Here is a 121,024-nt window from a genome sequence, read left to right as displayed (position 1 = left end):
TGGGGCTTCTTTTTGGAAGGCTGACTCACCGCAGCACCTTCCCCCTCTGCCACTGCGGCTCCCTGACAAAAACTTTCCATTTTCCCATTGTTTTAATTGCCCTCATTTGAGAAAACTCCTCCGGAAAAAAAAACCTGGCTGTGGGTTGGAGAGACAGGGCAGCCCCAGCCGGGCATTGCCACAGCGATGGGATGGGATGGGATGGGATGATGGGGTGGGCACACCTTGGGGATGCAGTGGCAGCACCTGGGGCACGCAGGGGATGTGGCAGCGAGGTCGCAGCAGCCCCGAGCGTGGCACACGGGCGGCTCGGCACGGCTGAATGCGGCCCGACAGGTTTGTGCAGGAGCCCGTCCCGTTCCGCTGGATTTTTGGAGAGGCTGGAGCCAGCCCCAGCGTCCCGCGGGGAGCTGCGGGCTCCGAGCACGGCGCCAGGTCACGGCCCCAGCCCACGGGGCAGGCACGGCCCGCAGGGACGGCGCTGTGCCCTCTGCCAGCTCCCTGGAAATGGGGAAGGAACAGCCCCTTCCCTCCTGGAGGCTCCCTGCAGTCTGGGGGCCCGTGCCCCGATGAGGTGGAGAAGGGCTGGGGAGCAAGAGGACACGTGGAGGTGTCCATGGAGATGGAGAGGGGCTTTTGGATGGAAAAGGAAATGCTGGGCATCTGTGGGAGCTGTGGGATGGAGGTCCTCAGCAAGCAATGTTGGAATAATCCAGCACTGGGGATGGAAGCAGGGAGGGAGCAGAGCTGGTTGAGACGATCATCCACCCCTCTCCACGGAACAGAATTTCCACAGTCGTGTGCCAGGTGAACCCTGGACCCACAGCCAGGGCAGCAGGGTCTGTACAGTCCAGAGGGGAAAATCCTCCCTCCCTGGGCTAGGGTCATGCTGCTTTTGTAACATTGGGATCAAGGAAAAGGTGGGGAAATCCTCCAAAAATGGTGAGGTGTGGGGGTCTGGTGGGCACCCCCAGCCTGGGATCACCCTGGGCTCAGATGCACTGGGGTCACTGGTGCTCTGCTGTCCCATCCCAGTCCGTGGCACACGGTGTGCTGCGAGTGGCCCTGGCAGGAGGGACAGGGATGATTAAAGCTGCCTTTGATGAAGCAAAACTTAATAAACAAGCAGGCAATTGTGCTGGGCTCTATTTACTGGGGATGACAGCGCGGAGCCGGCGTGGCGAGGCCGCCCGGGCCAGGCCCACATCAAACACCAGGACAGCGCCAGGCGTGAGGGGACCACGCCATCACCTCCTCTCCGACGGGTTTTTCCTGGCCCCAAAAATCCAGGAAGATCCACGCGCCTGTTCCTCATAGCAGGGCCCCATCCCACACCCGTGGGGAGCCTGGGAAGAGCAGGAGATGCTCTGTGCCATGCTGAGGTTGGACTGGGGCAGGGTGTGCCAGTCTTGGGTGCATTTTGGAGGTGACACTTGGCACCTTTGCCCTGTCCTCCTGCCCCAGGTCAGCATTCCCAGCTCTCTCCTGATCCAGAGATGCTGCACAGGCTCTGAGGTCCCTTCCCTGGTGCTTCTGTGCAGAACACAGGGGCAGAGCTGGGAGGCCAAGCCTGTGGCCTCACACCAGGCCCTTATCAGCCGGTCAGGAATATTTACCTGCCGGTTTGCACCGGATAAAAATTCACTGGACAAACAGGAGCTCCCAGCTGGCCCCAGGGCGGTGGCACAGCAGGGACGTGGCTGAGCTGGACGTGCACCCCTGTCCCTGCTTCATCCCCGCTCTGTCCCCAGTGCCGCAGGAGTGTGAGGGACATTGTCCCCACCTAATCCGAGTGCCCGAGGGTTGGTGACCCCCGTGTGCCCTCGTGTGCCAGGGCTGGGGACAGGGCCATGGATTGTCACCCCGTGTCACCATGTGTCCCACGGCTGGGGGTGGGCTGTGTGGGGAGGTCACTGTGCTCTATGGGAGGCACAGGACAATGCTCCTACAGGGGGCTGAGCTGGGCTGGTCCGGGACAAACTGAGCGGAGCAATGCCCAGCTGAGCCGAGCCGTGCTGAAACAGGCTGAAGAGAGCTGAGCTGGGACAAGCAGAGCCAAACAAAGCGGTGCCAGGCTAACCCGAGCCGAGTTTATCTATGCCAGGCTGAGCCAAACCATGTTGAACTGACTCGGGCTGAAGGAAGTTGGACCGTACTGAGCAGAGCCGAGCTGAGCTAAGACACGCCCCCAAACTGTGCTGGGCTGAGCTGAGCCAGTCTGTGCAAGGCTGAGCCAAACCGAGCTGGGCCGATCCGATTCGAACCAAGCTGGGCCGAGCCGAGCCGAGCCGGGCCGAACGCAGCCGAACGCAGCCGAGCCGGGCCGAACGGAGTCGGGCCAAGCTGGGCCGAACGCAGCCGATAAGAGCCGAGCGGAGCCGATGGGGGCCGATCCTGACCCAGCTGTCAGCGCACCGCCCCTCCCTCTTTTCTCTTTTCCCATTGGCCAGCACGGCCATCCGTTAGGGGCGGAGGCGCGTTCCCATTGGCGGGCGGGCACGTCTGTCCGCGCCGCGGCTCCGCCCCCTTTTCCGCCTGGCTCCGCGGCGCTGGAAACTTTGCGGGCGGCGCAGTCGGGAGCGGCTCCCGCAGCGCCCGCACGCCCGGCCCCGGCCCTGCTCCTGCTCCGCACCGACCCCCGCGCCGCCCCTCACCGGCCCGCCCGGCCCGGTCCCGCACGGCGCGGGCAGCGCCGCCCCTCCGCGCTCCGCCGCCGCCGCCCGGCCATGCGCGCCCGCTGAGCCGCAGCAGAGGCGGCCGCCCCGCGCTGCGCTCCCTCCTTTGATTTTTCCTGCCGTGTTCCTCGGGGTTCTGTGTCGGTTTTTGCGTTCGCGTGACGCCCCCCGCGGGCGCGGGGCGGCGGCGATGGGCGCGGCGGCGGGCGGGCGCTCCGCGGGGCGCTGAGCGGGCGCGCAGCGGGCGCGGGCCGCGCCATGGCCGCCAAGGACAATCCCTGCAGGAAGTTCCAGGCCAACATCTTCAACAAGAGCAAGTGCCAGAACTGCTTCAAGCCCCGCGAGTCTCACCTGCTCAACGACGAGGATCTCAACCAGGTGGGATCTTACCCCAAAATCCAATGTTTTTCCCCCAAAATCTACCGCGGCGTCCCGCCCCTAGGACGCTCTGGGTCTCCGTGCGGTGTCCGCTGGCACCGTGGGTAGCCTGGCGTCCCACAGGTATCTTGGGAGCCCCCTGGGTAGGTAGGTTAGGGTCCCACGGGTGTCCCGATGGGTATTATAGGGTCCCATGGATGTTCTGGGGTCGCAAGGATAGAACGGGGTACCAGGTGTGCCTGCTGTTCCCACGGCTGGCACAGAATCCCTTGGGATCCCCAGGGGATCTGCCTGCTGGACGCTGATATTGTAGCGTCCTGTGGGTGCCTGTGGCTCTAGGTACCGTGGAATCAGGTCAGGGATGCTGTGGGGTCCCATGGATGGCACAGGGACCTACAGGTATCCCTATATTCTAAGGGATGTTGGGGAACTCCAAAGGTGCTCCCTGGTCCCATAGGGTATCTAGGAAGCCTATGAGTGTTTGCTGATCATACAGATAGCCCAGGGACCCATAGGTATCCATGAGTTCTGTGGGCTCTTCAGGAGCACTCTGGTCCCATAAAGTGTCCAGGAGTCCCATGGGGTGCCTGCTGCCCCCATGGGTGATGCGTGGTCCTGTGGGGTGTCTGCTGACCCCACGGATAGCACAGGGACCCACATGTGTTTGTGGATCCCATGGGGTGTCCAGGAGCCCCGTGGTTGCTCTCCGGTGCCATTAAGTATCCAGTGATTCCAGCGGGTGCCTGCTGGTCCCACGCATAGCTTGTGGGTCACTTGGGGTGCCTGCTGACCCCACAGACAGCACAGGGACTCTCAGGTATTTGCGAAGCCCATGGGCCGTCCAGGAGCTCTTTGGGTGCTCTCTGGTCTCACAGGGTGTCCAGAGATCCCATGGGATACCTGCTGACCCCACAGATTCCCAAGTGTCCCACGGAGCACCCACAGTGCCCACTGGTCCATGAGGCTATGGCTCACCCCAGTGCCACCTCCCCAAGGGACTTTACCCCCTGAGAACATCTGGGGTCCCGCACCAGCACTTGGGGTGATCGCGTCCCCTCCTGGGGTGCACGGCAGCAGGTGGGGGGTGTCCTGTGAGCTCCATCAGGTGATCCAGAAAGTCCTGGGAAAAACTCGGTTGGAAACAAAACGTCCCCTCCTGGACGTGCCGGACATGATTCCCCTGCCCTACACCCCCCTGCACTCTCGGGGACATGGCAAGGGGACCCCAGCCCCTTTCCAGAGAGGGTTCAGCGCTGGGGGGCTGCCAGGGCTGGGCCTTCCTCCTCTTCCTCCTCTTCCTCCCAGGCCTCACGCAGGCCCAAGGCCGGTGCTCCCATGGCAGGGGGTGTTGGGGGCATGGGGGGCGTTTTTGGGGTGCAGGGGCCCGTCCGTGGTGTTGGGGTGAGGGGAACAGGGCCGCCCTCCCTCCTCCCACACCTTTCTGGGCCAGGGCTGCCATCCCCGCTCCCGATCCTATTATGGCAATGAGATCAGACATATTGCAGCGCTCGCTGGGGGGGCGGCGGAGGGGAGGGGGGGGCATCGTGAAATCTGAGGGCTAATATGGAAAAAATGTAACTGGAAAAAAATGCCGTGGTGTGTGCGGGAAGGGGGCGGGCGGCGCGGAGCGTCGCGGCCGTGCCCAGACAAAGGAGCCGTCCCGGAGGGGGCTCGGGAAGAGCCCCCCGCTCCCGGCCGGCCCCTTCCCGCTGCCCGGGGATTGCGCTGCCGCCTGGTGCGCAAAGCTTATTTAGTTTTTGTTGGGGGGCTGAGAGCATCGCACGCAGCCCGCCGTGGTGCCTGCCTGCCCTGCCACGGCGGCCACCCACCTCTCTGGGGACGCGTTTCGGGCAGCCCCTCGCTGGCTTTGTTCCCGTCGGGGTGGTGGGTGGCCCTGGGGGGCTGCCCCGCGTCCGCTTCCCATGGGGTCGGGGTCAGCGCCGTGGCCGGATCCAGGCCGTGCGCGGGGGGCTCCGGTTGGGAAAACGGCGCAGTCCTGCTCGGCTTTCTCCCTTGCAGCTGGGGTGAAGTAATCCCGCTTCCCAGATAAGATGGTGGCTGTGGTGGTGTGTGATGCACGCACGCACCTCCCGCCCTGCCCGCAGCCCCCCGTGCCCAGCAGCCCCCCGAGCGCGGCCACCCCGGCGCTTCCCCGCCTCCCCTCCCGGTTTGTGCCCCGTTTCCCAGCCTGGCTGGATGTGGGGGTGTGCTTGCTCCGAAGCACACCCAGGAATAACGGTTCATTTAACAGCTCTGAATGTTTCTGCCTCTTTCACTCAAACATTTTGGGTTGGGAGGTCTCACTCTGCAGCCCACTCTGCTGGGCTCTGTGCCCAGCATGTCCTGCTCGCCCCATGGACAAGGGACAGTGTTGGTGATTACCTAGAGTCAGGCTAGAAAAGTCTTTTGGAGTCATCTGACCTTTGTACTTGGCTTGGAGGAAAGGTGAAGGTACTTCACACTTACGCACTCGTGTCCCTTTTGGATTTTTATTAGATAAAAATACCTGCGTGCGTGTCAGGAGCTGCCCCCGCTGCTTCCTGGGATGCTGCAGGGCGCTGGAGCCGCTCGGGGCAGAGACCCAGAGTGTGTTTGCAAAGAGTCACAAATATTTAGTGGTAGTAGTGGATTTCCGTCGTACTCGGGAACCGGCTTAGGAATGGGGCTGGGAGGGGGGAAATCCAGCCCCAAACATCAGGATTAATGAGCTGGAGCTCTCTAATAATAATCAGACTTAGCACTTCCAACTTCAAAGGGCTGTGCGGACGCTAAGTCCCTAATCCCGGGAGCGCTGCGTTCACGAGTTGTTTTTGTGCGTGGCTGTGCTGCCGGACGGGGCTCGGTGTGATTTGGGGCAGCTCCTTGTGGTCCCTCCACCTGTTGGGGACGTGACTGTCCCCTCCCAGGGCTGCAGGTGGGAGGTGATGTGCCCTTGCCCCCCACAGTGTGTGTTTGACCTTCTGGGGTGCCCACACAGCATGGGAAAAACTGGGTCAGTCAGCGCAGCTGTTCTCCCTTTGGGAAAATCTGTTGCTGTGGGGAGTGGGCTGTCAGATCCCTTGATCCTTTGTGGTGGCAGGATCTGGCTGCTGGCAGACGTGGTGCTGTTGGTGGCTGTGTCGTGGCTGTGCCACCCACCTGTTGCCAGCTCGTCTTACGCTGCTCCTTTCCCATCCAGGCAGAAATTCCCTTTTTGTGGGAATTTCCACTTTCCTGGCAAGACATGCCCATGCTGGCGCTGCACGGTCCCTCTGTAACCACCTGCAAATCTCATATGGAGCTCATCTTTCCAGAACCTGCCCTGGGAGAATGGATGGTTCCCAGGGTCCCCCTCCTGTCTCCAAGAGAAAGCCAGCCTGTCCAGTGGGACCCTTTCCCCAAGCAGCCTTTCCCCATGGGGTCTCTGCTCTCCACACTGGCTGTTCCAGGCCAATCCATGTTTGCACACACACATGCCCTTGGTCTGTGAGATGAAGCTCCCAACAACATGGGACAGGCTGGGAATTAACCTAAAAATTTTGCCTGGCCTGAATTGGAAGAAGAGCAGAGTGTAAAACAGTTGCTTTTAATTTTCTCCATGCATTTGCTCTCTCGGGGAGTGGGGACTGGCACAGATAGAGGAATTTGAGGATGTCTTTCCAGCTACCAGTGTCTTTTTTTTCCCTCTTTTTTTCTTTTTATTAGACACCATGGCATAGATGCCCAGAGGACCACCCAGTTAGAAAATAAAGCTCTCAGACTTTTCCCACTGCCTCTTCCTGTGACACCCCTGCCCAGTGACAGGGGATAGTTATTTCCATCCCTCCTCCATTGGACATTATCACTTTCCTACTGTTCTGGATGCTGAGCAGCTGGTGGCCAGCAGCCTTGAGGCTGCAGCGTGTCAGTGTTGGGTCACAGGCTTGGCTCTGCTCTGGGACATTGCATCCATAGGGCTGGGATGCCCTGTGCTGCTGCAGGGGTCTTGTCCTGGCTCCTTGCATTGTCCAAAGGGTGACAGGGTGAGGGATCATGTCCCGGCCACACTTTTCCCTCCAGCTCTGCTCCTTTTTGGGAGGAAAACCCCCCATTTTCCTGGAAAGCAGCCCCCGCGCTTGCATTCCCTGCTCCCCGCTGCTTGTATCATGCTGCAAAAATCCGCCTCTACTTGACTGGTTATTAGCACTGAACAGGGGGAGATTTCTCTGCAAATGTCAAATTTGCCTCTCTGGGTGGCTGTGGAGGTCAGGGACTTGGAGGGCACAGCCAAGGGGGCTTGGGGGGCAGGCTCATTCTGGCTCTGCCCTATGGGCAGTACCCATCCTCGGGCAGTGACGTGCAGGCAGGGAGGGCAGCGGGCACTCGGGAGCTGTGTTGGATGCTGGTGTTGATTTGGGGAGCACTTGAACCTCTGTCTGGCCCTGTGTTGGATGCTGGTGTTGTTTTGGGGAGCACTTGAACCTCTGTCTGGCCCAAGGGGAGGGACGTGGCGGCGCCTTTGGGTGCTGGAGAACCGTCCCCTTTGCTCACGCTCTCTTGCTGCTGGGTTTTTGCATGGCGCCGCACCTTATCTGCGCCGGCAGCCGACAGAGTGATAAATCCCCTCTCCAGCACTGTGGAGAGATGTTGCGGCTTCTCCCAGGCGCTGAGGCAGGCCAGTGGTGGGAAGTGGTTAGATATTCCTGCTGGCTGCCAGGCACACCGGCTTGGGGCTGCTCGAGAAGGAGCTGGAATTGCAAAGTCCATTCTGTCCCGCTTTGTTTTGTTGCTGTTTGACCAGTTCCCCGTGCGTGCCACAGCCGGGCTCAGCCAGCTCTTGCTCTGACTGCCCCAGGCGATGGCAGCGCTGGGACCAGGGGTGTTTGCAGAAAGGGGCCGGCTGTTTGCACGAAGGGTGAATCCAACCTTTCCTCTTCCCGTTCCTCTGGTCGGTCAGTCACTCCCACTGCCCACACGACAAACTGTCAGAGCAGCTCTGTCCTTTGGGATTTGTCAACACCTGGATCAGCGGTAGCGTTGTGCCAGGAGGGCTGTGCCATGCCCAGTGCCCACCAGCTGATCTGTGACAGTGGCATTTGGTGCTCCTTGTGCCCCAAGTCTGGTCTGTCCAGTCTGGTTTGGCCTTGTGCTGCATGTGGAAGATGTGTTGGTGGTGAAATCCTGGCCTGGGATTTGCAGCTCTGGCAGTGGCAAATGTGTTTTGGCAAAAGAACAGGATATGGATGGAGAGGGGACTCTCCCCATCATCCAGGGTGGCCTCCAGAAGCTGCCCAGGTCTCGTCCTGGAAAAAGCACTGTCTGGGCTGGACCCAGGGGCAGTGAGCAGCCACTTGGATGAGGAGCTGGGGGATGGGAGAGTGTTTTTGCTTCAGGAATGGCTGTGGATGCTCAGAGGCAGCGCTGCAGCCTCCGCGCTGGGGTTTGGCGTCACCAGGTGACAGACAGCAGAGGGGAAATGTTGTAGAGGCAGGAAAACAGGGATGTAAGCAGCTTAACTACTGAGGCTGGGCTTCATCCTGGCCCTGGGGATTGCTGCTGGAGCATGGATTTGCACAGCAGTGTTTGCAGAGCCTCCCCACAGCCGTGGTCACGGGTCTCTGGTGGGTCTCCATCTGCCATCCCCCTGGGAGCACACAGAATATCAAGTGATGCCTGTCTCAGTTCCTAGAAGCCATGCTGTGGGCAGGAACGCCTGCTTGGCTGTCGCATCCCATTCCCTCCCTGAACACCGTGTCACCTTCCCCATTCCTGCCGAGTGACGGCTGCTCCGACTCATCCATCAGCGATGTTCTCTTGGCTCCAAGGTGTGCAAAACTGAGAGCACAGCGGAGCTGGAACGGCCCAGATTTCCTATTTTGAGGTTGCAACCACAGTATTTGTGGTGACTTTCTCCTTGAACTGTGCCAGAAACGGGTCCTTGCCTCTGGAGAGCTCTGAGTGGATCAGGAGACAGCACACAGGCAATGATGACCTTACTGTCCCCCCTCTCTGGGTCTGGATGAGAGCTGTCACCCCATTGTGCTCCCCTGGGTGTGGGAAGCAGCAGGCGCTGCTGTCAGAGAGGCTCCTTTGGTGAGTATTGGGGCTGACCCACAAAGGTGATGGAACAAGTTCCACCTTGGATCCACCCCCAGCCTGGGTGGGTTGGGTACATCATTTTTTTTGTGGGGCTGCTGGAAGCCCTGGCATCACTCCCCTGGTGCACAGGGCTCCCTGCTCCCAGTGCTGGAGGCAGAGCCTAAAGCTCCGATGCAACAATCCATTTTTCTTCCCCTTCCCGCTCAGTTGCCAAGCCTGAACAAAACAAGCCCTGCCTCCACCCGAGACAGGCTGATTACGTCTGCCGGCAGCCTAAACAGATTATCCCTCCCGCCACGCGCTCCGGGCCAGGAGTCTCTCCCAGCAATGGATTCGGGCTTCCCTCAGAACGTGTGGGGTGGGTGGGCAGAGGCTGTGGGGGCCTCCCAGCCCACCCAGGTGCGCAGCACCCCAGCAGGGATGTGGCTGCTCTGCCGTGGGGTTGAGTCTGGAGCCTAGGAGGGGATGTGGGTATTGGTACAGCTCTCCTGTTGCGCCCTGTGCAATGAACTCCTGCAGCACTGTGAGGCTGACACAATGTGGCTCTGCTGGGTCCTGACTGCTTTGCATGGGGAGGGAAGAGCTGAAGGCACCATGAAAAACACAGGAGGTGTGAAAGCCTGTCCGACAGGCAGCTGGTTGGTGTCACAGCCCACCTCCAGCCCTGTGGCTTGGCACTCCATGGGCTGCCACGCTCCTGTGACCCATCCTGCCCTCTGGAAGCGGGTGCCCTGTGGCCCTGGGGGTGTGCAGGGGTTCCTGTATCAGCCTGGGCTCTGGGAAGTGATGAGTGGCTCTGCACGTCCTTCAAGCCCAGTTCCCCATCTGCTGGGATTGTTTTCCCAGTGCTGGTGGAGCTGGTTGGGGTGGTTTGTCCATGCCTGGGCAGCATCAGCACAGCAGCCTGACAGCTTTGTGTAAACCCAGCTGGGGCCGCTTCCTTCTCCGCTTCCTCCCACCCGCCGTGCTGCCGGCGCTGGGCTGGAGGCAGCGTCCTCCCCCTGGCTGCACTGTGGGCTGTGGGCTGTGGGATGGAAGCAGTGGCTGGAACTGCGACCTGAGAGGCAGCCGAGGTGCTGGTGTGCCCCACAGCCCCGCTCCGGTGTCGGATCAAAGGTGGGATCCGATACCTGGGCACTCCCAGAGGTGTGACAGGAAGCAGAGCGGTGACGTGGGGGTGTTTCTGCCTGAGTCATCCACCAGCAGTGCCAGGGATGGACGGGGCCCCGTGGGGCTGCAAAGCGGCCGCACCTCTCCCCTGATGGTGGGGTGAGCGTCACCCCAGCCCAGCCCCATCAGCAGCCGCTCTCCACTCTGCTCTCCCACAGCATTTTGTGGCTCACCCTCCGGCCAGGCACCTTCTGGATAAAAGCAAAGCCACCCACCCAGTGCCTGAGCACCCTGTGTGGCTGCTACCTGTGGAGAAACTACGTGAAGCTGCCCTTTGGATATCACTGAAGCTGCCAGGAGGCAGGCAGGGCCCTGTGTGGTCAAAGGCATCCTGGGAACCCTGGGGTTGTTTCTAACACCATCTCTAGGTGTGAAATTGGACAAATCTCCTTGGAAGAAGGAAATTTTGCTTGGAGGTCTTGCTCAGTGCTGGCTGTTGGATTTTCTTCCTCTTGAGGAGCTTTCCAGAGGAAGCCAAACCAGTGGAAAGGACGTGTGATTCCAGCTCCATCCTGGTGCTCCAGCACCCTCCAGGACCTGCCTTCCACACTGGGTTTATTTTAAACTTTGCTTCAGCTGGGCCATTCCAATGCAGGTGTGATGAGCTTATTTCAGACACTTCGTGTGCTAATTCATATCCCTTTCATTTAGGCTTGTATCTCTCTGGGCATTTGCTTGGTTTTAGCAGGAGCTTGTTTTGGTTTGGCTTTAAAAAGCGCTGCTGCGTGTTCATTTGTTGATGGGTGGAACCAGGCTGCCCACGCTGCCTGGCTCTAATTCATACCTTTCAGCTATTTTGGTTTCAATATCTGCAATTGGATGCTTCTGCCAAAATAAGTGTAGCCCACTGGTGGTTTTTTTATGATGCTGGTACAGAAATGACCGTGCTCTGTGTTAAGGGTGTATATTTCAGGTGCTCGGTGTTTATTTACAGACAGTTTGAGCTAAAATTGGAATGGCTGAAGGCAAATTAATGTCTGCTGGGGGGTGTGAGCCAGGCTGAGGTAGGGCAGGACTTCATGCCTGTAATACTGGGTTAAGGCTGCTTGCTGCTGGCCCTGGTGATGATTCCCCTGTTGGTTTCACAGTTATTTTGTCCCTGGTGTGTCACTGGGACCTGCCTGCTGCTTGTCACACAGGCTGGATGCTGTGGGGTGCTCAGAGTGGCTGTGGTGGCTGCAGTGCTGTGGCTTGTGTCAGGGAGAGTTGTTGCTCATGGGGCTTTGCTGAGTTGAGCGCTTAGTCTTGGCTGGGAGCTGTGCTGGGACACAGAGGGGAAAACTGGGGATGGAGGAGAGCTGAGCCCTGCCTGCATCTCGTCTGTCTGGAGCATCACCACGGTGCTGCCCTGGCGTTGTGGTGCCGAGCATCGGGGACATCATGTGCTATTGTCGCTGTTATCCTCTTGTTCCTGCATGGTGGAGGCCACTCCTGAGATCTTCCCAAGCCCCAGCTGCTCAGCACTCACCCCAAGTTCTCTCATGGCAATTTGGGAACCCCATTTCTTAGATCTTCCCAAGCCCCAGCTGCTCAGCACTCACCCCAAGTTCCCTCCTGGGAATTCGGGGACCCCATTTGTTGTCACAGTGACCCACCGAAGGGTCTCTGATGGTTCATCAGTAGTGATTTGCAATTCTGCTTTTTTCCCCTGTAAACCACAAGAGACATTTGGGGTGTCTGGCTCTTCCCAGGCCGCACGGGTGGCCGCGGCCACATCCCAGCACCAAGGGAACATCGGGATCCCCGCTCCCTGCGGAGCCCTCCCGTGGCGTGGGCACGATGCGTCACGGGCGGCTCTGGGTGGGGGCGCGGGGCGGGCGGGGTGTGCCGGGGGAGTGGCACAGCCTGGCTCACCTGCGGGGCGCTGCCAGCGTGGGCGGCCCCGAGTCAGGCACGGAGCTGGGCACGGAGCGGGGCTGAGCAGCTGCAGGTGGCATGGGGGCCACGGGCGAGCAGGGCACCGGCATCCAGGTGAGCTGGGCAGGGCTGACGGGGCACTCCGGGCCCTTTGCCAAACCCAGGGAGGGTGATGGTGCACGCAGGTGCCTTTCTGTGCCCCCGCTGGGGTCGTGGGAACGGGTGTAGGGGTGTCCCGGGCCCCCATGACTCCCTCAAATTGGATCCCAATCCCAGCGCTTTGTTTTCATTGGTTTAAATCTCATTTAAAGGGGAAAGGAAGGAAGGTCTTCTCAAATCATGTTTTCCCAGCTGCTGGGAGAGCAGCACCTCGAGCTGGTATGTCGTATTGTGGAGGGGATAAGAGATTTTGTTATTTCTTTTCACTTTATAAACAGTAAAAGGTCTCCTCCGGCGTGTTTCCAGTTTGCTTACTCAGTGCTTCATGCATTTGACAGTTTCTGGTGCATAGGCAGTTTCTTCTATTGTTTGCAGGGATTTTTCCAGAGGGGAAACTTTTTTTTAACATTACAAAACCACAGAAACTGGCAGGAGGAATCTAGGGGAGGTACTGAATTGGAAACAGTTTTAAACTTTAAGGAACGGAAAAGAATGAAAGCAACAAGATTAACTGAATCAGTTAGAGAAGAGCTGCGAGTGTGTGTCCTTGTGACTTTTTGGCTGGGCCAGGATGGACGTGCATGGATGTTCCATGGTGGAAAGCAGTGTTCCCAGGCCCAGGGTCTCCTGGAGCTGGCTCTGCTCTGGGTTTCCTCCCTCCTGCTCTGCCTTGGTATCTGTGGAGCCGCCTTGCTGGTGTGGCAATGTCTTGCCACTCTTGCAGCAGGATTTGGCCCCAGCCCTTGCCAGGTGTTGGCTCATCGTTTACAGCTTGACAAGGCAGCGGGAGCGGTGCCCGCGGGAGTTTGCGTGGGAGGACATGCCGGGTGCCCATCCCCATCCCACGCCGGCTGTGGCGTGGGTCATCTTCACCCTGGCCACTTCTGCATCCAAACCATCAGTGGAAAGAGCCTGGATATATTTTTTTTTCCACTGACATACGGCAGTGCTGCAAGGTTCTTTCCGAGTATTCTTTCCCTTTCTCTTCCCGGCTGGCTGAGTGAGCTGTTTTCCCTCCTCCTGGCTCTGACCTTCCTGTGTGCTCGCTGGGGGGAGCGGGCTGGCAGGGGCTGCCCTGCAGGGAAGCAGGAGTTGGATGTGCACAGCACGGGAAGCGGCTGGGAGCTGGAGAACTGCCAGCACCGGGTAGTTTTTCCTCTCTTAATTAACGAACGGAAAACATGGAGCTCTCCTTTGGAGTGTGTTTTTGCTTTGGAGTAGAGGCACGCTGCCGATGGCGACGGGAAGAGCCACGCTGGGGATGGGCTCTGCCGGAGCTTGGTGCTCCGGGCACGGTGCCATGCAGGAGCAGCTGTGTTTGGAGTTTGTGCCTGGGGTTTTGCCTCCTCCCGAGTCCTCGTCTCAGTCCCGTTGGCACACAGTGTGTGTCACACCACGGGTTGGCATCAGACACCACGTTCCCTGCACTGGGAAGGCTGAGCTTGCCTGCGTGCAGGAGGCTGAGCTCACACAGCTGCCTTCGTGCTGGGGCTGCTGCAGCTTGCCATGGTCCCTGACCATTGATTCCCTGTGGTGCTGATCCGTGTCGAGCCGTTTTCTGCTGTGAGTGACTGTTCCTCTGCTGTTTCTTTGCAGGCCAAACCCATTTATGGTGGCTGGCTGCTGCTGGCCCCGGAAGGAACGGACTTTGATAACCCCGTGCATCGCTCCCGGGTAAGTGAAGCTGAGAGATCCCCTCCCCGTGACGCTGGTAGGGGTGGCAGGAGGAGCACCCAGGGCTGTCCCCGCCCATGGGGGTGGCTGTGACCCTGGGAGTGTGCTGAAGGCACCTCCATGCTCCCATTCTCTTGTGCAAATCAGGAAGCTGGGAGATGTTTCTGGCAGCAAGGTTTGAATGCCTTCTCTGGGATGTAGGGTCTCCTTGTGCTGGGCAGCAGCCTGGGGCACTGCAGGTGCGGGTCAGGCTCAGTCTGTGCAGTTTCATTGCTTGTTGCTTTTGCTTTTTGATGTTTTGATGCTGCTCTGCTTTGCCTGACACGTGCCATGCTGCCAGGAAGGCGCTCAGGCCAGTGGGGTGTGGGCTGTGTGACTCTGAGCTGTGCTGTGACCATCAGAAAAGCTCCTGGTTTTCCTTTGAGGCTTGGAAACAGCTACTTTATTATTCTGCAGCTCGTCATGAGCATGCCCAGAGCTTTAGAGGGAGGCTGCATCCCATCCCCTAGTGTGGATATGCCAATGTCAGGCAGGTTCTGCAGCAAGGAAGGGGCTGAGTGGAGGTTCCCATTTGCTTTAATCCTGCAGAGCACTGAAGCCAAGTGCTGGCAGCAGTGACCTGCAGACAGAGCAGGACACACTCAGCTCCTTCCCAAAGGGGTTTTCTCATGCCTGGCAGAAACAGCAGCATCCTGAGGAGGTTGGAGCATCCCCCACTTTCCTGTCCTGGGGGGTGTGAGGCTCAGAAGGATGTGGCCAGGCTGGGCTCCTTTCACTGCTGGCTTTTGACGAGGACTTCCAGCCTGTCCCCAGGCTTGTCTTGCAGGGAGCTGGCTGCTGAGGCTGCCAGGATGGGGCTGTCTTGTGCGTGGGAGGGATGGCAATGGTCCGTGAACCCTCTGTCACGCAGCCAAAATGTTCTGGGAGCTGTTTGTAATAAAAAAAATGCTCCTGAATGAGCAAGAATTGGGTTCTGAGTTCAGCCTGGGGTATATGGGTTATTATTTGGAGTCTCAGCTTGTCATAGGCTTGCTGGCCTGACATAAAGGGGACATGGGACCCAGGTCTCCCCAGAACCCAGGCTACCTGCTAAGCTGGGGCTTGTGGAGGTCCACAAGGTCCTCCCTGGTTCTGCTTGTCCCTGAGCACTCTGGACTTTGCCCGAAGGGCTGAGAAAAGTGAGATAAGAATTGCTGCACTGGGGCTATGAATCCAGGACTTTTTTATTTCAGCCTGCTCAACCAGTTTTTGCTCTTGGCTGAAAACAACCTGGCACACATGAAAAAAAAAAAAGGCAGTTTTCCAGCCAGATCAGTTCTCCAATCTGATTTGCTGTGCAGCTGCAGAGGCAGCAGTGCCAGCGTGGTGCCAGGATTGCCTGGGCAGAACCATGCCAGGAGTGCGGCCACCATCCAAACTGAGCTCATGTGCTGCTGGGGGACATCTGACATGACACCCTGTCAGCCCCCAGCACTGGATGCTGGAATGGATGAAGCTGAGGGCTCAGAGCATTTAGTTTGGGGATCCTTCTGGTGTCCCCAGTACTCGTGGCATGAACCTGAGTCATGAGAGGTTTAGTTTGGATATTAGGAAAAGGTTCTTCCCCCAGAGGGTGGTCAGGCTCTGAACAGGCTCCCCAGGGAACGGTCAAAGTCCCGAGGCTGCCAGAGCTCAGGGCAGTGAGCTTGGGCAATGTGGGCTGATGCACACAGACCTTTGGCAGAGCCCTGCCAGCTGATGTGCAGCTCCAGTGCTCCCAGCAAGGCCCAGGGGCTGGTGGGCACTGCCATGACCCACCTCATGTCTTCTCTTGCAGAAATGGCAGCGTCGGTTCTTCATCCTCTACGAGCACGGGCTGCTGCGCTATGCCCTCGACGAGATGGTGAGTGCTGCCTGGCTCTGTCCAGCTCTGGGGATGGATCAGCTGGGTTATCTGCTGCCCTTGGAGTGCTCTGCCAAGCTGGAGGAGAGTTGTGCTCGCTGGGTTTGACTCTGTGCCAGGCTGGGTTTGTGTGGGACCTCAGTGGACACTCTGCAGAGGACGGGCGGGTGTTTCGGAGGCATGCGAGTCCCTCCTGGCATGGGATTCAGCAGTTGCTGACAGATCCCACGCTGACAGGAAGTGCTGGAGGGGGTCCCCAAGGTTGTTGCCCCTCCTTTTTGCCCAGTTTCCCGGTGCCAGCTGGGTTTTGGATGTGGTGAATCACCTTGGCAGTGTCCGAGGAGGAGGCCCTGCCTAGCGATGCCCGTGGAAAGTAGGTCAGCTGGAACGCCCTGGAGCTGCAGCTTGTCACCAGCACTGTTCCCAGCAGTAAAAGGGGATCAAAGGAAGGCAAACCCATTCACTGGGAGCTGCAGAGTGGGGCTGAAGAGCCCAGTAGGTCAGTCCCAGGAGCACCCAGGACTGCTGATCCATCCTGCTGGAAGCCTGTGGGAGGGTGCCCAAGGCTGAGCAGGCTGGCACAGTAGGCACCCGTGTGCTGGGATCTGCCTGGGCAGGAGGCTCAGGAAGCCAGCTGGAGAGAGCACACCTGTGGGACAGGGACACATGGGAACCTGTGTCTGTGGCAGGGAGGCTCCCTGAGAGGTCAGTGTGCCTTGGTCCTCCTCCAGTGCCTCCTGTGAGGGCACCGTGGAATGAGGAGTCTCAGATTTCATGCTGTGTTTGTTTGTATTTTTACTTGGGGTTGGTCCAAGTGCCCTAAATAATTTAAATGTCTTTGGTAGGAGCAGTGGAGGCTTTAATACATTTTCAGTGTCAGCAACCTGGCTCTGCACTGGGCTGCTGTTTCCTGTCCTACACTGACAGGAGGGTGCTTTGTGTCTGGGTGGAGTAGGGAGATGCCCAGTCTGAGGGTAGAGGTGCAGAAATGCTGGGAGACACAATCTGGGATATTTTTTTTTGCTGTTTTGCATCCTGAGGAGGTTGAGCTGCCCCAGGTTCTGCCACATCTGGGCAGGAGCAGACAGGCAGTGCCCCAGCCCTGTGCCACAGAGAGCACCCAGAGGAGAGCAGGAGCATCCCACACTTCTCCAGGCACCTGTTGGGCTTTTTCCCCTCGAGAAGGCAGAACGTGGAAAAATACAAACAAAAAGGGAAGGTACACATGTGCAGCATGGGATGGTGTCCTGGGCTGTGTGACAGCCCTGTGCTGGCTCCTGGACTCGCTGCCCCATGGCCACTTGTGATGTGTGAGGGATCCCAGGAGGGTTTGAGGCAGCAGGAGACCTCCCAGGCAGTGGCAGGCTGGGATTGAATGGCTCTGCTTGAACCTTTCAGACATTAATTTTGTGGATTTGGCAATTTCTGCTCTTATTAAAAGTGGAATTGGAGGGAGGAGTGAGCTTGGGAGGGAGTCCTGGGCTGTTGATGCTGGTGGAGACATTCCTGTGCCTGGCCAGGGAGGTTCTGCTCCTGGCTCCCAGCAGGCTGGAGAGCAGTGGGGTGTGGAGGGGCAGCTCAGAGCACAAGCCCAGGTTGAGGAGACCTTGGAGAGTCCCCAGAGATGTTGGTGCTGTGGTACTCAGACTGTGGAATGGGGCAACCCTGGGCACAGGGAGCCTTTTGCCAAGGGATGGGTAAAGTTTGGTGTTGGATTGGAGCATTGTGGGCATGGAAGGTGGGACAAGCAGGCCCCAGCTGTCCTGCTCGTCCTGTTCTCTCCTGAGACCTGCCCAGGGATATCCCAGAGCTGATCCTGAGTCTGTGCTCCTGCTTGGCCATCTTCTTTCTGTGTGTCAGTCATTCTGTCTGTCCTTGCTCTGCCATAGTTCCAGTCTGAAAACAAAATTAGTTCTGCGTGATGGCTGTGATGGGGAGGATCTGCACAGGCTCTGGACCTTTACCCCCTCAGAGCAGGCTGAGCTGCCAGACTCTCTGCCTGGGGTCTCCCTCTTTCAGGCTGGGTGCAGTTGGTGGCACCCAGATCCAGCCTGGCCGCTGGGAATGCCCAGGAGATCCTTCCCTCTGCAGGGACCATTCCAGCAGCTGTTCCCAGCTCTGCTGAGCCTGCTCAGACGTGCAGAAATTCTTGCCTCTCAGCTGTGGGTGGATGTGGAGGCTGTGTGATCACTTGGGGATGCCTTCCCATCCTGAACATCCACGACTGCACCTGATGCTGCCTTGCTCCTGCTGTTTGATAAACCTTCATGCTGGCACTGATGATGGTGGGCTGATGCTTCTCTGCAGCAGCTGGAGGATGACAAAGCCACTCTTACTGAGGGAAAGCAGGAAAGGACAGGCTTGGGCTTGAGCTGCTGTGTTGTGAGTGTCCAAGGACAAATTTCAGTTCTCCTGGTAGAGCAGCCTGTGGTCTCCAGTGCTGTAGAAGAGCAGCACCAACCCACTGCAGTGCTGGGAGGGTTTGGTTGGGATTTGGGAGCTGCCACAAGAATAGTGCAGGGCTCAGGGGCCAGAGGCAGCGAGTGGCAAGTGCAGAGCTTTGGCTGCCTTTGTTTTGATTGCTGTGATCTATAATTAGTGGCCGAGGTCTCTATAAATAGAGCCAGCCTGCATGGGAATGGAAAGGCAGGAGGGGTTTGTGGGGATGGAGAGCTCTGCCATGTCCCTCCCTGGGGCTGCAGGTGGGCTGTGGCCTCAGCCTCTGCTGGGGATGGATCCAGGCCCATGGCTGGGGCAGGTCAGAGGAGTGGGTCTGGATCTCCAGGCCAGCTTCTTAATGAATCACTGCATATCCAAGCCAGGCCTTGTCTCTGTGCCTCAGTTTACCCCTGTGCTGCTTCTCTTGAGCTGAGATTTATGCTAGGTTGGCATTTTGCATCCTCCCTGGGGTATTCTCGTGTCACATCAGGCTTCCTTTTGGTAGCTGACACTTAATTTAGAGACTTTTTGCTTTGTGCATATGCTGGTTTGAAAACAGGACAAAATTCGGGCTTGTCTGGGAGCATCTCAGACGTGCTGGTGCTGTGGATGAGAGGCAAGGTGAGGGCATCTTCTGATTGGGCTCTTTTAGTTTCCCTGCAGGGATTCAGGAGGAGCATCCCTGTGCAGGAAATACCCACTTTGCAACAAGCTGACCTCAGTTGGTGTCTGGCACTTTCCAGCTTGATGAAATGTGTGAGCCTTATCTCTACCCTTCCTGTAACTTGCTGGAGTCAAATTGCTTTGTGAAATTGGGAAGGGATCTAGGAGGATGCTTGAATCAGTAGTCAGCCACCTCAATACCAGAATTGCTGGGGTTGGATGGTTGTGTCCTCCATGGTGGTGCTGCAGACCCTTCCCAAGCTCACAGCAGGGTGGTCCTGCTCCTAAATCAGGAGCTCAGATGGATCATAATGTCATTAACCTCAGTACAATGGAGCAGACATCCCTGCTGCAGCCTGTGGTGGCAGGGAGGGAGGTCAGGAGGGAGCTGGTGGGACTGGGGTGGGATGGAGAGCGAGGCCAGCCTGGCATCTGGCAATGGTTAGGGAGCAGTGGGACCCCTGGGCTGGGTGTATAAATAGGAGAGGAGAGGCCAGCTCAGAGGTGGGAGGTCTGGCACTCCACAGCAGGGCTGTGGGGTCACATCTGGAGACCTGCTTGGCCCCAGGCCCCATTCCTGGCCACAGAAACCTAAGGAACTGATAAATGGGTAAAAAAGGAGAATAGTGCAAGCATTAGTGGCAGCTGGAGGGGGATCAGAGGAAGGGATGCATGCTTGCTGGTGCTGTGATCCATGGACCTGTGTGATTATTGTTTCCTAATTCACCCTCCTCCAAACACCTCTTTATTTGGAGGAAAGGGGCATTTTAAAATGTCACTGTCAGCAGAGCTGTGCTGTGTTGATTCTCATTGTAGTTACCTCCTTTGTCATCTGTATTGTTTTAAGAAGCCGAGAGCCCGTGTGTGTGTTTCCCCCCTCCTTTTTAGATCAAAGCAGTTTACTTCAGTTTTGGCACAGAATTGAAATTCATTGGCAGGGATTAAAAACAAACCTTAAACATCCTGGCCTCTCTGTCCTTACTTTTTCCACACATTTTGCCATTTAAGTGTTTCCAAGCTATCCCTGCCCCCTCCTCCGTGGGAGAACCAGGCTTTACAAACCCCATTCCCCTCATCCCCAGTGGTTTCCCACCACGGACACAGTTTTGCCAGTGCCTCTGTTTGCCAGATCAAGACTTTCAGTTTCTGTTTAGCATAAAAAGCTTTTGGCTTGAATCAAAGCATGTTTGAAATTTAAAGTAAGCAGAGACAGAAAGGCTGGGTGGGAGTGACTGTGTGAGGCTCAGACAGTGACAGGGACCCCCCATCCCAGTTTTTTTTCTGGATGTAGTCAAGTCAGGGTGGATGATGATTTGTGAGGTTTTGTGGGGGATATTTGGTGTGTATCTCATAGATGATGCAGTGGCAATAAGGAAATGATGGGAAAATTGAGAAGCAGAGATCCTTTCTCCTTCAGGGAAGCTGGGCAGGAAAGGGGCACCAGGGAGAGGGGACACAGTACATGCTTGTGATTGCTCTAGAGGAGTGCTAGTGACTCTGAACAGAGCTAAGAGATCTTTGAGGAATTTATTGTGTTTAATTTTCAATACTGATTTGGGGGAATAAAGTCCGTGAACGTACAGGGAGCCCTGGGAACTCATTCCCTGGGACATTGCTGAGGTCAGGACCAAGCAGCCTTGAAGGGGGTGAGAGGAGGATACACAAATCTTCATTTGTGCTTTTATATTGTCTGTCTTGATGCTGAGGCAAGTGTCATTACTGGGGTTGGGTGTGGGGTGACTTTGGGGTGTTCATGTCTTCCCATTTCTCTCGGCTCCAAGTGTCTGGCCCCAGTTGCTGTGGGAGGTGGGTTCTGCTGTCAGGACACCCTGGGCTCCTCCAGGAATGGTTCCCTACATTTGCTGAACCCTCTTCTGGTTTATGTCTTTTAGTTTGGCTTTTAGTTTGAGAAGGTAAAAGTGCTGAGCTGCAGAAGGAGAATTTGGGAGGGGGCTGAGGGAGTAGGAAGTTCTCCTCCAGGGATGGCTCCATCACGAGTCCTGGCAACTGACAATGACCAGGGACATCATCAGGGCCCCAAAAGTGCCTGGGTTTATTGTGAGCTTTGGAAATCACTGTTGTCCACATCCAAGCCCCCCAAGAAGGACATTTCATGGCTGCAGGACCCTCTCAGGAGAGGCCTGGTGTGAAACAACCCGTGGTGGGAGGTTTGGGAGTTAACAGGCAGAAAGAGGATGAAAGTGGAGTTGAAAGCTGGATGCAGCCAGCGACCTCCTAACACAAGCTGCTTTGATGACCTGGCCCAGGTGCTTCCTTCCTGGAAACAACACAGCCCCTATTGTCTTCTGCAGGGCGAGCCACAAAGCTGGAATTGCTCTTAGGCTGAGCAGCAGGGACAGGTTCAAGTGGCTCCATCCTTCTGCTTTTTCCCCACTCCTCGTCCCTCAGGATTTTTCTGTAGAAGACGTGTGCCAGAGCAGCGAGGGAAGTGAGCTGGAGTTTAGATTGCATTTATCTTGTTCCTGGGGGGGCAGAGTGAAACAGGCACTTGCAGCAGCTGCAGTGCTTTTGTGACTCCTGGACCTGTGGCTTCCAGCCTGGCTGCGGGCTCTTGGTGAAGGAAAAATTGTATCTGCTGGAAAAGGTTAATGTGGAAATCAAACTCTGATGGCATTTAGGAGGGAAGATGTCAGGGCTGGCAGTGAAATGGCACAGCTGAGGCTGAGCAGTTACCCTGGCATGGGCCCTGAGGTCCCCCCAGGCAGCAGAGCAAGGGGCAGAGGTGGGTGCCTGATCCCAGCTCTTTCCAAGCCAGGACAGTGCTGGGCTCCCAAGCATCCCCCAGTCCCTGGGTGGCCTGCCAGTGTACATGTGAATGACCAAACCAACAAAAATTCCAGTTTTTCACCCTGCTGTTGCTTGGTGCTGGGGAGGGGATGTGAAATGAGATGCCCGCCGAACAACCCTGAGCCCACCAGCTGCAGCCATGTGCTGGGGATGGTTTGGTTGAATTCTTTCCACCCTATCAGGTTGGTGAGGACCACCAGTGGGCTGTGAGCTGCAGGCTGGGTGAAGCTGGGTGACAGCATCCCTTTCCCTGCTCCTGAAAGCAGCAGCATCCCAGCAGCTGGCACATCCCTCTTCCCACTGAGGATCATGAGCTATCCTGGCACGGACTGGTGGGATTCAGTGCTGCAAACCCCTCAGTGACAGCTCAGAGAGGAGGACGAGGACATGAATGGAACGAGGCAACAAAGCTGCTCCAAAAATCAAAGCGCGTTGCCCCTTTTTTTTTTTTTTCCCCCGGCAGAGATCCTGCATTCATTGATTGTTGACATGACATATGTGGGTTGGAGAAAGGCAGCGGCAGCTTCTGGCAGGGGAGGAAGGGGCTGGGGGGGCCGGAGGGGCTCTGCAAGCCGAGATGCTGATTACCAGGGGCAGCAAATAGCTTGCAGCTGCCTCCGCTCAACACGCTCTTTGTGGCGCTTGCAGCCACTCTTTGGACGCAGCTATTTTTAATTTCCCCAAGCGCGCACAAAGCGAAGGGGGTGGGCGATGCCGCTGGCGTCCCCCCTTCCTGCCCCCGCTCCCACCCCCTTTCCCAGCCAGCCCTGCGCTTCCCGGCTTCCTCCCACCCTCCGGGGAATGTGGGGAGCTGCACTCCCTCTTTTTTGTTTTTTTTTTTTTTTTAATTTTTGATTTATTTTTAATTTTTTTTGGGTCCGCGTTGGGAGCCGGCCTTGGTTTCCCCCTCTCCCCCCCCCCCCCACTCCACCCTGCGCCAGTGAGTGCGGGGAGCTGGGAAAATGCAGAAATAAATAAATACACAATTAGGCAGGCGTCCAGCCGTGGAGGGGGGCGTGCTGCAAAAAGAGACTCCGGCCAAATTTTGGAATGCCTGAGAAAGCGGCTGGAGCCGTGCGCGAGTGTGGGGCTGTGGGCTTCCCACCAGAGCAGGGGTGGCTGTGACCCCCGATGAGGAGGATGAGGAGGATGAGGAGGGTGGCAGCTCCCAGCCTTACTCCTGGGGGGCTTCCCCCTGCTGGCATCTCACTGAGTCCAGGACAAGGCGTGTTTGTGCTGGAGCATGGTGAGAATGGGGGTCTCAGCGTGCTCTTGCCTCAGCTCAGGAGTGATTTTTCCACCAAAACCTGAGTTGTGCCCTCTGTTCAAGCAGCAACACGGCTCGGGGTTAATAAATTACTTATTTGCAATCTTTGTTTCTCTGTTAGGTAAGCATTGGTGAATATGATATTTCTGCTTTATCCCAGGCATGAATTATTCATCAGGTTTGGAGGCTGTGAAAGGGATGTCAGGTTAAAACTTGCGTGGAGACAAGCTGAGGTCTTCAGTGAGGTTTTGTAAACAGCTTTTCTCAGGGTTACCAAGTGCAGGGGTTTTGCAGGAGTCTTCCTCGTTTTGTCTGTGCTGTTTTAAGGCATTTCTGGTGAAAAATGAGAATTTCCAGGCAGATTTGATTATTGGTCTTGCTCATTTACTTACCATGGGCTGCAAGATACAAAAGTAGAAAAGAAAAAATCAAAATACTGTTTTTCCTTTATGGAGAACCAGGTAACAGCGTGTGAATGTGCTCTTGGTGATATGTATTTTGTAAGATCTTTTTATTTTGCCCGGTTTCTTCAAAGCCACAGAGGAGGCTCTTCCCTTCAGTCACTGAAGTCTGACTGCAAACAGGCAACGAGATAAAACAGCCAGACAGCTTTGCTGAAAGTTGAAATTACCGTAGGTAAATCACGTGTGCAGCAACTTCACTTACCCTTCACCTCCTTCCTGCAGGATCCCATCCAGGAGCTGGTTTGTGGGAGTGTGTTAACAGCCTCGTGCTCTGCTCCTGCAGGCAGCACAGCTCCTCTTGTGCTGCTGCTGCAGGAGAGAGGTGCTGCATGTGGGGCTTGGGGTGCTCCAGGAGCTGGGGAAAGCAGGAAAAAAACCACCTTCCATGGAGGCTTTTTCCCCACAGTATTTTCCTGGCATGCACTCCACGGCTGTGCCACATCTCTGCTGCCATGGCAGATGCAGGGAGGAAATTCTTCCCTGTGAGGGTGGGGAGAGCCTGGCACAGGTTGCCCAGAGAAGCTGGGGCTGCTCCATCCCTGGAAGTGTCCATGGCTGGGTTGGGTGGGGTTTGGAGCAGCCTGGTCTGGTGGAAGGTGTCCCTGCCCATGGCAGTGAGCAGGAACTGGGTGAACTTTAAGGTCCCTTCCAACCCAAATCATTCTGTGATTCTGTGGCATGATCATGGGAGTCTTGGCTCTTGCACCCCCCGGGACATGGGTGCTGTGGCTCTCCGTGATTTTATGGCCAAGCAGAGCCCTGGGAAGCTGCAGTGAGGCCGTGGGCTGCTGTCCCACTGTGCCCCATGGCTGTCCCCACTCTCCTCCCAGCTCCCTTTGAGTGGGTGGCTGTCCTTGGGCAGAGGAGGCAGAGGGAACAGGCACACAGCGTGGCTTTAGAAGTGTCCCAGCAGCATCCTGAGCTCATGCAGGATTTCCACCTGTTGTGATGGTGTGACTGGAGAGAAAGGTGGGGTTTTGGAGCACACCCAGCCTTGGCCCTTTGCTCCACATTTTATCAGCCCTGCTGCGATCGCATCGATAAAGGCTCAGGGATCACCAGGGCGCTGGGGAGCTACTGGGATATAATTAGGGTTTTGGTTCACTTTCCTGGCTGCTTTCCCGTTAGGGGAGGGACAGCAGGGATTATGGATGGAGCAGATGTGTGGAGGGGAGGGGATGTTTGGCTTGCAAGGGTGGTTAATGCCATGTACAGGCCAGTGCTGGGGGGAGTGAAGTCTGTCATCCCAGGCATGGAGCATGGAGAAACCTTTTGTGCTCATCCCCCTCACGTGCACGAGCCCCAGATTGCTCCTCTCTGCTGGGATTGCACAGCTGCTCCCAAAGGAGGGGTTGGGAGCAGCACGGGGCTGTGAATTCCCTCCTCTCCCTGTGCTCCTCTACAGGAGCCAGATGTGAGCAGCAGGTTTAGGGAGAAAATGCTGCTACCTTGAGACAGTTCCAGCAGCCTTATGTGTTAGTAGTGAATTTTTCCTGGGCATTTAAAGCACTTCTTACCCCAGGTGCCACTTGCCTGTGAACCTGGTGGTGCCTGCCTGGCCAGCACAGCTCTTTGCTATCAGTGTCAGTGCCTCCACCACATTGTGCCTGTGGCAGCAAAGCCCAGCTCAAGCTGCTGCTGGGTGGTCTCCTTCCCCCACAATGGTCGTGTGTGTGCCTGTTGGGAGCTTTTCTCCTTGGAACTGCCCAGAAGGCTCACATTTTGTACCAGTTGGTGAGATGGCCAATGGTCAAAGTTTGGGAAACTCTCTCCAGCCCTCACCTCAGCATTTGGGAAGGTCTGCAGGGTCCAAGCTGGTCTGGAAGTTGCTGGAAGCAGCTCAGAGTGGGTGTGGGGTTCCCTGTAGGGTGTGGGATGCAGGATGTGGCTGCTGCTTGGTTGGCCAAGCCAAGCCAACCTCTCAGGCTTGGCCAACCCTCACACCTCCAGCTGCAGACCCCCAGGGCCCTGGGAGCCCGGCCTCCTGGTATTCCCAGCCCGGCAGGAAGCTCTGCAAAGCTCATAAGAGCAGTGCTGGGGAATAATGAGATTTCCAGACTAATTTGGCCGGATTCAAGAACTTCCACTGAAGCATCTGCGCCCGTGGGAGTTGCCCGAGCCCCTGGTGGATCTGGTGCTGCTGATCCTCAGGCCTGTCATCTCCTCCTCTGCAGTTGCTGGGTGCCAGTATAAGATCCTGCATTGACAGTCCTGGGGAGTGAAGGTGGGATACCCCACCATGGTGGCTGCAGGGCCTGAAATTATCCAGAGCTCCAGACAATGGCTGTTGGAGGTGGCTCTTCATGGCTGTGATGCTGCTGATGGCTTGGTCTGTCCCTGTGTTCTTGCACTGATTCCTCTGTTTGGTTGCATTTGCAGGAGAGGTTGTGGGATGGCTGGGGAGGAGATCTGTCCCTCCTTTCCCTCTAGGCTGGAAGGGAGATGGGTTTATGTAGTGGGAGGTACAGGGATTTGATTGATCTAATTTTCTGCTTTCTTTGGATGGCAATTACCTTGGTCATGTTCCCTCACCCTCATGAAGCAGAAATCTAGTTCCAGCTGGAATGGCCAACATGGGTAGAGGTCATGCTGCCTCTATCCAAGCTTTCCTCCTCCTGAGCTGCGTCCAAAGCTGGCATCACTGTGTGTTTGGCCATCTTGGTGTGTGGGTGACCTTAGGGAGCTGTGTTTGCTGGTGTTTGGTGAAGCCCCTGCTGCTGAGGAGGCTCTGTGAGCACAGAGGTGGTGCTGAGCTCCTGCACATGTGTGCCTGGCACGCGGTGCTGGGACCACCTGGGACTCGTCTCCTACACCGAGGGGGTGGAGGATAAAGTTGACAAGGCCAATTTGGAGCAGTGCAATTTAAGATTCAAGTATCAAGATGCAAATGAAGCCCATTTTTCCTTCCCACCTCCAAACAACTGCAGTTCCCTCTCCAGGAAACTCTTGTCATGATCTCTGCACCAAGCTCTGGTCTGTCCGTGGTCTTGCCAGGTTTTTGCCATCAGGCTGATTACCATGACAACTTGCTGCAAGGCTGCAGATATTTGTTTCCCCGTTGGCTGTTGTGCCTGTGCATCTGGGAGCAGGGAAGATGCCACGCTGGCAGCTGGGAGCAGATGGGGTCGGATCTGTTATCATCTATTCCTCCCACCCCCCTCCTCAGAGGGGAGGAGGACATTTTGCATTTTAAATGCATCTAAATCCCACAGAGCAAGAGGAAAGAGTGACTTTGGGTTTGCAGGGCTGCAAGGTGGTGCCTTTGGTACTGCAGGACTGGCAAATGCCTGTGCATGTCTGGGCTTCTGCTTTGATCCCCAGAGAGTTGGGACAGGGCTTGAGTGGATGCTCTGAGCTCTTTGTACAACGTTTGGCTTTTACTTTGGCCCACAAACAGCCAGGATGGCAGCTCAGAGCAGCCTTTGGATACCCCCCCTGGTGGGACCTTGCTGACCATCCCATCATGGTGCCAATGTCTTCTGTATCTCTCTCCCTCTTCCTCTCCAGCAGCATTGGAAGCGGAATGTGCATATCCCTGGTTGCAAGCTTCCCTGAAAGGCTCCTGGGTTTGTCCATGCTGCTGGGGACCTAGAAGGTCAGACAGCAGTGCTGAGAGAGGTTGAATCCACTTGGTGACCACCAGTGGGTTTGCTGACCCTCCCTGCCCAGCACGGCTGGTTGTGCCAGGACTGGACACGGCTGTTCCCACCATGCACAGACCCCTCAGAGACTGTTCAGCAGGAAAGAGGTTAACAGGAAAGAGGCAGGCTAGGCTCTGGCTGCCAACTCCGACCCTGCTTTGGAGTGGGGAGCAGCTGGGAGCTGCAAGAGCAGTGCGAAAATAGCCTTATAAGGCCAAGAGGAGCCGGCTCCAGCCTCCGCACAGCCCGGGCCGGGCTCGCTCCGCTCCAGCGCCCGCTCGCAGGATGGGTGCCCGTGGGGATGGGGCTGCAAACGGGATGTGTGGCCCCAAACCTGCTGTCTGGGCACCCCTGGGGTGGGTGCTGGCCGTGCCTGGCTGAGGTGGCACTGGGTGGGAGGGGAGCCCAGGGGTGCACGCAGTCAGTTTGCAGCAGCTCCCGGCCCCGCTCAGTGTTTAGACTCGCTGTCTGTGCACATAAACACCGACTCTGCTGAAAAGCGGCCCCTGGCTGAACTCTCCTGCCCAGCCCCTGCACTTCACCCCCTTCTCAAAGTGCTCCCCGAGGAAGAAAATTCCATCCCACTGGTAAAAGGGGAGCTAATGTTGTTTCATGTCCTGGTGGAGGCTCAGGAGGGCTCTTCAGGGCCTGGCATGCAGGGACAGGTGTGTGTGGCACTTGCTGACCCATCCCAGCTCCTTGGGGTGGGTGACCTGGGGCTGTGGGGAATTCCTTCAGCAAAACAAATCCCAGGAGCTGGCTGTCAGCATCTGTGATGAGCAACCCAGGGTCAACAGTGGGGAAGTCTGTGGTTGGGCTGGGGGAAGTGGCATTTGTGGCATTTATCCATGTGGGGGATGTTCTGCGGTGCTGGCTGCCTGCCAGGGCAAGTGTCCCATCCCCTTCTTGTGCTGGCACAGGTTTGTAGCCAGTACAGAGGCACATTGGCAGGTCACATCTGCAGAGCACTGCTTGTGCCTCTCTCTGTGAAAGGGAAGTTTGCAGGTGAGAAAGGTGTGCTCAGGTGCCCAAGAAAAGGATACCTTCCTCTAGGATGGCACAGGGAAAGCATAGCTGCCATGGGGATGTGGGAGCACAACCTTCTGCTGCCCTTCAATGGGTGACTCCTCCAGTCCATCCTTTTGCAGAGCTCTCAGAGGTTGTTTTCAACCTCTTTGTCTAATTTAATAAATCCAGGATGCTCAGCCTGCCAGCTGATCTATAAGTGTAATAAATCTGCCCACTGCAGCGCTCCGGCCCCGTTGTGGCCCTGTCGAGAGCCTCGTGCCTGGTGGCAGGAAGCCCAAAGGGCTCATTAAAGCCCTGCTGCTGTGCCAGCCATGCTAGCCTGGCACCTGGGCAGCTCAGGGCAGGCTGAGCCAGCCCTGTGTGTGTGCACAGAGCATCCAAGCTGGGATTTGGGAGCTGCATCCCCAGCTGGATTTAGGTCATGCCTCGCCTTTCATGGCTGAAAAGGGGTGACTCTACATCTGAAAAGGGATCTCTGCAACTCCCTGAAAGGTGGCAGCCAAGTGTGGGTCAGTGTCTTCTAACAGCTGATAGGACAAGAGGAAATAGCCTCAATTTGCTCCGGAGGAGTTTTAGGTTGGATATTAGGAAAAATTTCTGTAATGAAAGAGTGGTCAAGCATAGGAACAGGCTGCCCAGGGAAGTGGTAGAGTCACCATCCCTGTAAGTGGTCAAAGAAGCCATAGATGTGGTGCTTAGGAGGATGTGGTTTAGTGGAGGACCTGGCAGTGCCGTGGGTTGATGGTTGGAGGTGTTTCTACAATTCTGTAACTTTTCAAGGAGCTGGTGCTGTCCTGACGGCCTCCAGGCGGGAATGGTGGATGTGGCTCTGGGTTAGGCTCCCCGTGCCTTGCTGGTGCTGGGAGCTGCATGTCCCAGCTCTGTCTGTGCCCTTGCCCAGCCGTGGTTGTCTCCACGTTGCCCTGATGTGCCTGTGACAGTGTGACAGCAAAGTCCTGCTCCCTTCTGTTTGCATCCTGCCTGGAGCACTGTGATCAGCTGAGCCCAGGCACTGGGATGGGGGAAGCTTTTAGCAGACACAGGAGCTGCCTTTGCAGAGCACAGGGGAGTGCTGTGAGTGAGCAGCACTCGGCAGCCACCTTCATGAATATTTTAGCTGGCAGAATTAACATTTGTCAAGGCACATTTATGGAGGCAGCGTGGATGTCTCTTCCCCAGGCTCGCTGCTGCTCCAGGGCAGTGCTGGGAGCCAGGGCAGAGCTGCCAGATCCTGAGCCCAGAGTGGGGCAGCAGAGCTGTGATCTCCCCTGGGACAGCCAGGCCCCGGTGCCAAGGCAACCAGCCTGCCATGCAAGATAGACAAATGGTTGTGGGGTGTTTTTTTTCTTTCCTCTCTCTTCCCCTCCTGGTTCTTGGCAGAAAGTAAAATGTCCCTTTTGTTTGGTTTCCTCCTCCCCCTGCCCCATCGCCTTTCTTTAAAGGTTGTGTTCCAGATTTCATCAACCCACGTTGTGTAATAGCCCTGGACAACAGGCTGGGCATTGGCCATGTCCCATGGAGGCCGTGGCACAGCCCCTCCTCAGGAGCCTGACCCTGGGGTTACCTGCTCCAAAACATCCTGTGTACAGCTCCTGAGCAAAGCTCTCTTGTAGTTTGTATCGAGCTGCTATGTGTTAGAAATGACAGGGAAAGTCTTTGGAAAAAAATCAGAATTTTTAAAATCAAAATAATCCTGTTTTTCTACCTAAAATAATCCTGGTTTTCTACCTCAGCCCTGCAACGCCTTATGGAAATGAGGGACTTTGCAGATAAACCCTTTTTATTTACAGCATCTGCTCCTATACCTGGTAGTTCATCACCTGTGAAGCTCCAGCACTGTGCAGGAGGATGCAGCAATGCCCTGCTTGGGATTTCTTCCTGCAAGCTTCTGAGAGGTCCCCATTCTTTCTTTCCCTCCTTTCCACTGCCCAGGGAGGGGGCTGCTGCACTTGCTGAGCTCTGCATCCCAGGAGCATCCATCCAAAGACCCCTGCATCTCGTCCAGAGGCTGCTGCTGCTGTTGATGTGGAGAGCCTGGCATGACTCACAGCCTGGGCACCCAGGGAGGGAGAGGAGGAGGAGGAAGAGGAGGAGGAGAGCTCTCTATAGGCTTTGTGTGTTATGGAGAGGGACACTGTGAGCACGTGTGTGTGTCAATAGGGATCTGTCACTCCAGAGGGAAACAGCAGCACAATTGTTTCTTGTCTCTGGTTCCCCTGCTGGTACTGGCAGCCTGGAGAGCTGGAGCTGCTCTTGTGACGCGAGTGCTCCTTTTCCTGTGCTGGTGAGGGACAGGCACTGCTCCAGCGACTGGGCTGGAGGCACCTGCTGGCACTGGTGGCCTCAAGGAGAGCTGGAGGTGGTGGTGGCCTTGATGATGTCCTCTGCTTCCACAGAGGTACACCCTGCTGTGCTTCCACTCCTAGCCCTAGTTAAATGACACACCCAGCCACCAGATCCAGCTCTGGGGTAGCTGGGGGCTCCATCCCAGCAGCAATGGGAGAGGGCAGAGGCAGGGCCAGCACCTGGGGACAGGGCTGTCCCTCAGCTGGGGACTGGCAGCGTTCAGGAGCTGAGGCTGAGCATCCCCTCCTGCCTCACCCAGACACAAAGCCACTCTGGGGTCTGGTGCTGGGTTCAGCCTTGTATCAAAGCATCTGCTCTTCCAAGGGCTGGTGGAAATAACAGCCCTGTTGTTTTGGTGTCTCTGCCATGCAACACTTCTCTGCTTCTGCATTTATTTATTTATTCCCTTTCAATGCTGGAGCCACACAGTCCTCACCTGGCCAGGGACTGGCTTTGCTCATCGTTCTCCAAGGTTCCCCAGCCTTGAGAAACCCTCCAGCCCAGAAACAGGGGCTCAGAGGTGAAGAAGGGGCCCAAGCCATGCCCTTTTCCTTGGTGCAGTTTGTGTGTGTGCACACGCATTTCCACCAGGCACCATTTGCATTTTGCTTCACTTCAAAGTGCCTGTGCTGCCTCCAAGGAAGGAAACAAATGGTGTCAAGGAATTTACATCCCAAGTGAGTGAGGCTGCTGGTCTGTCAGGTTTCATCTGCTGCTGAGGGGTGTGGGGTGCAGGGGAGCTGCAGTGGGATGGAGGGTTCATCCCCGGGGCTGCAGATGGAAAATGGTCATTCCCAGCTTTGTTCCCAGCTCTTTCCTGCTGTCCTGGCTCTGAGGTGCAGTGCTGGATGGAGACTCATGTGTCAGGCTGTGCGAGATGCCAGCATTCACCTTTCACAGGGAGGGCTGAGTGGCAAAACCACTTTGCAGGGCCAGCCCCCAGTCCGGCTCCTCGGTCCGGGCTGGGCGTGGGCAGCAGGAGCAGCCACCCTGCCCTGCCATGGCCTTGCAGGGTGCTGCTTCTTCCTCTCCTCCTGTGCCAGCTCCCTGCCAAATCCCTCTGGGGCCTTACAGGGAGACTGAGTAACCCAAGATCCCCCTGTGGGGCTCCCTCCCTCCTCCTCACCCCCTTGTCTTTGTTGAATTCCCTGGTGTAAAACTGCTCTGGGAGGGGAAGGAGGTTGGACCTGGACCTTACAGTCCTGGAGGCCTTGGCTCTGCCAGAGGCCAGCAAGACAAAAACTTTTCTAGGACTCCACTTGGAACAGGAGAAAGTTTTTTCCGTTGGGTTTTTATAGCTCCCGGAAAGCGGGGTTTTATTTTTGTCGTCTAAGACAAAAAAATCCTCTTAGGAGCTGACTACCCGTGGTGGTGCAGGGCAGGAGGCTGGGCATGCGCCCTGCTGGGGTCTGGGCTGGGCTTTGCTCTCCCTCCCTCCATCCTGGGGGGTCTCTGGATGCTGATTCCCACAAGGAAAAGAGGAGGGTTTCGTGTCCCTGATGTACAACTGGTCCCATTTATGTACCCAGTGCTGAGCACCTCTGGTGGCTCCGTGCCACCCCTGGGCTGTCATAGGATGCTCCCACCCAGGGACACAGCTGCAGGGAACAACCTTTTTCCTGGGGAAAGGGGTTATTTCCCACCACTCACAGATGGCTAAACTGGAGGCTCTGGGAGACTGATCTGGATTTTCTGGGTTTGTAGGCTGGGGCCATTGAGCTCTCTCCTGTCATCCTTTCTTTGCATGGCACATGCTGCTTTTGGAGGGGTTTTGCTGGTAGGGGAGCTCGTTTCCATGGTAAAAACCTTAACAGCATCTGCCAGAAATCCGTCTCCTTGTTGGCCTGGCCATCTGGAGGGCGCAGGGAGGCTTTGGCAGGGTGAGGAGGTGTCCACAGGCTGCTTTAGGTCCCCCTTTGGTGCTGTTGGCAGCTCAGAGGGGTCTCTCCCTCACCGTTTATGTCCCAGGTGCAGGTTTGCCCTGGGGTGCTAGAAGGACCCCAGTGTCACCGAGCCTGGTGGGGACAGGCAGCCTGGGGACATGGAATGGCTCAGGGGGGAGGGCTGCAGGCACTGGGGACGGGTGGGTACGCTGTAATCGGATGAGCCAGCGCTGCTCCAGATGGACCTGTCAGCTCTTGTCAGTGCTGACACCCCTCTGCATGTCCCTCAGTGTCCTCTTGGGCCACAGGGGCCACCACCTGTCCCACTTCACCAGGTCTCCTTGGAGCTGTGGGGCTGAGAGGTGACACTGTGCAGAAAACCCACCAAGCAAGGTCCCTTCCATGCAGCAGTCCCTCTGTGGTTTTCTTAGAATTTTAATGAAAAAACCTGGTGCTTGTGTCTGTGTGTTTATCCCTGAGCCATCCTGTGCTGAGGACAGTGGGACCTTGCTGCTTTGCCATCCCTGTCCCCAGGTGCCACCCTACCAGCCCAGATGGATTGCAGCTGCAGAGCAAAGCTGGCCGCTTGGTGCCCTTCCTCAGTGCCCAGGTGCCACAACAGGGCAGCCATCCTTCCCGGCATGTTTGGCATAGGAGAAGCACTTCAGTGGCAGCAGTGGACCATGCTGGTGTGGCAGGAGTTGTACTGGTTGGTCTGTGTCCCCAGGTGTGTGGCACAGAGCTTTGCTGTGCATGGCACACAGATGGATCTGGTTATGTGTGGGCAAATCACCTTGGTGTGTAGGATCCTGGTGTGCTCCAGGAGAGCTTTTAGGGCTCAGCTCTGCACTCCTCTGCTCTTCTCTCCTTAAAGTTGCTCCTTTCTCCTTTCCCTTGCAGCCAACCACCCTCCCCCAGGGCACCATCAACATGAACCAGTGCACGGACGTGGTGGATGGGGAGGGCAGGACAGGGCAGAAGTTCTCCCTGTGCATTCTGACCCCGGAGAAGGAGCATTTCATCCGAGCTGAGAACAAGGAGATCATCAGTGGGTGAGTGATGATCAGGGCTGGGGCTCAGCCACTCAGGCTCTTCCATTAGCCAGGAGGAAGAGGAAGGTGGGTAGGACCTATGGCTGTGCATACCCAGACTGATCCTGGGTGCTGGGGTAACCCCACAGTGCTTTTAGGGATCCCATCCCATCCCATTTTAGGCACCAAGCCCACTGGCACATGTCCCATAATTCTGGGGCTGGCATGTCTGACCCTGAGTACCATCCACTCTCTGGTCTTCATCCATCCCTCATCCATCCATCCATCCATCCATCCATCCATCCATCCATCCATCCATCCATCCATCCATCCTCATCCTGGGCAGATGTGGAATCCTGGGGTGGATGCTCCCCACCTCCCTGGTCCCAGGGAATCATCTCACCTCCAAGGATGGTTAAAATGTCACAGGAATGCAGTGGCTCAGTGACACTGAAGATTAGACCATTAAAGCGAGCAAATCAGGGTAAAATTCCCAACTCCAGGTGTTGAGTGGTGACCTAGAAACATCCTCTTCCATCCCTCACATGCCAGCTGGGGTTGAAGCTGGTGCTGGTGAAGGTGCAGAGCCCTGGAGAGCCGAGCTGCCAGCACACAGTGACAGAGTGGGGCTGTGCTGCTGCTCACCTGAGAGCCTTTCCCACATGGAGTGCCTGGAGCTCAGTGCCTCCCTCTCAAAATCTGACATTTGAAACTCCAGCAGGAAGGTGAAGGGATGAACACTTGCTCTTTCCCACTGTTCCCAGGGCACAGCATCTCCTGCCTCCCCCAGCCCTGGCAGCAGAGTCAGCACTTTCTGCTGAGATTTCTATTTCCGAGCCTTATCTTCGGTCGAGACTCCCCTCATTCTGTAAATACTTGTTGAAATAGACATCTTTCTACCAAGAACTTGTGATTTTGACCAGATGAGTATTTTCATGCATTGAAATTTCCCTGCCTACTGAGACAAGAGAGCACAGGTGAGCCTTGGGTTGGCAAACCTATCCCCGCAGCTCCATTCACAGCGACGTGCTGCAGTGGCTGTGGAGCTGGGATGCAGAGCCATGTGGGAATCACAGCCCAGGGGAGTGAGCTCCTCTCCTCCCTGCAGGAGCACTGACTGCCCCAAACCATGGCCAGCCCCATGGCCTGCTCTCTCCACCCTCTCCCCACGCTCTGGTTCCCAGCTCAGCCTTTGTTGCTGGTCCTGCCTGCCGTGGGAGGGAGAGGCATTGCGGAGTGAGGTGGGGCTGATTTATTGCTCATCAGCCCAGCAATGGGTTTTGAAGCAGTGCTTTTGCTCCTGACTGCAGGCATTAATCATCCCCCAGCAGTCCCACTCTGGGGCTGAGCCAGGCTGGTTTTGTTTGCAGTTGCAGCACGACAGGAAGATTTCCCTGGCTGGGGGAGAATTGGTTTCACGTTCATTCTGTGCTTCTGGCGTTCATTGCTTCACCAAACCCCACTTGATGTTGTCATCTCCGAACACTTTACAGCAGCAGTGTGCAAAGCAGGGGGAGAAGGAAAGGGGAGCAGGGACATTTGGGGTGGGAATGTTTCCCAGTGGTGCAGGGATCCCCGTGGAGCTCTCAGAGATGCGGGGGCAGGTTGTCAGGCCACGGTGGGAGGACACAGGACTCCTCAATGCCGAGTTCATGCTGCTCTTCCTTGGACAAAAGCGCTCTGTCTGCAGCGTGCGGGTGTTGGCATGGCTCAAGGGGACGGTCCTGCTGGAGGCTCTGTCCCTCTCCACTGTCTTTCAGGATCCTTGAATCCCTGCCCCATGTCAGCCTTGGCTGTGGCCTCACTTTTGTATAGAGCCAAAGCACCCTGGGGGTCATCCCTCTTCTCCTGCCTTATTTATCCCCCAGGAGCTGGTTGGGATGGTTTCTGGGTATTGTTCAGCAAGCTGACCCTGACCAGGTCAGCATCAGTCCTGTCCCTGTGGCACAGACTTCACCTTCTGCTTCTCTGCCTGCAGGTGGCTGGAGATGCTGATTGTCTATCCCAGGACAAACAAGCAGAATCAGAAGAAGAAGAGGAAGGTAGAGCCCCCAACTCCCCAGGTAACCCAGGGACACACACACACACACTGTCACCCAGTCCCTTGCCTCACTCTCAGGGCTGTGGCCTTGCTCTGGTCCTGGGGTAGATCCCCCCAAGCCATCAGGATCACCAGCCCTCTGATGCTGCCTGTGTGAGAGTTGGGGCAAGCCAGGACAGCAGATTGGTGTGAATTAATTCCTGGTCATCACTTCCAGGCTCACACACTCCTGCTTTCCTGGCTGCTTTGGGGCCACGTTCTGCCCCCTGTGTGCTGCTTTGTGGTGCCACCCCTGCACACAATCCTGGGAGTGACCACAAAGCCACATGGTCCCCAAGGGGGACCAGGGAGAGGTGCTGTTCGTGGGCCTTTTCCTCAGAAACAGGATGAAATTCCATCGGGCTCCAGTTACTCCCTTAGAGATGACCCCAGAGATAATGGGAATGAAAGGAAAATACGAAAGGCCAGGGCCAGGCTGGGAGCTCCGGGGGCCAGAGCTGGGCTCTCCAGGGACCCGCCAGTGGCTTCGTGCTCACTTTGACTATAAATGGTAAAAAGTGGGGCCGGCTCTGACTCACTCGTTCCTGCCTGGCTCCCACGTGGCTGGAATGGGGGACAGTCCCACAGATGGGGAACGTGACCCCCGGGCCACCCTCATCCCTCTCCAGGGCTGAGAACAGCCGTGTCCCTGAGGCCGCCTGACCTCTGCCTGTGTGTCCCACCACAGGGAGGGCTCCTCCAGCCTTGCTGGGGACCAAAACCAGCATCAGGGCTCCCCTGAGCCTTCCTTGGTCAGGGCTCCCCTGAGCCTTGGTTTTCATGTCCTCTTTGATGAGGTTCCAAGGATGGCCCTGGTGCAAACTGGGCCATGGATGGGTTTTGTACAGTGTTTGTTTGAATAAGTTTTCATCACTCCACTGGATAAAGATGTTCTGGGCAATGGGAAAAATGTTAGTGGGGGGATGATCCTTTTTTGAACACCAAGCTGTAAGTCTGAGCCACCCCTTGCCAAGGTCTGGGGTCCTCACAGCCTGAACAACCCCATAAGTGCTGGCTCTGGTGATGCTCTAGGGAAAATGCCTCCTCCCTTCATGTTCTGAGTTGTCAATCCTCAATTCCTAAGAAATGGACTGTTGCATTTGGGGCACCCCAGGGAGTGGATGCAGCAGGGCAGGGATGCTCACCCTGGCCAGGGTGCAGCACTAAACCCAGGCTGGCTTCAGCAGGGGGACGGGGTGGAGACGACAAGAGGCGCAGAGCCAGAAAAACATCATTCTGGGTTACATTTCATCACCATGGCAACTTCTTGGAAACCGTACAGGATCTGAGCTCCTGAGCGCCAAATAAGGGAAGTGGCTGTGGGAAGGATGGCGGCTCCCCGTGGGCAGATGGGCTCCCCAGGTGCTTGGGGATGGGGACCAGGGACCCTGGTGGCACACTGCCCTCTTGTCTTGGCACAGACCACCCTGTTTTGCGTGCTACCCTCCTTGCACTCTCTCCATCCCATGGCTTCCATCCCCATGGTGCTGGAAAAAGGCTCAAATTCACTTTGCAAAGCCAACCTCCATGTGGGAGCTGCTGCTGATGGATGCTGTGCTGTGTCAGGAGCAACCTGCAAAGGCAGAAGCAGCATCTTTCCTCTGTCTCCCACATCCTGCTGATGCAGGTGGCTGGTCCAGGGAAGGAAAGAGGATGCTGAGGAGAAAATCAGCCCTGAATTCTCCTCTGTGAAATGGCCTCTCTTTAAGTTGGCTGCTGTTCAGCTTGCTCTCCATGTGCTGGTGGAGAAAGCTTGCATTCTTCCTAAAGATGGCCACACACTAATCAGGCAGTAGATCATGTCTTAGAGCTCCTTAGGGAGGGGTGGGCATCTTTGTGATATAAAAAAATAATTTTATATTCTTGCTTTTTCTCACTCTCCATAGCTTTTGGTTGTGTGTGGTACAGCAGACCTTGATCCTCTTGGAGCATCAAGGTCATTTTCAACTCCCCATCATTTTGCATCATCCCTCTGCAAAATCACCAGGGTGGGAGCAATGCACAGAATACCACTCCTGCTGCAGATTTTTGGACAGGGAGTTTCAGGTGTTTTCACTTTGCTTTGCAAGCAGGTTGCAGTTTTAGGGGGAAAAGGGCAGGATTCTCTTGCAGCTTTAGCTGTGCTCCAGCACTGGGAGAGACTGGAATGCCTGTGCCTGCCTGCTGCCCATGGGAACCTGAGGCAGGGTTTGGGGCTGAAATGTGGGATTTGAGGCTCTGCCCTGGGTTTGCACAGGGGTGTGGCAGGCTCAGGTAAGCAGAGCGTGCCCAGACACATCTCATGCAACCAGAGGCTGGTTTTGCTGATTTTGGTGCATTCTGTCTCTTAGAGTTGTTCATACTCCTGAGCAGGAGAGAGTTAATGTCTCTGCTCCCTCACAGACTTCTTTTTGGCCCACATCTCTTCCTAATTAAATACATATCTACAAATAATTACGTGGGGGTGTGTGTAAGAGATATATAAAGATATATATCCTGAGCTTTGGGCTTGGATCAATGAAGGAGAGTGTAAGGGACCTTGGAGATTGGCCTGATCCTCTGCCTGAGCAGGATGCCCCTGAACTCTGGATCATTTACCTCCAGCACTGCATTCCTTTGGTGTGAAATTTCCCAAGGGGATTTTTTTTTCAAATTGAGGTCATTTGCTGCTTGTCATGGCTGTGTGTGGAGCCAGGACACACTCCCTGGGAGATCCCTGGTGGCTCTGGCACAGCCCTGCAAATGCCAATGGAGGTGCAGGGCTAAGACCCACCTGATGTGGGAGGAGGGGATGGAAAGGATGCTCTTTGCAGCCCTTGTTCCCAGCTTTCAGATGTCTGTTTGTGCACTCCTGTGTTCCCCCCTGCTCCATGGAAAGGGAACAAGCAGCTGGAAAACTTCCCACAATCCAAAGGGGAGTTAATTGTCACTGATTTATGGGTGGCTTTAAGAAAAATAATCTGTGAATGCAGAAGTTTAATATGACAACAGCAAAACATCTGCTAATGAACAAAGCCAAGGAAGGAGTTGGGAAAGCTGCTGCCTCTTCTGGGTCACATTCTGAACCTGGGCCGGCCGGGCTGTGGCCACCAAAGGGGCATCATCCATCATCTGATGGGCTCCAGAGCTCCTTGTTAGCAGAGAAGCACTGAACATGATGGGGAGTGTTTTGAAAGGTGTAAACAGTGACACATGCCACTGTCCCATCCCTGTCCTGCTGTGACATGTCATGGGCAGCACCCAAGCTATGTGGAGCTCACACCTTGGGGCCAAGCTCTTGGGGATCCTGAGTGTGGAGCTGGGGCAAACTCTCTAACTCCTGTGTCAACTGGTTTTTTTTTAGGAGCCTGGTCCTGCTAAGATGGCTGTGACCAGCAGCAACATTCCCAGCGCTGAGAAGGTCCCTGCCACCAAGTCCACGCTCTGGCAGGAAGAAATGAGGGGCAAAGACCAAGCAGATGGGGGCAGTGGCATTGGCCCAGCCCAGAGCCCCATGCAAGGCCAGGCTGGGGCTGCCAGCTCCATGAAGGACCCTGTGCTGGACAGCAAGGAAGGTGAGAGATGGGGGTGGATGAGGTGTCCATTGCCTTGCACCATGGAACTGTGCTTAAACCAGACTGGCAAGGACAGAGATGGAAATGGATGCAGAGCTGTGACTACAGCTACCCATTTCTTGGTTTGAAAGTTCAGATCTTTCACCTGTACAAACCTAGCCCAAGGGTTGGATCAGCATCCCCAGTTCCCTGCAGACTATCCCACCATGTCCATGGGCGTGAGGGCTGCTCAGGGTGGAAAAGCCAAGGGTGCAGGAGGTAGCACTACATGGGGCTGGTACCCAGACCAGCTTTGCTCTCACACCTGCCCCTGTCCTGGGTGGAATCAGGGTATTTCTTTCTTAAAAGCAGAACTTGGACTCGAAACCAAGCGTGGTGACTTCTCTGTCCCTTAGAGGAGAGCTCCATGAACGGGGACCGGATAGACTGCGGGCGGAAGACGCGTGTCGAGAGCGGGTACTTCTCCTTGGAGAAGACCAAACAAGACTCGAAGCTGGAAGAGCAGCAACTGCCACCCCCACCAAGCCCACCCAGCCCCAGCACCCCGAACAACAGGTACAGTTATCCCAAATCGCCCTCACAGGAGCATGCCCAGCCCTTTCCTTCCCCAGGTATCCGATCAGGCGACCGAATGACTCACAGCTTCTCTCTGAACTCCTTGGACTCGAAGAGCAGTTGCCCCATGCACAAGGACTCCAACAGCAGAGATGTGGGAAGGGGAGCTGAGAAATCGGGGCGGCCCCTTTCTTTTAAAGCCAGCCGGCAGTACACCACCCTGGCCGACGTTCCCAAGGCCATTAGGATCAGTAATCGTGAGGCCTTCCAGGTGGAGAGGAAGCGGCTAGAGCGGAGAACCCGCGCTCGTAGCCCTGGCAGAGAAGAAGTGGCCCGGCTCTTTGGGAATGAGAGAAGGTAAGGGATGAGTGGCTCATCTCCTTGCATGCTTCCAGCAGCACTGAGGTTGCGTTCCCAGCGCAGCCCGGATGGAGCAGGTGGAATTTGCTGGGTAGAGCTTCTTTGTTTTTCAGTGCTCCTGGGTTTAAGGGTGCTCATCCTTGCTGGGCAGGTGGTGGGATGTCTTTAATAGTGGTAGTGGGCAGGTGTCACCCTGCCTGGCTGCTCTGGGGATATAGAATGATTTGGGTTGGAAAGGACCTTAAAGTTCATCCAGTTCCATCCTCTGCCATAGGCAGGGACATCTTCCACTATCCCAGGTTGCTCCAAGCCCCACCCAACCTGGCCTTGGACACCTCCAGAGATGGGGCAGCCAGAGCTTCACTGGGCCACCTGTGCCAGTGCCTCCCACCCTCGCAGGGAAGAATTTCTTGCTAGTATTTAATGTAAAGCTGCCCTGGTGTTGGGTGGTGTTGGGTGGTGTTGGATGCCCACCCTGGTGGCACACGCTGGCAGCCAGCACCAATAATTAGGTTAGCTCTCCTCGTGGCGTTAGTGCCAGGTGCCTTACGCAACTGCCTAATGAGCTGAGAGAGGTTTCAAAATGTCACAGCATTAATCTGGGAGGGGAGGGAGAGGTGGGTGCAGTGCCAAGGCAGGGCTCAGCAGGCTGCAAAACAGCTTAGTGTGGAGGAGGATGGGGAGGGCGAACGCAGCGCACGCCGGGTGCCCTCTGGGCGAGGCCGAGGATGGGCTCCACTCGCCCTGGGAGAGTCACATTTGTGCAGTGAGGGCAGTGGAGCAAACTGGGAGACAGGCCCTGGGCGAGAGGGCTGCCTGCCAGTCTGATTTTCCTGCCCTGCTTCTCCTCCGGGCATGTTCTCTCTCGCACAGTTGCAGTAGGAGCTTCTCCTCTGCTCCTTCCCAGCCCCTAAAGGATTGTTTTCCAGACTGACTGGGAGAGCTGGGAGCAGCTCTGGGATGTGCAGCACAGCCTTGTGCTGGTGCCATCAGTCGGCAGGAGGATCCCAAACCTGGCCCAGAGTGTGTGCAGGGAGTGCTGGACTGGGTATAAATGAGGAAAGCTTGGGTTTGGCTTTGTCTGCCTTGGGAATTGGCTTTTTCCCAGGATGGAGGAGTAGGATACCACCTTGGCCGTCCTGGCTCTGGTTATCAGGCTGAGTTGGTGCTGCCTGTGACATTATGTCCCTGCTGCCTTTGCTTGCACAGGATGCCCTGGCCAGTGCCTGTCCCCAGCCTGACAGAGCAGGGCATTCCTCCAGTGCCAGCAGTCCCTTGCCCTGGGTGTCCTGCAGCACTGGGGTCATCCTGCATGGAACTGGGGAGCAGAATTATAACAGATAACAGGGCCTGGGAGAGGACATTGCTGCCAGAGTCTGTCCTTTTTTAATGTTAGCCCCACTCACTGCCTGTTGGTGGGTGCCTTTTCCCAGGGAAACTCTGTTTTTCCCAGCCTGGCTGTTAACAGTATTTTTGCTTTATCAGTATTGGCAGCAATTCCCCTGCATCAGCCCAGGGCTTTTATCAGAGCAGAAGGGGTGCAGGGAGAGGAGCAGGAGCTGCACCAGGCACTGGGGTCTTGCTGCCCACAGGGCTGAACCTGGTCCAGCTTTTGGGAGGGGGGTGATGGCAGAGAGAAAGGGGAGGGGTCCCCACCTGCCAGTGGGTTTGGCTGTGGATCACAGCCCTTGGTGCTGGAGGAATGTGCCATGAGCAGGGATGGCTCAGTGGGTGTTCAGGGATGGGCACGTTTGTTCTCTCCTCTGGTAACCTGGGAATTGCCGTGCAGGTGGTGTGGGTGGAGAGGCCCTGTGTCCTGGAGCTGGGACAGCCGTGTTGGAGCTCAGTGGACTCAACAGGGCACACAGACACTGTCCAGTGTTGCACCAGAGAATTAACATTCCCCAGCACCCTGCTCAGCTTGACTTGGCTGCTTTTTAACTCGAGTTTACTTAGTCTCTGTGTCCCTCTCATTTTTCTCCTCTGAGCTCAGACTGTGCTGTTTGAGGCTGGGCAGATACAATAACTCATTTCCATGCTGTGGGGTTGGCTTTTCCCCCTGGTTTAACACCATTTGTAATGATCCTTCTCAGTAACCCACTAACATGTCTGGGCACACTTGTCCCATGCCAACCCCACAGGCACCAGCCAGGCATTGTGCAGATCTGCCTTTCAGTGCAGCCAAATGAACTCACTCAGATTCTGTTGGTATTTTCAGCTCTTCCTCCCTTTTTTTTTTTTTGGTGTGTAAATCAGTGCAAATGTCAGAGCTGTGGATGGAAAATAATTATTTCAGGTACCCACTGTTGCATCCTGAGTGCCACACCTGCAGGCTTTGCTCCAGATAAAAACATTTGTCAAGGCTTGTCATCCTGCTTCCTTATCACAAGAAATATTACATGATTTAAGGCCAGGAATTTTCTGTGCTGACCATTTATACCTGACTGTGCCTCCATGCAGACATCTGAGCTTGCAGCCACTCAGAATCAGGAAACAGGAGATAATCTCCACGATTTTGGCAGAGCAGCAGAGTGCGAGTTCCCTCTGCTGGCACGTGGCAGGACAGGGCTGCAGCACCCACCAGGATGTCACACTGGGCTGGGGGACAGGGATTGAGGCCAGAGAGGTGGAGCCATCTCCAGTCTCCCCTCTCAGACCCATCCCTAGGGGAGAAGGGCAGGGGCAGCCCTTTGGAAACCCCATGGGTGAATCTGGAGGTGCTGCACACAAAAAGAGCTGCAGGGATGTCCTTAGGCAGCAGTCCCCATATCCCAGAGGGACTCTGCAGCTGCAGGGATAAATTCCTGCACATCTCAGGATTTCTGTTTGACAAACTTGGGGTGTTGTGCACAATTCCAGGGGTGCAGCCTGTAAAACCACAGCTTTCCCAGTTCACCTGATGTTCTTCTCACACTGGCAAGAGTTCACTGTGGTGTCAGCCACATCTGCTGTAGGAATGTGGTCAGGGGCTGAGGTGTATTTCTAGCATCAATTAATAGCAGAATTGCCTGAAATTGCTTAAATGACCTTTCTCGCTCAAATTCCTTCTCTGGAGTTTCTTGAGGTGTAAAGCTCTGCTCTGAATTCTGCTTCTCCCTATACAGTGGAGCTCCTGCTTTCCCAAATACAGTTTTTTTATCTTGTAAAACTATCCTCATCATTCTGGTGGACCTTTTGGGAAATGCCTCTTCCTTTTCCTGACACTCTCTATTTTTCTTGACGCTAAATAATGAATGAATCCAATAAAAATAAAGGTCTTTCTTCCAGTCAAAGAAAATCACTTTAATGACAGCTCCTCCTGGTCTTTTGAGCTTTCCTTCCCACTGCACACCCCCTCCACTAACAGCTGAGATCTGCAGCCTGGGTTTAGTGGCCTGGAAAAGATTAACAGCCTGCATGGCCAAGGCATTCCTTGGGATGAGCTTTTGTAGTTGAAAAGCACTAAATGGCACTGCAGCTTTTAAAAAGCTTCTTCATACCTGTCCCAGCCTTGTTTTGTCCACCCAGAGCTGCTGTGCAGGGGGAGCAGCTCAATCCAACAAGTGGGGAGGGGAGGAGAGCCCTTCCTTCCCCATCCCTCCAGGATCTCTGGCAGTAACCTCTCTGAAATGTTGATCTAATGGGAAAAAAAAAATAAAAATCTTTCCTGTAATCTGGATGATATTAACCCTTGGGGCTGTGATCTGGTTGCAGTGATTTATTTTTCTCCTCCTTTTTTTCAATGATGAATGACTGGAATGATTTTGATTTTGTTTTATATGTAGATGCAGATATATATAATTTCCTCTTCTGTTCATTCATTTTCCAGCCTTGTTTTCTTCCAGGTCTTGTTGCTCTCCACCTTCTCCTGCTGTGTTGCTGTGTGACGTGTCCACCTTTACTTCGCCTGCTTCGCTACCATCTCATCTCAATCTCAAGCCGTAGAACAACCTGGTGGTGCAGCCCCTTTCATGAGAAATCAACCTGCTTTTGATTTTGTTTTTATGGTTTTTTTTTTTTTTTTTTTTGGTTGGGTTTTTGTTCTTTTTTTTTTTTCCTCTTGATTTGTTTTTCTTCAGACCTTCACCTAATAGGGCACAGACAATGTTAATTCATGGACTTTTTCCTCCCTTCCGAACTGAGACTCAGAGAAGGCTGGGCCAGTATAAAAAGGGTTGAAAGAATGTGACTCCAAAACAGTTCCCTGTGTGTCAGTGAACACAGAACATGGATTTATGCTCCACAGCCTGGCCTGTGTCAGGCTTCTCATGAGCAGAGCATCCCAGGGAAATCGGGAGCTCTGCTCGAGCCTGGGATTGCAAACTGGGAGGCAGCAGGGGCTGAACAGATGTCCCCTAAAACCATCAAAGATCTTTAAATTTACAAAGCAACGTCTTCCCCACCAATTTTGTCCCTTCCTTTTTGGTTGTGTCCTGGCAGCCTGGCTCTGAGCAGCAGTGGGGGGCCCCAGCCCTCCATGGGATGGGATGTGCTCAGACTCGTTGTCTCATTTATAGAATTTGGTGCAAATATTGGTTGAAAACTGAACATCTCATGGTATTTGAACCCTTAACCTGCTGTTCCTCTTTGTGGAAAGTGTTAAAAATGTTTTTATTTTGGATAACTTGTTATCCCTCGTGTGGTTGCCATTGTGATTTTCATGCACATCAGAGGCTCACACAGAGCAAGCAGCTCCAAGTTTAGATGTGGCACATGTGGGTCCAAATTTTGTGTCAAGAAGCCACCCGGAGAGAGTTTTTTGGGGAGCTTTGAAATGGAACTTTAAGCCTCACAGCTTGAAGCACAGCTGCCATGTGCTGGTGGTGGGTTATTGCTTTATATTCCCAGTTTGTGATTGAAGACCTGAGGCTGACACTTTCCTGCAAACTTAGACACGAGCAGGTTCTTTGGAAATTCCTCTCCTGTGGGTCAGCAAGCAGCTTTTCATGCTGAAACAGCACTTCTGATTCCGCCTGTTTGCTTTCCTTAAGAGAATCCCGTTTGGGTTTGGTCCAGGGTTGGCTCCTGCTCCATCCACATTTCTTCATAGTTCTCCATCCTCAGAGACACAAGTGCCATGGGCCACCAAGCCAGTGTTTGAGAGCCCAGGTCATGCCCCCTGATGTCCAGACTGGATTTTCAGCCCAATTAAGAGGAGGGAAAGGCCCCAGGTTCTGCAGGGAGTGCCCTTCCATGGTACAGGGTGCTCCTCATCTCCTCAGGCCCTTTCAGCAGATGCATCCATCCTGTGAGCCAGAACCGTGGACACCCCTTGCTCCATGCAATCCTGTGGTTGTTCCCCATGTGGGGTTCAGTTTTCAGAGGGTTCCTGTTGCAGTGAACACACTAGGGGACCCAGAGCCACCCATTACCTCTGCTTGGTGTGACATGTCAGGGGTCTGGGGTGCAACTGAGAACCCCAGTGCTAGATAGTAGAGGCAAAGCTTAAGCCAAAGCTGCTCCATAACCCCTACTTCCAAGAGGCTGTAAAAGTCACAGATAAAAATTGTGTGAGGGGTTTCTAGTTGCTGAAGGAGCTGCTAGGTGCAGAGCTGAATAAAGTGAGGTTTTCCCATACTTTGTGGGTAAAATGATGTCAGATCAGGGTTTTACTCTGGATTTGGCCATGTCAGAGCTCACAGAGAAACAGGGACCACAATCCAGGTGTGCATGAACTCTGGGTCGAGCAATTCTGCCGCCTTTAACTTGTGGGGTTGTACAGCTCCACCCAGTTGCTGCTCTTGTGTTTAAAGCATCTCTGGTTTCCCTTTTGTCCCTGTTTTGCAGGAGATCCCAGGTGATTGAGAAATTCGAGGCACTGGATATTGAGAATGCAGAGCACATGGAGACGAGCGCGCCGGGAGGCGCCGCCCTGTCCAGCGAGACGCGGCAGGGCAGGAGTGAGAAGAGGGTTTTCCCAAGGAAACGGGTAAGATCCTCAGCCAGGCAATCCTGAAACATGAAACCTGGAGTCCTGCAGCCAGGATAGAGGGTTTAGCTCAGGGTTTGTCCCTGGATGTGGATTTGGAGTCCTGCAGAACTGCTGTGTGTGCTCAGTGTGGGCGAATTTTCCTGCTCTGCTCCCTTGGCCCAGGGAGATTGGAGTGGAAAATCAGGCTGTCTCTTCTTTCTTCATAATACAAAGGGAAACTTAGATCTGGCGTGGCAGGATACATCAGGATAGGGTGAAGTAACAAAAGAAACATGTTTGAGAGTCCCAGATTTGCTTGGGTATAATGAGAACAAATTAATGCCTGAAAGGACAAAAAATGTATTGCTAAGGAAATGACACTTGTTCTGAGCCTGAGATGCCCCTTAAATAAAGCAGATTTTTATGCCATGAGCCAAGAGAGCAGGACTCTGTCCTAGTTCCTGCACTGATCTGGGCTAATGCTGTTCACACAGGACTTCACTTGTGAGGGAGCAGCTGTGGGCTCCATCCTGGACGTGTCTGCGTCACCTCTGTCCCCACACCGCAGGGCAAAGTCACTGGACAGAAGGTCCACGGAGTCCTCAATGACGGTGAGCCACCAGGGGGGTGTCCCCTGCCCTGGGGAAGGACATGAGAGGCCCTTCCCAGCAGGTCCCACAGAAACTGTTGGACTGTTGCTGCTTTCCTCACATGGGATATGGGATGCACTCAGACTTGGAGCAGGTTCAGGGACCTGAATCAGGTGTGACCAATGCAGAAAGTCTCAGGGGCCCAGCTGGAAAAGGGCCACACTTTTTGCCTGTTGCAGAAATTAAAACTCAGAGTCTTGTGAGGAGCACTTTTCCTTAAAGTACAGCAGCAGCTTGGGAAGCAGACCCTGCTCTGGATATTTTCCCCTTGAATACCCCATTTCCTCCATGCTTTGTGTGATGTGTCAGGCACTCATGCTGTAGGTAACCCTGGAATTGCTGGGGTCACCTCACCTGGCCAGAGCCCCTCTTTGCCCCATGGTGTCCCCCAGCAGAGGCTGCAGCAGGGCATTTCCAGCTCAGCAGAGAGTCAGTCCAGTTTCTGGACTTGGACCAGCTGCTGTGTCATGACTGTGGTATTTTCATAGGACCACAGAATCCCAGAATGGTTTGGGATGGAAAGGACCTTAAAGATCATCTTGTTCCAACTCCCCTGCCAGAGGCAGGGACACAGACCAGGCTGAGCAAACACATGTCCCAGTTTTCTAATGCCATTTCCTTGATGTTTATGCAGTTGGAAGTGGGTGTGAGTGGGATGAAGGCTGCAAGGAAGGGCTGAACCTTCCCTCCTGAGCTTTCCTCCCTTTACATATTTCAAATGCTCACCAGACCTGGAGGCAAACAGTACAGAATAAACACAAAGTACTCTCCTCTCCCTCACCACCCTTCTGTAGGGACAAAATAAATACACTTGCTAATCTCTCAAATAGATTACAGAGCTACTGTAAATACAAGTTGCATTTTTTGTGGATGGACAGCTTCTGTTCAAGGACTTATCAGAAAAATGCAGTAGCTTGGTGTTTCTGGAGCTTTTCCTGTATACTTGTACAGCCACAAGAGTGATTTTTAAATTCCTGGTGGGAATAAAAAGTCAAGAAGTGCATATGAAGTGGCAATACACATTATCTAGTGAAGGGAAGGAAGTCATGCAGGTTTAGATTAGATATTAGGAAGAAATTCTTCCCTGTGAGGGTGGTGAAGCACTGGCACAGGTTGCCCAGAGAAGCTGTGGCTGCCACATCTCTGAAAGTGTTCAAGGCCAGGTTGGATGGGGTTTGGAGCAGTCTGGGATAGTGGAAGGTGTCCCTGTCCATGGCAGGGGGTTGGAACAGGATGATTTTACCGTTCCTTCCAACCCAAAACATTCTATAATTCAATACTTTACTTTCCCCTGTGTTTTTGTGGAGCAGGACTGGGTTCCCACCACCACAGGATCACTCAGATATGGGAAGTGCTGCCCCACAGGTTTCACTGAATAGGCTCCCAGACCCAATTTCCACTGCTGCCCTTGCTGTAGCCCATTTCAGAGCTGCAGCTGGGTTTCACACACTGCTGTGTTTTCCTCCTCCACTCTGCAGCACGTGGAGCAGCTGGAGGAGCTCAGCCTCGGGGGAGTGAAAGCATTTCCACCACATCCTTCCCTGCACACAGGCAGGGCTGGGAGGAGGGGCTGGCAGCAGTTATCCCACGCTGTCCTGCTTGCTTTCTGCAGGAATTCAGCATCCCCGTGCACCCACATGGGAGGGAAAAGCAGGTGTCATTTGGGTGGTGCAGGGCTCAGATTCCCTGTATTTCCAGCCTTGGGAACTCAGCCTGTTTTGAACCCTGCAGCCTTGCATCAATAGCACGTCGTTTTTCTTTCATAATATATAATAGAGGGTGAAACTGCCTGAAGTCATGCTAATTCCTTGTTTATCCTTTCTCTGCAATGCTGGTGTAGCAGTAGGAAATTGCAGGAGAAATGGTAGGAAGGGAACAGCCTGAATAAACTGAGCAGAGGTCTCCATTCCTCCTGAGAGCAAACATTTAGCCACCATGCAGTGTAATGATTCAGCTTGGGGTAGATGACCTTTAAAAGGCCCTTCCAACCCAAACTATTCTATGATTCTATGAATTTAACTGGTTTTGGTCTCTTTCATTGCTCTGCTGGGTTTTATCAACTCGCTGCTGTTGCCTTCAGGGCACAGACACTTCTTCCCTCCTGATCCCTCTCTCCTTTCTTCCAGCCCGACCTGCTGAACTTCAAGAAGGGCTGGTTGACAAAGCAGTATGAGGATGGGCAGGTGAGTCAGGAGAAAGCTCTGCCCTTCTTGTCAGTGTTTGGTGATGTGGTCAGTCCTTTTTCTGGCAGCTCACTCTAACATCCTCTGTTGGCACCACATGGAGCAGCTCTCAGTGCTGATGGAGCCCCAGTGTCCTGGTTAGATCAATATTGGGCTTCTCTCAAAGTGGGAATTGCTGTTGCTCTGTCCTGGGGAGGTTTCAGAGGTGGATATCACATTGTGGGTTTCTAGGGTGCCAGGGCAGCTTGGATGGCAGCACTGGTTTCATGTTCCTGTTCCCTATTTATTACTCTCGTCTCCCTTGTGACCCAGCGACCTCTTTGGTGTCAGAAATGAGGCTCAGGTAAAGTCTCCTGAGTGCCAGGGAAATGGCAATAAATAAATAACTAAATAATGGCTCTGAGGGAAGCAGCTGGTTCCACTTCCCTGCTGCCAGTTCCCAAATGGATGCAGGATATTCTGCCCTATTGGAGCTTTAGGAGTGGGCACTGATGCTGAGGCAGCGTGGATGGCCCTGGCTGTTTGCAAACCACCCCTTCCCTGCATTTCCTTCCCTCCTACTCAGCTCTCAGGGAAAATAAAGGCAATTTGCCTGTGGCTGTGGCTGGCCCAGGCTCTGCTGTGGGTACCCCTGGTCCAAGGACACATCCATAGGCAGCCAGAGGGGAATTGGCAGCTGGAGCAAGTGCTTTATTGACTGAAAGCTGCCTTGGGTGAGCCTGTGCTGGAAGCATTCAGGAGGCAGATTTGTGTAGAAGGAAGTCTAGGAATAGACTTCCAACTCAATTTCTAGGTACTGTAGATAAAGTATGAATGACTTACTACTTTTTTTGTGCTAAAAAGGCTTGAAGTGCAGTACCTAAAAGCCTCATCTTGTAGTGGAGCTAATGGGGAGGCTGTGACTGTCCTGTGGCTCTCGTGGTGTCAGTGTTATGTGCAGTGTCTGGTACTGTGCAGGGTGGCAGCAAACCATCACTGTCCCTTGCCCTGCTGCCTGTTTGGGTCTCCCCTTTCCCATGGAGTGGCCTTGATGAAGCCATGTGTGGAGCTGGGAGGGACAGGCATCAAGCTGCCTCCTGTGGGGCAATTCTGATGGTCGACCTGTGACAAGCAGCCATGAATATGGGAAAGGAGCAGGATTGTAACTGCTCCATCTTTGTTGTTTCCTAGTGGAAGAAGCACTGGTTTGTGCTGACTGACCAGAGCCTGAGATACTACCGGGATTCAGTGGCAGAGGAGGTGAGTGTTGTTCAGCCCATTGCAGGGCAGCTCCTGGTGCTCCCAAACGGATCCTGGGCAGGTCACTGCCTCCCTCAGTGCCCCCATTCCCAGATGCCAAAGTCCTGGAGCCCCTTCAGGGCTTTGTGCTTCTCAGGGGCCTGCTGTGCCTTCCTGCAAGCCCACCATGCTTTGGGGCTGCAAAGCTTGGTTGCTTATTTTACCTCTTCCCTCTGCAGGCAGCTGACCTGGATGGAGAAATCGATTTATCCACGTGCTATGATGTCACTGAGTACCCAGTTCAGCGGAACTACGGCTTCCAGATCCATGTAAGGAAAATGTGGGGAGCAGGAGGAATCCAGCTGCAGGACAGCTGATGGAGATGCTTGTCCATGACAAGGGGAACATCTCCCCAAACACCCAGGAGAGGCCACTCAGCATCCCCCCACAGTGCTCCAGAGAGCTAGGTTTGGGTTTGAGAGCCAGTTTTCTGACTGTCAGAAAAGGAAGGGGGAAAGGGAAGGTTTTGTCACAGCCTTAAGATCTCACTTATGGCAGAATCATCCTGATTGCTGGGAAATGGCAGTTCCCACTGGGAGTGTGCTGGGGGACAGAGGGGCTGGGTTTTACCTCTGTGCAAGTAGTGCCCTAGCACTGGGAGCTTGGGGAAGGCTGCAGGGTGGTCTTGGGGAGTTGGGAAGCTGCTGGTGGATGCAGTCACCTGCTCTGAGCTGTTCTTTCTCTCTCTGTAGACAAAGGAAGGGGAGTTCACCCTCTCTGCCATGACGTCGGGCATCCGCCGCAACTGGATCCAGACCATCATGAAACACGTTCGTCCCACCACTGCTCCTGATGTGACAAGGTAAGGGGAGGCTGCAGCAGCCCCTGCAGCTCTGTGGTTTGCTGTGCAGGAGTAACTCATCCCTCATCCCTTTTCTTTCCTCTTCCTGAGCCTGTCTGTTCCTGGAAGCTGCAGCTTTTTCTCGCTTCTCTCTGAGCTTAATTTGGATACGCGTTGTGGGGACGCTGATATGCCGAGTTATTCTTACACGTGCAGATTTCAAAGAGGGTTGAAAATGTGGTTTTAATTTGTGCATAGGAATATGAAACACTGTTCCTATATCAAGGCTCCTCTGGATTCCCACCAGGTATTGTGAAACCACTTGGATTCAGTTGTGCTGGGTTCACCCTTTCCTCTGGCTACTGTTCAGCACGAGCTGCCCAGCCCCTCTATGGGTCACAGCAGCAGGAGCTCAGGGTTCAGTTTAGAAACCGTTTGGCTCTGATCTATTTTAAACTCCAGCCAGGAAATCATCTTCCCTTCTCTTCTGATCTTGCTGAAAGCTGCTGCAGCTCGTCCCCCTTGAGCTGTAGTAATGCTGGTGTCTCCTCCTGCGTCAGTGCCAGAGGAAGGGGACCTCCTGCGTCACAGAGTACCTTCTGTGGGCGCTTCTGGCTGTGTGTACTGGGTGTTTGGCCTCCTCACAGCTGTCTGTGCTGGCCACACTCACACAGGCCACTTCTTACAGGCTGTGTGGACACAGCTACACCACTAACTCCGTCTCCTGTCCTTACTGTAGCTGCAGCCAGCAGGTTTTTGTCAGGTTTGTTCCTGTGTTGATGGAATGGCTCTTCTCACCCAGTGCTGTTGACCTGGAGATGCTCCAGCTTCTCCTTCTCCATCCTGCTTAGCCCTCAGCCATTGTTTTCCCAGCCATGCCCGAGCTCTGGTGGATTTCACAGGGGTCTCATGGAAGCTGCCTCTCTCCTCACTCCTGTGTATGTTTGATTTCCATGCAATCCCAGGAAAAACTTCTCTTTGAAACTATCCGTGCTGAAGCCCAGGTTGGAAAACTGTGTTCTCTCCTGTATTAACGTTCTGTGGTTTGTATATCTCGTGATTCACTGCATGCTCCTCCTTTTCTGCACCTCGGATGGGAAGTCCTGCAGTTTCCATTTATTTTTCTTTCTTTTCTTCCCCCCCTTCCTTTTTTTTTTTTTCTTTTTTTTTTTTTTTCCTTTAAATAAAAACCAGAGAGAAGGGAAGAAGCAACCTGGTCTTGACCCTTGATTTCCCCACACTGGTATCTTCCGATGTGACTAGATACGAAGATGAAGACCAAGGAAATTTGAGGGGACCTCTCTGCCTTTAAAGAGCCAGATGTATTTATGGTTGCTCACAGGTTACTGCAGCACGATAGCCCTGTGCTCACTGTCTGCACCTGCTCCAAGCCCACACAGAGTGGTTTCACTTGGCTTTCCCTCTGAGAGGGTCCAGGCGCAGGTCCCTGTTGGGCAGTAACTTGTTACACTGCACAAACAGACTGTGAACCAATCCTGAGCTGGGAAAAGGGAATGATGTGTGTGTGCTTCTGTGGTTTCCCACCCAGCTGGTGCCGTGGGTTAGTCACGTTGCTGGAGTCCTGCTCTGTGTGTGCAGCAGGGCTGTGTTCACTGGTGCCTGCCTGGCAGCCCTTTGCAGCAGTGTGGGGTATCCCAGCCCATCCCACCTGGCTTTGGGATGCCATTGCATTCTGCACCAGGGAAGCAGAGGGTGAAGGGGGCTGCTGGAAGGACAAACTGCCCAAGGCTCAGCATGGAGGGGTGCTGGGTGTTGTGCTCAGTGTGTCAGGAGGGCAGCAGTGCTCACCCACCCCCAGGGATGGTCCCACACACTCCTGCAGCCCTCAGTTGTGTCTCATTAACCTGCTGCCGTGGCTCCACCCTGCCAAACACTCCTTGTCTTGGTTTCTTGAGCCCTAATGATGGTTGTGTCAGCACCCAGCATGGGCAGCAGATGCTGCACTGCTCCCTGCCCTCAGCAGTGCCCTGCAATCTGCAGAGGCACTAATTACACTCTGCTAATGATGATGGGGCAAATAGAAGATACCCCCATGAACAAAAGTGGCTGCTTCAGAACTGGATCCATGTTGAGCTCACAGCCCTTGTGAGGCTGGGTTCCCCAGTGCACCCCAGTTCCCTGCAACCTTTGTGCTCTTCTTGCCACAGCGTGCTCAGCTTGCAGCTTGCACCACTCCCACCCCTATTAAAAAAAGCCTTTTTATTTTAACCTATGAATACCATTGGGAGGCAAAGATCACCCCCTTCCTGTGTGATATGAATTAATTTCTCTGTGGTGAGGGAGATGCGAAATGGTTGAGCAGAATTAATGGCCGTGGGGCACTTGCAGGAGATGAAATGAGAAACTTTGGGTCAACCTTCTGATCGTCTTCACTTCGTTCCCAGCGGCCATCCCTCTGCTCCCTGACCCACATCCCGTGCCCTTTGGAAAGCAGCAGAGGAGAAATGAGCTCGTGAGACATGTCACCTCTAGAAATGCCAAGGTTCTTCCACGTGGGATTTAGAGCAGCAAAATATCTGTGTCCCAACACCATATGGCAGGCCCCAGGACCCCCATTTCTTTACTAACACTCTTCTCCATTTTAAGACTCATTCTCATCCCTGCTTTACTTTAAAATGCAGCTGTAATCACTAACTGACTCCAGATTGAGAGGCTGGCTTTGGAGTCGTGCAGTGTCATGGGTGAGGAGCAGTGACATTTCATCATTGTGCCTTCTGGGTTTATTTTATTAGCTGCAAGTGACAGCACAGAAAAAGGAATTATCTCTGAGCTGGTTTTAGCCTGTAACTGCCAGAGTCTCTCCAAACCCAGCTCTATTGAGCCTGTGGTTTGCTGCTGGATGACAGTGCATCGGAAGATACTAGCCCACACAGAGCCATGTCTTGTGCTCCATGCTTTGTTCCGGGCATATGCACATCCATGAGGTTCTTGGCTGGGGCTGGGGTGTGTTTCTGAGGTGAGAGAAGCTGTGATGCTGCTGCTGCTGCTCTGCTGCTGCTGCTGCTGCTGCTGTTCCTGGTCACAGCAGTGATCCCGTGCATGTGGTCCCGTGGGTCAGAGCCTGCAGTGAAGGGCCCAGTGAGCTGCTTTCCAGCTCTTGCACAAAGCTTGTTGAGTCCCTGCTGGAGGCTGAGGATGCTGTGGTTGTATTGGAAGGAGGTAGAGCCAGGAGTCAGCCTGAGCAGCAGGATTGTGCCTTGGGAGGCAGCTTTTGGAGGTTTGGGGAGCAGAGAGAGTACAGCAAGTGCCCACTACTCCCTTGAGACAGGCATCCTCCACAGACTTAGCATATTGCTGTTTTCTGGTTTAATTTTGATCTGCATGTTACAGGGCGGGCATGTCCGTATTTAATAAACTAATACTGCATTATGGATTATCTGTAGGTTAGAAATGGTATTGCCTTCCCCTATTAACTTCCCCTGCTTGATGAGTATGTCTCCCTCCTCAACCCACCACCCTCTATCTCAGCACTAAAAATCATTCCTTGCTTGAGAAATTGGCATTTTCAGTGATTTCTGTGATGTGTTGAGTAACGTGCTCTCCTTGCTGCACTCACCCCTGCCCATGTCCAGGGGCTGCCCAGTGCCAGGGGGCTGCCCATGCTGCCTGCGGGGCTGGGTGCCCTGGGGAGGTCTGTGCCTTCAGTGCAGATAGTGGCACAGAGAAGTTATGGACCCATTAATACTTTTCCAAGCTGAAGGGGAACCTTGGCCTTGTTTCCCAAGACTCTCAGAGCTGCTCTGTGCTTCTCCACCCCACAGCTCCGAAGCCAGCCTGGCTTTGGTGGGATTGGTGGCATCTTTCCCACAAGCACGTGACTATGGGTTGTGCATGGAGCCCCCACAGCCTGGGGGCTGGAGGAGCTGTTGGAACCTCTGACAGGACAGTTTGGGGTTGCTGCCTCAGCCATGGGTTGCTGCTTGCTCATGGTCACTCAGTGTGGCTGCCGAGGAGGAACAAGGTTGGGATCAGCCACTCTCCGGGTGCCAGAGTGTCCCAGGAGCAGCTGGGGCTGCTTGCACCAAGGCTTTGCACACCAGCACATCCTGGGCAAGGGCAGCAACAGCTCCTGTGCCCGAGGGGCGATGGAGGGGCAGGGGCACCCACGTGGCATTGGCTTGGGCTTCCAGCAGCCCTTTCCCACCCAGCTCTTGGAGGCATGCATGGCAGCGCCTGGCTGTCCCCAGCACCCACTGACACCTTCCTTCACCCTCTCTCTGTCCTCACAGCTCGCTGCCGGAAGAGAAAAGCAAAACAGGCTCTTCCTTCGAGAGCGGCCCAAAGCCGAGCGAGAAGCTGGATGCGGAACAAGCCGAGCTGGACACGGAGCAGAAGCGGAGCCGCGCCCGGGAGCGCCGACGAGAAGGACGCTCCAAGACGTTTGACTGGGCTGAGTTCCGCCCCATCCAGCAGGCCCTGGTGCAGGAGCGTGCCAACGCTGCAGACTCCTCCAGCAGCGGCTCGGCCGCCTTCCCCAGGGACGCCGGAGCCGCCGACGCCGACCCCGGGGAGCTGGAGCGGGAGCGCGCCCGGCGGCGCGAGGAGCGGCGCAAGCGCTTCGAGATGATCGATGCCGTGGACGGGGCAGGGTCAGAAGAGGCGCTGAGGATGGAGGTGGACAGGATCCTGCCTGTCCCTGGAGACATCAAACCACAGAACGTCCACGTGGAGATCGAGCAGCGCTGGCACCAGGTGGAGACCACCCCGCTGCGGGAGGAGAAGCAGATCCCCATCACGCCCCTGCACCTCGCCCACGCCGAGGAGCGGGAAGAGGGGCTGACCAAGCAGCACCTGACCACGCTGCTGGAGAAGGAGGTAAAGGGGTGTTTAGGATGCAGGCTGCCTGCCAGAATGGCCTTCAGGCCGCTGGGGTGACTGTAGGGAGCGTGATATAGGCTTAAAAATAGCTGTAAATATTCCTCCCTCATAACAGCAACTAGTAGGGTTGCTATAGGTTCCTTAGGGAGCTGGCATGGAGCAGATCCTGAATCCATTCCACCCCTGCCAGCAGCTTTCAAGTTTCCCACAGTTGCAGAAAGGGCTGTTCTTATGGCCTGGTAATTCCTTACCCCTCCCAGCCAACACAGCCTGATTTGTGGTGGTTGCAGCCAGCCTGTCTCTGACAAAATGGGTACAAATTCCAGCTCCTAATCCTCTGTGCCTCTGCACCTATAGAGACCAGTGTCTGCATTTATGAACTGCTGTGAGCTGAGCACACAGCACAAAAGTTCCCTTTTTGTGGAGCCTACATCAAATAGTCTTAAGATTTTTGGAAAAGAATGGAGGAGACTCAGCTCACTTGGAAGAGTTCTGTGCCTGGGATAACAAAGGTTGTTGTTAGCTGGGATTAAGGTGTATTAGTGGGAATGAAAGGGGTAACCTTTTCTTATGGAGTAACCAGGAATATCACTGAGTTGCACTGGGCTGGGATTTGCCAGGGTCGTGCCTGGCACAAGCTGGTGCCGTTCATCCTTTGCTGCAGTGAGCTTTACGAATTACAGTACTGCATAAATAAGTTCTTTCAGAGGGGAGGGATTTTCCTGGCAAAATGAAATCCAGGTCCCAGAGCAGAGCAGAGCAGCGGTGCCATCAAAAGCTCCGTTTATTCTGCTCTGTGTCCCCTCCGAGCCACTTGTTCCTTATGGCTGATCCCCTGCCCACTCCCTGGACGCTGTCTCTGTTCATGTCCCTCCAGCTGGAGCAGAAGCAGAAGGAGGCCCTGGAGCTCCTGGAGCAGAACCGGCACCTGCAGGATCAGCTGAAAGTGGCTCTGGGCCGGGAGCAGAGCGCCCGGGAGGGCTACGTGTTGCAGGTAGGAGAGCAGGAGGAGATGGAGATCCAGATCCATCTTCCCTGTGCACGAGGGATCCCTGGTGGGCTTCCATCTGCGGTGTTCATGGGGACGTCCTGGGTGACCACCACTGAGCACCCAGAGATTTGACCTTCTTGCAAATGTGGCTAATTCTGTAGCACTAGCAGAGTTATCTGCTTATGGAAACCTCTGATCTGGCATGGAGTAGAAGGTAGCATTACCTGTTAGCATTCCCAAGAGAAAACAAGCCAGAGCCAGACAGATGGGACTTCAGCAAAGTCCACCTCTGATCCATCCCATACTGTGTTTGCCTTTGCAACAGCTGTTTCCCCCTTTCTGTGCCCCAGATTCTCCCCTCACACAGGAGGGTGCCCACAAGGCTTTCCAAGTATCCTGTAGCCCACCAATTGTTCCTGGCTGGGGATTTTGTGTGCCCGTTACATGGGCAAACACAGGACACTCAGATGTATTTCCCAGGCACATTCCCTGCAGCCAGAGTGGGATTTGCCCTGGGATGACCTGTTATCTTGGATCACTTTGGTGGTTTCTGCTGTCACAAGATTCCTCAGCAAAGCCTTGAAATGAGTTTAGGAGGATCTGACAAAAGAAACAGGATGGTCTTTGGGAAAACCTTTCCTCCCCTCGTCCAAACAAAAGCTTTTTCCAGCCTTTCCTCTGGGAACATCCATGCCCAGGGGAAGTTGTGGCACCTGCAGGGCAGCTTCTGGCTGCTCTCAGGGGTCCATAGTCGTGTTCTCTGCAGGGACAGCATTTTGACTTGCTCAAATCTACTTGACCAAACTGGCTGTGGATCAAAGTGGCCGCGCGCTGCTGCACGCTGCGCTCCCGCGGCAGCAAAACCCAGTGTCGATGCCAAACCTTGCATCCTTATTTCTCACAGGAAAATTTTCCCTGAAGAAGTTGCACAGGCAGTGGAGCCAGCCCAGGGAGGGGGACATCTTGCCTTCCTTGCCCATGATCTCCCAGGAGGAGTAATTAATTCATTTCTGGAGTCTCCGAGCTGACAGTGCCTGCTTGGAGGAGTTCCATTTTCACTTGGCAGAGCTGGAGGAGTAACTAAGTCCCACTTCCCTGGGGCAGAGGCGTCTGACCTCCCTTTGCCTGGAGCCTGGAAAAATCAGGGACTGGGGATAAAAGCTGGATGCTGAATCCACCATCAGATTGAAGTTGGCCACAGTGCCTCGATACGAGGAGGGGTGGTGAGGGGGACAGCCTGCAGAGAGGCTGAGCTGCAGAGAGAAGTGACCCAAACTTTGACCTGGAAGTTAGAGAGGGTTTTTGGAAAGGTTGGAGGTTTTTGCCTGCTCCAATCTAATTGTTCTGGGGATTTCCCTTGTGTTTTCTGGGAACCAGAGGGATTAACGTCCTATTGTAGAAGGGAGTAACCCCTCCAAACCCTGCTGGGATGGAGATAATGGAGCCACTGGGGAAATTCTGCAGCCAAACATCACAGCATTTTTTTGGACAACCCCTCTGAATTTCATGCCCTCCCACCCCATCATGCCTGATTTTGGGGAATTTCCTGCATTGTCTCTTTAGGAGGGCTGATAGAGAAGCCTGACTGCTTCCAAGCCCATCCCTCCTGAGCTGCCTAGGAGGCACCAACCCCTCCTTGGCAGCCTGACCAGCCCCACAGGGATGGACCCCCAGGCGCTGCCTGTTCCGTGAGGCAGTGCTGAGCCACCCCTCCAATGCATGTGCCATGCACCGAAGCCTCTCTGGCCTCGTGTAACCCCTCTCTTGCTCTGAGCTTCCTCGGGGTGGGGCACCCTAACCTTGATCCCTACTGGGAGAAACACCAGGAGCTCCTGCTCCTGGAAAATGGGCTGGAGACATCCCCTGCTCTGGCCACTGTGGGTGGGAGGGGGCACGTACTAACCTGTCCCAGACGGATATTCTTGCATGTTTTTGGTGTAAAGCATGAAATTTAACTTAACATAACTGAGTGTCACATCTGTGGGCTTTCCTTAATCAGCAACCAGAGTACAGCAAGGCAGGCCAAATTCCTAAGCTTAACACTGTGCTTCTCTCACCTCTTCCTGTCTGTGTATTTTTCTTTTTTAAGATACATAATTTCTGTCGCCTTTTGCATGACGCTTTCTGTGAGTTTTCTCTTTGCATGCTCCATTGCTTTGGTTTGAATCTCACAAAGGTTGGTTTCTTTCATTTTTACATTCTCATCACACCTTTTCCTTCCCTCCATTTGTTGGGCTTTTCATTTTGTCCTTTGTTGGTTTATTTTATTTTGCAGGTAGAGAAATTAGATCCTCCCTAGCCCTAAGCTTTAGCTTAACAGCATCTCTCTGAAACCATGAGCAGCCACTCAGTCTTGTTTGGCAGGCACAGAAATGACATCTCCACCATGATGGCTGGCCCGTCGCCCCGTGTATGGGTGGGATGTGATGTCATTTGCTGTCACCTCACTTTCTGTTGTTGCTTTTGGTCGGTGGACTGTATTACCTGAACTGTGCACTTTTTGTTTCACAAACAAACAAGCAAACTTGCTAAAAAGAAGCAGTTCCTTTCTCCTCCACCTTGTTTCATCTCCTCATCCTCATCATCCTTGGCATTTTTCTTTTGTCTGTCTGTCTCCGTTTTGCTGGTGGTGTTTCTTTTTCATTGTTTTTTTATTCTGTTTGAGTTTGGGTTTTTTTTTTTTTTTCCATTTAGCCTGTTACTGTACAGCTGTTTTGATGTTGTGGTCAGTGTTTTCTGTTACTGGAAAGCAGTTGTCGCTCATTAAAAAAAAAAAATAAAAAAAGTTGGTCAAACAAACCAAATTGTGCCAAGAACAAATCATCCCAATTGGAGCAGTGGGTAGCAGCCAAGTCGCTGTGAGGAACTTTTCCACGGCCTGCCTGGCCAGAGGTGTGACACTCAGAAGGGAGAGCCAAGAGTGTTACTAATCTAGTATTTAATCAATTTTTTTAAGACCGAGGTGGCCGCCTCGCCATCAGGTGCCTGGCAGAGGCTTCACAAAGTCAACCAAGACCTCCAAAGCGAGCTGGAAGCCCAATGCCAGCGCCAAGAGGTGATCAATCAGCAGATTCAGTCGCTGAAGCGCAGCTACGCCGAGGCCAAGGACGTGATCCGGCACCACGAGGCCGAGATTCAGAGCCTGCAGGCGAGGCTCAGTAACGCGGCGGCCGAGCTCGCCATCAAGGAGCAGACCCTGGCCAAGCTCAAGAGCGACCTGAGGAGCGAGAAGGAGAAAGCCAAGGAGCAGCTGGAGGAGTGGCAGCACGGCGAGGCCGCGCTCAGCTCCCAGCTGAAGGCCAGCGAGCAGAAGCTGAAGAGCGCGGAGGCGCTGCTGCTGGAGAAGACGCAGGAGCTGCGGGACCTGGAGATGCAGCAGGCTCTGCAGAGGGACCACCAGAAGGAAGTGCAGCGGCTCCAGGACAGGATCGCAGATCTCAGCGGGCAGCTGAACGCCAGCGAGCAGGCGCGGGTCCTCATGGAGGAGAAGCTGCAGAAGAACTACGAGGCTTTGCTGGAGAGCTGCGAGAGGGAGAGGCAGGTTTTGATACGGAGCCTGAAGGAGGTGGAGGACAAGGCCAACGAGTATGAGAATCAGCTGCAGAACAGCGAGCAGCAAATGGAGATTCTGCAGAAGGAGAAGCTGAGCGCCAAGTTCGAAGGCAGCGAGCTTGTCCACCAGCTGGAGGAGCAGCTGGCCATGAAGGAGGCCAGCATCCAAAAACTTGCTGAGCACATCAAGGAGCTCGAAAGGGAGAGAGATCAGATCAAGTGCCGGTTCCACGAGCTCATGAATCAGGTGGCCGAGTCGGATAATGAAGTTGCAAAGCTACAAGCAAAGTTGAAAATGGAAGAGACCAACTACCACAATCTGGAGCAGTCGTTCGAGGAGGTGTCGGATCAGTTCCGGGGGGTGCAGGAGGTGCTGAAAGAGAAAGAAGAAGAGCTGAGACACGTTAAGGAAATGCACTTGAGAATTGTGGAGAAGAAAGATCAAGATCTCAGTGAGGCTTTGGTTAAAGTGGTTGCTTTAGATAGCAGTTTAGAGGAGACTAAAGTAAAGCTAAAGGCCAAGGAAGAGGCTTTAAAGAAATTAGCTAGTGTGGGCACAGGTCCATGTGCTGAGGAGGCAGAAGACCTTGGCCCCAGTCTTGAGGTGGATGAAAGTCATCCATCCCAACTGGGGCAAACTCAGGATGTCCTCCCAGCTATGACTTATGCACTGAAGGAGGAGGAGGAGGATGAGGTTCTTGAGACCAGTCAGAGGCAAGTGGAGGAATTTGGCTCCCCGTCTAAAGTTGTAGAGCTCCAGGACCAAGAGTTGGTTCAGAAAGCTTTAGCAAAGCCTGATGTAGGAATCATGGGGGCCAAGAGGCAAAGGATCCGTTTTTCAAGCATCCAGTGTCAAAAGTACATCCATCCAGATGGATCAGAGAAAAACTGGACAAGCAGTACCTCTTCAGACACAAGCCAGGACAGATCTCTGTCTGAAGAAAGCATGTCCTCAGAGCCAGCTCTGGGTTACCCCTCATCAGGGACCAGTGATTCTGAGACTTATCTCTCCATCATCCATTCCCTGGAAACCAAACTGTACATTACAGAGGAGAAGCTCAAAGATGTGACGATGAAGCTTGAAAGCCAGCACGGCCACAACCAGGAGACGCTCATCGCCCTGCACCATCAGTGGGCCAGCACGGAGTCCCAGCTGCGGGAACAGCTTCAGACCAGCTTGTCCCAAGTCAATGCTTTGATCTCACAGCTGGAGAGCGAGAGGCAGGAAAAGTTCAAGCTCATAGAAAGTCACGTCAGCGAGCTGGGAGGTTTCCAGATGAAAAACGATCAAGCGCTGACTTGCTTAGAGAAGTGCAGGGAGCAGCTAAGATCCTTGCCCAAATCAGACAAGGATAAAGAGGGTGATTTGTTCCTTGTTACTCTGTCTAGCATGGAAACAACTTTATCAAATGCAATCCAGGCCTTGAGTGGAGCGCCAGTCCAATCAGAGTATCAGCAGAGTGAAAGCCTCACCAGGGAGAGCCCCACTCCAGAAGGAGGGGATCTGGGAGAAGAGGAGCACATCTCCAAGGAGCAGCAAGCAGATGTGTTTGACACCAGCCAGCTGAGGTGGCTTTCTGAGAGGGTGGCATTTGAGGCCTCTCTCATCAACCAAATAGCAGAGTCTTTGAAAAATGCGAGCTCTGAGATAGCCCAGCTTCTGAGAGAGATCCAGGGAACGGCAGAGGTGGTTTTGTTGGAGCCAGCAAGTGTTTCTCATACAGCCAATGATTTGGCCAGCGTCCTGTCTAAAAAGCTGCTGCTGGAAGGGGAGTTTTGGAGCCAGGTGGAGGAGCTGAGAGCATATTTGAGCACTAGAGAAGGAGAAGCTGAGGGTAAAACAGAAACAAGTTTGGGCATTTCCCCATGTTTTCTCAGTGCTGTAGCAGATGCTACATTGATCAAGGCAGAACTTGGGTTTGTTGCAGAGAAAATGAGAGAATCTTTTCATCAGAGGTTAAAAGCAATTGAAGAAGAGCTCCATAATACCAAAACAGCTCTCCAGCAGCACAAATGCATGTTGGAGGAGATCATCAAAGCATACAGGACTCCTGAGTTTGACGGAGTTATGCACCAGATTTCTGAAGCACTTGAAATTCAAAAAGATGCTTTGGAAAGAACCCAAATCTCTTGGGATGGGAGCCGTGTCCAAATGGTGCCATGCCAGGAATTAGCCAAGGTGGAGGAGACTGGCAGTGCCCCAGACCGTAGTAGTGAAGCTCTTGTTTCCATTCAGGAAGATCTTGCCCAGCAGCTAAAGGACAAATCCAATGTTCTGAAGGAGATATCTGTTGCCTTACTCTCTCTGCCTCCCGAGGAGGCCATGAGAGACTGTCAGAAGCTCCTGAAGATGTCCCAGAGTCTTTCCTACCATTCGTGCATGGGAGACCTGGAGCGGTATTCGTCTCTGTTAGTCCACGATGCCATTGTACAGGCTCAGGTTTGTTACGCCGCTTGCAAAGTCCGGCTGGAGCACGAGAGGGAGATGAAGTCCTACAAGGAGTCCCTGCAGAGCATGGATGCCCTGTGCCAGGAGCGCGTGAAGACGGTGTCTCTGCTGCGCGACGAGTACGAGGAGCTGCTGAGGAAGCAGCAGGGCGAGTACAGCGAGGTGATCGCCGTGCTGGAGAGGGAGAACGCTGACCTCAAGGCAAAGGTGTCCCAGCTGGACAACCAGCGCAGGCTCCTGGAGGAGGAAGGGCACGAGCACAGCAAGAGCTTGAGCGAGCTGCAGGGGCGGTATGAGGAGGAGATCCGAAACGTCATCGAGCAGCTCAACAGGACCGAGGATGCCCTGAAGGCTGAGAGGGTGGAGGGGCTCAGCCAGCTGGACGCCGTTGTCCGCGACAAGCAGAACATGGAGCAGTATCACCTGGAGCAGATGCAAACGCTGGAGGAGAAGTTCCAGGCCAAGATCAAGGAGCTGCAGGTCATCCACGGCGAGGAGCTGCAGGCGCTGCAGGAGCACTACAGCCAGAACCTGCAGCGCCTGCAAGAGACCCTGGATGAGTACCAGAGGCAGCACCCGGAGGCGTCCCCCGCGGTGGCCGCAGGCTCTGGGGACACCTGGGTGGCCAGAGAGGGGGGTGGCGCCGGGCAGGACCCCGGCAGCGACCCCGACTCCATGCACGGCCTGAGGGAACGCATCCAGGAGCTGGAGGCCCAGATGAACGTCATGAGGGATGAGCTGGAGAACAAACATCTGGAGGGGAACGCTTCCACGTTGAGGGAAAAATACCAGAAAGACTTTGAAAACCTAAAGGTCTTGATATGTTTAACGCTTTCTGCCTTCTGCTGCTGACCGTGTGGGAGGGCACGTGCAGTCCCAGGGTTTTCAGCCATCCCCTGAAACAGCCAGCGTGCTGAAACAAGCCCCAGGGTATTAGCCAGGCCTCTGTAAAGCATGGTGTTTCCTACTTCTCCATGCTGGGGTATTCTAAATGCATTGCTCAGGGCTTGGGAAGGTGGATATCCAGAGGTGGTCTTTGTGTGGAGAGAGAGTTTCAAAGTAGCTCGATAACATCACACTCTCCTTCAACACGAAGACCTCAGTGTTTCTCCTGCATTTTACTTGTGACTTCCTTTTAAAAGCATTCCTCAGCTCTGTCTTTCGCAGTCTGATCAAATCTCCGGTCTGTCTCTGCTGCCTTCAAAAATGCAGGATGAAATGGAAACTTGATGCTCTCAAAATGTATGTTCCTAGGGAAAGTAGCTGCAAAGAGATGCCAAATTCTGTAGCAAAGCAGAGCTCCTCTGCAGGAGGCTGCGGGGACCATGCTGGTGTTGGACACAATAATTCTGTACACAACAAAGAGTGCACAGTTACAGAACATCCAGGTGAGGTGCAGAGAAACCCACTGGCAATGAAATGCCACCGTTCAAATTGCCCCAGCAGTCAGACTGGCTGTAAAACTGGTTTGAGATCATCCAGCATCTAAAAAAAATAGTGGGTTTGGTGGTTTGCTTTTCCTAGGAGAGCATTCCCAGTTCAGAAGTGAGTTTAGGGGTGTAGAGGACTCTGGCAGCACCAGGAGAGGCTGCCTGGTTGAACAGGAAGCCAAAAGGGCCACGATGCAGAGGCTGAGCCAGTGAGGCTCTCACAAACCAGTTGCTCTTAAGAATCAGCAAAAACGTGGGAGAGCTTGCTTCCAGCCTCAAGATCCAGCACACATTTGAGCTGGGGGTGAAGTGTGGCTCAGCTCCAGCCAAAAGCTGGTTTTAGCCTGGGGAGAGCACTAGTTTTGCTGAATCCCATTGGAGTTAAGCAGTGGTGGTCAGAAAGCCAACCAAGCAGTTGGAAACCTGCCCAAATAGAGGCTTGAATGTGCTTAATTCTTCTCTTAAGAACCTGATGGAGAATGTAATGTTAGTAGCACAAGCATAACTCTTCAACTTGGAGAAGAGAAGGCTCCAGGAACACTTTGGAGCCCTTTCCAGTGCTTAGAGGGGCTCCAAGAGAGCTGGAGGGGACTTTTGACAAAGGCATGAAGTGGCCGGACAAGGGGGAATGGCCTTTAGATGAAGAAAAAGTAGATTTAGATTTAATATTAGGAAGAAATTATTCCCTGTGAGGGTGGTGAGGCCCTGGCACAGGTGGCCCCAAGAAGCTGTGGCTGTCCCATCCCTGGAAGTGTCCAAGACCAGGTTCAAGACTTGGGGCAACCTGGGGTGGTGAAAGGTGTCCCTGCTTGTGGCAGGGGGTGGAACAGGATGTACTTTAAGGTCCCTTCCACCCCAAACCATTCTGTGATTATATGAGATTCTGATTTGTACGTATGGATTTATGGCAATGCATTTACAATACATTAAATAGTGAATTTACAGCCAGACCTATGGCAGAGTATGCACCTTTTTCTTCCAAATTTCGAGGTGTTTCAAGAGTTGGACTTGATGATCCTTGTGGATGCCTTCCAACTCAGCATATTCTATGATTCTGGGTGTAAAGAAGAATCCTGCAGGGCTGCTCTGTGCCACAGCCAAGTCCAGGCAGGTTCTGGCAGTGAGTTAGGAGTCTAAAAAAAAACAAATAAACAAACAAACAAGGCTGGGAAAGTGAAGAATGCCTCGGGATTAAAAACTAAATGGGAGGGAAAAAACCTACCAAGGCTAAAAATTGGGAATGAGGATTAGGTGTAGGTAACAGAGCATTAGCCAAAAAGGTGATGCTGAGGGATGTATGTTAGTGAGGGTCAGTGGTGTTGAACTGTCATGAGCACTTTTGCCACTAGGTGAGTGAATTTGTCCCCCTAAAATTTCCCATGGCATCCCAGAGGTGACAGTTCTCATTTTCCATGGAAAACACTGGTGTTAGTCAAGGGGAGCTCAGCTGAAATCAGGGAATAAAGCCAGCCTGTGTCATTAAGGGAAAAGCCCTGTACAGTGCTTGGCATCAGGTGTGTCCCAAGCTGCCTGATGGGGCTCAGCACCTTGTCCCCAGCGTGTGCCCCTTCTTCCCTCGTGGCTTGGGCCTGCCTGTGGCTTTGCTGGTCCTGTCCGTGTCCTGCAGCCGTGTGTCCATCCAGGATCCCAATGTGCTTAGGCTGGCAGCTGAGCTGGAAACAGAAGGACCAGGCAGGAGTTCAGGACCTCACCCCTTGTGAGTCCCAACTCCCCAAATTGCTCCTCCTGTGTCCTGGCTCGAGTTCTTTCCTAGTAATTCAATTAGCAAGAAATTTTCCCTGCAGCATTTGTAGCAATACTTGGTTGGGAGTTAAGATCCTGTTGCTGTCACGTCATCTTCCTTACGCCCAGAGACTGAAAAAAAAAACAGGCATTGAAAAGAGCAGAAGGGGCACAGAAGGGTTTTTTTTGATCTTTTTTTGACACACATTTGCATTCCCCAACAGGGTGTGCCCCTGTGTATCCTTTTCCCTGGAGCTGTCAGGGGTCAAGCGACTGCAGGACAAGCCCTGACCTTTGCAAGGTCCATCGTGCTCCTTGGCTGGGGGAGCAGAAGATCCCTGCTGGACCTGGGGAGCTGAGCTGTGGCTCCTGGTGGGCTCCCCACCACCGTGGCACGGGCCCTGTGCTCCTGGGCCAACCCTTTCCCCTCCTCCCTTTGCAGGCAACATGTGAGAGGGGCTTTGCAGCCATGGAGGAGACGCACCAGAAGAAGATCGAGGACCTGCAGCGGCAGCACCAGCGGGAGCTGGAGAAGCTGCGGGAGGAGAAGGATCGCCTGCTGGCAGAGGAAACGGCTGCCACCATCTCAGGTGCCAGGGAAACCCATGGTGGGGCAGCTCTGTGGTGGTGGGGACATGGGGATGGTGTTGGCTGCGTTGAGGAGCAGAGCAGGGGTGGGATGAGGGCTGGGTGGGCTGCACAGGAAGATGGGAACAGGCCTGTGAGAAAGATATTTTAGGTGGAGGTCTATCTCCTGATCATCCAGGTTTGATACCCATCTCCTGGTCTTTCTCCAGGCTTGGTACCCCTGTCTTTGGTTGTTACACATTCTGATCTGTTTTGCATTCCAACTCCGAAAGGCATTAGTCATTCCTGTGGTTAAATTAATGCCAATTCCACACTGAATTAATTCTTCAGTGCCCCAGGGAATGTTGAAACACTGAAGTTCAGGGGCTCTGCACTAGGAGTCCCACAGTCCAGGAAACAATGTGTGAAGGGGACAATCATTTGGACTCTTGAAAACCACGATTTGCAGAATCCCCTTTGCAGCTGGGGCACAGACTGAAGGGGCCATGAAGCAGTGGGAGATTTGCAGGGATGTTTTATTCCTTTAAGAAACGAACAAAAACTCAAAAGCCATCAGTGGGTGGAGGGTGCTGGGTGCTAACCCTGTGTGCCCCTCGCAGCCATCGAAGCCATGAAGAACGCGCACCGGGAGGAGCTGGAGCGGGAGCTGGAGAAGTCCCAGCGCTCCCAGATCAGCAGCGTCAACGCCGACATCGAGGCCCTCCGGAGGCAGTACCTGTAAGACCATCCCTGTCCTCTGCCACCATCTGCCAGGGAGATCGTGTGTGGGGGACCCTTCTCTGCCATGTGATTCTGGCCATGAGTTTGGGGTTGTTTCTGCATCCATCAGAGCCTCCTGGTTGCCCATGACCTTTCGGGCTCCAGGTCAATGTCCCCACATTACCCAAAATAGCTGCTTTATGGTCCCCAGAAGTAGCAGATGAGCAGCCAGTGCTGTTTTTCACACAGCTGCAGCAGCAAGGTCCTTCAGAAGGTGAGCAGGAAGCTCTGAGCTTTCCATGGCAAGGCTGTCCTCCCGTGGGAGCTGAGCAGGGCTGCCTGTCAGCTTTATCAACCTTGATACAGCTATATAAGTTGGGGAGGTGTGCAAATACACCTGGTCCTGAGTGCCCGCAGCAAACTTAGAATACTGGGATGGTTTGGGTTGGAAGGGACTTAAAGCTCATCTCATTCCAGCACCTTGCCATGGACAGGGACACCTTCCACTGTCCCAGGTTGCCCCAAGCCCCATCCAACCTGGCCTTGGATACTTTCAGAGGTGGGGCAGCCACAGCTGCTCTGGACAACCTCTGCTGGGGCCTCCCCACCCTCACAAGGAAGAACTTGGCTTTGGTAGATTTTGGTAGATCTCAGCTCAGTTTTTGGAAACCTGAGAAAGTTCTGCCACTTAATCTCTGAGAGAATGACCTCATGTACCCTTTGGTGCCCAAGCATGACTCTGCCAGGAGAGGGAAGAGTTTACTTGCTCTGGACTTGAGTTTTTCCCCAAAGGGAATATGCAATCCTCATCCTCGGTGCTTAGCTGCCTGTTGGGTTGTCCTGGGATGCTGAAGGAAGGATGGGGATGTGTGTGTGTGGAGAGGGCACTACCCCCCAGTGTGTTGTGCAGGGAGGAGCTGCAGTCGGTGCAGCGGGAGCTGGAGGTGCTGTCGGAGCAGTATTCCCAGAAGTGTTTGGAGAACGCGCACCTGGCGCAGGCGCTGGAGGCTGAGAGGCAGGCCCTCCGCCAGTGCCAGCGGGAGAACCAGGAGCTCAACGCCCACAACCAGGTGAGGATCCCCGCCCTGGTGACCCTGGGCTCCGTGCTGAGCTGCGGCCCTGCTCCCCCTTCCCACAACGGCTCCTCTGCTCTCCCCAGGAGCTGAATAACCGCCTGGCTGCGGAGATCACGCGACTGCGGACCCTGCTGACCGGGGAGGGCGGGGGAGAGGCTGCTGGGTCGCCTCTCACGCAGGGCAAGGACGCCTACGAGCTGGAGGTGAGCTCTGCAGAGAGGCACGTGGGTGGGCACAAGTGCTGTGTACCCCAGGAGCGTGTCACGCCCTTGGAGTGTGTCACAGCTGGGAGGTGTCACAGCCAGGAGGTGTTGCAGCCGTCTGTCCCCCAGTCGGCTCTCGTGCCTGGTCAGCACTGTTATCATGAGCTGCATCAGGCCAGGAGATTCTGGGGTCCTGATCTCCTCACCACGTTGAGCGAGGCACTTGCTCCTCCTTCTGCAGCCCCTGCTTGTCACTGAGATGCAATCCATGCAGAGCAGTGGGGACAGAAACTGGGGTGTGCAGGGAGCACATCAGCACTGCAAGCTTGGGCGAGTTCCCAAGAAAACCAGGAGTTTTCTTGTGAGAAGCAGAAGATGGGTGGCCTAGAGGCTTTGTGGTGCTGGCATGGGGCTGAGTCTCCAGCCCTTGGCTTGGCTGCTCTGGGTACAGCAGGTGTCACACTGTGTCTGCTCAGGTGCAAAGATGCTGGGTTTTGTTCCCACAGGTCCTGCTGCGGGTGAAAGAATCCGAAATCCAGTACCTGAAGCAGGAGATCAGCTCCCTCAAAGACGAGCTGCAGACAGCACTGAGGGTAATGCCAGGGGTGGTTCTGCAAATCCTCTTACTGTGCTCTGCTCCTGAATGTCTGTGCTTAGATTTCAGCCCATTTACACCTAGATTTGAAACCATATTTAATTTTTCCCGTGAATGTAATGCAATATCCATTTTGATGTCATCAGTAAAGCACTCCATGCATCAACTAAAGACTTACCCCTCAAAGGAGACAGTGTGAGAAAACATCCCTTTCAGCCTGATTTCCCCATTTACTGTCACATCAGATCAGATTTAACTGGCACAAACAATCAGTGTTAGAGATCTGCCCAGCCTCGCAGTGGTGGAACTGGTTTGCTCTGGACAAACCAAAGCCATTTCTGGGAATTCTGCTTGAATTCTGTGTCTTGGCTAAAATGAAAAGCCACTAAGAGCCCTGTAGCTGAGGGGCTGCAGGGACTGTGCTGGCCCTTGGCTCTCTGCTCTCTCTGCCTGTCTCCATTCCCTGTTGGAAGCAGCTTTCAGGGTGTGAGCTGCCCTGGCCAAGCCTCTCTCCCGCTGCCGGCTCTTCTTCCGTCGGCATTTGCCAAGCTCCTCTTGAGTGCATCCACAAACCCCTGGGCTCCAGCTGTCTGTCTGGCTCCATGGGGTTGTTCTTGTTCCCTTGCCAGGATAAGAAATACGCCAGCGACAAGTACAAAGACATCTACACGGAGCTGAGCATCGTGAAGGCCAAGGCAGACTGTGATATCAGCAGGTTGAAAGAGCAGCTGAAAGCAGCCACAGAAGCTCAGGGAGAGAAATCCCCTGTGAACACCACTGTATCGGGATATGGTCAGTCCTCCTCCAGCAGCTCTAAGCAGTCTTGGGTGTCCTGAGCTAACAGGGAATCCTGGAGTACAAATCCTTGTGCAGGAATGGGTCTGAGTGTAGAACTTGGCCTTCCAGGCCAAAGCTGATGGGCTTTGAAAGCCTTCTGGTGTTTTGCATCAGGAAAACATCGTGATGCAGGGATGCCCAAAAGCCCCCTCTGCCCTTGGGCTCACTGGGGCACTGTCCTGGGCTGGGAGGGCACAGCCTCAGCCCTGTCCTTGCAGGAAGGCAGTAGGCACCAGGCTAATCCCACTTCTTTTGCTTCTTCCCAGATATTATGAAATCAAAAAGCAACCCTGATTTCTTGAAGAAAGACAGATCCAGTGTTAGCCGGCAACTAAGGAATATCAGGTCAAAGGTGAGCTCAGATGTCCTGCCCAGTGGGATGGGAGCGAGGAATGCCCAGCATTTCTCTTTGATGGGGATCCCAAATGGGAAGAAATGGGCATGGGGAACAAAATTAAGAATTTCCCAGCCACTAGTGCTAGCCTGGATGGTTTTTTACTGCAAAAGGACTGACTGGGCAGCCAGGCAGGACCCACTCTAGACCTTGCTCAGATGGAGGCATGAAGCTGCTCCCTGGTTGGGAAAAAGGCTGACATTCTCCTTATTCCTTGGTCTTTCACAGGAGGACTATTCCAGTATCTGCTCCTTCTTTTCAGCTGAAATATAGGTGGAAATATACCCATCGTTCTAGTTTAGTGTTCATCACTGCAAGATTTTTTTGTCTTTATGTGTATCAGCAATGTCTGGGTCCTGGGCATATTTAACACACATTTTGCTTGTGTGTTAACATGGTGCAGATGGCCCTGTGCTTCTGTGGTCCTTCTGTGCTTGCTGTTGATCCCAAAGCCCAGTGATGCTGTGCCAAGCTCTCCTTGGCAGACAGTTCCATCATGTGGGACTGGGGATAAGGAAGGGCAAATAATGCTGATCAGGAGTCAGCATTAAACACAGGGCACTTGGGAGGAAGCTCAGCATGAGCAAACCTGCTTTGCCTCTCACCTGGTGTCTCTTGCTGATGTTTGAAGTGGTTGGGCCCTTGCAGGGCAGGCAGAATACTTTGAGCTTGGTGCCCAGGTGGGGAAACACTCGGAGCTCTGTGAGCAGCAGCTCCTCAGCTCAGGGCACCCGGTGAACAGAGAGGGACTTGGCACATTTTGGGGCAGCCCAGACCTGCTGGGCCACCCTGATGCTGGGTTTCCCTTCACCACTTCAACTCAGATCACTTTCTGTGTGGTGCCCATGTGTGTTGCTTGGTGGGGAAGGAGAGGAGAAGGAGCAGGGGCTGTGCCAGGGCATCGCTGCGGGACGGGGGGCTGGGGCTGCGCCAGCGCAAATTCACGTGGGATTTATGAGCTTCTTCTTTTGTGTTTTTTTTTTGTTCTTTTTTTTGTTTTATTTTGCTTTTTCCTTCAACAGTCCGTTATTGAGCAGGTCTCATGGGATAACTGAAATGAACCCGAGTCCAGGTTCCCTGCCACGTAGGTAAACACAGCGGCACCGCCCACGGCCCAACCTCTGCATGCACTGCTCACACCTCCCTGCCAAACTAGAGCCCTCCTCTCTTAATGACTGACTGACTGACTGACTGACTGACAGGTTTATTCACTGCTAATTCTTCTCCTGGGTGAGGGGGAAGGGGAGGGGAGAAGTCAGTGTACCCAGGATCTGTGTGGAACAAAGTCTCTCTGCCTCTTCCCTGGGGAATGTGGCTTTTTTGTCTTCCTGCTCTTCCCACCCTCACCAACACAGCTCATCATCACAGAGAGCATTTGGACATGGTGGGGCACGTTTTCTGTTTACTGTGTTGGGAGTGTGGGACACTGAGTGTGCATGCCTGAATGACTCTGCATGCCTCAGACTAAACTCCAGCACTGTCCAGGTCTCGTAGGAAAACACCTGTTTTACTGTTAGCCAGGTGCAGGAATAGTCTGGGATGCCTTTGAGTGTACTTCCTATAACAGCCTGGAGCACGGAAAATGGTCTCAGCCACCTCAGCTGCAGAGGGAATGTCCTGGACTGCTCTGATTTCCTTTACCCGCAGTTGCTGCTTTTTCAGGTTGATTCATGCCTGAGCAAGAGCCCTTCTCTTCCTTCTCTCCTGCTCTCCATCCCTGAGCCTCCAAGGCTTCCAAGCTCATCCACCAAAAGGAGGGAGCTGATAAGAAATGAGGCTGATTCTAATGAGCCAGATACCTCCTTTAACTGGAGCAATAGTGAATTTCCTGGCCCATGGCAAAGACTGAGGTGGGAGCACCTGCAGAGGCTGGTTAGGAGAAGGGAGCTCCCAGCACGGTGGGTGGAGAGCCCCAGGAAGTCTGTGGAAGATTCCTTTATCACAGATATCACCCTGCATTAGTCTCACTTCATCAGGCTCTCCTCATCAGCAACTGAAACGGTTGTGGGACTGCCTGGGGGCTGAATTTGCTGGAATTTGTGCCATCAGGCAGAACAGGCTGATGACTCCTGGTGTCTCTTTCCATCCACTGAGAAATCAGATGTGAGAACTGGAATGCATGAGCTGCTCCCATTTAAAGAGGCCCAAAGTAAACTTCCTTTAGGAAGTGTGTGCTCAGAGCCTCTCATCCCAGGAGACTCTGCTGCCCCTTGGAAAGAGAGCACTCAGCATTTGGAAATCCAGTCCAATTCAGTGCTTTCATTTCCATGCTGCCTGGCAAAGCCCTTCTGTGTTCGTGGGCCTGTGGGAGGAAAAACATTTCCAGAAATACAGTAACCATGGGAATCTGCACAGCCCTGGGGCAAGTTTATCATGGAGTCCTGCCTTGATAAATACATGGGAAGGAAAATGCAGCCCAAAAGTCCAACCTGCTGCTGTGGTAGAACAGTCCCACAGCCAGGGAAGGGAGGTGGCTGCCTGATAGTAAGATCATGGAATCACAGAATGGTTTGGGTTGGAAAGGATGAGAAGTCATCCAGTTCCAACCCCCTGTCATGGGCAGGGACACCTTCCACTATCCCAGCTTGCTCCAAGCCCTGTTCAGCCTGGCCTGGAACATTTCCAGGATCCAGGGGCAGCCACAGCTCCTCTGGGCACCCTGTGCCAGGGCATCACCACCCTCACAGGGAAGAATTTATTCCCTATATCCCATCCATCCCTGCCCTCTGGTAATGGAAAGCCGTCCCCTCTTGTCCTGTCACTCCAAGCTCTCTCCAAAGTCCCTCTCCAGCTCTCCTGGAGCCCCTCTGGGCTCTGGAAGGGGCCTTAAGGTTACCTTGAGCCTTCTCCAAACCAGACAATCCCAGTTCTCTCAGACTTTCCTATAGGAGCTGATTTCCATCCCTGCAGTCTGTGCCTTTGAAGGTGCCAGGGCTTGGTCTGTGCAGTGAATCATGTCCAGCTGCAGCATGAATTCCTTGCAAGTTGCAAGGACGGGGCTGGCAGGCAGAGCTGTGGGGCTGGGACAGGCAGTGGGGCACAGAGGGGCAGAGCCCTGGCTATGGGGCTGTTTTAGGGATGGGAGGTGGCTGTGCCTCCTCATCTACAGGGACAGCTCACCACCTAATGCTTTGCTCTCCCCAGTCTCTTGTGCCACAGGTTTGAGGCTGCAGGAAGGAGGGTGCTGCCATTGGATTGGTGCATCTCTGCAGGCTGGTTTCAATTTAAAGCTGTCCTACAGGAGTCAGGCAATTTGTTTCTGGGTTTCTGCCCCTCTCAGTACTGTGCTACTGAGTCCTCATGTGTAGCTGATGGATTTTACAATTCCACGTGCCAGGGGGCTGCTGGCCAGCTGAGAGTTGTGCCTTGAAATCTGGATGCTGCATCTGAATTGGATCAGCCATGAGCCACATTTAGGATGCTCTGTCTAACTGTGGGCTGTCCCAGGGTGGGGTGAGAGAAGGGATGGGATGGTCATTGGCAGCACACAGCAGTTTCCAGGGTTTCCTGAGCAAATCCTGCACGGAGTGTGGCCAGGACTGTCCCCATGGGTGCTGTATGGTGGGGCAGGCTGGGAAGGACCAGCCTGCAGGTCCAGCTCAGCATCCTGGGCCTTCAGCACAGCAGATCCCAGCTGGCCTGCCTGGAGCTCCCTTGCTGGAATTGCCCCATCCAGCAGTGCCCTGTGAGCCCGGGGGTGTCCTGGTTTAGGGCAAGTTTGGGAGAGAACCTCCAAAGAGATTCCTCTAGAAAGCAGATTCAAGCAGCCTCTCCCCCAGCCAGTTTGGGAAAATATTTCTGCATGCTTCTTCTTCCCCCCTTCACTCTCAGAACCAGTCTGTAAGGTGCAAAACTTATTTCTGGGCTAACCAGAGTGGGGATACAAGCACCATAAAGTCACCCCAGCACAGGGGTCATTCCCAAGTCAGCTAATCCTGCTTGCAGCATGATGTGCCTCTCATTGCTTCTGGTTCGTCGCCTGGTTCATCTGCAATCTCCCCCTGTCTCCAGGCAGTAGCTGCCCTCCATAACCGTGTGTTCTCCTCAGCATGTCCCACTAATCCTGGCCCAGGATCCCGCTCCTGCTGCCACGGCTGTGCCTGAGCGCCGCCCCTGCGCCAACTCCGCTCTCTGTCTTTTGTGTCTCGCAGAGTCTGAAGGAAGGCCTGACTGTGCAAGAACGCCTGAAGCTTTTTGAATCCAGGGACTTGAAGAAAGACTAGTTCTCCCCGCTCCGCTTGACCACGCGCACCTCCCAGCTTGAGGCAGCACAGCACCAGCACCGTTTGTCTCTGCTCCTTACGATGTCCTCGCTGTCGTTGTCCTGACGCCCCGACGGGACCTGGCGGTGCCCTCCCCTCGCCTCCCCAGCTCCTTTCCCTGCTTGTGAGATGCTCCAGAGACTCTGAGAGGGAGAGGAAGGGATTGGAGTGGGGTTTTCCCCCCCTCTCTTCGGCGCTTTGTAGGAGAATCCTTTCTTTACTGTAAACCATTACACTAAGTGTCAGTATTAAGGCTCAGCAGCCTGTTAATAAGCTATAGCTCTGTCGGGAAGAGCGAGCAGGGCCTGGGTGCTGTCAGCCAGACCGAGCTCTTACTGCTGTCTAGAGACCCCGTGCCCAGAGCACACAGGAGCCTGATCTAACCATTGATCTCCACTGCATTACTTGCACCTACAAGGGGGGAAAGCCGGGGGAAGCTGCCGGGGAGCTGAGCCGGCGCCCGCAGCCTGGAGGTACCACACTGACGTCTGGCTGGAGAAGGATGCAAGAAGTGATTCTCCTGCCCCGTGACTGTGCCGTGTCCTGAATGTAGGTGCCACCGAAGCCTGGCCAGCTTGGGTGGCTGCCCAGGTGGTTGTGGATGGGGAGCTGCAGCTACTGAAGAGCACCCTGGAGCCGGCGCCGTCGGCACGTCCTCGCTCCCGTCTGCCGGTGGCCGGAGTTGGTGTTCAGGGGCCAAGCTGTAAGATCACTTTCTTGCCTCTGTTAGATCAAGCCCAGCACTCTCTTTAATTTTTTTTTTTTTTTTTTTGCTGTTACTCCCTTCCTCTCATCGAATCCCGTGTATCCCAGGGTCTGTGCGCATGTGAAACTCCCTTTTCCTAGTCAAAGGAAAGTAGAGTAGAAAGTAGAGCCAATATTGACTGAAAATGCACAGTGCTCAATGCATATAATGCTCCTTTTTTACCAGCTTCTTGAATTCAACTCTTCTTGTCAGCAGGGCAGCTCCTATTTTAATTCTTTAATCTTTTCCTGAAATAAAGATCTCAAAACCAGTATGTGCTTCAGACCTTCTCAGTCCTAATAGCTTCTGTACTTAAAACATACAATTTAGCACCATGAGGCAGATAAATGCATACAAACCAAGGGATGAGGAGCTGGTAGCACTAGATGGTCACAGCCAGCTGAGCAGAGGCTGCCTAGGAGAAGCCTGTGCTGCTTTGCAGGTGTGGAGCTTCATTCCTGGATAAATCTCAAGATGCCACCTGGAAGGTCACCAGGGCTGAAGGAGATTCTGGCACATTGGCTTCCCAGCCTGGTTGGGTGCTGAGTGACCTCTTCAGGCTGGGATGTGGAAGATACCCTGGCCTTCAGCGGAGCAGAGCTTCCTCTTGTCCTTCAGGCACGCAGCCAAGGTTGAGCCAGCAGCTCCTGGTGCTTCCCTGCTGCTTTTGGGTGTGGTGCTTGGTACAGGTGCAGCTCTCAGAGCCCCATGGGGCTGGTGAAGGACCCCCAGTCCTGCCAGGCTGGACCACAGCAGTTGCCAGAGTCACCTTCATCCTCCTGGGAGCAGAATCTCTTTTTTCCAGCAGGACCCTCGGCAGGACACGGTGTCACTGGACTATGGTGGGAGTCAGGCTCTTGTCCAGCTTGTGTGGCCTTGCTTGGCACTGGTCCTGCCCAGAGGAGCCCCTTTGTCCCCAGGCAGGACGGCAGCACCTTGCAGGGGACACGGCAGGGATGCTCTGTGTGCCTGGCTGGGCATGGAGGTGCTGGAGGTGGAGCAGGGCAGGAAAGGTGCTCATCCTGTTGGACACAAAGCCTTTCCCTCATGAACAGTGCCCTCAGGTGTGTGCAGGGGCAGCCACTGCGTCCAGAGCTCACCACAGCACTTCCATGGTCTGGAGAGCCTGGGGACCTTCCTGGGGACCTACCTGGATCAGCCCTGGCTGCTCTGCTGTCTGAGGTGAGCTCTGATCTCCTGTGGGAGGCAGCAAGGATTTGGGATGGCACGTGGGCCTTGTTATTGTCATTGCTCTCCATTGCAGGGTGTCACCGGCTCCAGAACCCTCCTCCTCCTCCTCCTCCTCCTCCTCCTCCTCCTCCTCTTCTCTGTAGACTCACGGTGGGACTTTGTCCTTTTCAGCCAACCAAGCAGAACATCCTGCTCTCCTTCTTGCCATGTGGACCTTGCCCTTTCTTAGATTCCCCAGCAAATCCTGCTCAGCTTGTAGGAGCAGTTATTTTCCATGGGCTCCTCTGGAAAAATAAACAGAGAATCTTGGTCAGCTGTACAGCCAGGGCTGGGCATCATCAGGAGCAGCTGCACCCTCTGGGGCAGTGCTTGGGAAGGATGTCTGGAGTGTGTTTAAGGTGGGAGCTGTGAATTGTGGGCGTCACTGAGAGGAAGAGGAGGGAGGAAGGTCCCTTATGCATCCAAATGCTCTGAACCTGTGCTGAGGGCTCTGGGCTCCTCTGGTCAGTGTGAGCATCTCTCCAAGGCCAGGGGCAGCACTTCACCTCCATTTAAAGAAAAAGAACCTGCAGCGCCAATAAACAGCCCCAAACTGAAATATTCCTGCTGTAGAGCCTTGAAATTAAAGGGAGAAGTCCTTTTACTCATAGCAGTGATCCTCAGTTATCCTCCTGCCTCTTCCTGCTCCAGGCTTCATCCATCTTTTGGGATTAATCAGTGGCTATTTAAATTAGAAAGTGTGTGGGCAAGCTGCTGCATTCTGCATCTCTCCTCACTATTGATAGCACCAAAAAGGGAGGTTTAGGAAAACTCAAGTGCAGCAAAGGCACAGGTCTTGGAGCCTTGTTGGCTCCAAGTAATCCTATTTTTCCTGAGTAAAATTTTCCTCCCATTTGCACCATCTCCTCTGAGCCAGACAGAATCCTTCTTTAAATGTCACCTGTTCTTTGCCCATGTGTTAAAAAAGGAAGCAAATTGTGTTCATTTGTTTCAAAAATAGAATTGCTTAGAATTGGTGCTGGCTTGCAAACCAGAAAATTCCCTTTTTATGGTACCAGAGAACTGGGCTGCAATAAAAGTGCTCACATTTTGTACCTACTCTATTCGATGGCACTTCCACAAGACCTTTACATATTTGTCCTGGTTTGGATACTCAGTTTGTTGTGGCTTGCCTTTGCTCTATATTTTTTCCATTTTTTTAGGTAAAAAAAAAAAGCTTTCTTATTCTTCTTTTTTAAAAACAAAAGTAATTTAATACCTGTATAGTATTCCAAGCAGTGCAGTGTAAATATTTATTCCTCAGCAGTTTGCAGAGGGTTCTCTTTTGTCACTGAGTTGTGGGTTTGATTTTTAAGTCTTGTTTTAGCACAGAGGCCCCACAAAGTGGGTTGGGAGAGGAGGAATGAGTGTTAACGAGTCCAACCCACCCCACCTGCCCTGATAAACTGCTTTTTTGGGGGTTTGAGGACTGTTTAAAAACCTTTTCAAACCTTTTCTGCTGATCTATGCCTTTAGCTTTGCAGGTACCTGCCTGAAGATTGTGTACACTCTGTTTGACCACTGTAACCTTCTTTGCTATAAATTTGGGGTATTTTTTTCCAGTCAGAGGCCTCAATAACCTTGTGTTTGACAGCAGCATCAGTGCTGTGCATGTGCAAACTGTGCCCTGTTGTTACAGAGAGCACCAACAGCTCCCTGCCAGCCACAGCCCCCTGCACACACAAAAATCACACAGCAGCCTGGCCGTGAGCTGTAACTCACTGAGTAACTTCCAACCAGTGGAACTACAGCAAGAAAAGTGAAAGCACTGCTGCAGACACAGGTGAACAACCTCAGTGTGAGGCTGCTGAGGAAACCAAACAGAGGGTGTGGGATTTACCAGAGAAACCTGACAAGTTGAGCTAACCCAGCTGGCTCTGAGCTCGTGAATAATGGGTGCAATTAGCATTATTTTCTACGTGCTTTCTTCACCCTGTGTGCAGGACAAGCGTGCTCACTGCTCTCACCTAGAGAAAGCAAAGCATGTAAAACACTGGAGACTGGGGTAAGTAGGAACCAGGAATCCTCTGGCTTGGCCCTTGTGCCCCTTCCTGGAGTTCTGGATGACTTGGGAGTTTAGAGAATCGCTTGCAAGGACGGAGGTTTGGGAGAAGGAGGTTCTGTGAGGCCAAGGGTGGTGTCTGATGTGGCAGTTCAGGTGTTCATGGCCAGGTTTCCTCCTGTGGCCTCGGAACAGCCCAGCCTTGGCTCTGTCAGGGCAGAGCTTCACCCAGCAGTGGGGACTGGTTCTGGGTCACATCTGTGAGCACTGGGGGTGGAGGATTCATCATCTCCCAGAGCAGTTTCTGTGCTGATGTGACGGAGCAGCCGTCCCTCAGCTCCAGCTGTGCCCGTGCTGCAGCCTCGGGGCTCTCACACATCCTTTTATCCCCTGCAGAGGGGAGGGTGTGGAAAGCTCCTGTTCCTCCCTGTGTGTGAGTTCCTGTCTCCTTCCCCCTTCCACTCCCAGTTTATTCTCCAGTGCTTTTTTAAGAACCACCATTCCTGATCAATTGCTGGCTGTAATAGAAACGTCACTTTTTCTCACTGTATTTATTCCTTACAAACCTTGTGTGACACGCTAGGCTCCCCTGGATGTAGCTGATCATTTTTACTTTGTAAATATAATTACCTAACTTTACATTAACTATATGGTAATAAACTATTTTTGCACCACCCTTTGCACGCCGTGTGTGACAGGTTTATTTCTAAAAAGAAGGAAGAACAGGGCAGAAGTCAGAGCAGGAAAAGGGAGATGGTTTTTATAGTCACCCTTCACATAGGAAATGCAATAGGCAGCATTTTAACAGCAATAATATATTTTAAGTAGTTTAAATCTAGTGCTGCTGAATGGGATTTATTGGAGAATGACCTTCCCAAGGTGCATCCATACAGGTAACATCATTTTCTTTCCCTCATGCAAACTTTCTCAGAACAAATCTAAAATCTGGGGATGTCCATGGATCATAAATATCTTAGTAAGGATCTACAGGAATTGAAATGAAAAAGTGAGATGAAGCTGTTGATGTTTTCTGTGAAAATGGTTTATTTAACAGTGCCAATCACAGCACTACTGGTAACAAAAATAGTAACAGAATATAAAAACCTCTTTTCATTTTGAGAGATATTAAGGCACTTTCCATTCAGTATAAAACAATTCTTACATAGACACTATTTTGAGTTAGAAATTCTGAGGTTTTTACATCATCTTTGTTCCACCCTGAGCTGTGGGGACAGAGGTGTCACCTCCCTCCCCTCGCTGTCCCCAGGCTGGTGCTGCCAGGGGAGGGCACAGACCATGACAGGTGTCCCAACACCTGAAAGAAGCAGGTGGGATTTCCAGAGCCCACCTGAAGTGGTGACCCAGCTCTAGCTGTGTCTGCTCTCCAGATAAACCCTGATCCCAAAGAACCATTTCTCCCATTTCCCTCCAGAGCTCCTGACCCTTCCTTGCTGGAAGTGAAGCTCTCATTACCATCTGTGCTCATCTTTTACACCAGAGCTCTGATAACCTTTAACCAAAAGAAACATGTACACATTCAAAACTTAAAAATTGTTGCTATTTCCCAGGAATTTCCTTTTACCAACTTCCAACAATTAATGCCAACAAGAAATGTAACCGAGGCACTTAATCTATAGAAACTCTTAACTCTGCTGTAGCCCTCTCATCTCTCCCTACCTTTTCAGTGTAGAGGCGCCCTTGGGCTACAATTCCATTTGGAATTTGCTACAATTCCATTCCATATCCCAAGCTGAAAATGTTCCTTTTACCACTGAAACACAAGCTCAGCACTGTAGGAACACACCTGGTCTGTACCAGGGCACAGCAACGAGCCTGCCCCAAGTTTTAATGCCCATGGATGCAGCTCTGTCACTGTCACCCTCACAACCAAACAGTTGTGTCATTCCCTCTAGCACACCCACAGCAAGGGATCTGTGGCATTTTAGGGCAGAGAACACTTCTCTGGAGACATTTACCACCAAAGTTACACCCAGATGGACAAAACAATGATGTCTATACATAATAATAAACTCTGTGGGTGTTACCATGCTCCACTAGGCCTGTGAGGCAGCTCTATCATTTACTGCCTTTCAGAAAAAAACCTGTAATTGGCAGGATTGTACTCTTCCCAAATCCTTTCAAACTCCTCCTGGAAAGCCTTCACGTACTCGGCGTCCTCCACCACCAGCACGTTCTCGCGGTTGCTCTGGATGGCCTGGGTGGTCCAGTTGAGGGAGCCTGTGATGAGCATCCTGCGGTCCACGATGGCGAACTTGTGGTGCATGTAGCCGCTGTGCTGGTCGTGGCGCACCTGGATCCCTGCAGGGACACACACACAGACACAGACAGACAGACACAGACACACAGGGGCTGTCAGACACAACTCGGGGCTCACCGGGCCCGCAGCGGGGCAGGCCCGGCCCCGGTCCCTCAGCGCTCACCCGCGTGGCGCAGGCGGCCGATCTGGGAGCCGTGCAGCCCCATGTACTGCGCGTCCGTCACCAGGCGGATGCGGACCCCGCGGCGGTGCAGGAGCTGCACGGCCCGGGCGAGCTGCGGGCAGGAGAAGGAGAAGAGGCAGAGGTCGAGCGAGCGGCGGGCGGAGAGGAGGCGGCGCACCAGGCGGCTCAGGGCGGTGTCGCCGCTGGGCAGCGGGCACGGGCAGGGCCGGGCGGGCGCGCCGGGCTCGGCAGCCTCGGCCAGCAGCGCCTCGATGCAGCAGGGCGGCGAGGGGAAGAACAGCACCTCCCGCACGGGCCGGGCCCGCCGCCAGGCCGCCACCGCCAGCGCCACCGCGGTCACGGCCGCCGCCGCCAGCGCCCCCGCCGCCCTCATGGCCCGGCCCGGCCCGCGCAGCCGCGGCGGAGGCGGGAGCGGCCCGCGGGGAGGAGCGGCCGCCGCACGGGGCTGGGCCGCGCTCCCGCATCCCGGCACCGACCCTGCTCCGAGGGGCTCCGGATCCTGCCCCGGACACCGACCCCTCCCCAGGTACCGGAACCCTGACAGCGAACCCGACACCGCACACCGAGCCCATGCAGCGGATTCCCATCCTTTAATCACAGAATGGTTTAGTGGGAAGGGATCTCAGAGATCATCCAGTTCCAGTCCCATGCCATGGGCAGGGACATTTTCTGCTATTCCTTCCCAATATCCCGTCCAGCCCCGCCCTCTGGCAGTGGGAAGCCATTCCCTGTGTTCTGCCCCTCCAGGCCCTCATCCAAAGTCCCTCTCCAGCCCTCCTGGAGCCCCTTTAGGCTCTGGAAGGGGCTCTGAGGCCTCTCTGGATCTTCTCCAGGTGAACACCCCCAGCTGTCCCAGCCTGTCCCAGAGCAGAGGGGCTTTAACCCTTGGAGCGTCTCTGTGGCCTCCTCTGGGCTCGCTCCAGCAGCTCCACACCCTTGTGATGCTGTGGGCCCAGAGCTGGAGGCAGCTCTGCAGGTGGAGTCTCATGAGGGTGGAATAGAGGGGACCATCAGCTGCTCGACCCTGCCTGGCAGAGGGGACAGGGGTGGCAGAACTGGTACCAGAAGGGTTTGTCTGTAGCTGCAGCACTGCCACCAAAGGGGTTTGTCTGTCGCTGCGGCCAGCAGTGAGCCAGCACTGGCTCCATCACACGGCAGCTGCAGCACTCACTGCTCCCACCTCGCTCCCAGCTACACGCTGCTCAGCCGGGCAGAAATCACTCTGGAATAAAGAATTATCCTGTCTCCATCAGTTTGTCTCTGAGGCATATCATTTGGAGGGAAAGAGGGTGCTGAAAGGTGTCTGCAGAGATGACTTTTTTTGTTAATTGAGTTGTGCACATTCCAGCTCTCGCTGACGGCAAAGGGAGCAGCCGCGGCCTCACCTGCGAGCTGCAGGAACCTGCCCAGGCAATCCTTTGGCAATCCCACCTACAGATGTGTTCTGGCAGGCAAGCACAGCTGGGTGGAGCTTCACTGACTTGGCAGCTCTCCTCCTTCTTTCCTGTGGGCATTTTTATAAGCTTTAGTGGTTTCCTTGCCCTGGCTCAAAGCTGAGTCTGCTTGTCCATGACAGCCCACCAGGTCAGGATGGAGAGGGATCAACGTCCTGCACAACTCACCAGGAGCAAGGGAGCAGCAGCAGCCTCGGCTCGACCTTGTGACCAACCCTTTTGCTGTTCTGGGAGGAAGCACCAGGTGAGGTTTTGATGCTGGATTTCTTGGGAGAGCTGTTTTTTTAAAAGACAAATCCAGTTCAGCAATCAAGAAGGTCTCAATGTCAAATGATGTCTCACCTGTTCTGTTACACAGCTCTGGACTGGACCAGAATAGTTTTAAAATAAAATTACTGGGTTAGTCTACAAGAAACTAATACAAAAATAAGAGTAAAAGACCAGTATTAAATTCTCTACATTTCTACATTAGATCTAGGCTAAGGATGCAGGAATTTTGTGGATCAGCTGCTGCTTTCCCTCACCACAACACACACACACTGAAAATAAACACAAAACCAGGCTTTGTTCGTTTTACAAAAATAGCTCTTATGAGATTTAATGCCTGTCTCCATTTTACAGATGTTCCAGACAAAAATCAACCTCCGTATTTTATATATAAGAACAGAACTTGTGACAAAGCTGGAACATCCTCTCTGAGCTTGAGTGAGTGTAGAAGGTCACCTGGGTAAAACCTGCCTTTAGCTTGTTCAAAACATCTGTGGTAACGTCAAGTGTTCCCAATAATGATCCAGAAAACAAAAAGAAAAGACATAAACCCCAGACTTCACAACAGAAACAGAGATTCCTTACGGAACAGCTAAGGAATATCTGGTTAGGTAATTAAAAAATGCACCAATGTTTTCAGGAACTATTAAGCAAAAATGGCTACTATAGAGTTATATAAGGGAGCACCTACAGGTTGAATCTCTTCTGCTTTATTAGGAAGCTAAAAAAGACAGAAGAGAACCTTATCCTGGCGAGGTTATCTTCATTACCTGGAAGTTCTTCAACCACAGGCAAAACAAGGCGAGTATTTTCCCCTCTGAGAGGCAAGCAGGCTGCATTTTGAGGCTTCTTATTTTACAATTCGCCCTCCCAGACAAGATTTCCAAAGCAAATGCTAAAACCGTCTCAAGTTAAGATTATAAATAAATAAAGAGGAGTGACAGGACTCCCATGGGATATCCTGACTTATGCTACAGCAGAAAATAGTCTCTTAAATCTGAGCACAAAGTGGTTTGAAATAATTTACATGTGATCCATACCCTGTGACGTGCCTCGTATTTTTGGTTCTTGTTCTCTCAGGCATTGAGGAGATTTATGTGGGATTTCAGTGAGATTAACCATATGCACTCCCAGGAGTTCTGGATGCTGTCACAGGCCTGCCAAGCAACCTAAAGGTGAGGCCTGCTGCCACACCACGATGCTTAATGAGGACAGGATGGGATTTTAATTAATTTAGCTGATTCTTTGAGCGTTGCTGTGTTTTAGTCTTGAGTGTGCACGTCTAGATTGAGAGCTGAGTTCCTGGGGAGACAGCAGCACTGTGGATTAGCACTTATTAGTCCAGTCTCACAGCAAGTAGAAAAGACTCAAGTCACTCTTCAAGTTGGTTTGAGGACCAGGAGAATAGTGACGAAGCCTCACTATCCACCTAAAGCACAAGCTGCAGGCTCAGCAGAGGTAACCAGGGGTCCCTGCCCTTCTCTGAAGGCAGCAGGGGTTGGGCACCCTTCAATTCCGGCACTCTGAGGACGTCGGGCTGCGAACTGTCGACATCAGGTGCGACTTGTAGGTCTTGCTCAGGCCGGTCATCCAGAACTTGAGGAGTTTGACATTGTCCTCCTCTGCAGCTCCCAGGATGCTCAGCAGCTTCTGGGTGTCCTCCTTGGGTCTGCTGTCCACTTTAGTGAACTTAAAGAGGACTTTCACTTTACTGCAGGAACAAGAGATTGCTGTCATTATCAAATGGACTCACACACCATCAAACAGGGAACAAGGAGGAGCTGGAGCTTCTCTTGGCACCTACTGCAACTAAATGTTAATAAAAGCTTCTACCAGTGTTTCATTGAAACTATTCTCATGCTTTGATGAAGAAGGGTGATGATTAGTCAGGGAGATGACTCATTTTCAGTAATAATGGGCATATTTCTAGTTTGGCTTTTTCATTCTAGCAGAAAGTAGAACAATGAATTGTGACAACTGGGAGACACATCCAGTGCCCATCTGCCTTCAGGTAAATTCACACAGTCATGATGTGCCATGAATTATTCACATGACTGACTGGTCCTCCTTTACAGCTACCTGCACCTCTGAAATGCAGAGCCTGAAGGCAGAACCCGGGCATGTGTTTGGGTGTCAGCTGTGCTGGGCTATGGCCACACTGACAGGCACAGAGGGATCTGCAGCTTTAATCCTCCTAACCTGGGTGAGGCAGGCAGGTGGTGTCATGCAGGTAAACCTACAGATGTGTGAACTGAAGCATAAAGGTTAAGAACTGCTGAAAGCCAAAAAGAGAGTTAGGACTAGAGTAGGAAATTCTTAACTCCTGACTTAATTTGTTCCTGTAAATCCAAATGAGCTGCAGCAGAAGTCACCTGACTGAAGTGTGTCCTGCACTCTGCTGTTGCTGTGCCAAAGCTGCTCCTCTGAGAGCAAGGGAGCTGTACTTACTTCATCCACTCCTCCTTCAGGCACACAAGGCACTGATCCACAACATCCACTGAGAGGTTCTGGTTGGTCAGGGCAGCTTCGATCTTGTTCAAGATTGTTGGGCCAACTGCAGGAGCAGAAAAAGGGGGAAGGGTGAGAAAGAGGACACACAAGGTAAAGGTTACTGCTTACACCTTTACTGCTAATAATTGTTAACTATAGCCCCCAGTGGCCTGCTGGGATTTCATTGCCATGGAAGAGCAGCTAAAGGTCATCCCATTAGAAAAACATCTGATCAAAGAAGCAACATGGAGTTTAGTGAAGGACCCTAGACATCCAAACAGGTTCAGGGATCTTTGTTTTCTCTTCAGACCCACTTTTAAACTCCTGCTTAGCTTTTGTTGTGCCCTTATCAAAAGATCATTAAAAACACAAGGTTATGAAAAGACCTTCGTGCTTCTTTGTACAATATAGAAACATACATAAAAAATATAACCCCCCAACTTATACTTGCTTTAATGTTCCACTTGTAAAGGGCAGTTCCAGGATACTTAATGAAAAAGTAAACCAACCCAAGGCATTCCTGGACCACTTTTTGTAAGTCCCTAGGAGACTTTTTTCCCAGCAGTCCATGGCCCAGTAAGTTTGATGCCGTGGTGGAGAAAAGACCTTGCAGTGACTATTTTTGTGCAGAAGTTTCTGGACATGCCACTGACTGGATGGAAAATAAACTGGTGTATTTATACATGTGGGATCAACAACAGGAAGAGCACTGTGCAGAGAGCAAGTCTCTGCTTTGCATCTCTGTCTTCAGGGACCAAGAGGAAGGATGAGCCATCTGCTGTGTCTTTTGAGACACTCAGTGAGGCAAATTCTTCTAAATTAAGACTTCCCAGAAAAGACAAGACTGATGGACCTGACTCAAATCACCTCTAGGTGCAAGTGTTCAACTGCTGGAAGGAAGTAGGTAAAATTAAATAGAAAAGTCTGGGTATTTCTCTATCAGCCATATTTGACTACCAAGTGGAACATGGAAAATCAGTGATGTCATGGTCCTTACAAGTTAGTCTTACTCAAAATAAACACACGAGTATCCCAGGATTGAAAGTGTTCACTGTGGGTTACAGAATTTCCCTACAATTTTTCTTATACCTATGTTACAGAATCCATTTCTCATTTATGAAAATTAACAAGCAAAATGCTGATCTGGTAGAGCAAATGTTTTATAACTGAACAATCTGTGGTGAACCTCACCTCAAGCAGCTAACCCCTAGCTGAATATTGACCTGGCTTCTACCCAAACCTCCTTCAGGGCCAGTACATGAAAACCAGTTAAAGATCAAGATGCTCTTTTAATCTCAGTGACAGAGGCTCTTTCTGCATCCATCACCCACCTCGATCTGCTGCCACAGGGCTCCCACTGGTGACAAGGAACTCGTACTTGTTGAGGGACTGCTCATCATCAAACAGGGTTGGGTAGAGGCTGGAGCGGGAGGCAGCACGGACTTCCACAATGACTGCAAACTCTGCAGCAACAAGAGCCCAAAAGAGCATGAGCTGTGCTAGCCCAGACTCTAAAACACAGCTACAGACCCTGCTTTGTCTAGAGAAGGTGTCACATCTTTCAGTCACTGACCAGGAAAAGTCACGCGGAAAACAAAATGAAATGGTTGGAGCTTTATTTCATGCAGCCAATTCTTATTAAAAAAAAATAAAAATCTAGTGTCTTTTAACATGACTAGGGAGAGGAGAGGGTTCAGCAAGGGGTTCTTACCAGATGCCAGGATGTGGGGAGGGATCTGGACGTGCGGGCCCAGGCCCAGGAAGTTGCAGCGATAGGCCTCCTCGTACTGCTCGCTGTAGGGGATGATCCGCACGCACCCGATGGGCAGCATCGTCTGCAGGGGGAACCAGCCGAGAGAAACTCTGGAATTCAACAACTAACTGCAATTCCCTCCCTGACCTCCAGGGCTAAACCTGGAGCTTAGCTTCCAGGCCAAAACATGGAGCACTGCTTAGGAAAATGCTCCTGATCTGGGGGATCAAAGTAACCCACTCAGCCTGAGAGCCCCTGCAGTCACTGAGGACAAGCAAGATATCCAGAGGTTGAGGGGATTTTGTTTTGTGCATGTTTTTTGGGTTATTTTGATTGCTATTTTTTTTCAAAACCACATAATTTAGAACAAACTCTTCACAAGATCACATGTTGGGGCAGATCATTATAAAGGCTGGAGTAGTAGAGAAATACATGTACAAAAAAAATATGCAGCCAAGAAACAAAGGAAAAGGTTTCTACCCGTAGGACATCAAAGGCAGACTGGACAAGATCCACATCCTGAGCTTTCCAGATGACCTGGTTCCCCATCAGAACATGCCAAGCCAGCATTCGGAATGCTGATGCCCCAAGAACCTGGAAAAAAAACCCAAACCATTTTGCACTGGTTATAAAAATGACTGAAATGTCTAGTTTGCCATGTTAAAAACATGAGTGACAGGTAGGAAAGGGCTAGACCAGGACAGCAGGAATGGACATGGACATTTAGCACATGAGCCTTGGACACATGAACCTTCCCCCTCAGCCAGGTCACAGGAAGCACAGCAGATAAGCAAGATCCATACAGAATAATTTATTCTATCTGTAAATCATTTTTCCGTTTGAAACACTTTTTTAAAAAGCAAATATTGCTTGGCTTTCCAGATGCTGCAGAACCTCTGTATTAAATTACTGCCACTGCTCTTGGGAAGAAGAGAAGTGCAGAGTTTGAGGGAAATCATCTGACCCCACCCCACATGACTGCTGATCACCAGAGGCCCACGTGAGGAAGGGAGCGTGCCCAGAGATCCAGTTCACATCGTGTTCCTGGCTGGGCAGGCACTGTGCTGAGCACAGCACACGGAATGTGCAGATTGCTGGAAATAAATGGATCTTAAAAAAAAAAAATCAAACATTATCAGGAGAAAAGAGCTTGTGAACTCTGCAGCCTCTGTTACCTGTCTCATGTGCCTGAGAGAGCGGAACACTGACAACCTCCTGTGAGCCACGTTCCAGCTGTTGCAGTCTGGCACCAGAGAGGTTTCAGGGGAGCTTTTGGACAGCTCCTGCCCTTCCACAACATCTGGCTGGGAAGAAGGCTTCTCTTCTTCCTCAGAACCGTCCCAGCCCTCTGACTCTTCTTTCAGATCTAAAAAAAAAAAACCCCAAAACAGAGGAGGAGATTGGTCATAAAAATTGCTGCTCTCTAGGAATGGAAAGAGGAAAGTGCTCACATGCTGCAGCCATGTGATTTTGGGTGGATGTGGGAAGAGAGAGAGCTCAGAACACAGTAACTGAAAGTACTGGCAGCAGCACAGACACACTTAAGTGTTAATTCAGATAAAAAATAACTACTCAAGGGTCAAGAAGGAATTTTCATTTTCTACAGAACTGAAAGTCACATTTTTTGATCAGCTATGTTCTCTATTCTTGTTTTAAAGGTTATGGACAAAGCTTTGTAGATTCTAGTATACATGGTTAATAAAATAGTTCAACCTAGGGAAAAAATCCCTAAAAAACTATGATCCTTTACTTTTAGAAAGTTTGTAGAAAAAGGAGCAATAAATCCATATGTTGTGACTGCAAATCCTTCTGGCTGTACAGATTCACTGGGAGGGCCAGCCCAGCCACAGAGAACAACAATCTTGATGATGCAACTCTGCTACTCAAGTGACAAACACCACTGCAGAGGGCCTTTGAGGTGCCTGCATTTCACATTCCTGTCAGAGCCATCTCCAGATGGGAGAGACTACCAGCAAGGTGAAACTGATGAGCAACGGCTGTGCTGAAGATGCTGATCAAAGAACTCAGTGTTTCATCATCTGAAGCATTCTCAGAGGGTTTTTGCAGCTCTGGAAACCTCTGTCTCACCTGCAAGTTTTTCCATCTGAACCAGGGTGTCTTCTGTGGGTGCTCCCTCCAGAAGCTTCTCTGTAAGCCGGCTACCACAAGCCTTCAGCAGCCTGGAGACATTGAAAGGAAGAGAAGCAGTCATGCAGCTTGACAGGTGCAAAAATCCAGTAAGAAACTTTATGTCATGATGTCAAACAAAATATCCAAGCACTAACCACTTTGTGCTACCTTCCAGCACATCCCAGTGCTTTCCTGAGTGTGGGACTATCAGCCCATCTTACAACCCCTGCCACACAGAGTCACCCCGATCCCAGCGTTCTGCAATTTCTTTGTGCAGCATGCTTATCCCCCATCCAAATCACATGCCAGTGTTGCAACCCTCCCTGTGGCATCTTTCCAGGGAGGTTTAATGAGCCAGTCAGGCACTGGAGCAACTGGACTCTCTCAGAGCCCAATGGCTGCATCTCCCACGCTGCTGATGCAGCACAGGGGCACTGCCAGGTGAACCACCATGGTCTGTCACCTGTGAATTCCATGTGCAACACACTGGGGGCAGGGGCATCTTTTATTCCTTTCTTCCACACTGCAAAACCTTTCCATCTGCAAAACCTTTCCATCTGCATAGCCATGGCTTCTATCAGTATTACCTCACAGCAAAAAGAAATTTTTTTGTCCTAAAGACATCAGTGTTGGCTCCTTCCAATTAAGACGCTACTTAGAAAAGTCTGAGTATTACCTCAAAAAATCCACCCAAACACTCAAATCCCATTCCCACTGTTTCAGGCAGCATCCTCCTGAGGAGGGACTGCCCAGGCTGAGCCCAGCAGGGCATTACCAGGCAAAGGAGGTGTGCAGGCAGGCCCAGAGGTTCTCGTCGTTGGTCAGCGAGGTCAGGGAGCGCGCGGCGTTGCCGTTGCGCTGGTGCAGGAAGGGGGTGAAGGCCGTGTTCATGCGCTGGGCACGCTGGGGACACCCAAACTGCTCTGCTTCAAACACCTGCACACACAGCAAGGGCACTGTCACTGACTGGAAGAAGTTCAGTGTTTGCAAAACTCAGGCAAAAAAACCCCAAAAATACCAAGCGAAAAAGGTGTGTCACACACAGTCGTCCAGTCATGGGAACACAGAGAAAGAAGGGACATCTTATTCTTAGATGGACTAAAACTCTCATCAAGTAACATTTGTGCTCCAAAATCATTGTCCTTCCCAGACTGACTTAATTACATTTGTAACAAAGCTGTGGTCTATGAGGCCTGTGAAAAGCACTGAGTGTTTCAAATTCCTGTTCCTTCCCTCCTACACCCCCAGACACAGAATCCTGGGATGGTTTGGGTTGGGAAGATCAAATTGTTCCAACCCCCCCTGCCACAGGCAACTGGCACCTTCCATGAGATCAGGGATGCTCCAAGCCCTGTCCAACCTGGCCATGAACACTTCCAGGGATGGGGATAAACATCCCTGGAGCCTTGTGTCAATCTTCATGACCACCCTGTCAAGAGCTGGATCAGCTTTTTGACTCAGCTGTCAATCAGGGATCATGATGCTGCACTGACACTGAGTCACAGGGACTGACCCACCTTCAGAGCTTTGCCCTGCAGCTCATCAATGATGCCTCTGATTTTTCCCAGCAAGAAAGGCCAGGAGTTGATAAGGTAAATCCGGTCCATCATGATGGTGATGATGCTGTACCAGCGCTGGAAACCTCGGGCCAGGCTGTCTTTGATAAAGAAGGTGTGGCTGAACACAAAACCATGTTGCTCATCTCCAAAAAAAATAGGGCCTTCACGTCCTGGGCAGACCTGAAGGGAAGGGACAACACACCAAAGTTATTAAACACATCACAGATAACCAACTAAACAGCTCCCTGCACTTTAACACCCACTTGGTGAATAAATGAAGCCTTTTTACAATACTATCCCAAAACTGTGCTCAAACAGCCTTCCAGAGATATCCTACAAACACTCCAAATCCTTCAATTTAACTGTATTTTAAGAATTCAGCTCCATTCAACTGAGAATCCAGAAGGAATTTTGCTGATCCTGACACACAAATGTTCATTAATCTGTGAGGTTTTTCCTTCATATCTATTAGAGGATGAATATTAATGGTCTATAAAGGGCACTCAACACCACATTCAGAGGTTTTTACAAAAACCAGGTTATCTTACAACGACAAATAATAAGCACAAGGAACAAAACCAAGGAGGGCATATTTTTAGCCTCACAAAGTGAGAGGAAGGAACCCTTGAGGTCATAAAAAATCAAGCTAAAAACCACCACCAATCCTGCAATAACAGACTTCTGTGCCTGTCTTTCCCCCTGTTCCCTGCATGTTCCAGTCTGCACGGAGCAGGCAGGAGCAGCAGTGGAATATCTTGGGTTTGAAGTGCTGGAGGAGGCACAGAGAGCAGTCCCTGTGCCCAGGGCAGGTACCTCACAGCTGAGGCTGCGCACGCAGGCCTGGCGCACGATGCTGAACAGCTGGGGATGGTTTGGGTGCTGGTGGCTGACGTACTTGATGGAGGTCTCCTTGTCGTGGCTGACGTACCCTGGGTGTCCTCCTGCGAGGGAGCGGCAGCCCTGAAGGCAGAAAAGCAAATCCAGCCATAAATGAGCGTGCAGGTAGCTCAGGTTTCCAAAGAGCTCTCACTGTTCCCTCCAAAACACCATAAAATGTTATTTACACACGCAGACAGGAACACAAACACTCAGAAGACAAGGAAGGTGAGTCAGGGTCAGGATTTGAACTCAGCTCCTCACACAAAACTCTGATATACTTTCTCTGATCTTATGCTCATTTTCCACTATTAAATTCCACTGTGAACTTGGTGCTGGTAAAGTTCAGTTCCACCAGCTGTGAAACCAATTGGCCAAACAAAACTGGCCACAACTGAAGTGAAAGTAAATAATAAATATATCAGAGGAAGTACTGATAGAGGACAAGTATGAAAATCATAGAATGGTTTGGGTAGGAAGGGACCTTAAAGATCCCCTCATTCCACCCCCATGGGCAGGGACACCTTCCACTATCCCAGGTGGCTCCAAGCCCATCCAACCTGGCCTGGGACACTTCCAGGGATGGGGCAGCCACAGCTTCTCTGTGCCAGAGCCTCACCACCTTGACACGGAACAATTGTTTTAGTATATCTAATCTAAATTTCCCCTCTTTCAGTTTCAACACACTACTCCTTGTCCTATCACTGCAGTTCCTGATGAAGAGTCCCCCTCTGGATTTCCTGCAAGCCCCTTTAGACAGGAATGTTGTTGCAAGGTCTCCACACAAACTTCTGTTCTCCAGGCTGAGCAGCCCTGAATGACTGAGAATATACATATTTCCTATTTTTTTATTATTTTTGCTTTATTTTTTTTTGTTTCCTAACCAATACTGCTCTTAAAATTACTATTAATAAATGATCTGACCTAATCTAACAAAGTAAATGCTCTTTGAGAATAAAGAAAGCATTTCAAAGCCACAAAAGAACCACAGATCACAGAGCTTAAAGAGGCCTCAAGGTGCTGTCAAGGTGTATGTGTTCAACTCCTTCATCCTCTTGTTGGTCATTAGGATTAGAGTTAGGGCTAGTTTGCAGTTTATGACGACTTGGAGATCTTCTGGCACTGACACATACAAAACCAGTGCTGTTCACATTTTTATTTGTCTCTAAACAATTCAATTTACATCAGAGAACCCCAGAGCCCTTCAACCAAGCCAAGGACACCAATGCCCACACACAGATTTCCCCACTTACCTCACACATGTCAGATTTCTTTGGGCCAGGGCTGCTGGAGTCGGCGCTGGCGCCTTCGGCCGGGCTGTGCGAGCGGATCCTGCTGCTCATCTGAATGCCCCCTTCCTCCTCCTCGGCCTGCTCGTTCTGCCCGGAGATGTCCCCGCTGCCGGCGCCCTGCGGGAGCGGCGAGTGCAGCACCTCGGTGCAGAACAGCGTGCGGGGGCCGTGCAGCTCGCAGAAATGGCACAGGGCCACGATGGCGTTCATGGCGAGGGCTCAGCGCGGCCGCCGGGCCAGGCTCCTGCGGCAGGGACAGAGACGCCGTCAGCACAGGGATAGCCCAGGACACCTCAGGCCTCGCTGCTGCCAGGGCTGCTCTGCATCCCACCCGGAGCTCAGCCTGAGCTAATCAAGTCCAACCTGTGACCAAACCCCACCCTGTCACCCAGATCACAGCGCTGAGTGCCATGCCCACTCTTCCTTTAAACACCTCCAGGGATGGTGACTCCAACATCTCCCTAGGAATTCCACTGATCCAGGACCAACCTCCTGCTTGCTGATGAGATGGCCTCGAGCAACCCAGCCTGCCATGCCCAGATGCTGGATGCTGATCCAGGACACCTCCGGCCCCATGGGGGGGAATGGGGCTGGACCAATCCCTCATGCCCAGATACCTCCAGCATCACAGGGACAGGTTCAGGGAATCTCAGAATGGTTTGGGTTGGAAGCGACATTGAAAATCATCCAACACAACCTCCTGCCACTGACAGGGACACCTTCCACTGTCCCAGGTGGCTCCAAGCCCCAGCCAACCTGGCCTTGGACACTTCCAGAGATCCAGGGGCAGCCACAGCTGCTCTGTGCCAGGGCCTCACCACCCTCACAGACCAAATTTCTTCCCAATATCCCATCTAACCCTGCTGTCAATTTGAAGCTGTTCCCCCCCTCTCCTGTCACTCCAGACCCCTGTAAATATCCTTCCCCATCTTTCCTGTAAGTTCTATTTAGGTGCTGTAAGGCCACAATTAGGTCTCCCCGAAGCCTTCTCCTTTCTAGGCTGAACAATCCCAGTTGCTCCAGCCTTTCCTCAAAGGACAGGTTCTCTTCCCCCCTGATCAGCCCGGTGGCCTCCTCTGGATCGAGGCTGAGCTCGCTCAGAGCAGCCCCCGGTGCCCGGAGCCTCAGGCCGGAACGGGCCGGCCCTGCTGAGCGCCCGCGGACCCGAACGCCTCAGGCCCTGCCGGACCCGGGCCGGCCTGTCCCGCCGGGTCCAATGCCCGGGTCCCCGTGCCCCGTCACCCCGGCCCGGCCCCGGTCCCCGTGCCCGGAGCCCCCGCTCACCGCGGCTCCCCCGGCCCGTCCCGTGTCCGCGGGCGCCTGACACCGACTGACCCACCGGCCGTACCACCCCCACCGCCAGCTGGGGGAGGACATAGACAGACAGCTCCCCCCCCGCGCGCCCGCCGCCGCCGCGGAGAAGCGAGAAGATGGAGAACAAGGTAGGAGAAAGAGAGAGATGAGAAACCCGTTCGTACCGGGGACTGAGCTGGCCGTCCCGCCGCTCTCCCGGGGAGCCGCCACCCCCCGGCTGCCGCAGTGGCTCGGCCCAGGGCCGCCCTGTCCACAGGGGCCGGGCGGAGCCATTACCTCAAAGGAGGTGGGGTGTGAGGAGGTCTGGAAGACGCATCCTCCCCTCCCACGCTACACCTGCCCAGCTGTCACAGCGCAGATCGAAGCAGAGACCTCCGATCATCGGGGACACGAGAAGGGACGAGCGGCAGCCAGCAACCCGCGGGTGCCACGCCGGGAGCAGGCGGCGCTCCCCCCGGGAGGGTGGTACGGGCCGCACTGTGGGTCACGTGACCCGCTGGCTCTGGGAGGGGACCCGGGGTGGCGGCGGGCGGAGCCCCCGAAGGAGCCGGGACCGGGACCGGGATAGGTTTGGAGTGTGCCGCGTTAACGAGCTCCGCCATCAGCTGCCGCAGAGCCCCTTCCCGGGACTTTCCCTGGCCTCAGGGCGGTGCCGTGTTCTCCGCAGGCTCGGCGCGATTTCTCCGTTGGAGACTCTGCACCCACCGTGTGTGTTAATTCCTTAAAGTGCTTAGAATGTGAGATTATGGCAGATGAAGGTTTCAAATATTGTCGTTTCCCGATTTATAAAGCGGCTCTGTGGAAGTGTTTGCACAGGTACAGCCCGAGAAGGGCAGGGGAGCAAACGCCCAAGTTAAACCTGTTCAGGCTCTTCATTTCCATTAAACGACTCCTGTTTCTCTTCAGGGTATCAAGTTTAAGTATTAAAGGATTATTTACCTCTATGACGGAAAGCTAAACTAAATTCCACATGAACTATTAGGCTTCAAAATAATAGAGTACCAGATTCCCCCCTGCCCCTTGGAGTTGCCCCTTAAAGAGCTGTAAATACCTGAATCTGAACAAAAGTAGAAAGTTTCCAAGTAGATAACAGCTTAGATTATTCAAAGGAGTAAAACTTGTACTTTAATCCCAAGAAAGAGCAGCTATTGCTGATGCTGCTACAAGAGACCTCTGGATCCAAGCACAGCCACACATGGACAATAATTATGTATCTGATTAAAACAATAGCCAGATGGTCAGCAAGATGGATTATTACAGAAACACTGAGCTCAGACACGAATCTCAGAATGGTTTGGGTTGGAAGGACCTTCTGGACCATCCCATTCCCAGCCCCTCTGTGGGCAGAGACAGCTTCACTCGTCCAGGTTGCTCAGAGTAAAAAGTGTTCCATCCAAAATCCCAAGGCCCAGCGCAGACAAGGACCTGCAGCAGCATTTCCCAAGAAAGACACTAAAGAAAGATTGTTTCTACTTGGAGTTGCTCAGCAGAGCTCTGAGAGGCCACCAGGAGGGCTGGAACACCTCTGGAGCAGAGGGCCCTGCCACACACAGCAGGCAAGCAGCATCCTCCCCAGTCAGCCAAAATCACCTCCTGAAAAACAACCAGAACAAAGAGATCCCCCCCAAAAAAAACTAAGGAAACCCCAAATGCAAAAGACCTACAATCTCATTTAAGACAAACTAAGAAGCACTGGTTTGTTATCTTTATTTTCCAATAGTACATTTGAACAGGTTCTCAGGACTAAGCTCTCCACAGGGAGAACATTTCCTAGGTTATACAGATGGCCTGTGACAACACAAATACGGGGCTGTGGCTGTGGCTGTGGGACACTCAGGGCAGCTGAGGAGGAGGAGGCAGCTGGGGTTGTTACACCATGGAGTGATGGTCACACACTGGGGCTTCTCAGGGCACAAAACCAGCAGTGGGGGCTGGACACAAACAGCTTCAACCATTCCTTCTTAGAAACATTTCAAAATCTCACCATGACTGGCCTAGAGACCCCTCCTGTGGCTAGGAACTGCAGCTGCACATCTAACACTGCCTTCAGAAGTGCATTTGGTGTCTTTGCTAATTAAAATGCATCAAAATCAGAGTCAGATATCAAAGCATGCACTCAGTATTCTCTGGACACATCCTGGGACTGTGCAGGATGGGAAGGAACAGCCACAGAACCTCTGAGAGCCCAAGCTGGGAGCAGCACAGCACGCAGTGTTCCTAGATTTCAGCAAAAGTCCTTCCCTGCAGGAAATCCAAATTAAAACCAGAAAGCCCAAGTGTTCTCAAAGCCTCTCAGCTGACCACAGCCCAGGCAATTAGTTCCAAGTCTTGGAAGGAGCTGCTTCATTAAAAATCTGACTTAATTTCAGTGCTATCTCAAGATGTGCAGATGCCAGGCCATGTGTGTTTATCAAAGTAGGACTTAAAAGCCCTTCCCTGGAGCACTTCTGGTGAATGCTTTATCTACTGATTCTACAGGTGGGACCTGACTTTGAAATTCTAACAGGATTCAGACATAAACAGCACAACTATCCACGCCAGAAAAGGAACCTCAGCAGTTCTCTAAAAGCATCTGCCTTCTTAAAAATCAGATATGTAATGGAATATATCACTTTAAACTATTACACAGCTATTTTTGCCATCCTTTTGATGTGAGCATGGATTTGTTTTATCTACTTTGGGCAAGATAAAAGAAGAGAAAAATCTAGAGCTATTCACCAGCTGCATAGATTAGTTTGCTTCTAATTCCACAGCTGGAAAACCATCCTGCAGATCTCCATGCTCACCAATAGGAACTAGTAAAAATGGACATTCCTGTTTTTTTTGTGACTCCATGACAGCATCCTGAATACATTCTCCCCTGGCAAGGGAGCCACTGGCAAGGAGAGTTGAGGCAGGCACATTTCTGGATGGGTGGGGTTTGGGGTCAGTGTTTGCAGTCCCTTCTGTGAGTGCCACGTGTGGCTGTGACAAACACCCTGTTCTGGGCTCGAGCCACAGCATCACTAATTACTCATTAACACTTCCATGGGACCAGAGGGGAAAATGGTGAATGTTCAGCATTAAAATCACTGCAGGATTAATTAGGATAAAAACCTTCAAAATCATAGATCTCTTCTAGTTAACTCACAAGACTTGTGAGTTATGATAAACTCCAATATTTTGCCTAAAGATCAGATATAAAAAGTTGTCCCAATGGAATTCTCTCAGGCAGGAAGTGATGAGCTGCTCACACTGTGGGCCTCCACTGTGTTCAATACTAAACTGCTATTTTATACTTTTAAAAACATCCTTCACCACCAACCACAACCTGGGACACCTCTCTTCACCAGAAGGCAGCACCCTGCTGCCACAGAGGCTCTGCTACACTTGTGACACGGGTTTTAAGTGAAAACCCCAACACTTGTGTATCAGCACTGGAAGCACAAATGGAATATTTTCAACCACAGGTGACCTGAATACATAAAAACTTCACAAAGCAAGAGCCAGGAATGCTCAGCTCCCACCTGGAAAAAAGCTGGCAGGGTAGCAGGAGCAAGCAGCTCCTGGTCAGGTGGTTCAGTAGGAAGCAGTGGCTGCTGAGCTTCTCGTTTTCTGACTTGGTGACAGGTTTATTTCTGCCTCACAGGAAGGTGTTTAAACAGTGAGAATCTTCAGATACACAAGAACGACAGAAAATTAAACAGCCCGTTGATTTAAGGGGTGAAGCACTTTAAAGAATCCAATAACAAAGTTTAAAATAGTAAATTAAAAACCAGGTACCATTCCAACACATTATATCTGAATAAAATCCTGCATTTTGAGAGCTGTATAGAGTTCTATTTATGTTCCATGCAGAAGTACTGGTTTCCACCAAAGAAACTATCAGCCTGTTGAATACCTTCATGCCAGTTGCACAGGAACAAACATTTAAATTTCTTTCAGTGTAAACAACTTCCTATCTAGAATCCTCCAGAACACCAATGTTTTCCAAATATCCTTTTGTTTAGGTCTAGTAAGTTTCATCTAAGAGCAAATAATATTAGCAGATATTTTGCAACAGAAACTTAAAATCATAAACAGCTGTCATGTATGTTTTCCATATATGATTCCTACTGTGCAGCAAACTTCCTTACAAGGACATGTTGATATCCTCATCCTTTTGGGAAGAACAGTTCTTATTTCCTCATTTAACAGACAGCACCAGCTACATTGGGCATATGCAAATTCCCTACATTATGATTTCCTTGAACTCCACCCCTCTGCCCCCACCACACATATGATAAATCTGCACTTTGAGCCAACTTTAAATACAGAATAATGAACCAATAATTATCTTGTAAGTGAACCAACACTAGTTTGTATTCTTCCCTGAATAACACTTTCTTTTGCAGAAGAGAAGGACTGCTACAGAAACACGGCAACATTCAAACCCTTTAAAACAAAAGGTAGATTATTTAATGCATTAACAATGTTAATCTGAAGATAAATAAATCCACAACAGACTTTCAAGTTTCTTTTGAGATTTCCTTTTTCTTTGCAGAGAATATTTCTGATATTATACAGTACTGAGAGGGTGTTCTTTTATTTTCTTAATGTCCAGGTGAAAAGCAAAGCTCAGTTCTCTCTGCTCTCTTTGTGGAACTCCTCAATGCCCTGCTCCAGGCGTGATTCTTTCATAAGCTTTTACTTGAAAGCGGAGTGGTGAGCAACATTAATTTCAAGAATAACTGGATGGTTTGGTCCCTGAGTCATCTTCTTGAGAGCCCATACTCTGAAAGGGAGAGAGTTAGTTCTGTTCAGAAACAGGTCTGCAGGCTTGACAATGACATTTTTTTGAAGTGAACAGGCAGGAAAATAAAGTGCCTATGAAATAACATGCACTTAATTTTCTGGTTGAAATCACTGCAGGATTAATTAGGGAAAAGCACCTTCAAAATTAATAAATTATCTTTATGATGTGTCATGATGTTTATGCACATATTATTAATAATGTGTAAAGACAACACTCTAAATACTGACATTCAGTACAACACACTCACTGCACTGAATGAATCTCTCACATACTCTTACAAGACATTAAATCCATTACCTTCTGCACAAACTGAGGGTTCACAGTGATCTCTTGATCCATGGCTTTCAGTCGTTCATCAAGCTCTATACATTTCAGCATCTTAAAAATATTTATGAAATTCATTACTTTGTCCAGCTTGTACCTGATCTTCAACACATTTCACGGCTGTGTCATGTAGAACTAATAACTTTCACCATCCACTGAAGCTCCACATCAAAATGTTCTCACCCCTCACCTCCCAAACAAAAGTGTCAGACCATTTTTTATTCCCTTCATTTGATCCATGTCCCCCTAACAGCCCTTTTTAAGGCCATTGATGGACAGTCCCCTGAGGCTCAACCACCTTAAACTATAGATAGGTTATTGAGAGCCAATGAAGTGATTCTTCGAGTTTAAAACTCTAAAAACAATCTTTCTAATCCATTCAAGGATCTTCCCATCAACAACAGCAAGCAGCCAGTCTCCTGAAACAGCTCAAGCTGTGCAGGACACAACAAGCAACACACTGCAAAGAGTATTAATCTAAAACTGATGAAAATATTGTGAAACATTCAAATAGTGATATACAGTCCTCACTCTCTATACCTAAGTTACTACACTGGCTTCTGCCAGCAGCTCTCTGATTACAGACTGAGGTTCTTTGGTAAGAATTCCAAAAGCAGTAAAAGATTTACCTCCTGATCAATGTTATGAAGCATAGCTGGATTGTTATATTTTTCAGGATTATCATGGAAACAGACCATACCATCTTTCTGATTAATACTTGCAAAGATTTCACCATCTTCTATCTGAAATGACAGAGGGTTTAAAAGAAGTTATCACCAAGAACAGAATTTCAGGTAACTACAACACAGAGACTCTTTGTGGAATTGTCTTTAAATTGGTTGTTTTTATTTCCCACACTTCCCAAAACCACAATTCATGCCTTATCTATGTGGAGAAAGCTTTTTAGATTTTGTGAGAACAGTCTCCACACCACAGCAGACTGCCAGCATTTCCTCCACCCTGCTCATGATGTGTACTGCCAACCCAAACACTAATTTTGGGATAGCTTACCCAAAATTAAGTCTTACCATGTGGAGGACGTATTTTTCTGCTTCTTGGGGCCCTGACAGCTGCACTCGACTTGCCATGTCTTGTAATGACAATGTTAAAAACGTCTGAAATGTAGAAAGTTTGAAAGTGTTAAAACTGGATGCTAAGTATTTTCTTGTTGATGCTTCATGGCCTGTGTAAGCTGGCTGTGGAAGTCTGATGGGGAGGAACAAGTGGAACCCACAATTATTGAAGGGCTCATGAGAGTGAGTCAGTTCTTTCTCCAGACATTAATTTGTTACACTGAGCACAAATGGAGTCATTACTGATTCCTGCATTTCATTCTACACCAGACAGTCCTGACCATGTCCAACCTCTTTCTCTCATCTTTTTACACAAAAAAGTGACTCTCTGCCTCTTGAATTCCCTTCAAGAGATGCATATATAAAGGTCCTTATGAGATTTTTTACTGCAGCAAATAGCATTTGAGCTCGCAAAAAAACTGCTTTCCCCAATCACCTTTCAGGATTAATCTGATCTCTCAGCTGAAGGAGCAAATCAGTTCAGTACTTCTGGTTTTCATTTTATTTCAGGCATTTCCAAAATCTGTCCTATTCACTCACTCCTTTCTAATGAAGTGGCCTGTAAAGTTCAGTTTCCCTATATTTTGAATAGGGATGAAGGTCACTGGGTTGTAGTGCTCATTTTTTTTATTATCTACAAAAACCTCACAGGCAAAGCTCCCTGAGAGACAGATTGAATCACCTTTTAAATAATGCATAAGCAGCCAACTGATTTGTTTTCCTATACAGGGCATTCTAGTCTTCTTTGTTTCAGACACAAATCTCAGTTCAAGTAATTTCTCTGCCACATTATTATGTTATCATTTAGCTCTAAATTGAATATATTTCAGAAACACTCTCTTAGAGGAAAACTGCTCACAAGTTTCTCTTACCTTGGTTAGCCTCTGAATATTCTTTTTGTAGAGAGATGACAAGCATTGCTTAACCAGCCCCATATTGTTATCTCTTGTGAAAGTTTCACTGTGTTTGTTCACCAGATTTCGAAGCTCCGAGGGTTTATTGGTTGAATAAACTTGTGCTAATTCATGGTAAGCATTGCTAAGAGGCTGCAATTAGAAAAATGAGAACACTTCTTGAAGAACACAGTGTTCACTCAGCCTCACAAAACCTATTCAGTGCTCCAACATTAGAAGCCATGCAGGCATTGAAGTAAATTGAAGTAGCTTGGGCATTTCTCATAAAAAACCCAGTGTGCCCATACATGGCTTTATGGCAAATATACACTAAAATCTGTATTACTGCAGTGTAAGATTTAATAAACATCATTCCAGAACCTCTGTGTGACAGTTTTACTTACAGCAGTGTGAAAAAACTCTCAACTGACCAGCTGAGTTTGAGGAAAGTATTGCCACTTCTGTCCTCTAAAACATCCATCCCTGACCACAGCGGGTCACAGCACTGACAGCAGAGACTCAGAGGGTGACACCAGTTCACTAAACTACCTTAAAATGTTCTCAGCTTGTTTATTAGTCTCTGAAGCTAGAAGAATTTTGGAACTCTCTAGAATCTTGGTCACAAATCAATAAAATGTTTAGAAGTGTGTTACTTAGGATCAGAACTCTCTCAGCAGCAGTTTTGTCTCCCACCCCACACCCCCTAACCTGAATGCTTATAGACTCCAAACTCACAGTTTTTTTCAGAAGCCTTTATTCTTTAAAAAGTTGGTTTGGGAGTAAACTGTTTAGCATTTTGTGCTTCAATCAGATGAAGCTACAGGTCAAATCTTTTTATAATGACACTGCAGCTTGAAAGCCAATTGAAATTGGAGTACTTTTTAAACTGTAACATAAAAAGCTATAAAGGAACATGCAGATCAGTGAAAGGAATATTGATTAGTACTATTTAACACTGAAGTTATCCCAGATTTTAAAAACATGTATCACTGACATTATACAATGGTTTGGGTTGGAAGGAACCTTCAAGTTCATCTCACTCCAAACCCCTGCCATGGACAGGGACACCTTCCACTGTTACACATTTACAAATTCAGATTTGCTGATCTATTATTTAGATGAATTTGCAATACTTACCTTAATGAATCTACCAACTATCTGGGAAGTGTATTTTGGTAACTGCTGAACTTTACCAAGTAGTATCAAAGAAACTAGGATATACTTTTTATATGATTCCAACATAATATGACTGACTGCCATGGCTGGAGTAGTTATTGCCTAAGCAAGAGAGAAAGAAATGGAACAGAAATTTAGTCTGCTTACTGGTAGATCCTGATAGTTACTGCATGAACAAAAACCTCAATTTCAAGCTGTATGTAAAAGATACAGTGACATATGAAATTCTCCTTTGAGCACTGAAGCTTAACTAACTTCTGTCAAAATTAATTATCCCGACATATGCAAATGAAAGGAAATTTTATACAAGCTACTCAAAACATATCACATTCCAGTGGTGCCTGTCTTAAAATAGACCTGCTCAGATAGAATCAAAACTTCCTTCCTTGGAATATATCTAAAGTTGTACCAGAAATCATCTCTAGCTACTTGTGAACCTGGATTTACACAGACCCTCAAAGAGGTTTTATAAAGCTATTACATTGTCAAAGGTCAGCAAAATAGGGAAAAGGGATTTTAGTTCACTATGATACTGGAACCACTCAAGAGCTGACCCTCATTGGTTTTGTACATTTCCCAGCATGTCCCTCATACACAAGATTTTGCCAATTTTACTATTTTTGTTTCCTTCCCAGATAAAGCAAAGCCAGCAAATATTATAACAGCATTGAAGAAGTATAACTCCTCTCAGAAGAGTAGCAAAGGCCTTTACCAAAACCACTGGACTATTTTTTAAGGACACATAACCATATGCCAGCCTATGACCTGTTTCTGTGCTGCACTTTCAAGCAGGCAGCTGAAAAATATTTCTAGTGAGATAAATTTAACATCACTCTTTGAGGTGCACAGCTTTATGGTGCAATAAGGCTGTGAGAGACTTTCTTTAAGGAAAACACCTCCAAGGACAGTCTGCTTGTGCCAGTTTAAAGGTGCTGTGTTTTCTCAGCACTGTTACCCATCTACTTTTGCTTTCCAGACATCACATTTCAGACTTATGGTTTCATTTCAAGTTACCTGTTCATAAAAGTAGAGTGCTCTTTCAAAGTTCTTTAGCCCAGTGTAGATCATCCCACCATAGTAGTAGTAACATAAAAAGTGCTTCGCATCATATGCCCCATTCTCTTTACAAATATCCATCATGTCCACATCTAGATACGGGAGGGCAGGTTTAAAGCATTTTGCTAACAAACAGAGCTACAAGAAAATAAATCAAGTTTTCATCAATTAGCCATTTCCATTCAAGTTTCCATGAGAAGGAATTGAAACTAAATTAATTAGTACTACTGCATAAATATGACTCTTCCATGAGTTAAAAAACAGAGCGTGTCAGTGGTGGAGTAACACAAGTTGAAAATCTTTAACACAGATTATGAACTGTTATGAAATTATCTGACCCCTAAAGAAATTAAAACTCAAAGCTGTTTGAAACTCCAGGACTGCCAGACTACTGTGCTGGCAGCACTAAATATTGCTCTGAATATTCCTGTCCAGCCCCAAATCCCAGGAGCCAGGAATGAGACAGAAATACAAATCCAGGCCAAAGACACCAGACAAACATAAACATGTATTTTGTCAGACTTGAGCAGACAGTAGCTGGCTATTACACTGATATCACCCAAGATAAGTTCAGTGTGACCTTCAGCCCACAGAGAAGGGATGCCAAAGGACTTTCTGAAGTCATCAGCAAAATCAAAGATCTGAGGACATACACTGAGCATTTAAAATTAGTAATAATCTGTATATCAGATTTGGATTTTGTTTCAGTATATCATATTATTTAATACTGGAAAAAACCAAACCAAACAAAAATCCATTCTTACACTGCGATATGTGAACATGCATTTCCTTGAAGTTTTATAGGTATTTTATAAGCTTTTATTCTCACAAAAAGCCATTCTGATGCCCTTACCTGGCAGAGATCTGCGTGTATTGAGGTCAGCTGGTTTGTGTTCATCTGCATCTTGTCTATGGCTTGTCTGAGAATGCTAATTCCTCGCAGGGGCTGTCAGAAATTACATCTCTTTCAGATAATTTCTCATAGATGGCAGCACATTGGATCTTATGTTGACACTTACAAATGAAAAATAACACTAATTGACAGGTTCCAGTAAGTAATAGTTAACTCGAGGTTCCCTTTTTGTAGGATATTGCTGTCTCTTGGAAAATAAAATTAACCTTGGCTATACAATTTCTCCTGATCGAGTCCTCAATTCTCTCCACAAAACCAATCTCACCAGGCATACAGTAATCTGTATCAATAAAAAACCTTCCTTGACTCCATGACTCCATCCAAACTCCCAACAAATACTAAAGACAAGGTTCTCACTTCACTCCACTTAGAAGCAAAGATCAGATCTGGTCTGTCTCAGGACAGACTTCACCAAAGTGGCCTGTAAAAGTCAGGATTTTAGCAACAAAACCACTGGTCAAGTATTTCTTAATCAAGTTTCCTGCATATTTTAAGGTATTTCATTAAGAACATTATGTAACACCAGTGAGAATAACACTGAAACTAAAATCACTGACTCACCAGTGCTAATAACCCTGGCAGCTCTCTCCTCTACCCATGCATTGTCTGAAGAACATTCTTGCTACTACAGATCTCCTATTTTGTGTGGGAGAACATGTTTTTAGGTGACTTTTCTCCTCCAAAAATTATCTTCTTAGGTTTCCCTCAGAGAAATCTTAGAATTTTGAGTTTGGTTCATTACCTTTCAGTAAATTTAATAACTAAAGAGCTGCACAGAAACAAATTGATGTGAAGTTAATGGCAAATTTTTATGGAGTAAGAGGCTGGTAACACCCCCTTGAAGCCTTGGGTAAGGAGTAACTTATTTGTACTAGATGATACTTGCTCACCTGTTTTCTCTCCACAAGGGCATTTGTTAACTGGTGGCACAGGCCAGCAACTAAACACAGTAAAAAACAAACAAGAAAAAAACACCTCAGTGAAAAACCAGTATTACCAAACTATCCAAAAACGTATCAAGTCTGAAATTAGGCTTAACTTACAAGTGTCTGTTGCATATCTAATGTGTTCTCCATTGCAAGTGCTGATAAAAAGCTGCACCTGTGAGAATAACGTTTCGAAGTCAGGGATGCTGGGCATAGAAAACTTCACAAACCTGAAACAAAGAAATAAAAGGTTTAGAATTTATTGCTTGGAGGTTCATAAAAAGATTCACTTTCATTGCTAAGTCTCTGCATGTAGGTGCTTGTAAACAAATCCAAAGTGCTTATGAGACATGGTATAGGACTTCCCCAGTAGCTGCACAACATCTGAAAACACCTTTTCATGCACAACATAATTCTCAATTTAGTGCAAATGGCAAAGATAATTTTCAGTATTATTAATATTTTCTTTTGAAAGAGTAGCAGAACAAGTGCTAGAATTCTGATCTTTCCCTTAAAAGAGAATTTTACAATAGCAGTGAAACGTGCAGATAGTTCACTAAAGTCAGATACAGCCAGTTTGAACTTCAAGACTGAATATCTTTACCTTAGTTCAGCACGCCCAAGGCAACTCAATTTTATCTTAAACACCAGACAGCAGCAAGAACCTCAGTGCTGTCTAAAGACAAACAACCAAGACCCATGATAAAAGCTCGGTTTTTACTGGAATAAAATGTCTCACTCCATGCGTACAGTTCAGTGAAAATATACCCTGAAATAAAATTTCAAAAGCTCATTCTATATTTTTTTTTCTGAACACATGTGGCAAAACACCTATCATGGAATCCCAGAATGGTTTGGGTTGGAAGGGACCTCAAAGCCCATCCAGTTCCAATCCAGGCCATGGGCAGGGACACAATCCCAGGGTGCTCCAAGCTGGCCTTGGGCACTCCCAGGGATGGGGCAGCCACAGCTTCTCCAGGAACTTGTGCAGTGCCAGGACAAAAAGCTTTGCTTGTCTGACAGTTCAGCCCATTGCCTGAAGTTTTGGTATTTAATCCAAAGCAAGCAACACTTACAAGACAGCAAGAACACCTAGGGAGTGTTCCTGTACATCCAGGGCACCGAGCACTGTATCCAAATGGGAAAGGTTTTTTGCTAGCAGCTCTCCACTTTTATTGATCAGTTCACAAAGCTGGGTCATTTGCCCTGAAAAATAAAAAGCATTGTTGTCAAAGCCTAATTAGAGAACATTCACCCATTCCCACACCTGTTTATAATCTGCTTCCTCATGTAACAGCAGGAAATAATAGATTCACCCCAAGTTTTAATTTTCTTTAATAAAACAGGCATTAATTTTCTACCCACCATGTGTTTTTTTTTAATAAAACAAATACCAGAGCTTGTTCCTTGCTGGTCCTCAAGCACTACCCAACTTTCAGGTCTGCTCATAAGCATTTTTTTGAAGTAGACATTAAAGTTACAATTAAGTACCTACAACAAAAGTATTTAAAAACCTCTCTTTAGATTTACTTTGTACAATTAAAACTACAATGTTATTCTATATGAAAAGTGACTACTTTAAATGAGGAAGGTATGGCAAGCCCCAAAACCTTTATAAAGAAAGCAGATCCATTCCCATGAGCTGCTTTCAAACTCTTCCTCCCTGCCAATTAACTGAATGAATCAAAGCTATGTCCTTCTGAAGCAGAGTATTGTTTCAAGCAGAGCATTGTTTCAATGTTCAATCCTTGCAGATTAGAGAGAAAAAACAGAGGTTCTCTCACCCTTAACAAAAGTCTCCATAAAATGAGGAATAGTGCCTCCATTCAGAGAGATTTACACTACCCTCAGCTCTCTGGCCTTTTCCTTTGAGAGAGGAAAAGCAGGGAAATTCTAGCAATGAAATGTTGGTTTTGGAGTGCCAGAGGGATCAAAAATTCCAAATGGGGGTCCAGATCCCAGAAATGCCTCCTAAACCATTCTCCTCCCTATGGAATTGTAAAAAGGCAAAAGCATGGGAAGGAATGGGGTTTGTAAATCTCTCTGTGCTCTGGTCATGGTGCTCAGGCACTGCAAACCCCCAGTTCTGGTGTCCTCCCTAGTCCAGAAATCCACCCCTTCTAAAAAACAAAACAAGACAAACCCCAAACAGACTCTGAGCAAACTGGTCTAGTGGAGGGTGCCCCTGTCCATGGCAAGGGTTGGACAGAAATGGCCTTTAAGGTTTCTTCCAAGCCAAACCATTCTGGCATTCTGTGATCTCTCCCTCTACCCACACATACACTGAACAATTTACAGTCCAAGCAGAAATTCCAGCACCAGGCCCAACTAAATGTCCCTTCCTGCTGTCTCCCAGGTGGCCAAGTGACAATCAGGAACCAGCACAAGCACACACACTGCTCCTGAGTGCTCTCATCCAGCTGCTGCCTCTGGATTTACTTTCACAGAATCCCACAATGTTTGGGCTGGAAGGAACTTCAAAGATCATCTCATTCCATCCTCTGTCATGGGCAGGGACACCTCCCATTGTCCCAGGGTGCTCCAAGCCCTGTCCAACCCGACCTTGGACACCTCCAGGTGCAGTCAGAGCTTCTCTGGGAATTCTGTGCCAGGGAAGGATTCTTTCCTAATATCCAATCTAACCCTATTCCCTTGTTACTATGAAGCCATTCCCCCTTTCCTGTCCCTCCAGGCCATTATAAACACTCTCTCCTCATCTTTCCTGCAGCTCCCTCCGGATCCTGGAAGGTCACAATTAGGCCATCCCAGAGCCTTCTCTTTTTTCCAGGCTGAACACTCCGGATTCTCCCAGCCTTTCCCCAAAGCTCCATCCCTCCAATCATCCTGGTGGCCTCAATCTGGACTTGCTCCAATAATTCAATGTCCTGACTGTGCTGGGGACTTTCCCACAGAGAGCATCTCCCTGGCTCATCCCTAATGGGAGAACTCCCACAAAGCCCACCAGTCTCCCCTTGAGCCTTCTGCATCCCCAAAACTCTGCGGTAGAAACTTCTCCAGCTCAAGCACAGAACAAAGATCCATCATCCATCTGGTCTGTACCCACACCCTGCAGGTATAAATTGTCTCCAAAGAAGAAATACTTTGTATTTATTAAGTGGAAGCAGAGTAAGAGAAAGGTGAAGTTCAACCCAAGAACTGCAAGAGAGAAAACCTGGGGCCATGGTGGGAAACATCAGTTTTTGATCAGCTTCTGGGAGGAAACATCCCAGGCAGAGACCGGTCAGAACACATTTCACAGAGCATCAACACAGAGGGAAAGTTCAAGAACCAGGAAACGCTGCGCCCACACACAGTAAAATCAGGAGTTTGGCAGGGAAACGGAGGAATTCCAACCGTGATTATTAAAATCCTTTGTGGACACGTGGGTACAGTCTCAGATCTGTCACACAGTTGGGGCGGGACTCTCTGGCCACGCTCTGCTTTGCAAATGTAGAGCGCAGACACTTGGACAATTCGGAAATTTATTTTAAACCACACTCATCACAACCCGGCCGTTCCTTGGGGAGGTGACAGGCTGGGCCGCACAGTCCCATTTAAAGCCCTAGCGATGCTCGCTCCTCCCCCTGTTTTAAAGGCTCGGATTTTGGCAGGATCACCCGTGCACGCTCCGCTACCGAAACCACCCCTGGGAGACCCACGGAGCTCCGTGAGAGCCCCGCCGGCTCCCCGTGCCCGGTCACACCGCCGGGATCCCTTCGGGGCTGTCCCGATCAGACCCCGGCCCGGGCCCCGCCGCGCCGGGGGTGCAGCGCCCCGGCCCCGCGCCTGAGGGAGCGCCGTGCGAGCGGCCAGGCCCCGGCGCGCCGCCCCGCCACCCGCGCGGTTTGACGAGCTCCTTCGGTCTCCGCCGTCCTCCCTCGGCCCCGCGGGCCCGCCCCGTCCTCCCGGTGGCCCCGGCGGGCCCCGTCCCCCTCACCCTGGGCCGAGAGCTGCCGGACGCTGTTGACGAACTGCTCCAGGGCCGACGCCATCTTGGCGGCTCGCGCCGCGGCCGCGCGCGCCGGAGGGGCGGGGCGGGGGGAGCGGCGCGCGCCGGGAGCCGCCGCCCGCCGCCCGCCAATCAGCGGCCGCCGCGGGGGCCGCGCGACGCCCGCCGCCCGCGCGCCTCTTCCGCCGCCTCTCGCGAGAAGCGCGGTCGCTATGGCAACCGCCGGGCTCGCGTCAGGCGCGCGGGAGGGGCCGTGACTCAGCAGCGCCGGAGGGGGGGGGGGGCGGTGGTGACGTCATGGAGCGTCAGCACTCCGCGACACGAGGCCTCGCGCGACAGCGGCGACAGCGGCGACAGCGGGGCCTCGCGACATGAGGGCCCTGCGATCGGGGAGCCCCGCGACACCGGGCCGTCCGTGACATCGCGCCTTCCCCGACACCGGGCCGTCCCCGACACGGGTGGCCGCTCCCTCCCGCTGCCCGAATGGCCGCGCTGCCCCAGCAGAGGTTTAATCCCTTTTGTCCCCTCTGGCGGGACTCATTGCGTGGAATGTGTGCTCTGGTGTCACGGAATGGGATTGGAATCCCTCAGGTTAATACGTGTTCTGTATTTTCCATCCCTCTGGAGCTGCAGCAGCGCATCCCGGAGCTGTTGCAGGCAGGGAATGTGTCGGTGGTTCAGTATCCATGAAAATGATGGAAGCCTGAGTGGAGATCACAGAACTGTAAAATATCCAGAGCTGGAAGGGACCCACAGGGAACATCCAGTCCCACTCCTGGCCCTGCACAGGACAAGTCCGAAATCCCACCCCGTGCCTGAGAGCGTTCTCCGAATGCTCCTTGAGCTCTGTCAGGCTCCGTGCCCTGACCACTGCCCTGGGGAGCCATAAATTTGCATGCATTCCCTCCCTGCTTAGTCAGGAACACCCAGCTGTGTTGAAATCCCATTCCTCGCAGGAAGCAAAACGCCTGCGGTGCAAGTGAAAGCAAAACACAGACCTGAACTTGACACATTCCCCTCCCAGCCTCAGCTGAGATCAACATTGTGTCCAGCCAGTCCTTCCTTCCTTCCTTCCCTCCGTGACCTTCCCCAGGTCACCCGATCTCAACAGCAAATTTACCCTCTCTATGGACCAAGGACAATACATTCCATTTGAAAACATTGTGGACTTGAAAAATTAAATATTTTGGAACCTTATTAGTGCTGTCGGGCAGAAACTTTTATTTCCCAGCTCAGTGTTTGCCTCATCCTGCCAGTACCACTTGGAGAACTCCCTCTTCTCCATTAGCTTTAACCCCCAAAGTAGTTTTTGAACATATCTTTGATGTCTGCTCAGAACACCGAGCCCTTCTTGGTGCAGTGCGTGCTCCTTTGGGCTCCGGGATTGTCTTTTAAGGGTTCCTGTCACACGGCTGTCACGGAACTGTCAGAAACGAGTCCGTTTTATGCAGAAAATCACCATTTTACGTGTGTCCCGAAATGTACCTACCACCTCTGCAGGCAGACACGGGCACGGGGAGGGAGCGGGTATCTCAGAGGCTGACAGCGAGGGAAACTGAGGCAGGCGGGGCAGGGGCAGCGGTGCCGGGGCAGCCTTAAGGCGGGCGGGCGCGGAGCCGCCGCGCTCTGGCAGGGCGCTTGTGCCGCTTTAAGGCGGTGCCGGCGCTCCGGGCTCGGCAGGCACCGGGAAGAGGAACTGGGCTTTGCACTGCCGGGTCGGGGCCAGCTCCGCCGTCCCCGCTGCCCTCCCGCCGCCGCTCCGCGCTCGCTGCCGGGCAGCGATGGGGAGGACGCGCCGGGGGCCGGGACGGGTCCCTGCATCCCCCGCTCCGCTCCCCATCGCAGCCCCCGGCCGCTCCTTCCTCCTGCTGCAAAGGGATGCGCTCGGCAGGGCTGCCCGCTGCCTCGGGGCGTGCTTGAAATAGAGGCACCCCGCTTTGCTTGGAGAGCCCCCCAGCCCTGCTCTGAGCCCCCGGTCCCCTGCCCCGAGCTCCCCATCTGCTTCTTGGGGGCCCCATCGCCTGCTCCGAGCTCCATCCCCTTCCTCAATCTGCCCAGTCCCTTTCTCAACCTCCTATCCCTTCCCTGAGCCCCCTTCCCCTGCTCCGAGCTCCATCCCCTTCCTCAAGCTCCCCAGTCTCTTTCTCAAGCTCCTTTCCCCTTCCCTGAGCCCCCTTCCCCTGCTCCAAGGCTTTATCCCCTGTCCCAACACCCTTTCCCTTTCTCTGAGCCCCCTTCCCCTGCTCCAAACTCCAACCCCTTCCTCAAGCTCCCCAGTCCCTTTCTCAAGCCCCTTTCCCCTTCCCTGAGTCCCCTTCCTCTGCTCCAAGCCCCCATCCCCTTCCTCAAGCCCCCTTCCCCTGCTCTAAGGTTCCATCCCCTGTCCCAACCCCTATCCCCTTCCTCGAGCCCCCATCCCCTTCCCTGAACCCCCTATTTTGAGCCCCCATCCCCTTGTTCAAGTCCCCCATCCCTTTCCTTGAGCCCCCATTCGCTGCCCCAAACCCCCATCCCCTGCCCTGACCCTGCTTCCCTGAGCCCCCCATTCCCTCCCCTGAGCCCCCTGCCCCAAATCCCCCAGATCCCCCATCCCAAACCCCTCTCCAGGATGATTTTGCTGAGCTGTTTCCTGCACCTGCGGCCCCGCCGGGGCTGTGGCGCCCTGGCCGGGCTGGGCCGGGGGCTGGGCCCCTCAGCCGGGTCCCGCCGGGCCCTGCGGGTGCTGGTGGACATGGACGGCGTGCTGGCCGACTTCGAGGGAGGCTTCCTGAAGAAATTCAGGGCCAGGTACCCCGACAAGCCCTACATTGCCCTGGAGGACCGGAGGGGCTTCTGGGTGTCGGAGCAGTACGGGCGCCTGGGACCCGAGCTGAGCGTGAGTTGTGCTTCCCCCGCATGGGTTTGTCCCCCTCAGGGACCCTCTGAGTGGGACCTGAGCTGAGCACGAGTTGTGCTTCCCCCGCATGGGTTTGTCCCCCTCAGGGACCCTCTGAGCCCCAGATCGTGGGGACAGTGCTGTTCCTTGTGGGGGCCACCAAAAAGCTCCCACTGGAACACAGGAGGGCTTCCAGCAGTGGGTTTTCCCCAGAAGTCTAGGGGGTTTTGTGCATGTCTGTGTTTTTCTTAGAGTCCTAGAATGGGTTGGGTTGATAAGGACCTTAAAGAGCATCTAATTCCAACTTCCAGCTAGGCCAGACTATGATGGTCTAGTGGGCTTTCTCTCTGCATGCCTGGATGGAGACAGATGCAAGAAAAGGGGGTATTTCAGAACATCTGTCTTGAAATACCCCAGATTGTATAGCTGGGGTTTTCCATCTCTGATTTGGATTGGTACATTCCTAGATGGATTATTTAGCTCCTCAAGAGCATTGTGAGGGGTGGGATGCAGCAGAGCAGTTCAGAACAAACCATGCAATTGATGCTTCATTTGAGGGCTTACTTGAAGTTAAAACAACGTAAGCCCTCCCGTGCCAGGAATTATTATATTCAGTTTAATAATTAAAGCTTAAAAGCAGAAGCTCTCTCAACGTTGTAATTTAGCATTCAGCAACAGGCTGACTGATGTAGAGAGTTGGTTTCTGCCTCTACAAATTTCCCATCCCAGTGGATGTCTGTGGTCTCATCCATGGGTTACAGTTGCAGTGGCTGAAATGTGTTATTGTAAATAAAAGTGTTCCTGTTGTTAGGAGTATGATGGTTACAGGAAAGGAGTGGGAATAAGGGCCGGGGCTCTCCCATGGGCAAAGTCCTAAACAACTTGATGAGCTGAAGGAATAAAGTGTCCTTTCTGGCTGGGAGTGGTGAGAGATAAGTGCAGGACATCATTTGTGCAGTAGAGCAGCTGCTCAAACCCCTGTTTGGCAGGGATAACACATAATAACAATTTTTTTTCTTCCTTGATCCTAACTACTTTGGATGTGTTAAATGAAGCGACCTCATCTTGTGTCTGCTGTGATCATGTAAAACCACCAAAACCTTGGGCTGAACAAGTAGCACAACTTGCACTGTCTGACCTCAGGGCAGTCCTGGTTTTCCCCGTGGTTTCAGGGCAGGGCTGAAGTGAGTGGGAGCTGCTCCAGACACGTGGGCCATTCCAGTCTCTGGGACCAGAAAATAGGACCCAAAGAGTCCAAGGAGCTGCAGGTCCCAGCTCTGAAAGGGAGAGAGTTCAGCAATGCTGCAAGCACACAGACTTAGAGAGCCCTGGACAGGCAGGGAGACTCCTTATGGGGCTGAGGATCTGTCCTGACCCATGGTGGGATTCCCAGCCTGGGGGATTCTTCCATCTGCTGCTGGTCAGCATGCTGGTCATGGTGCCATAAGGAATTTTTCTGGCTCTGGGAGTGGAGTGGGTCTTTTCCTCAAGCTGAGCTGAGTTCTCCCCTCCTCAAGCTTGATTGCAAAATTCTTTTTGACATAATTGGAAGCAGGATAGCTGTGGAAGTGTTGCTGTAGGAAAACACTTCAGTGCAGTTTGAAGTGCTGTACTGCACGAGGCTGTGTTTCTCAGGGGTCTCTTGTGCAACTACAGACAATACCCTAAAAATAAAATCCCATTACTGCTCAGTCTGAGGCAGAGCCACTGGAGTTTGAATGTTTGCATGGCCCCAAACTTTCAGGCTGGCTGTTCTTGCCATGGAGCCTGGAGGCATTTCTGCATCTGCAGCTCCTCAGCTGCACCTCAGCACTGGGGCTGGGCTGCTTCTGCTTCTTCCCAGCTCTCCTCCCCGATGACACAGTGTTTGTGCAAAATAATTGTTTTCCTGGCACCTGGCACGCTGTTAACCTGTTTGAGCAGTGCAGGGGCTGCTGTTCCTGAGAGCTGTGCTGGACCCATTGCAGGCAGCCCCTGGACTCTGCCCTCACCCCAAGGTTTTGCTCACTGTGATCTCCTCTCTGTTCTCCCTGTGCCATACCAGGCTGCTGTCCTGGATGTTGTGTTTCAAATCCTTGCCTGGAGATGCTCTATTTGCCTGCTAGACCTTGTCCAGGCTTCCCTGAGGAGAAGCATCTGCATCCATCCTGACATGTGGTTCCTCCTGTAACGTTCCTGCTCCTGGGAGAGCAGCCTGGCTGCTATTTTAGGTGCTCTCATGGAGACAAATAGGCCAGACAGCACCTGAACAGTACCTGAACAGCACCATGGTAGAGCAGGGCCACCAGGCCATGTCAGCTGGATCCACGTGGATCTGTCCCTTGGATGGGTTTGGTTTGGATCTGGATAATCTCTGGTGTTTGGCCTTACAGGAAGGTGCAGCTCCCTCTGTGTGTGGGGCTGCAGAGGCAAAACCAACCCTGTTTTTTTGTTCCATCTCCAATCTGAATTGTGTGGGGTGGGTGCAGGGTAGTGAATAGCGAGCAGAGACACCCCCAGAGGCAGAGGGGTGAGCAGGAGAGACTGGAACTGGTGCTCCCACTGTTCTCCTGTCCCCTCCTCTGTCCTAGCAAAGGATGAGGAGGATGCACATGCAGGAAAAGCCACAAGAAGTGCAGTAACTGCTTGCTATCCCCTCACAGGAGAAAGCCATCAGCATCTGGGAATCCAAGAACTTCTTCATCGAGCTGGACCCTCTCCCTGGGGCTGTGGAAGCTGTGAAGCAAATGGCAAATTTGGCAGAGTGAGTATGAACCTGTCTGTGGGGATGGACGGAGGAGCAGCTGTGTCTTCACTTCCACCTCTTGGCAGAAGTGCTGAGCATTAAAAATAAATATCTCCCAGCCATCAGGGAAGGGAGGGGAGAGAGGGCTTTGACTCCTGGAGCAGTCACCTACAACATCAGCCATGTGCAGCCTCTTCCCTTCAGCTCTCTGCTCCAGCAAGGGCTGTGAAAAGGGGAATATGATTGTGCTGTGGGATTCTGTGAGATGGGGGATTAATGTGTTAAATCTGTTTGATCTGTGTGTGATGAGGGTTGGCTTTGGGCTGCTCTGGCCCAGAATGACACTCTGGCCCTGTTTTTCTCCTCGTGGCAGCACTGATGTGTTCATCTGCACCAGCCCAATCAAGAAGTACCGGTACTGCCCTTATGAGAAGGTGAGCAAGCCCAAATCCCAGCTCCCCTCCCATCCACACTGCCCAGTGAAAGGTGTCTGACCCCTGCGTGCCTCTGGCTGTAAAATTTACCTGTTCCATCCATTTGCATGCAATGAGGCTCTTGGTCTCAGTCTTTCATCATGACATCAAAAGCTGCTTGGCTTTCTAAGAACTTTTACTCCAGCAGCATCCAAATCCATCCCACTAATGAGCTTAATTAAGAGAGAAATCCTCCCTGTGTGGAGGCCAGAGCTGCTTCCACTCCACCAAGCACCCCCTGCCCCATCCATCAGCCCTCCCTGAGCTCACCAGCCATCTCTTGCCTTCCAGTATGCCTGGGTGGAGAAGCACTTTGGCCCTGAATTTCTTGAGCAGATTGTTTTGACACGAGATAAGACGGTGGTTTCTGCTGATCTGCTTATAGACGACAGACCTGATATAACAGGTAAGGAGTGAGGGTGAAGCCAAGGGTAAGGGTGACTGGAGGCAGCCAGGGATGGGTGTTGGTCTTTCTGTGCTCTTTGGGTTTTATAACTTCGGGGTTTTCATGCTGGAGTAAAATCAACTTCAGTGTCTCATGCTGGAGTAAAATCAAGTTCAGTGTCTCATGGAACTGTCCACCACTGACCTTCCTTGCCTTGCAGGGGCAGAGCAGAACCCCAGCTGGGAGCACGTGCTCTTCACTGCCTGCCACAACAAGCACCTGCAGCTGAAGCCCCCCAGCCGCCGGCTGCACTCCTGGGCTGATGACTGGAAGGCCATTCTGGACAGCAAACGCCTCCCACCCGGCCAGGCCACCTAAACACCAGCCCCCAGGGCCACCTGGGGCTGCAGCCATCTGCCTGTGTCCTTGTGGAGTCCTGCTGGAGGCCACAGCCACAGGACAGACAGACAGACGCTGTCCCTGCTGCACAGAGGAAGAGGAGGGTGAGCTGAAGCACCACAGTCATCTGGACTTGAAAAACAGACCCCAGCCCAGGATTGTGCCCGTGGACCTGGGGGGCATTGCCCTCTGGCTCCTGGGGTCTCTGTGCTGCATCTGCACCCCACAGGGCCATCCTGGACAAGGTCACCCTCAGGGTGTCACTGCCCTTACTTGGGCACTGCATGGCACAGAGCAGCTCTGCATCCTCCCCTCCACAGCGTGGGCAGGGATCGTGTGTGTGATTTGTTTAGTCCTTGCCAGGTTTCATCCCAAGGGGCTGCCTCAGGACATCCCTGCCCCTGGCAGTGCCTGGGTCTGGGCAGAGGGGTGGCTGCAAGGGCAGGGAGAGCAGGCAGGGGCTGCCCAGGCTCCCTGCACTGGGAATTGTCACAGCACATCCCTGGATGCTGTCTGCAGTTCTCACATACTGCAAGGGAAGATGCAGGGGGGATGTTGCTGTTAAAGGCTGGGTGCAGGTTTCAGCCAGGGTAGAGTTAATTTTCTTCACAGAAAATAGAGCCCCATATGAGCTGCTGTGAAAAGAATTAACTCTACCCTGGCTAAAAGCAGCATGGGAGCCCATGAGAGGTGCCCAGGGTGGTTTGTTCTGCAGCTCCACCATGATCCCAGCTCTGTCTGGGGACAGAGGATGCTGCCAGCCCCACTCCCCTGGCTCTGGGCCCCTGCAGAGAGGTGTTCAGTGCCTGGCTGGTGCAAAGGGGTCACAGCTGGACCAGCCCCCTCTGCCAGGGGACAGTGCAGGGGCTGCTGAGCTCTGGGAGCAGCCAGCCCTGCTGGGAAGCTGCAGTTGGCCCTGAAAAAGAGAGGGTTTAGACCAAGGGGCAGCTCCAAGAGGGATGGTTTTGGCATAGCTGTGCCCACAGCCTCTTCCTCCCTTGTTTGTCTCATTTTTGCTTCTCTGAGCCTGCAGCAGTCCAGCCTTGAACTTCAGTGACCTGTCTGGCAGGAGAAAGCTGCTGCTGCTGCTGCTGCTGGCCCCAGAGAGACATCCCAGCTGCTGGGAGAGCCTGGCATCCCCTCCTGCCCGTGGCACTGCCACAGGGCAGCCACAGCCTGCCTGTCCCCAGTGGGAGCTGCTGCTGGGCCCCCCCAGGCAGAGCCCCAGGGATGAGCTGGGGGTGTCACTGCTGACACCACAGAGGCCATTGGTCCCCTCTGCTGCGTGTCCCCACGTTGTCCAGGACCCCAGTGCCCTCCTGGCCCAAGGACTTGCTGGCTGCAGCAGTGAAATTCCCCCCATGGACACTGAACCCCCAGGCAGAGGTGGTGGCCAGGGCTTGGCTGGGATTTGCCACCCTGCACCCCGTGCTCACACCTTTGCTTTGCCTCTCTGCTCTCCTGTGGACCCCAATCAACGAAAGGACATGAACTCGAAGCTACATAACCAACAAATCATGTAATTCAGCAGTGGCAGCCAGGCCCCTCCTGTGCCAGGAGCTGGAGGGGTTCTGGAGTTGGTGCTTTGGAACCTGTGCCTTCCCTGGGTTCTGCAGGGCCAGGGATGGGGCCTCTGTTGACTTGGGGCTTGCCCTGTTACAAAGTCAGCATGGTTGGCCCAGGGCAGTAGGACTTACATACCACAAGCATCTTTTTATCTTTTCTTTTCTTTTTTTTTTTTTCATTTTTCTTTCCTGTTTAAACCACTGTGTGCTTCTCTGGGCGGTGGGTTTGGTTTGGAGGGGTCTATTTAGGATGTGCAGCCCCCTGGCCAAGAGCTGGCTGAGGGTTTGCAGGCTGGGAACTGGGACAGTGTGGGAGCACCATGGGCAGCTGCTGCAGCTGCTGGACATCAGGAACCCCCTGGCTCCACCAGCCCTCCACCAGCTGTTGGCCCCTCTCTGCAGCCAGGGTGACCTCATGGGGTCCAAGCTGGTTTTTTCTGATGGTACCATGTAAATATGAGCTGCCCAAGCCCCTCAGAGCCTTCTCCCTGCTTATTGAGCCAAAATGAGCTGGCACATCTCTCCAGCAGCTGCCCAAACCTCTCACCTTCCCCCGAGGCTGGGGCAGACCCGAGGGCTGTGGCTCTCTGGGGCCAGCAGGACATTTCCCCGTGGTGAGATGTGATGCCAGAGATAAATACACCACACCAAATATACTTGAAAGCAGGGCTGGAGTTCCTCATGCCTGAGGCTCCGGCTCCATGCACAGAGATCCTGAGCTGGTGGCTGCTCTGTTTGCTCCCACACTCGGGACCTGGAGGTGACTCCATCACTGATGGATCGGCCCATCCGTCCTTCAAGCCTGTCTGTGTCCAGCTGAGAGACACAGAGCTTTTGGTTTTGAATGTACATCTGTAAACCCGAGGGAAATGAGGAGCACTGCAATAAACACTGGGTTGTTTGGCATCCAGCTGCCTGGAAATGGAGTTTGGGGTTTGCAGTTTCCCAGCCAGTTTCCCTATGTCTGTGTGGGGATAGGGCGGGGTTCACCTCCAGGTTGGGAATGTCCCCTTGTCCAGAACACCTGGGACCAGCCCTGCTGCCCTGGCAGTGCCATCACCCTGTCAGACACAGTCCCTGTGGGCAGAAATAAAGCCAAGTGCAGGGTAGAATTCATCTTCCTAAAGATCTTTTCAGAGGCAGAGGAGATGGTACACAGGGCACAGGGCAGTGCTCACGGTGCTGGTGGGAGCCTTTGCACCATTCCCATGGGCAGGAGCTGCTGCACAAATGTGCAAACACTCACACCCCTCAGGGGATTCCCACCTGAGAGCATCCCACGTGTCCCCATCCCGAGCTGGTCCAAGGCTGCAGGTCCTGGCAGGGTGGGAACAAGGATGCTCGCCCCTGGATCCTGGAAGCGGCCGCCAGTGGGTGCTCATTAGCTCGGGCGCTCATTAGCTCTGGCGCTCATTAGCCCGTGCTCATGCTGGCCACTGCCCAAACAGCTCGGAGCAGTGTGAAATCCCGGCGGAGGGGAGAGCAGGAAGGCAGGGGCAGCGGGGCCAGCCCTGACGCACGGGCGGCGCGGGGTGCGGGACAGGGCCAGGGCAGGGCCGGGCTGCAGGGAGGATGAGTCAGCCCAACGCGCAGGAGGGCAAGGAGAGCAGGAGGCGATGGAGCAGCTGGAGGCAGCTGGATGGGCTCTGCTCGGCCGCCGTGCCCGGTTTGAGGAGAGGAGCGGGATGGTGCCCCAGGGTCGCTGTTGGCACCGGGTTTGGAGCCCGGCGGTGCCAAGGCAGCGCGGGCAGGACGTGGCGCGGATGGGATGTGGATGGAAGGGGAATATCCACTAGAGGGGACTGTGTGACCGCGTGTGGAGCTGGCAGCCTGCGCTCGGCACCGTGTGCCAGCCCTGCTTGCAGCCCTCCCGGTTATCCCAGCCCGGGCTCCAGCGCCCTCTGCATCCCTCCCTCTGGAGGCACCGATCACGGGCACCGGGTGATGCTCCGGGGGTTCCGAGGGGCAGGCGCCAGGAAAACCAGAGAATCATGGAATGGTGTGGGCTGGAAGGGATCTTAAAAACCATCTTTGCAACCCATGGGCAGGGACACCTTCCACTATTCCAGGCTGCTCCAAGCACCATCCAGCCTGGCCTTGGACACTTCCAGGGGTGGGGAGATGTTCTGGGGTGGCCTCCACCAGCTGCTGAGCCTCCCCCCAGCCACTTGCTCTCTCTCCAGCTGGATGGGGCAGAGAACGGGATGGGCAAAACATGAATGGCTTGTGGGTTAGAAGATGAACTAGGCACCTACAGGGTCCATACAGAAAATATCCCTGGAGAAATCACAGGCTGAAGGCCCCTGAGAGCCCAGGGCATCCCTCCTGTCCCTGCTCAGCTCTGGCCCTGCTTCCCCTGGGACCCCAGAGCTCTCCCCAGGGCTGGGATTGCTCATCCTGCCCTGAAATCCCCCAAGGAGCTGGAAGATGACTTTGCCCTTTCCTTTTGCTCACTCTGAAGCCAGAGCCTGTTTTGGGGAGCAGAGTGGGGCAGATCTGCCAGTGGGAGGATGGGGGGAGTGCAGTGGTTCCTGGTGGGTTTTTCTGGCCCTTCCACTCTCCCTCAGCACCATGATATTATTTCCCTTCAGGTTGGATTAATGGGACTAGCTTCTCAATTTGTGCACAGGGACTTGAGTAATGCACTCCCTGGAGAGAAATCAACTTCCCTTGCCCCAGCAGTGCTGGGGAGGCCAGAGTAGAGCCCACATGATAGGCTGCACTGCCTTGCTCCTGTCCTTCAAGGCTCCACACACATTAAGCCCGCCCTCCTGGCAAAAATCTTGCAAAATGTTTATTTGTGACTGTGTTAACAAACATGCCTGGGGAACATGTTGTATTCAGACGTGAGCATGCCACCTTCTCCCTGCCTCCCTGGGGCCAGGCCTGTGGGCAGAGAGGGGCCAGGGCTGCCAAAATCCAGCTGACGCTGCACTCGGGGCACCACCGGGACCCAGCACGAGGCCACCAAGCACCAAACCTGCCAGCAACATCCCACCAGTGCCTTTTTCCTGGAGCTTCCCAGCTCATGGCTTTTTCCTGGAGGTGCCCAGCTCATGGATGCAGCTGGGGGAAGGGTGTGACCTTGTAGAACCCTGGTGTCCTGCAGTGGACACGAGGGCTCCAGGGATCCTGTCCAGCTCTGTAAACACCCGTCACAGGGGAGGGCACTGCTGTCAGGCCACACCGTGGGCAGAGACCTCACTGGAGCTGAGCCTGCACACCCCACACCGCCCTGAGCCCATCCCTGCCCCTCACCTGCCCTCTCCTCCTCAGCTGCTGCGTGCCAGCAATGATCCTGGGATGGAGAAGGTGCCCTGGTGCTGCTCCTCTCCCAGAACACACTCACCCTCAACACACACTGTTTTAAACTCTCTCTTGCCAGATTTGGGGTGAACTTGTGTCTGGGTTCAATCCTCCATGCACCTCAATCTGCTTTCAGCATCTCCAGGTAACCAGGGCTGGAGCTGGGGCTGTTTTTCTGAGATCCAGGGGAGGGAGATGAACAGTAATTATTGAAGGGCTGTAGTTCAGCATTTGAGGGTCTGTGGAG

The 121,024-nt window shown here is 52.5% G+C and overlaps 5 protein-coding genes across 13 annotated transcripts; 2 read left to right on the top strand and 3 right to left on the bottom strand.

Moving 5' to 3' along the window:
• The first annotated feature begins 2,889 nt into the window (after positions 1-2,889).
• Positions 2,890-75,407, top strand: MPRIP (myosin phosphatase Rho interacting protein). 9 transcript variants are annotated; one of them, XM_058035755.1, is made up of 26 exons: positions 2,890-3,053; positions 13,893-13,970; positions 15,787-15,852; positions 33,293-33,444; positions 35,402-35,486; positions 38,826-39,036; positions 39,432-39,591; positions 39,712-39,948; positions 45,718-45,859; positions 46,336-46,452; positions 48,618-48,674; positions 49,845-49,913; positions 50,132-50,221; positions 50,645-50,754; positions 51,699-51,737; positions 54,984-55,569; positions 56,450-56,566; positions 59,520-63,377; positions 66,180-66,327; positions 66,925-67,042; positions 67,935-68,094; positions 68,184-68,303; positions 68,810-68,896; positions 69,528-69,690; positions 70,002-70,087; positions 74,281-75,407. In XM_058035755.1, the coding sequence occupies exons 1-26, from the start codon at positions 2,934-2,936 to the stop codon at positions 74,350-74,352; spliced, it is 7,248 nt and encodes a 2,415-aa protein (XP_057891738.1). In that variant the 5' UTR covers positions 2,890-2,933; the 3' UTR covers positions 74,353-75,407. The 9 variants fall into 9 exon arrangements, with proteins under 9 accessions (XP_057891738.1, XP_057891736.1, XP_057891737.1 ...); XM_058035753.1 differs by adding an exon at positions 71,152-71,213 and having other exon boundaries at positions 39,432-39,948; positions 74,281-74,370; XM_058035754.1 differs by adding an exon at positions 71,152-71,217 and having other exon boundaries at positions 39,432-39,948; positions 74,281-74,369.
• A 3,981-nt stretch (positions 75,408-79,388) lies between these two features.
• PLD6 (phospholipase D family member 6) lies at positions 79,389-81,203 on the bottom strand. Its single transcript, XM_058035800.1, has 2 exons — positions 80,810-81,203; positions 79,389-80,687 (listed from the first exon to the last, which is right to left on the bottom strand). The coding sequence occupies exons 1-2, from the start codon at positions 81,201-81,203 to the stop codon at positions 80,449-80,451; spliced, it is 633 nt and encodes a 210-aa protein (XP_057891783.1). The 3' UTR covers positions 79,389-80,448.
• A 1,650-nt stretch (positions 81,204-82,853) lies between these two features.
• FLCN (folliculin) lies at positions 82,854-92,896 on the bottom strand. Its single transcript, XM_058035348.1, has 11 exons — positions 92,613-92,896; positions 91,297-91,443; positions 90,442-90,663; positions 89,700-89,860; positions 88,883-88,974; positions 87,970-88,160; positions 87,275-87,388; positions 86,753-86,876; positions 86,373-86,504; positions 85,000-85,105; positions 82,854-84,262 (listed from the first exon to the last, which is right to left on the bottom strand). Exons 1-11 carry the CDS (start codon positions 92,859-92,861, stop codon positions 84,061-84,063), a joined length of 1,740 nt encoding a protein of 579 aa, XP_057891331.1. The 5' UTR covers positions 92,862-92,896; the 3' UTR covers positions 82,854-84,060.
• Positions 92,897-95,658: 2,762 nt separating this feature from the next.
• Positions 95,659-109,105, bottom strand: COPS3 (COP9 signalosome subunit 3). Its single transcript, XM_058035667.1, has 12 exons — positions 109,038-109,105; positions 106,177-106,306; positions 105,218-105,330; positions 105,065-105,114; positions 104,115-104,207; positions 103,220-103,399; positions 102,167-102,307; positions 101,009-101,182; positions 100,092-100,178; positions 99,693-99,806; positions 99,037-99,117; positions 95,659-98,718 (listed from the first exon to the last, which is right to left on the bottom strand). Exons 1-12 carry the CDS (start codon positions 109,090-109,092, stop codon positions 98,665-98,667), a joined length of 1,272 nt encoding a protein of 423 aa, XP_057891650.1. The 5' UTR covers positions 109,093-109,105; the 3' UTR covers positions 95,659-98,664.
• A 2,552-nt stretch (positions 109,106-111,657) lies between these two features.
• On the top strand, positions 111,658-118,381 carry NT5M (5',3'-nucleotidase, mitochondrial). The gene is made up of 5 exons (XM_058035437.1): positions 111,658-111,924; positions 114,567-114,667; positions 115,023-115,083; positions 115,414-115,528; positions 115,728-118,381. Exons 1-5 carry the CDS (start codon positions 111,658-111,660, stop codon positions 115,883-115,885), a joined length of 702 nt encoding a protein of 233 aa, XP_057891420.1. The 3' UTR covers positions 115,886-118,381.
• Positions 118,382-121,024: the final 2,643 nt, after the last annotated feature.

The sequence above is a fragment of the Melospiza georgiana genome, chromosome 16 (assembly GCF_028018845.1).
Source record: "Melospiza georgiana isolate bMelGeo1 chromosome 16, bMelGeo1.pri, whole genome shotgun sequence".
In the NCBI taxonomy this organism is placed as follows: Eukaryota; Metazoa; Chordata; class Aves; order Passeriformes; family Passerellidae; genus Melospiza; species Melospiza georgiana.
This window is presented reverse-complemented; position numbering and strand designations above follow the sequence as displayed.

Coding starts and splice junctions, on each gene's coding strand:
- MPRIP (XM_058035751.1), top strand. CDS start 2,934: ATGGCCGCCAAGGACAATCCCTGCAGGAAGTTCCAGGCCAACATCTTC. Junction 13,971..15,786: donor ACCCCGTGCATCGCTCCCGG/GTAAGTGAAGCT, acceptor CTTCTCTTGCAG/AAATGGCAGCGTCGGTTCTT. Junction 66,328..66,924: donor AACGGCTGCCACCATCTCAG/GTGCCAGGGAAA, acceptor TGCCCCTCGCAG/CCATCGAAGCCATGAAGAAC.
- PLD6 (XM_058035800.1), bottom strand. CDS start 81,203: ATGAGGGCGGCGGGGGCGCTGGCGGCGGCGGCCGTGACCGCGGTGGCG. Junction 80,688..80,809: donor CGGCCGCCTGCGCCACGCGG/GTGAGCGCTGAG, acceptor GTGTCCCTGCAG/GGATCCAGGTGCGCCACGAC.
- FLCN (XM_058035348.1), bottom strand. CDS start 92,861: ATGAACGCCATCGTGGCCCTGTGCCATTTCTGCGAGCTGCACGGCCCC. Junction 89,861..90,441: donor TGCAGGGCAAAGCTCTGAAG/GTGGGTCAGTCC, acceptor CTGTGTGTGCAG/GTGTTTGAAGCAGAGCAGTT. Junction 84,263..84,999: donor CTGAAGGAGGAGTGGATGAA/GTAAGTACAGCT, acceptor TTGTTCCTGCAG/TAAAGTGAAAGTCCTCTTTA.
- COPS3 (XM_058035667.1), bottom strand. CDS start 109,092: ATGGCGTCGGCCCTGGAGCAGTTCGTCAACAGCGTCCGGCAGCTCTCG. Junction 100,179..101,008: donor ATATTCAGAGGCTAACCAAG/GTAAGAGAAACT, acceptor TCTACATTTCAG/ACGTTTTTAACATTGTCATT. Junction 98,719..99,036: donor ACCCTCAGTTTGTGCAGAAG/GTAATGGATTTA, acceptor TCTCCCTTTCAG/AGTATGGGCTCTCAAGAAGA.
- NT5M (XM_058035437.1), top strand. CDS start 111,658: ATGATTTTGCTGAGCTGTTTCCTGCACCTGCGGCCCCGCCGGGGCTGT. Junction 115,084..115,413: donor GGTACTGCCCTTATGAGAAG/GTGAGCAAGCCC, acceptor CTTGCCTTCCAG/TATGCCTGGGTGGAGAAGCA. Junction 115,529..115,727: donor CGACAGACCTGATATAACAG/GTAAGGAGTGAG, acceptor CTTGCCTTGCAG/GGGCAGAGCAGAACCCCAGC.